This window comes from Sebastes fasciatus, chromosome 5 (genome assembly GCF_043250625.1).
Source record: "Sebastes fasciatus isolate fSebFas1 chromosome 5, fSebFas1.pri, whole genome shotgun sequence".
Classification (NCBI taxonomy): Eukaryota; Metazoa; Chordata; class Actinopteri; order Perciformes; family Sebastidae; genus Sebastes; species Sebastes fasciatus.
Window position 1 is genome coordinate 26912918 of NC_133799.1, and position 117680 is coordinate 27030597.

General features: G+C 39.3%; 4 protein-coding genes and 1 long non-coding RNA gene across 12 annotated transcripts in view; 3 read left to right on the top strand and 2 right to left on the bottom strand.

Moving 5' to 3' along the window:
* Positions 1-4429: 4429 nt before the first annotated feature.
* LOC141768158 (protein ANKUB1-like) lies at positions 4430-9395 on the top strand. The gene is made up of 6 exons (XM_074636201.1): positions 4430-4519; positions 4859-5002; positions 6478-6694; positions 7488-7602; positions 7700-8560; positions 8912-9395. Exons 1-6 carry the CDS (start codon positions 4430-4432, stop codon positions 8991-8993), a joined length of 1509 nt encoding a protein of 502 aa, XP_074492302.1. The 3' UTR covers positions 8994-9395.
* On the bottom strand, positions 6462-10632 carry LOC141768161 (uncharacterized). Its single transcript, XR_012594005.1, has 3 exons — positions 10498-10632; positions 8915-9063; positions 6462-7576 (listed from the first exon to the last, which is right to left on the bottom strand). It is a non-coding gene; the product is annotated as an uncharacterized LOC141768161 (long non-coding RNA).
* Positions 10633-10731: 99 nt separating this feature from the next.
* On the top strand, positions 10732-34339 carry ppp1r2 (protein phosphatase 1, regulatory (inhibitor) subunit 2). Its single transcript, XM_074636202.1, has 6 exons — positions 10732-11100; positions 22198-22305; positions 23448-23531; positions 27442-27548; positions 29834-30040; positions 31672-34339. Exons 1-6 carry the CDS (start codon positions 10964-10966, stop codon positions 31689-31691), a joined length of 663 nt encoding a protein of 220 aa, XP_074492303.1. The 5' UTR covers positions 10732-10963; the 3' UTR covers positions 31692-34339.
* Positions 34340-39067: 4728 nt separating this feature from the next.
* Positions 39068-103046, top strand: LOC141768163 (arf-GAP with coiled-coil, ANK repeat and PH domain-containing protein 2-like). 7 transcript variants are annotated; one of them, XM_074636205.1, is made up of 27 exons: positions 39102-39522; positions 59523-59580; positions 63726-63845; positions 64564-64617; positions 68057-68115; positions 70550-70733; positions 74619-74663; positions 74745-74840; positions 79861-79935; positions 82260-82271; positions 84854-84916; positions 88221-88333; positions 88950-89001; positions 89457-89557; positions 89687-89792; positions 90067-90275; positions 91118-91187; positions 91299-91393; positions 91709-91896; positions 92959-93060; positions 93652-93744; positions 94324-94556; positions 94858-94967; positions 95111-95221; positions 96109-96170; positions 100067-101601; positions 101951-102729. In XM_074636205.1, the coding sequence occupies exons 1-26, from the start codon at positions 39470-39472 to the stop codon at positions 100168-100170; spliced, it is 2568 nt and encodes an 855-aa protein (XP_074492306.1). In that variant the 5' UTR covers positions 39102-39469; the 3' UTR covers positions 100171-101601; positions 101951-102729. The 7 variants fall into 7 exon arrangements, with proteins under 7 accessions (XP_074492309.1, XP_074492312.1, XP_074492306.1 ...); XM_074636211.1 differs by lacking the exons at positions 82260-82271; positions 84854-84916; positions 92959-93060 and having other exon boundaries at positions 39100-39522; positions 100067-100350; positions 100387-101601; positions 101857-103046; XM_074636212.1 differs by lacking the exons at positions 82260-82271; positions 84854-84916; positions 92959-93060 and having other exon boundaries at positions 100067-100350; positions 100387-101601; positions 101876-103046.
* A 14376-nt stretch (positions 103047-117422) lies between these two features.
* The window catches only part of psmd1 (proteasome 26S subunit, non-ATPase 1), a 45146-nt gene continuing 44888 nt past the window's right edge, over positions 117423-117680 (bottom strand). For both annotated transcript variants that reach the window (XM_074636213.1, XM_074636214.1), the window contains exon 24: positions 117423-117660. In XM_074636213.1, the coding sequence (XP_074492314.1) occupies positions 117443-117660 (218 nt within the window). In that variant the 3' untranslated portion in view covers positions 117423-117442. The remainder of the gene's footprint in view (positions 117661-117680) is intronic.

The window sequence follows — 117680 nt, forward strand, 5'->3', positions numbered from 1 at the left end:
ATTATTATTATTTATTATTATTATTATTATTATTATTATTATTATTATTATTATTAATTTTGTATTATTATTATTATTATTATTATTTTATTTTTTTTCTGCACAATCTCCTGTTGAAAACAATGAATGTATGCAATATCTTTAATGTTTTTAAGTGAAATTATTGTCATACTCTCGCGTGGTCTTTTTTTTATTATAATCTACTTATTTATTTATTTTGATTGTGTTTTTTATTATTTTATGTTGGTTTTGTTTCATTTATGTTGTCCTTTTATGTTTGTCACAGATCTTTGTTTATGTTTTCGATATGCTTCTTTTGTATGTAAATGTTTTTAATGTTTTCTGCTGTTACTATGTATACTGTCATTTTGAAATAAAATAAATAAATAAATAAAATAAACGTTTGCTTTCATTGTCAGGTCTATCGGGGAATACAGCAGTTAACATATACTGTGAAATTATTCAATTTTTAAGAGAAACTGATTTAGTTAAACGAATCTAGAGTTTTCATCATTTTTTATTATTTTTTTATTATTATTATTATTTCTTTTTATTATTATTATTATTATTATTATTATTATTTCTTTTTCTTTTTTAATTTTTAATTATGTTTCTGCACAATCTCCTGTTCCACACTCCAGTCCAGATGGTGTTGGTAATGCACCTCTACGATGGTTTGCCAACCGCCAATAAACACTGAAGAAGAAGAAGAAGAAGAAGAAGAAGAAGAAGAAGAAGAAGAAACAATTATAATGTTGTTTTATTGGTTTATTATTTATTGGTGCCTATTGTACAGTCTTGAGTGAGGTGTTATTACCCTTCTTTGTAGAGGTTGACTTTGTAAGAGATGTGATTTTATTCTATTTTTAGGGTAAACATCTGGTGGGGACTACTGATGGTTTCTTTAATTTGTCCTGACATTAACTTAAACTACTCTATCAGCCGTCGTTTTTTATGTTAGTAGCCTCACCATTATTTAAAAAAATGTGTATTTGTAATTTTTATTATTGGGTCAGAGGAATAATAGTATTACCAATGGGCTTAAGGAATTACATTTTAGCTTTACCTTACATGTCAGCACATAATAACACATTTTGATTTGTCCCACCTGATAGACTATAAGTCACTTTAGATGATTTTATTCCAGTTGTGGAGAGCAGCTAACATTTTACAGCGACTTCTACTGGAGACACTATGTCTGAGCAACACCTCCATAAGAAGAACTAAAGTGAAATGTTATTTATCGGGAGGAGAAATCGCAATCAAAACAGAGGAAATGTTGTTTTCATTTATTTATTTTTCAAAGTCAGATTTGGAGCATATAATGATGGGCAAAGCACATTCTCACAAAAGTCATGAGATGGTTCATAATGTGGGTTTAAGCTCATAAACTATAGTTATAGTAGGTTATTTCTCAAGGGGTAGTTGTAGTTCTGAGATCAACAGCATTAAAGAAGTATGAAGGGAATAAGCAAAACACCGGGCAGCGCCCATGGTTGAACCCTGCAGTCCGCGGTCCACGGAGTGGAAACGTTTGGAGTAAGAAGTAACCATTGAGCTAAACCGGTGCAACAAATGCATGAGTACAACTTCTATAAATACAGGAACAAGTCACTGGACATGCTGATCTGGTTTCGAGGGTTAATTCAAAAGTAAGCAATGTTGGATAAACACAGAGCATATTTACAATTACAAAGAAACAGAAAAGTGAAATGAGTTCATGGTTAAAGATTAAATAGTAAGGCTGAGCAGCTGGAGGTGTCGCTTCCTCAATAGGTACAGATCACGTGGTATAGTAACTCAGTGACAGGCAGCTCACCTCTGTTTTATTTGCTGACTGGTGATTCATAAAAGAGTGAGCAGTAGTGACAGTCAGAAGAGGATCATCTCATTCAATTTGTCACAATATTATATGTATTAATATTTGCCAGGCCGCCAAGAATTATTTCTTAATTGACTTGCCTGGTTAAATAAAGGTTAAATAAAAATAATAATAAAGAAACCAAAGTCAAGCCTTATTAGAAAAGGCCTTTATTTACTCACTGTCCTTCTATTTTATTTATTTTTTTATCTGAAAGGCCTGTCCTCTAAAAGCATACGTGACGGGCCGAAGTACAATTTCTCTCTGTGCCTGTCATAATCATACACATGAATCATGAAGTACGTGCACCTATTGCTATATATATATATATATATATATATATATTTGTGTGTGTGTGTGTGTGTGTGTGTACGTGCATATATGTATGTACATGTATATAAATGTATATATAATGAATTTACAGTATACATATATATATCTATATATGTATTTATATATAGATATATATACTGTAGATAGATAGATAGGTAGATAGGTAGGTAGGTGTGTGTGTGTGTGTATATTATTTACAGCTTTATTACAGCTGCATCAGTGCATTATGAAATTAACTGGCAGCAAAATGGAATATTTAAAGAAACTATTGAAAAAATATGACATTTTTCTGTTTCATCAGCACAAATGTTTTCACTCTCCACCCTAAAAAAAAAGTCTTAAAAACAGTTGACACTTTTAAATCTCTAGCACCCTCTATAGTAAATGGGGTGTATCTTCTTTAGGGGATCCTTAATGGTTGCAACCAAGAGATGGAAAGTTAAATACAGTTTCTTTATTAGAGTGCTAGTGTATTACAACTGTGGGGTTCTGCCTGCAACAACACTTGTGTAGACAATCGTTGCTTTGTAGAATAAAGTTTACATTCATTATATAATTCCTTTATTGTCATTGCACAGAGTACAACGAAACAACAACAATAACATACATCCTAATCAACCAATGCTGGTTACAGAAGATAAAGTTAGCCATCAAATAAAACCATAGTTATCAACAATATAAAACCATATTTCGAAAAGGATAAAAGAACAATTCAAACACAAAATTGAAATTTAATTAATGAAAAACTATAATTCAAAAAGTGAAGCAACCTGAAGCTGTATGCCTTTCTTTTATTTCATGTACATTCATCTACATTTCTATATTGAGATTTCATTGGTTTTCTGATTTGTACACGAAAAAAAAAAAAGAATCATCCCAACTTGCAGGTCTGGAACCTTGAGAAACCAAGTCGCTGTTTGCTCCGAGCCAAGATTGAAAAAAAAACATTGTGGAGATCTTCAGACTTTAAAAGGTCAAATGCAAATTAGCAGTCCCCTGTAAAAACTTTCAAAGACAATTTCCAGTTACTGTAATGTTCCTCCAACACAGTGTGAAACCAGAGGGTAGTCCTTTTGTTTCCCACTAAAAGGCAGAGTGAAGAACTGACGTCAGACAGCATTGGGGTTGTTTCCAACTGGGGTCACACATAAAACAGTTCACACTTATCATATCGTAAGTTATTTTAGATGTAGAAAGGCAATAACATGTTTAAATAGCATATTAAATAAGATGTTTCAGTTTGCACCTGAGATTTATTTTTCTAAGATACTGATTATTGAATCTTTTAACTTGTGATGGTCTTCTCCACAAATATGCTCATATAGTTGAGCAGAATAGAATAAAAACAACTGATACAGGCCTATTTCACACAGTAATGTCACAACAGAATCAAGTACCAGAAATACAATTAAGATGCTGTGTTCTGTTTTGAATTTTAAAAACTTGGTCAGATATGCTGATATAGGACCTCTCCTGTATTGCTGTGTCTACCTCAGACAATATGTCTGTAACTGCACTTGAACTTTGCGTCTTAGAGTCCAGGCATGTGTGGTAAAAACAGGTGTACAGATGGCATAAGAGTAAATCAAACTCCGGTTGTGTGGCTCAATAAATTGCAATTGTCACATGCAACAAAACATTTTATTACATTTCTACAAATGCTGAGATAGATAGGCCTGTATGCTCTGTAAAGTAATATGAGACTTGTTGTGATAAAGAGCTGCACTTTAACAAGTGCCTAAGTACAAGTCAGAGTGAGCGAAATTACTTTGCATATTTATAATGTAGGCTTGTATGGCCAGTGGTGTTTCCAATACAGCCACCAACATTTTTCCACCCTTTTAATCTATTTTACCTGTTCTTCTTGCACTTTGAGATTCTTCTATTTAACATTATTTGATGATTCAGTCTGAGAGGTGAGAATATGTACAACATATACAAGACTCCCTTTTCAAACCCAAATGGATCAACTTAAAAAACTCCACGCAACAAAGCCAAAAAGATAAGTCAACTTCTAACTGGCATTTTAGATATTCTTTGAAAGCAACTATTGAATAATTCCGATTAAAAGCATTGTCTTTTGTTGACTTGTTAGATCCCACTTTTAGGGTGTCCTTCCTAAACCCTACCCACAAAACTCCTGCCCCCTCACTACAATGACAAACTCACCACACACACTCCTCTGGCTGACCAGAGCACCACAGAGGAGGAGGACGGAGGACGGATGTCCCGACCATGAGGGTCTTCATCTGCTTTGAGGGCTCCTGTGAGCCTTTTGATGTCCCTCCAGATCAGACTGTGGGGGCCATGAAGCAGATGGTGAAGGTAATAAAAAGCTACAGTAGTGGTCATCGCTGTTAATGGGCCTTTATTTTTATTTTTTTTAAATGTTTGCACATCATTTTGAAAATGAACCTGATGATTTGGACGTATTACTGGTGGGAAAAGAGACTGTTTGATGGATCTATCACATTTTTGGCATAATGTTGCTTATAAAAGTGAAATACTATGCATTGCAAGACTGTTATTAATTATCTTATATGTCAAGAAAAAATCTCTCCATCACTGGAGACATTTGTTATTCAGATCAGATGGAAAAGCAAATGCAGCTACAGATGCTGAACACGGCCTATTAATAACGTTGTTTCTCGTCCCTTTCTGCAGGATTACTTTCTGGTGCAACTGTCAGATGACAAGCAGCAGCATCAGTACCTGGAGCTGAGCTACGGTGGTGCAGCGCTGCAGGACAGCTGGGCTCTGAGTGACGTGGGCATCACAAGTGGAAGTGCCATCCGATGCCTGATAAAGGTATTAAAGCATGAGAAGGGTTTAGAGATTTGGAGCTGTACAATCAGCTTAAAGTGGTGCACATTGAGGGAGGATGCCGAAGCTTTAGGTCTACACTTCAGAAGCTTTTTTTAATTAAAATGTTTTACATAAACAGATGATTACAGTGAAGTGTTTGCATTGAAATGTATTTTATTTGCACAAAAACTGGAAAAATTGGAAAAAACTGACTACAACTTTCAAATCAGATCAAATATGTTATGAAAGTGTAATGTCACCTCCAACTTTTCAACTTACAGACTCACTTCGTTTTTTGTGAGATTCTAACCCCAAAGAAAATTATTTACTTTCATTAAGTTCCAGAGAGATCAGAGGTCACTTATACAACTTCTACTCCTGGAACTGGTACGTATTTAGTGTCTTGCTCAACAACACTTCAGAAGGATTATGCTTTGTGTCACAGGAGCTTTATGCTTGACCTATATGTTGAGGGACCTGCAGTATACACTATCACTGACGATTCACTTCAAAAACCCATTATTCTTCATCTTTTCACTTTAGGGTTGAGTGAATTTCATGTCAGACTGGCGCACTAATATGGAACAAGATGTTCCCATGTGAGCAGCAGCTTGGAGAGAATGATGCGTTTATGGCTGCCTGAGGTCTTTAGTTTGTGCCCTTTTAGTATTGGGACACATTCCAGCCCCGTCACCAGGCAACATGTGTAAAATGTGTGTCCCCCCTTTGTCATCATTTAACAACCTCTCATAAAAATAGTTAAAGTGTTTTGGTCCAATTTGACTCTCTAGTCTTTTCTTGGTCTGGGTCACTTTGCGTTCACATCTTTGTGTATTTCAAAGATACATTTTTGCTCCCAGTCCTCAAATGCCTACATATATACACATGTGTTCAGTCAAAACCCTTTGCATGCAAAAGAAAATCATGTACAGAGATTTTTCAGATATGTACAAGCATTCCAGGCTCTGGGTTTCCTCCAAAATATGTAGAAAACATATCTCTGCACACCTGAATGTGTGACAGGTGCATCAGAGGGAAGTGAAAGCAATGAGAAAAAACCCCTGCACACTTTCCACTTCCTGATGAAATATTTATTTACACAGTGTTTTGGTTTGTCTGACCTTCATCAGGTATATGAGCAGCAACATGACTCTTCCATACACACAAAAGAGCTGCCTCAATCAACCAATGAGAGGTCTCCAGAAATGGGTTTGACTGAAGATCACCTTGAACTTACTCAAATCATGGACATCATCGCTCAGAAAATAACATTAAAAAGATTAGAGATAATAATAATAATAAAATAATAATACATTTTATTTGGTGGCGCCTTTCAAGACACCCAAGGACACCTTACAGACTATAAATGATTCTCAAACAGATAAAAACAACCAGACATGACAGAGACACATTTAGGCAGACAGTCTTATTATTCTTTTGGTGTATTAACCTTTAAGCCTTTATAATATTTTTTTCAGAGTGAACGCAGGCCTGTGATGCGTGTGTTCAATGCTGTGACAGGAGAAACATTACCAATCATGGGAAGCGAGGCTCTTCTGCATATGTCCATCGCTAGACTGAAAACTGTGGTGTCCATGCAGAGTGGCCTCCCGGTCAGCACCTTCAGATTGAGCACAGCTGCTGGTGTTCAGCTCTATGACTGCAACCAGCTGCAGGACTACGCCACTGAAGTGGGTATGACATGCTTTCTGTCTATGTGGTTGATGTGTGTAACTTCATAGTGAGTGCTGTGTAGCTCATTAACTAAAAAAAAAAGAAAAGTGAATAGTCAAATAACATTTTTAATTGATTCAGTGAAAGGTTAGATTTAATGTATTTTCTTGGCTTCTAAATGACTAAATTACTTAAATTGTTTAATATACGCAGCCTCCAACCTGTGCTGAATGTTTGCTTGTATGAACTGGATATTAGGTATAGAGAGAACCTCAAAGCCATGCACAAATTCAGTGGTGGAAGAAGTATTCTGAACTTTTACTTAAGTAAAAGTAATACTACTGTACAGTGTAGAAAAACTCTGTTACAAGTAGCCCTACATTCAAAATCTTACTTAAGGAAAAGTACAAAAGTATTAGCACCAAAATATACTTAAAGTATTAAAGTAAAAATACTTGTTGGGCAGAATTGTCCCTTTCAGAGAGTTTTGATCATTATGATATTATTGGAATATTATTACTGATGTTTTTACACATAAGCAGCATTTCAATGTGATCTTAAAGTAACTAAAGCTCTCAGATAAATGTAGTGGAGTAAAAAGTACAATCATACCAATACCAACCTGCTGAGATATAGTGGAGTAGAAAGTAGCATAACATTGAAATACTAAAGTAAAGTAAAAGCACCTTAAAATGTTACTTATACAGTATATGAGTAAATGTACTTAGTTACTTTCCACCACTTCAAATATTTGAAGTTAAAATAGAATCAAAATTTAATGAATCTGATTTATTTTGATTTCATTTGAACAAAGGCACTACTCTCCGTTTGGACACGTGGGATGGGTGGGTGGAGTTCCTCCAGGCTTGCCTTCTGGGTCACAGACTGACAGTCCAGAGCCACCTATCGGAGAAGAAGCCAGTAATGAGGTCAGAAATTCCCAGTGTGACAGAACTGCTATATCCATAAGGAGTCAGAGTGCAATCTTACAGACTAAAGTGAATCTTTCTTGTCCTGCTTCTCCAGGTTTCAGCTGCAGGTGGCGCTCTACATCGCCGCCTCTTTAGGCCACCTGGATCTGGCCGGCTGGCTGCTGGAGCAGGGGACGCATGCTGAGGAACCAGTCGGAGTACATCCGTACCGCCAGTGGTGCCACCAAACCGCCCACCGAGACACTGGAAAATGTCCCATCCACGTAGCTGCAGAGAGCAGCCAGCTCCTCATCCTCAAACTCTTCATCACCGAGAACCTTTTGACCTTGGCTCGTCGGGACCCTGGAAGTTGTGACCCTTTGAAAATTGCTATTCAGCATGGTCACAGGGATTGTGTGCGCTACTTAGCCAATAAGCTGTGCTCAGTAGTATCCCTGTCAAACATGTCCCTGCCCATGCGTATCTACCTGCAGATAAAACGCTGGGTGAGTTTGGGGCAGAGAAGGGCGGCCTCCAATCGATGCCACTCCAGTGCTGCCTTCAAAGCCAGGGTGGGGGATACGTTGCTGGTAGATGGCTTCAACCAGCCAAACATGTCTTCTAAATCCAGGAAAGCTGTGTCCAAACCAAGCAGAGGAATCAAGGCCAAACCTTTGCAGCCATTACCTCCCATCAGAAACTCACTTTCAGTATCGCACCTTTCCAGCCTGCAGCCTGTGAACCCTGGTGGCTTTAAAGAGATGCTGAAAAAGCGAAAACAATATATAGAAAGTAGAGAAGATGGCCTATTGGATGAAATCTATAAGGATGACAGCAGCTTGTGCAAGAGCAAGTTTATACTCCCGCCGATCACCAGAGAAAGCATTCCCTGTGCAAAATCTTCTCTGGAGACCTTCTCTCAACCCTGTGGTCGAACACCAAGAGAAAATGCATTATACTGCTTTACTATAGCCAGGTCTCTAATCTTTGTACTATATGCTGTATGTGCATGGGCAATAGTTTTACTTGCAATCAAATTATTTACACCACACTTTTTGTCTGTAAATCTGTTTGTTACTAGTTGCTAATTTAGGTTTTGTACTGATGCATCCACTGACCAGTTGAAGATATACAGCCAAAATAAAGTTAAAGGTGTCAAAGCAGAGGCTATTGATTGCTTCATTTTTTTTTACTATATAGTCAATATAGTTATATACCACAGTTACAGTTCATCGACTAATGATTGATAATGACTTATAGATGTGAATCAAATGCTATAAATGACAGCTTTAATATACTGTGTATAATGAATGTTTCTCTTGTACAGCACCTTCACAGAGAAGCCTTGGTTGAAGCAGATGAGCATAGCACGGACCCTGATCAGGAAGCGTGTCCACACCGTGGTCTAGATACTCCAGATCTGTCACTCATCAGCCCAACTGCTTGTGGATCTCCCATCGCCATCGGCTGCCTGAATAACTGTGGACAACGAAGAATCCTTCAGAGTGACAACTGAGGAGTGTATCTCAGGCTTAGTCTCGTTATGTCTGTATGTGCTTAACCAAATCTCTACCTTTAATTGCTTTTCACAGAAAGAGATAGACAGATGTTATAGGTATAGACACATATAGATTTAAAACATGTTTTACTTATTTACAGGAAGTGAAAGGATTCATTCATGCAATTTTGTGTTTGACAAAAGTCCTAGTAAGGACCAGCTTAGAGCTCATACATACTGCATATCTACTGCCCTCCCTCACATACTGTATGTGTGTAGGTGCAAACACACTTCCAATACATGTTGAAGATGAGTTGGCCTTTGAGGTTTTTAAGCAATTGTGAAACTGTGAAAGCAGTATCAGACAACAAATTAAATAATGGTGATTACAAATCAGAAAACAATGACATTCCATAAATAAGGTATTGTAAAAATAATCTAACCTATATGAACACACTGATATCGTTGAAAATAGTGATACAGATATGACTTTTACATGCCGGTTTAGAGCATGGAATGATAAATGATATACTGTACAGAGGATGAATTGTATTATGTTATTGTTGGCATAAATAATTTATATTCTTGTGTATCTTTGTTCATTAAAGTGACAATCAAACTTTGAGAGCAAATTGTTTCTTATTTGGATGTATTTATTGTTCAAGCAAGTTTTTGGGGGATTGGGGGGAATAACAATGAGATATCAGTAAGGACAAAAAGGAAGTACTATTTGATGGTAGGGGGTGGAAGTTAAAAATTGGTTATGTTGATAGGTTGTAGATACACAGTTACTCCAGGAGAGGGAAGCAATGGGATTTAAAATAAGATAAGAGATAAGATAAGATATTCCTTTATTAGTCCCGCAGTGGGGAAATTTGAAGTGTACAGCAGCAAAGGGGATAGTGCAAATAACAAGATGCATCAGCTAACACAATAAAAAAAGAGCTAAACAAAGTGTAACAAAATATGAACCATTTAAATAGAAGGAAGTATAAAAAAGAAGCAGTATATACAGTATTGACAATAAACAGACTATTAACTAAATTGAACAAGTGGAAAATGATATTGCACAGTGAGAATGAAATGAAGTTCCACCTGAAAATATCAGGTTATTGTCAGTTTTTGGTGTGTAAGTGGTCTACTGGGAGCAAAGCAGGTTGTGGAGTCTGACAGCTGCAGGAAGGAAGGACCTGCGATAGCACTCCTTCACACACTTTGGGTGGAGCAAATGTAAATATAAGAAAACATAAGAAAATGTGCATTTTGCAAAATATAAGAAAATATGCATTTTTTAAAAATAAATATTGCATTTCTATTATTTGTGACTGAGTGTTTCATAATTAAATTATAGGTGGTGGAGTATCAACAAAAACGATGATTAGATTTATAATAAATTAAACACCACATGCCCTCACATTTTGTCTTCCTCCTTTTTGTGTATGTGTTCCTGTATTCACATTATTTCTGAAATACAATATACGTACCCCCAAAATACTGCAGTTGTTGCAGTCTATAAGAGTATATCAGACATTCTGTACAGTTTAGAAATTTCCGAGCACACAAATGCAGCATTTGATTGTGTGAAATCGCGTTTCAAAATCTCGCGATACTGTGTGTCCAGCCGCTAGTAGTGCTGTTGCCCCACCACACCAGTCAGTGAACAACCAGGAGGGAGCAGCTAGACATGCTGAGCAGACAGTGCATGCTATAGGTTTACCTGAGTTTACAGAAGAGTTATGACGGGGAGCATGTTTAAAACCAATCCCGTCTTTTGTTAACTGAGTGGCAGTAATCACAGAGTCAGTAGAAGAGAGATAGTTGAGTTCGAGAGGAGCAGAGAGGAGGAGGTCTGACTCTGACAGTCAGTCACTGTGTGAGGGAATGGCAGCTCCTCGGCCGATAAAAGGCATCCTGAAGAACAAGAACAGCGCTACAAACGTCAAATCTCAGCCCGACGAAGAGGTACCGGGAGACAGTCCTGAACCAGCAGCCCCGGTCCTCTCTGAAGATGACCCACAGTAAGTGTGCTGCTGCTCCGCTGTGTGTCGTGAGGCTGGTAGCTAGGTAACGAGAGCTAGCTGCACACTTGTTAGCCTCTCTGACGTTAGTTACTGCTCCAACGTCAGAGGCGAACTGTCACCTAAACTCTTCGTGTAACTGTGTTAACTGTGTCTGTGTGGGGGAAGTTTATGTTTCTTTCTGTGTGACTATGAGATGGGTTCTCTCCTCCCTGATAACATCTTGATGGTATGTGTAACTAAGAAGCTAACGTTTACCGCTAGGAGTCACGTTAGCTTGTTGGCTAGCCGGTGATGTCAGATACGACAGGTAACGTTACTGACGTTGTAACGTTACTGTGGTTGTAACGTTACTGAGGTTGTAACGTTACTGAGGTTGTAACGTTACTGACGTTGTAACGTTACTGAGGTTGTAACGTTACTGTGGTTGTAACGTTACTGAGGTTGTAACGTTACTGTGGTTGTAACGTTACTGTGGTTGTAACGTTACTGAGGTTGTAACGTTACTGAGGTTGTAACGTTACTGTGGTTGTAACGTTACTGAGGTTGTAACGTTACTGTGGTTGTAACGTTACTGACGTTGTAACGTTACTGACGTTGTAACGTTACTGAGGTTGTAACGTTACTGTGGAGTCACATAGAGTGACTCTAACGGTGGTCTTGCTAAACTTAGTGATCATTGAAAATATGGGTAACAATATATATATAATAGTGACAACCCCCAGCCAAATATGACCATAATAGGGCAAATTTACACAAACCCTAAACAAAGGTCTGTATTGTTTAGATAGATAGATAGATATTTAGATAGATATTTAGATATTTAGATAGATAGATAGATAGATAGATAGGTAGATACTGTAGGTAGATAGATGGATAGATAGATGGATAGATAGATAAATAGATAAATAGTAACTTTATTGATCCTGAGGGAAATTCAAGTTTCCAGCATCACAGTTCCATAGTGCAAAACATGTTAGTAAAAATGCAGTAAAAAAGTTAGTAGTGAAAAGTACAAAGTACAAAAAAATATACCAGATTTAAAAATGTTAAAAGTGAATATAGTGCAGGGTAACAGCTGTGATACACGACTATTAAAAAAAGTGAATAAAGTGCAGAAGAGACTGTTTAAAAAATAGTATAGTGCATTATTATCTGTCCTGCAGACCGTCCTCTTTTGTCCCCCACACCACACCCTCCCTAGAGAGTTGTTGTACAGTTTGATGGCTCGGGGGACAATGGATTTCCTGAGTCTGTCTGTGGAGCACCCCCAATTTCATGTCCTCATATAACGTAATGTTAGCTTACCATATAATCACTTTGGTGCTATAGCTTAACTTTACCTCTTTGTATGTCTTGTCTTTCTGGAAATAACAAACACCGACTAAATGTTTGTTTTCTGCATATGAAAAAAAGATGGACACTGCTGGCATGAATTGTAAGAACAAACAGTACATTGTCTGCAACAAGTTACATTAAAGTAAATCAAGATCTAGGCCAACTAAAAGCCACTAACAAATTGAAAGGTATTGGCTGTTAAGCTTTAAATTAAAAAAATGGTAAAATATGTATTGCTCAAAGCCTTTGACAGGTGACACAGCCAATTAGGCTGTTGTCAGGCTTTAAAATAGGCGTTATCAGTCGCTATAAGCCCCATAGATGTGGGTCAATTGGGGCCTACTACACCCACTAGTAGGTTTTATCATCTATTTACATGGTAGATAACCCAAAGAAGGTATAAAAGAACACAACAGCAACCAGAGTAATTATGACAGGAGCATAAGTCAGGTAGTTGTGTTTGAGTTTCTAGTTATTTTAACCAAAACACAATGTTTTTCCATGAACTGTTTTTTGGTTACCTAAACCTAAAGAAGTTGTAGTTTTGTTGCCTAAAGCTAAAGAACGTATAGTTTTGTTGCCTAAACCTAAAGAAGTTGTAGTTTTGTTGCCTAAACCTAAAGAAGTTGTAGTTTTTTTTGCCTAAGCCTAAAGAAGTTGTAGTTTTGTTGCCTAAACCTAAAGAAGTTGTAGTTTTGTTGCCTAAATCTAAAGAAGTTGTAGTTTTTTTTGCCTAAGCCTAAAGAAGTTGTAGTTTTGTTTGCCTAAGCCTAAAGAAGTTGTAGTTTTGTTTGACGAAAGCTAAATAACTTCTAGTTTTGTTGCCTAAAGCTAAAGAAGTTGTACTTTTGTTGCCTAAACCTAAAGAAGTTGTACTTTTGTTGCCTAAACCTAAATAAGTTGTAGTTTTGTTGCCTTAAGCTAAAGAAGTTGTACTTTTGTTGCCTAAACCTAAAGAAGTTGTAGTTTTATTGCATAAACCTGTTTTTTTGTGCCTAAGCCTAAAGAAGCCTTTTTGTTTGTGTTCAAAACATGACGTTTCATTCAGTTTTACGACATGTTAGAACGTGTTTCTTTTAAGTTTCACTTTCACAATGTAGTAAGCCCCTAATGACCCACATCTAGGTACTTATAGCAACTGATAACGCCTATTTAATGGCCTGATAACATTCGAATCGGGTGCGTGAGTCATTGAGATTGAAACCAGTCTAAACCAGTGGGTAGACAAAGCAGAGCTGGGTGTACCCCAAGTTATATTTCTAGCGGCTAACATTTGATGTTATATCTGACACTGACAACTGTGTTACAGGCCTGCGCAGCTGGCACTGAAGTACTAGTCTGGGTCAAAAGAGGCAGCAAACTGGGTTGAACCAGCCCTTCTCCATATTCTGATCTGATACTCTTACACCCACCTCTGCTTTAGTTCTCCTACAACCACCTCAAGACTGCTGTTGAATATTCACCATTATCAGTATAACTGCTGTCAAATCCCCTGCTTCCTAAACACATCTCATGTGCCCTTTAGTCCAGGCACCTATTAGATGCTTTGGCAGAGGACATCTGACCCTGCTCGGCATAAATTGCTTCCTGATGTTGGCCAGGAGGATAGTTTGGCTCACCCCACCGACAGTAAAGGACACCCAACTAAAATATCAAGTGTATTCAATGGCAATGGGGACGCCTCAGATAAGAGGTCAAGAGCATTACAGAGGACATAAAATGGGGTATGCCAACAGTGTCACAGTTTAGCGGAGTGACAAGGCTCCATAGTGATCTACCGATGCCTGGGACTGCTAAATCGGCTGATCTGTTGTCTATTAGGTGCTCGGTCTCAGGGTCAGGTTGACAAGAGTTGGAAGATGGTTTCTTTTTCTGGAGCCTTGCCATCTCTTATGCATCGATATCACTGAGACTTTGGCTGTGGCAGCGAGACATAACGCCACAGATCACCAGCCCGTCGGTGCTCTTCTCTCGCACAGCCGCCTCGCGTCTCCTCTCTGCCCTCAGGAAACTGGAGCATGTAGAAACATGTAGCTTTACAAAGCACATCTGCCATCAATCTGATTTAGAACATTTCTTTAAGAACACAAGCTGGTACCATCAAAAAAAGAAAGCATTATTTGTTGTCAAAAAACAGGGTTTAAAATATGTCAGTGTGATTAAGTCTACTACACAAACATAAGAGGGCTTTACACAAATTTAATTCTGTCTGCTGAACAGTCAGGGTGATGAATTGACACCACCCACCTGCCAAATGCTGCCAATCCTTCGATGCTAGCTGGAGATTCTGCCCACTGTAACAGTTGGCTTGGGCTGTATCATCAGTAGAATCATATTTAGATTTTTATCCCTTTTTAAAAATGAGATCTAGTACAAATTAGGGGTCATTAGAAAAAAAATATATGTTATAGTACGATGCTTCTGATCATTTAGATCAACATGCATATGGTGTATATCGATAAACATTGACCAGCTATGTGATTATATTCTCCTCATGTCCTACCAGTTACTTAGGAAGTTAACTAGCCATTCTACGGTTGGTTAAAGCTGCGGTGTGAGAAATTAGGCCATAGAAGGACAGGAGTTATTAGTGAATTCCAGTCCCAACAGTGAAACAAGCTTTCTCTGTGCAAAAATAGTCTCTCTCTGAGTGACGAGGAAGTGGAGGAAAAATAGTTTTTCTAGAAGGATACTGTGTACAGCCAAGCACCAAATCCACAGAGAAGAACAGGGGCTGACCGTGCTGTGCCATGCTGCCACTGTCAAAGCAAATACACACTCTCTCATACGACTGTATGCCTTGTTATTTGCACAAGTTTTTTAATAATTTCTAGCTTTTATTTAGTTTTTTTTGTAGCTCCTATGCAATTTGATTGTGATATTCTTCTATTGATATATAGTCTTATGTCAGTGTGAGTCAGCATATTTTTTTATACAACAATGATCCTTCAGTGTCATCCCCTGTCCAGTATACATACTGAAACTACACCGGTCCAACTTTTTCAGTCCCGATACCGATACCTGGGCTTTGGTTATCGACCAATAACGAGTCCCGTTCCGATACCAGTGTTTAATTAATAAGCCATATGCCTCTCTGTGTGGAAGTGACTGGGATCATTCTTTTATGTGTAAGGAAACATCAGTCTTGACTTAAACATTGCTTTCTTAACTTTGTAAAACAAAATGTAACAAATGAATACATAGATATAAATGTGCTGAATTATTATTAAAATAATGAATCGTAGACCAACAACTTCTTAAACATTTTTTGCAAAATTAACAGGAATTACAATTCAAGTGTAAAACTTTTTAATGCAGCAACAAATTGGTCAAAACTTAAACAGGAATACAAAAAAATAATTATATAATGTATATAATATCTAAACATAGAATTGAATTGAATAGATTGGCCCCATTGTCACCGATATCCGATTCAGCTATTTGAGTCGGTATCGGCCCAGTATCAAATCCGGTATCGGTAGCGGTGCATCCCTAACTAAAACTTTGGAAGGTCTTCACTACTCTGACTGCGTTCTTACTAAGGAGTCCTCTTAAAGTCTTTTTTTTTCACAAATAAACTAAAGATTGGCAAGCTTCATATATCTACCGTTGTTCAGGACAGCAGTTCAGGACAGAACAGCCCAAACATGTTTTCATGCGTATCTGCGTTAATAGTGTGTCTAGCTCATTCTGCAGTATCTAGAGGATATCCTGAAATAGCTCTACAAATACCTACCATCCAGCATTCATTTGGTCCACCACCTATCTATGTTTAAACAATTCGGTTTCCCTCCATAGATTTATAGGAAGAGCATGAACCTCACCTGTTGCTATTGGTTATAATCATTAGAGTACAGCTCTCTTGATGCCTGTTAGAAATGTTTGTTAATCACCTCTTAGTTAATTGGACCTGCAGAAGCTAACTTAACTAAAGCCAACATGGACCTTTGAAAACTATTTTGCACAAAAGATATAAAGATAAGAAATAAAGAAAACCATGCTGACATTGGAAGTGTGGATGGTACAGGAGCCCACATATTCCATTTATTTATTTCTCTTGCAGCTCCAATTCATTTCCTTAAACATTGTAGGCCATTGTAAGGCCTTGGCCACTGTTTTTCTTAACCCATTAGAGAGTGTCACTTTTGTTATCCCTTCAATCACCCACCATTATCTAGTTAACACACCTAGTCATATATAATTCATGGGTGCTTCCATGAAACTCAATCTCTCCTTCACTGTCTTGTGAGCCTCATCCTGACTGTCTGATGGACAGTTTGACTGGCAGGTAGTGAATCTCTGACTTTCCATAATGTGGACTGAAAAAGACCAGTCAGACCAGTCAGACATGTTACCCGCCTGTGTACAGGTCAGTTGAGGCCAACCTGTTTTCACAGATAATTAGTTCAGTTTTTGTATTGTTTTGAAATGCCTGGAACTGATGAATCTGAACACATCTGGTCTACAATGATACAGAGCAGTAACTACTTTAGTACAAGGCAGTAAACTGAGTAAAGAAATACTTAATTATCTCCCTCTTTATTATCTCCTGTGTTCTTGGTACAGAGGTGGGTAAGTGTAATGTCACCTATGGGTGTAATTTCGTTGAAATTCAACATTTGATCTTTGAAATCACATTATTGCAGTTAAATGGTTCCTTCAAATGAAACTTGTGAGCTCTTGCTTACAACATGGGAAGTTGTTTACACAATATGCTTGGCGTTCAAGTGGTTAAGTCGTTAGAACACCGCTGCTAAGCAACGGAAATATTAACGTCACTGCTGGCGTCACAGAAGCCACAGAGGTTAACAATTTAGCAAGCTAGCAAGTTGGTAACATAATGCAGTAAATGCAAAGGCATAAGGACAGAGGACAAAGATGAGGCCGAATATCAACATTTTTCTCAGACATATTATAAAATTACGAAGGAAACCATATACGACTAAAATGACAATATATTAACTTATTATGCACTGAAAAATGAACTTCCATGGCCTCCGCCATTTCTGACAACGTCAACAAACACGTCACAAGTCGTGAACTCTGAGCTTTCCACATACAAGGTCATGAATAACACAAGAGGGGGGCGTTCATATGGACTCTTCTCATGAACACTGTAAACACGACCCAATTTGAAGGCAACAATAAAACATTTATAGCTGCAGTTATTTTGTCCTTTCAGCTTAGATTTAGATTCCCTTCACCAAACACTATTTTACTTGTCAGTATAACAGTGAAAATGCCCTACATATTTTGTTGAAGACATTACTTTTTTTCGAGATCATGACCTTACCATGGCCGCTGATGTGGCCAGAGAATTCTATGTGCTGCATTCCCACCTCATTACTCTGCTTTTCCGCTGATGCACTTTCTAAAGTCTGGACAGATGACAGAGGGGCTTAGTCCTAAATCTACTACTAGCTACTACTGCCGGAGGAAGAAGCCAAAAGAGCAGCGATTTGCACTTGTGTTGAGTGTACCAAAAACTGAAGGAAAATTCAGAAATTCTCCAAAAAAATAATTTTCATACCGAAATTTAGGTTAGTTTTTATTACTGGACAAGCAGGCCAAAAAACAAAACAAAAAAAGAGTTACTCTTTGGAGCTCTGAGAAAACATTGTCAAATTATTAGACAATAACCAAAGTTAATGTTTTAGTTAGGGCTGTCAAAGTTAATGTGATAACCATTAACGCAAATTCAATTTAACGCCACTAATTTCTTTAAAGCATTAAGGCAACTTGTGATTTGTAGGCTTTAGCGGAAGACCTAAGAAATCCATTGGTACCAACCATGTCATACTAGCTTGTCACAAAGGAGGAAATAACGCTCCAAACTTAAGCTAAATTTTGGCGAAGAAAAACTGTCATGGCCGTTTTCAAAGGGGTCCCTTGACCTCTGACCTCAAGATATGTGAATGAAAATGTGTTCTATGGGTACCCACGAGTCTCCCCTTTACAGACATGCCCACTTTATGATGAACACATGCAGTTTGGGGCAAGTCATAGTCAAGTCAGCACACTGACACACTGACAGCTGTTTTTGTCTGTTGGGCTTGAGTTTGCCATATTATGATTTGAGTATATTTTTTATGCTAAATGCAGTACCTGTGAGGGTTTCTGGACAATATTTGTCATTGTTTTCTGTTGTTAATTGATTTCCAATAATAAATATATACACACATTTGCATAAAGCAGCATATTTGCCCACTCCCAAGTTGATAACAGTATTGAATACTTGAAAAATCTCCCTTTTAAGTTACATTTGAACAGATAAAAAATGTACGATTAATTCAGCAATAATCGCAATTAATCTTGGACAATCATGCGATTAATTGTAATTAAATATTTTAATTGATTGACAGCCCAAGTTTTCAGGTCATGACAATAATTCAGATGATGCTTGTGTGTTTGGCTGGAAAAGGGACACGGGTAAAATTAATGAGCAGTTCCCCCGTGACTGGCACTAATTTCCTTCCCTGCTACTTTTGGCTTCACACAGTGCATGGAAGGAGTATATTCTGTGCATTTCGGCCAGCCACTGTCTCCACTGTGCTACTGTTACTGTTGGTGGGTTCAGGCAGGAGTGGAGAGCACAGAGCTGGACCTTTCCTCACTACTCTCTCTGGCTATGCTACCTGATAGCACAGCTCAGCTCTCAGTGATGACTCACTCTATTTAATGAGTTCTCCTGAAGTGTTTTGTCGCCAGCTATTGACCACCCTCGAGAGATAGTCATCATCACATAAGAGATACAGCTCCAGGCTATATTTAGTGTGTGCTAGTAGTTGTTTTTTTCCCTCTTGCAGTGGCAGGTGCATCATCGTTGCATGCATTATAGTTTTTGTGATGATTTGCTCTGAATGAGTGAGTGGATTTAAGGGCAATACCGGTCTGGTGGAAGTAGAACATGATTGGCTGCTTCTGAGATTCGTTGTGTAACCACAAACTCTAGAGTAAAGCACACTAACACCGTAACACACACTCTCCCAGATGTTACTCAGAGCCCTTTCCTGGGAAAGTTTCTGGAGTGCTGTTTATTTCTCAGATCAGAACTTGCTTTAGAAAATGTTGAAGAAACTCTCATTGTCAAATAGTGTTTTTTTAAATTTTTTATTTGAGTCTTGAGGCAACTTTGTTACCTCTGCCAAACAACTGCCTTGTTTTCCAAGTATCAGGATATGAAATCATCCCTGAACAAAACCCTATTAATTATATTCTATATTCTTTGGGTTCTCTGGATCCAGACTCAGACAAAAACTGTATTGCTGTATGTAATAATTGCAGTAGTATGTACTCTCTTTGGGTGTTCCAGTTACACAAACCCACCCAACAAGGTAGCTACAGTAAGTTTACAGAATGAGAGTGCAGTATGTTGGTCAAGGGCATTTTATCAGGATGAACAACACTGGCCTATTTGCTGTCTGTTTACAGAGTGGTTTCTCAAACCACTAGGCCACCTTGCTGCTAATAAGCGGGCCAGCAGCTCATTGCTGCACCAGTTCGTATCAACTAATGTGCTTGAGTCCGGGCCAAAACCCTTTTAAACTCAACTGAATTATTTGGTAACCAAACCCATTTCCCCTTTTCAGATGTTGGTCTTAACTGGGGTTGCAAAATTCCAGGGAATTAGCAAGAATAAAATGGAATTACTCAGGCTGTATTTACTAATTAGCACGTAATTTGCAGGTAGAAACAAGCTTTTTACCATATCATAAGCAGACATAATTGTAAAACATTCTAATAGAAATGAAAATAAATCAACAATTTAGTTGAGTTGACCTTTTAAAAAAAAGACTTCTCTCCATAAACTGGAATGGACTTCCTATATGTCGCACTCCTCATCTTCACTATCAAGGCTGAATTCCTATTTAATGCTGGCATTTTATCTGTACATGTGATGGAAGAGTGCGCTGCTCTTGGACTGCCAGTGCGACACATGCAAGCTCATTAAGAACATCTAAAGCTAACCTCTGAGAATTAGAGTCGATGTAGCATCCAGGGAAGTCGACTTGGCTCGGCATCCACAACCAAATTGATTGACTTCCTCTGTATGTACTTGTGTGTGCGTGTCACTGTTTGCTGCAGGTGCTGAAGTGGTGCAGGCCGCAACACTCATTTTTACCTGCATAAGAAGTTTATTTCAGTGGATTTCTGTAACTGTAGGAAGTGCCAGAGACTCAGGGTTTGCCATGTAGGACATTAACAGGAAATAATATGAAAATTGATTCCTTATACTTCCTTTAATTTGCAGCTTGTCTTGGGGGACGTTAGGAGGACTTCTTTAGTGCTTTGGGACAGAGAGAATGATGTGGTTTGTTTGCAAAGTCTGTGTGGCTCAGGTCTGTTTTTGAGTGAGAGGCGTAGGGGAGCTCTGCAGGCTTGTAGCAGCAGGCAGTCCATTTAGCATCTCTCTCTCGTTTCCCACCCCCTGCCTGTCTCCCATGATACCTGACCTTTTGTTCCATGAACAAGGTCAGGATTTATGTACAGTGTCTTTGCAGGAGAGGCTATGAAGAAGTAGAGATGGTATAACCCAGGTCACATAACTCCCAAAAGCCCCTGGATTTATAGCTTTAGGTTTGTTTGGAAATTAAAAGGCTAAAAATGTGTGAAAAATGAAGTAAATATTGTGCTAATGAGACAATAAAAACTGCACAAGCCTACAGTAATCTGAAAACATTGGCAGTGGAATGATGCATTTTTACTGCAAGATTCAAACAAATGTTTCCGCTTCTCTCTCCTGATCTATAATGGCAGGTGTTCTCTCGTTATCCTCTCGAGCAAAATTTTCCCATTCTGTGCTGATTTAGTCTTTGTTTCTGTTCATTTCCTCAAAGGATTTGAAAGGGCAGCAAGGATTAGAGTAATTGTGAACAAAAAAGCCCAGGCGGAGCATGCAGAGGTGACGGCCTTATTCCCCAGTTTTATTTATTTATTTAAAAAGGATCCCCATTAGCTGATACCAATGGCACCAGCTAGTCTTCCTGGGGTCCGAAATCATGTACATTAATTTATCACATACATACTATATACAACATCACATTTGTGTTACACTAATAACACTCAAATTTTCAAACATATATAAATTTCAAATTTCAAATTTCAAATTCATACACAAATCTTCCACAATTTTTTTTTTTTTTTTTTTTTTTTTTTTGTTTAGCCTCAAGGCCCATCATCAGGGAAAAAGGAACAAAGAAAACAAAGAAAACCATACATGACCAACACTGGACTATCGATCAGCTGTTTAAGTAATGTATTCGTAGATGGTATTTGAATATGGATTTGTTAGAGGATTGACGGTTGAGAACGGAAACATTTGGGTGGATTTAGGAACAGGTGTATTTCAGAGAGGTGGAACAAAAATCAACTCTCGAAAAAGCAATTGTCTCAAACGAGACTGTTGTTTGACTTTTGACCTTATTCCCTCACAGCTGATCAGCCTTAGCGCTCACTCAGACCCTTATTCACATCCGTGATGGATTACCCTGACGCAAAAGCAAATACCAATGCACCTCCTGAGAGTTGCCGAGAGAAACCAAATTGGTGCCGATGACATTTCCGGGCTTTTACGTCTGTGTTCCTAAAATATGCAGTCTGTGTGAAAAGTGGGGCACTTTCAGTCCTACATTCAATCTGCTCGCTCTTCTCCCTGCAGGAATCTGTGGGTGGGCAGCTGGTGCACAGTGGTCCAAATGGACTGACAGTCCTTTTAATCCTCATTTTCTTCTCACCGTGTTTTCTTTGATCCTTTTACAGGAAGAAATCCCAAAAATGGGATGAGATGAACATCCTGGCCACGTACCATCCGGCTGACAAAGACTATGGCCTGATGAAGATAGATGAACCCAGCACACCTTACAACAGGTCAGAGCCTTCTTTGTCTGTGTCTATTGGTAAAATTTGATTCAGTTGATCCTTAAAGTCCGGGTAAAGTAAAATCAGAGATCTCTGACCGACCCTCTTGTGTGCCTGTCATTCGGGATGCACATGAGAATGTGCTGCATGCATGTTCCAGGACTGGGCTCACTGGCCAATCACAACCAAGTTACTTAAAACTGTGCTTACGTCATAGGCTCCGCCGTAGCCTACTTCGTCGCTACTGTTGCGTCTGCAAAACGGCGAGTAAATTGTTTTGAGCGTCACAACCCCCCGTAAAATTACTTATTTCGCTATCAGAATTTGATAATTTCGGTCCGATAACATTTGTAAAGTCTAGAAGAGCCGCGCTATTGAATTATTGTATCCCCATTCAAGTTGCCGGCTCGGCTGGCGAAAGTTTCTGGTGCTCTCTGATGCTCTGCCCATAGAGCATGCGCGTTAACATTCTACAAAAGTAGCGCACAGCATTGTGAGATTGCCAGTCTAATGTAATCAACCCTCACCCGTGGTTTTCAGAGCCTTCAGCGGACACGCCCCCAGCGTTTCAGAGCAGAGGATACTGCTTATTTTTTCATGATTTTGAAACCTAATTTGATAAACTTGCCTTTTTTTTAATCATTCAAATTTGGCTGGGTGGTTAATTACACATTTTTCTGTGGTGTAACAAACTCAGAACACACATTTATTTTTGCTCTATCCGGAATTTGATATTTTTGAAAATATTTGAAATGTTATATTTTAAATAATAAGCTATCTGAAGACATGAAAAAAATTGTATATCCTTCCCTACTCTTAAAATTACCATGTAGTCAATTTAGAGCTCTAACCAGTGCCAGTGTAGGAGAATTGCGTTGGTGCGTGTCTCAGCAGGTTTGTAATCCAATATGCCAGGGTGCTGCAGGGAAGGTCACCCTCGTCACGGACCTTTACTCTTTCTCTCCTCGTGGTCCTATTTCCTGTCTATATTTCCCTCCGTGCTCTCCTTCCTCTCGACCCTTTATCTCCTCTATCAGTCCGTCTGTTTGGTTATCTGCTTCTGTTTGTGTCTGCGTTTCATTTCCTTCTCAATCCTCCCTCCCTCGTCTCATTTTCGGCTTATCTTCATTCAGTTAATTTCTCTCTTTCAGGATGCTGGGGGACGACGATGATGAAGGGGCGCTGAGTGACTCGGACGGCCACAGTGGACTCGCAGCTGATGACCTGGCGTCGAAGTAAGAGATGTGAATGGAAGCACAAACCATGTACAGAGGTAGAAAGGGGAGAAAGCAAGCAATGAAAGGAAAGATGATGAAGTTGGCCCCTGTGACAGCTCTGCTGCCTTTAATTTTTAATTTCTCTGTAGTTGCTGGTGCAGTGCGGAGCTTTTTAGATTTTTAGTGAAGTAGAACTGTAACCTGGGAAAGGAGGAAAAATCATTTGTGCCCAGAGTGTTGCCCAGATACGCCACATGTGAACACACTCACCAATGTCCTTGTCCTCAAACAATAACTGATAAGAGTTTATTTACTATACAGCCTCTGACGTCTTTAAGACACCAGTGACCACTTTACTGCAGCACTACAAAGAAACGTTTTGGACGACACATTAAAAGACTGCAGTGCCAAAGACGTTGCAATACTATTGTTGTAGAAACAAAAGCCGTGTTTCCACTGCATGGTACGGCTCTGCTCGACTCGACTCACTTTTGGTACCAGGTCCTTTTCTCTATGCCGTGTTTCCACTGCAGTTAGTACACCCTTAGTGTAGGCGGGATTCTCAACTGATCGCCGTAGCGACGGTGTGTGAAACTGCCATGACATCATCTTCAACGGGACACTCGCCGATTCATTTCAACTGCAACCAAACAGAAGATTTGCACTTCTTCAATTGTATGTCGTAGTGTGTCCAGCGTAGTGTACGTAGTGTGTCCAGCGTAGTGTACGTAGTGTGTCCAGCGTAGTGTACGTAGTATGTCCAGCGTAGTGTACGTAGTGTGTCCAGCGTAGTGTACGTAGTGTGTCCAGCGTAGTGTACGTAGTGTGTCCAGCGTAATTTTACGAGCTGACATTTTTTTTTTTTTTTTAAATCTAGGTCGAGTGAATTAAAAATTGCGGTCACTATTGACGGCAGATTGGATATTCAAAAACATTGAGTTTGTGCAGGATGTCCCATGTCATGCTAGTGATGATTCTCTCTGACCAATCAGTGGTCTGCAGTATTTTAACTCCACCTCCTAGTATCGGCTCAGCTCGCCTGGAACCTTGACTGAGGTGGTACCAAAAATGGTGGTTCTATTGGTACCATCCACAACGTTTGCTAACGAAAACGCAAAATAATTGTTCTAATGTGTAAGGAACTGAACTGAACTGCTCGTTGAAAGAAACATGTCAGTTATCTTTCCCTGGAAATATGAATCAATTTATCCCTAGACCTTAATTTTCTTACCTAATACCTCCTTCATTTCCCAATGGCAGTAGTGGGATGAAGGTAGGTGTAACCTCCCGGTTAGTGGTGGTGTAATAGAGCAGCTGCTCAGCTGCAGCCTCCCGGACAGAGTTGCCCAGGCAGAAAGTTGTGCCATGTACACGCACACACACACACACACACACACACACACACACACACACACACACTCACTCCCAGACTGCACTGCTGCCTTTGACAGTGCTCCAGGCTGGGTTTACTAAATGCATCTTGACAAACTTCTTCTTTTTTCCACTGAAAGAGCATCGGGCTGAGAGAACCTTGGTAAAGGTCAGCAGTTGACCCCAAACTACATGAAATGTGGCGTGTCCTCAGATTGCTCAGACAGCAGGTCGTTTCACTGACATGTCCTAATATGATAGTGTATTTATTTCTAGTTTGTTCTAACTAAGACACACGTGGAAAAAAAACCATATCTATTATGTGTTGTCCATAACATACGCACAAACATTATAACATAAATTATAAACTACACAGACATGAACCAACCAATGTTACTCTGTGGAGGTTAGCAGCACGCTATGTTTCCATGGAAATGCTTCCTCCATTTTTACTCTCAGCAACAGTAGCTGGTCAACAAACAATGGATTTAAGGGTGTTTCCCATCAGCCTTGAATTTCAGGGGAGAAAAAGTCATTCAATGTGAGGAATAGCTCTGAATCACACTGGATATTAGTACTAAAGACATGCTGCTCAACAGCTCTAGAAAAATAGCCAATTGTGCGTGATAGAGTTTTTCTCCACGGTGCATGATAGTGATGTAGTATTAGTCAAAAGCTGACAGAGAATATACATTACACTGTGCAAACTATTGTTTTAAATATATAGGCTATTTACTTTATTATCTTGGGGGGAAAAAATCCGTCAAAAAAAATCATCACAGTTTTACTAACACTTGTGGAGAGTGCAAAGCGTCGGAGCCACAACACAGTGAAAATAGAAGTAACATACTTGTGCATTGCCTCTTCTCGTCTTTAGAAATTGTGTGTTTTCAAACTGAAAATCTCACTATATGCATGAAACTAAATTGGATACAGAAACTTAACACGTCATCTCTTAGGAGTTTTTAAAAGCAATTCACGGAAACAGGAAATATTGAAGGACAGAGGTTTCATCAAAAAAGTTAAAGAGGACCTATAATGCTTCTGTGCTTTTTCCCTTTCCTTTAGTGTGTTATATTGTTTTTTGTGCATATAAAATGTCTGCAAAGTAACAAAGCCCAAAGTCCACGCCAAAGGGAGTTGCTCTCCCCCACGGAAACACTGCTCCTGAACTGCCTGAAACGCCTTGCTTGAAGTCCTGCCTTTTCCTCTGTAATGTGGTGATGTCACAAAGTAACACATTTGTTTAATAGCTGCCTAGAAGCTAGTTTGGCATGCCCTCAAACAAAGCTAGTCAGAGTGGAGCTGGAGCCTAGTCGGAGGAGTTTGGTTTGGTTAACCAATCACAACAGAGTGGGCCAGCTGACCAATCAGAGCAGACACAAGGTGAACAGAGGTGCTGCAGCACTGTCGGTATGACAAAAACAAAGCGTTTTTTGAACATTAAAGCAGGTAAACATGTTCTAGTAGAAACCCAAAATACAAGTATGCACCTGAAAATGAGCATAATAGGTCCTATTTAATCACATAATAACTCTTAGACAAGCAGAAGCAAACGGAGAGCAGGAGGGCGAATAACGTCTTTATTGTCTCTGGGTGGCATCTTCACCCTCAAAAAGTCTTTCTGTGTTAAGAAACATATATCTGCCACTCAGAGCCGTCTTCTGGATGGTAACGGGAGCTTGAGAAGTGTATTCGCTGTGGGCCATCACGCTTACGTGAATGCATCAATGCAGGGATGGGATGAGCTAGTTTGAGTGTGTGCACCACAGAGAGGTTAGTGATTAGCTCCAGGCTTGCAAGTCAATTAGCCGCCTTTGTTTACTTCCACACGGAGTGCCTTCCATTGTTTTACTCTAAACCCTCCAGATAGTACAACGGCTGCTCTTTTCCTTCGTCCTCTTGTTGTTTCATCTCTCTAACATCCACTCCCCACTCTCTCTAGCCAACTATGCTTTTCTCTAATTCACTGCATCACTTACACTTTCTATCTTTCTTCCCGTCTGTCTTTTATATCCGCTTTGGATATCCGATACCATTACGGGTGCGTTTTGAAACTGTAAGGAAATTGTCTTCCATGTGGGTGAATCAGGCCAGTTTGTTGGAGAACAGTAGTAGTACAGTAAATGGGAGCTTCCCCGGGGCAGTTTCACCGATTCACTACCATCCGCTGAGCCGTAAACCTTTATTCAGTTTGTCCTCTGCTGTTAAAGCTCTTTGTGAGTGTTAGAGATGGAGATAGTAACTCTTGTTATTTTTGTCTCATGCTTGAGTACTCGCACACGCTCACATCTCTTCCCTCTCACTATGCCTACTCTCTCCTCCCCCTCGCCTAACATCTCTCCATCTGCCTTCCTCCCATGTCTGTGTCCCTCCATAGAACGCCTTCTCACAAGTCTCTCCACAACGACCTTAGGAGGAGCAATTGATTCTATTTGGTCATTTAATGTGGTCAAAACACAACAGAGCAAACTGGGAATGGAAATACTGTAAAGAGGCAATTCATTGACATTTCTTATTAACTTATTTCTTGTCTGCTTTTGATCTTCTTTTCAAGGCTGGTGGCAGCAGAGGGCGCTGAGCCTCGCTTCATGAAGGAAGAAGAAGAAGAAGAGGAAGACAGCAGCGAGGAGGAGGAAGAGGAGCTGACTCCTGAAGAACAAGGTAAACATGGAGATTCCTTTCCAATTGTTCACAGTTTGGCTGTATAATTAATCAAATTTAATTTTTTTTTCTGTTATAATTTTAGCTTCCAACATTTATGAAAATAATCATCATAAAACGATTATTCCATTTCGCAGTTACACTCTGGTTTTGTCTTATGTTATAAATCCAGCGCACACCTTTCCTTTACAGCGGTGCACTTTCGCCCCATGCTGGTGTGCCGTGAACGGGGCCCAGGGTGAAGGTGGCGCTTTACAGCACCCCTCGCCCGGACCTCGCCGCTTAGTGCTCGCTGTGCCCTCTCTCCCTGCGGGTGGGGACAGAGCTCCCTGCTCATGGCGCGACTATTATCATTGCAGCAATGTTGGCAACCCACCTCGTCTCATTAACCATGCTTTGTGGATGTGACTTTTTCGCCGTGTCATCACCATTCTGTATGTGTTTGTCCAATGTGTTTATGATTAAATTGTTTACTAGAGCACGAAGTTCTTCATAGATCTAGCCTCTCAATTGGCTCTCAAAGTGCACCAGACTGATCATTTAACTTTAAAATGTAGCCTACAAAATGTTCTTTCTAAATGCATGATGTTTCAAAAGTCAATGAGTCATCGTGTCAAAATAATCGTGATCTCAATATTGACCACAATAATCGTGATTATGATTTTTGCCATAATCGAGCAGCCCTAGTTCACATCCACACCCGCTAGTGCCTTCATTTATCGAGTCTCAGTGTAATATTATCATGTTATCCAGTTCACCTTAATATAAACTAAGTGTCCTCTGCAGCGGTGAGGGTGAATGAGTTCAGAGTGAATTGCTGGTGGAGACGGATCGGTTTTGGAAAGGGCTCCAGTGTTATGTGTGCTCTTTCAAGACAGACAGACAGACACACATACACATACACACACACACACACACACACACACACACACACACACACACACACACACACATCCATACATACACATGCTTTTGACCATTCTCTGACCTTCTATGTGCACACACACACACACCTCCCTCTCAGATATAGTGATGTGAGTTGAGCTGCATAGCACAGACACACACACACACACACACGCGCACGCGCTGTAGAATTTGAACAGGTTTGCATGCCTGCTTGTTGTTTCACATTTCTATCTGAACTATGCAGGTTAAAAGCGAGAGAACAGTCTGGAAACTGCAAATCCGGTCGATATAATCCAACCGCAGAGCTGCAGCGTCAGCACTTTTTGACACCCAGTTCTAGACGTGCCAACTTGTGCCACCTATAGGAACGTTTTAACATCAGTTTTAGAGCTGCAGGTGCTGATTCAGGTTGAAGAGAATGTAGGAATGGAAGAAATTTATATAAAATATTTCCTCATGCTTAGTCCTTTTGTGAGGTCAACACAAAATACAAGACACACTTGTGTCTGTGTGCAGCCAATATAGCTAGTCTGGTATACATATTTTTTTTAAAAAGTCTTTTAGAAATAGCACTTGTTAAAGTTAAAGGTTTCCTGTCGAGTTTTAGACCTCAATTAGCACTATGGGGCCCTTTAAACATCCATAAACTAACAAAATAAATTGATATAGTTTGACTTATAAAAGTTTTTGTGTGTAGTCATTTGTCTTTTTGAAGAGTTAATATACAAAGTAATTCAACACTGTATTAACTTCAGCAAATGAGAATAGTAAATACTTTTAGTTTATTTCGGAGCTGCTAATTTTTGCATAGAGACCATTGTTTGTGTTAGACTTCTGCCACAAGAGCTGCCCGACAGCGCCAGGATGAAAAGAACCTCTCATTTTCAAATTAAAACTTTATTGCTGCTTGAATAGACCTCATTCCAACCTTCACTGTTTACGTTGCATCTCCACCTGTCATTAAATATGTCAGTGGGACATCACTTACTGATAAACACAGAGCCCAGCATCGCCTTTCTTAGCCCCGCATAAAGTCTATCGCACCCTCCATTTACCTTATTTTAGTGCAGTTACCATCCATCACAGCAGCAAACGCTTGAAAGTCATTGTTTACTAAAATAAACCTCATCAGTTGCCTCGCTGTGTCCCATTTGGAGTCTTACCCCTTTTTTAAAGTAACTTTGTAACAAACAATAGAGACTCAGGAGCAACTTTTCATGTGTGTGAATGTGGAAAAGTCTGTTAGTAATGATGAAAAAGTTGAACCATTGTTTTTATCAGTAGAGTCATAATAATAGTATAATTAACCGCCCTAAATTCTGCATGTAACCATTGCTTTTGGCAAATTAAAACGATTTCAAATGTATCTTCCTCTGCAGCCAAAAAGTCGCATTTTCAGATGATGAGGAAGATGCACTACAACGAGGGCCTGAACATCAAGCTGGCCCGACAGCTCATTGCCAGCGAGCTAGAAGAAGACGAGGACGCAGATGAAGAGATGAGGGACGACGGGGACGAAGAGGCGAGGGAGGAGGCGGAGGAGGCGGAGGAGACGGAGGAGATCAGTGTGGACCCGCCACAGGAAGGTAAGGGCAGGCAGACTGTGTCAATGTGCACATCCGGATGAATAATTTCCAGTCCAATAGTTTTTCAGTATGGCTAAAGAGGCGTAGCGGTGTAGCACACCTTGCAAAATCTAGCTGATGTGAAGAGGTTCAGAAATAGTGGTTTTACGCACTGATGCACGCTGTCAGTGTGGATGTCATTAGATTAAACAGCTGGCTGCTGTTTGTTTGTGCCGCCCTGTGGTTCAGTTACTCGCAAAGCTGCATTAGGAGGAGCTTCCACTGAGCACAACGGGTCAGGATAAAGGATTTGTCTTTATTTATCACATACTCAGTTTGATCTGCCCTGATGCTAATCTAGCAAACCTGTTTTAGGCATGACTACGCATATTTCATGACAAAAAAAAAAAGAGATTTAGACTGGCTTCTGTAAGGCTAATAACTCTTCAGGTAATTAGTATATACTTTGTTGAACTTAAAGGAATAGTTCAGTTGTTTTGAAGTGTGGTTGTATGAGGTACTTATCCATAGTCAGTGTATTACCTAGAGTAGATGACGGTTGGCACGCCCCCAGTTTGAAGAAGCAGACAGGAGTTACCACATGGGATCAAAGCAATGTACTGCTGTGTACGGGGCCGGCAGACTACCTCAAAGAGAGGCCCCCCTAAAGAAATTGTTATCAGTTTAAATGTACGCTATATTTAGAATATTTTCGCCAGTTTACCTTGCCGTCAGACAGCTATACAGTCTATGTTTCTGACGGGGAACTGAAACTGTTATCTATGATCTCGCCAAAGTCACCAGACTCCATTGAGAAGGAAAAAAAATGGTAATTTTACTTCGCAGAACACGGGAGTTGCTGGTCTACCGCTGTCTTGATCGGTTAGTTTGTTTGTGTTTTTGGGTGATTTTGGTTAGTTCCGATTCACAAAGTCACAATAGCACAAACAAACTAACCGATCGAGGCAGCATTACACTAGCAACTCCCGTGTTCTGTGAGGTAAAATTAAATTTTTTTCCAATGGAGTCTGGTGGCTTTGGCGAGAGCATAGGTGGATACAACGGCTTCAGTTCCTTGTCGGAAAGGGCTGTCTGACGGCAAGGTAAACACATTTAATTTAATGATGTCGATTTTTTTAGGTGGCTAAAATATGTTTTGCTGCCAGCCCCATCCACAGCAGTACATTGCTTTGCTTCCATGCGGTAACTCCTGTTTGCCTCTCCAAACTGGGGGTGTGCCGACCGTCATCTACTGTAGGTAATACACTGACTATGGATAAGTACCTCATACAACCCCAATTCTGAGTTTTCAGTCTGGAAATTAATGTAAGAAAATAAATTCCAAACAAGAAAAAGTGAGTGAACCCCAGAGGAAGCATCAAAAGTATAAAAGCTGTAGCTAGAGATTGAAACACTTGAGGGCAAAAACGAACTTTCTGATACTGCAGACTAATTGCACTAAAGATATGAAACTAGATGTCGAGTTTTTTTGTGCAACCCGTTTTTAATCAGGAATTTTGTTCAATTTCCCCCAGCTACTCTATCTGGAGGATCAAAGTACAGAGAGAAGAAAAGAAATTGGGGAAATATTACATTTGTATCTTTCTATTCTCACAGCTGTCTGCCTGTTTTGTCTCTCGTTTGTTCTCCAGCTGATTCTCTGGACTCGTAGACGAGGCTTCTCTCCCACCTTCGGCCCTGCGTGTTGGCTTCAGATCCAGACAGACAATGCCGCTGCGCTCTGTGTTTTTAACGCTGGGCCTTTACAGCAGACACCGCTTCACCACTCGTATAACAAACCTCAGCAGCCAATAAAAACTCACGGTCATCTGTCTGTCTCTACTATTCCTTAGAACTGTACAATATAACCTTCAAACTCTCTGGTTCCTAACCACCAGAAAGAATCAGTACAACACACAAGAAAAGACTGTTGCTCCCTCTTCCTCCTCTTCCTCTCTCCTGTTGCCAAGAATTTCCCCTCCTACCTCCTCTGGACTGACATAGCACTGAAGAATATGTAATTCTGACCCCGAAAGGAGGATCAAGGCCTTGTAAAAAAACAAACTGCTGGATACCAGGACTCCCGTCTGGCTGCTCCACAGTCCTCTGCAGGCCACAGAGCCAGTACGTCAGCCCTGGAGGAAGCCAGGGGAAACCCCACGGCCTCACTAAGGGCATAACTGAGACATGACGACAGCGCTTATACCGGGTGCTCTACAGATGGCTTTTATTTTTGTTTTGCTTTGTGACCCACCTCTCTGTTGCATTTTCCATCAGTACTTTTTGTGGTAAAAGTTGGACATGATGACCAGTTAGGTTCCTTATTTTAACTGATAATTCAGGTAACCTATTCATATCAGCATAATAGTGTTATGATAATTTAGGAGCTATATATTAGTCTTCTAATAGGACAAGACAACATGACCTACATAATCTAAATTTTATTATTAAAAAACATCCAGATTTGACATCATACAACCAACAATATATACTATTTATTGACATGTATGCTGTGGTGTCACACTTTCTGAATGGCTTTTTGCTTTAGACCAAGTAAAACAACACAGATTGTAATTATTATATTGGCACTTTGCTCATTTTGCCCCCTTATTTACGTTTTCTCTTTACGAGCAACATCACACCAAACCTCATTTAAAGTTCTGGCAATTACAAAAAAAACATGTATACCTCATAGAACCAGACTCTAGGCCTTTTTTTCTAAATTGAATCCACTGATTAATCTGGCGTATAGGTTGTCTATCAAGAGAAACTTTTTTCAGTAAAAACTCAGCATTTAAATTGATTTGTAAAAGATTGACGGAAAAGCTGGTAATAAACATTTCAGGATTATGGCCCCTGTGTTTTTCCTGGCCATAGCAGTAAGGTAATGAAATTGGCACTTAACACATTGTATGTCTTTAGGAGGGACGGCGTTGTAGTCCCACGTCTGAGGTACAGCACGTGCTACTGATAAACAGGACAGTGTACCGTCTTTAACGAGTTCCGTCTTTAAGCACCAGGCTCTTGTGTAGATCTGACAAAAGAAGAAAACCAGCGCTCATCATGCTCTCGCTTAAATGATTTGTGTTGTTGACTTTTCATTGCATGGGAGCTTCACCAGACTGAGTGAATTTGTTTGAAGATGGTACAATCATTTAGTGTGTGTTTGATTTCTCACCCAGCTTCATCACACTTTATTTAAAGTTGTCTGATCTACTTGAGTGTCTTGTACGACGCAGCTTGAGAATGTCAAAGAAAGAGTTGTTATTGATGCTACTGACTATAGTTAAAGCTGTAGAGTTAACCACTAAGGCTTATTGGAGGATTTTTGTAATGTCTGGAGTTCCTACAAGTGTTGAAAGTTACTACGAGAAAGTCTTAAATTGTTTGATTTGACAAATATTGAGAAAAAAACGTTCCTGGTGGTGTGATCTAAACGGCACTACTCCTGTCAGTTTCTGGGGGATTATCCTGAGCTACATACACTGTATGACTTCACGAGACAGAGTCGAATGAGAGAAAAGCACGTAGGAACCCTGAGTATGTCTTGTGTTGTAATCTCTTAATTTTCTTCTGACCCTTTAATTCCTCACTGTGATTGAAAGTGTTGAGCTCTGTATTAAGGGAATAACAAAGATCATTACACACCAACAGTATGACTTCTGCAAACATACCTTTGCAGTTTATTTTGTTCTTGTAGTTTAGCATTTGGTGGCGTTTTCTCTCCATGATAAAGCAACTTCCTTTGGGCCATTTCCACCAACCTACAAGCTCACATCCGAGCAGTTAATTATCACATCATTACTGTAGAGGAAACAGGAATATGTCTGGAAATACAGATTTTTGACGATGCTGTTTGTCTTCTGTTGTGTTCATTGAATTTGCGAACAGATAGAAAAGACAATTGCAGAGAAGCTGAGATGATCTGTTTATGTTCTCGCTTAAGACAAAAGGACAAAAAATCGTCCAAAACATGACTGACATGATCACCCCGTACGTCGGTGGTTATTACCTGTCAAATGTGCCTCTTATGTATTTATGTACATGTGTGTAAAATGAACAGGCTATGCTCCCTGTTACTGTGTTTCTTTTTGCCTCACGTGTCCACTGTCTCGCTTTTTGTTTTTGCACCACTTCTGCCCCGTTTGTTTTCTGAGGATGACAGACTGATGAAGCACTGAGTGTCTGTCTCAAAAATGACCTGGATGTTAAATCCAATGCGTTTTTGTAATTCCAGTTTGCATGTCCTTAATCATCCGATTGTGTGTATTCTGTTTTGTTTTTGTCTCCTATCATTAAACAAATGTTGTTAGGAACTAATATCTGTTGTGGCCTGCTTCATCTGAAGAGTCACGGCTCTGATTTAGTTTTTTTTTCTTCTCCTTTTCTTGTCATTCCTTGACGAAAATCACAAGCTACTGTAAGTGAACTTGATCTATGGTCTGTGATCATCATGCCCCAAACGGCAGAAAAAAAATCCATATTTTTAAGTTTTATCCAACTAATCATCTATCTTAGCAGTGATGCACAAAATACCTGTATTATAATAGAAGTACCATAACAAAATTAAAATATGCGCCATTACAAATCTCCATTTAGATGTTTTTGCAAGCGGGAATCAGAAAATTAGATAATAATGAATGATAATATTAATAACATAACTTTTTACATTACATAAATACCAAATAATGATAAACAATAGTAACAACAATAATAATAATTAAAAAGAAAAATGATAAATATAAATGCATATTTAAATAATAAATAATTAAATACAAATGAATAGAAATAAAAGTGCTAGTAGTCTACCTCAAAATGATGCACAATACGATACACATGAAACAGAAAATGAGGTATATATATTTATATATATATATACTGTATATTTTACTTATATAAATACTAATAATGATATTCATAATAATCATAATAATGAGAATTACATAAATACATACTACTACTATTACTACTACTACAACTACTACTACTACTACTACTATTACTAATAAGATAAGATATGATATTCCTTTATTAGTCCCGCAGTGTACAGCAGAAAAGGGTATAGTGCAAAATACAAGATGCATCAGCTAACACAGTAAAAAAAAGAGCTAAACAAAGTGTAACAAAATATGAACCGTTTAAATAGAAGGAATTATTATAATGATAATAATAACTCACTTTTTTTCCTTTTCTTTTTTTTAAACGTTTGTACATTGTTTTCCAAGACACAAAATCATTTCATCTTACAATATCAATGAATAAGACAAAGAACATGCCATAACATAATCATAAATCCATTAGCAATATTATTATGTGAGGGGAAAGAAAGAAAATAACAATTATAAAAATAAATTAAAGCAAGGAGAAATAGTCAAACAAACAGACAAAATAATAATAATAATAATAATAATAATAATAATAATAATAATAGAAAAAAATGATGGATGGATAAATAAATAAATAAATAAATGTTGTGGTCTTAAATAAAAATGAAGTGCCAGTACTCAACAGTATAGGCTACTTTGATGCACACATTTTCGGGTGATCTATGAAATGACAGTACCGCTATCTGACCACCAGATGTCGCTGTTACACAACATATCTGCCGCTCTCGTTGTGTTTCAGGAACTCTAATAGGATAAAACAGAGGGACTGTGTTTGTTCTTACCAGGATTATCCTGCATGTTTACAGCTAATGAACGCATCTTCTGCTGTTTCATTCAACCACAAAACAGAGAGAGAACCCGATAACAGGTCAAATGTTTTAACATATCCGTCTTGTTAACGTTTTAATACTTAAGGAGTGATTAAATGTACAGTATGAAATATGGTGGAGTAGAAAATAAGGAGGCGTCCTGACTGCGTCCACTGACACAGAGATCGTGTAGGAAACACAGAAGCATCACTGTTGGTTAGTTTTCTAGTGCACACTATTTTTCACGTTCAAAGTTTCTTTATTATCATCATATGCACAACAATTACAACGAAGCAGTCGTTGGCAATGAAAATCTATGGATCTCAGGTTCCCTTCAACAATGCTCATTAAACATGTAAAAGAAAACCACACAAGTAATAGCAAAATGAGATTCTAAGACATAAAGTAGTGCAAGTTAAAATATAGGGCTAAAATATAAACATATATAAAATATAAAATAATGTGAATGTGTGGTTCATAGTATTCAAAATGGATAAACTGAATGAATACAGGGATGTAGTATATATACGTAATGAGCAGTAATACATATATATAACACAGAGGTTGTATTAAGAGAGCTAATAATGGTGCTGTAATACTAATGACTTCTAATTATTATTTGGAAGTATTTTATTTTATTTTACTTATTCAGTTAAATGTTCAATGACACTTTTTATTCATTTCCAAATAAAGAAGAAATGCTTCCAGATTATTGTCCTTAAAGGAAATTTGTCCTGCAAGCAGGTTAAGAAGGTGAAACACGGAACACATAAATAAACATGATAAAGTCCCCAAAAAAATCCCATAAAAGTATTTATGTCAGTGACGGCACAACATAAATAACTGAGAAAATCCAGCAGCAGTCATCAAACCCGATCATCCGTGGTTTAAGCAACAGTTGTCACCCATCTATTTTTATATAGAAGAGTGATCATCAGCTGACTCACTGTTGAGCATTTTGTGTCAAAGAGTTCCCCACACTGCTAAGAATAAATGCTGAAGCCTTGACTTCCATGTTATATTGTTGGTCTAAAAGACTTGAAATTAAATGTAGTGAGTCTGAAAATATTGGACGAATCTAATAAAATCCACCATGTATGCGTAAGTTCTTAATTATAAACTCTGCCAAATGTTTATGTTGGTTAAAACCAATAAAAGCTTTTGGCACCTTGCTAGCAAGACATTTTGATACTTGGAAGTCCAAAAGTCCTCCCTCTCATGGGATTACAGACATTTTTTATTTCCTAAAATTGGAAAGACAATAGACTCACTTTTTTTTTTTTTTTTTTTTTGACTTTTATTGACTCAGTTAAACAATAAGCTACATGTAATTTGTTTTCCAAGATACAAAATCTTTTCATCATACAATATTAATGAATAAGACAAAGAACATGCATAAACATAAATCCAAAAGCAATATTTTTATGTGAGGGGAAAGAAAGAAAATAAAGAAAATAACAAATATAAAAAAGAAAATTAAAGCAAGGATAAATAGTCAAACAAACAGACAAAATAATAATAATAATAATAATAATAATAATATTAATGGAAAGTATGTGGGGGAAAAATAAATTAGAATTAGTCAAAATAATAATAATCATGGTCATAAAGAAAGGAAATGCATAATATAAAAAAAATAACATGCCATAACATAATCATAAATCCAAAAGCACAATTTGTATGTGAAGGAAAAGAAAAAACAAGAAAGAAAAGAAAAAATAAATACATAGATATTATGACAAAATAAGTAGTGACAAATGAATAGATAATAAGTAGATTAAAGCTGATTGTGAGACAGTAATATGAGGGGCTATAGAGTATCTCATCATAATACTTGCCCTTATTCTGCTTATAATAAAAACATACTTCCCCAGGGGCCAAATAAGAGAGAAGAGGGAGAGAAGAATAAGAAAACAGCATAAAAGAAAGCAAAATATGATCATTACATGGGCCATAGGAGAAGACTTTTCCCCCTTTTTCTCATATTTCAATTCAATTCAATTCAATTTGCTTTATTGGCATGACTGTCAGGTGAACAATATTACCAAAGCGTCAATTCAATATAAATAAAAATTAAAGAAGAAAAAAATAAAAACAAAAACATATATATACATACATACAATTCATTAAGCAAATTACAATATATAGATATTTAAAAAGAACATGCATGTAAATGGAAGAAAACAATAAAGAAGTAATTAATGTTTGTTGTGTCAATAAAACAAACAAAAACAAAACAATTAATAACAATACACAGTAAAAAAAAGAGCTAAACAAAGTGTAACAAAACCATTTAAATAGAAGGAAGTATAAAAAATAGGAGCAGTATATACAGTATTGACAATAAACAGACTATTAACAAAATTGCACAAGTGGAAAATGATATTGCACAGTGAGAATGAATGAATGAATGAATGAATGAATGAATGAATGAATGAAAATATCAGGTTATTGTCAGTTTTTTGGTGTGTAAGTAAATATGATCATGATGTCATGTATGACTGTATATTGATAGTGAACTGCCAGAAGCCGGGTACATTTCTCTCTGGATAGTGCTCCATCTGTTCCCAGTGTAGAGGATCTCTGAGTGTGAGTCAGGAGTGATAGCAGATGAAGAGCAGCTCCTCCTCCTCCTCACTGGCTGATGAAGAGCAGCTCCTCCTCCTCCCCACTGGCAGATGAAGAGCAGCTCCTCCTCCTCCTCACTGGCTGATGAAGAGCAGCTCCTCCTCCTCCCCACTGGCTGATGAAGAGCAGCTCCTCCTCCTCCTCACTGGCTGATGAAGAGCAGCTCCTCCTCCTCCCCACTGGCTGATGAAGAGCAGCTCCTCCTCCTCCTCACTGGCTGATGAAGAGCAGCTCCTCCTCCTCCCCACTGGCTGATGAAGAGCAGCTCCTCCTCCTCCTCACTGGCTGATGAAGAGCAGCTCCTCCTCCTCCTCACTGGCTGATGAAGAGCAGCTCCTCCTCCTCCCCACTGGCTGATGAAGAGCAGCTCCTCCTCCTCCTCACTGGCTGATGAAGAGCAGCTCCTCCTCCTCCCCACTGGCAGATGAAGAGCAGCTCCTCCTCCTCCTCACTGGCTGATGAAGAGCAGCTCCTCCTCCTCCCCACTGGCTGATGAAGAGCAGCTCCTCCTCCTCCTCACTGGCTGATGAAGAGCAGCTCCTCCTCCTCCCCACTGGCTGATGAAGAGCAGCTCCTCCTCCTCCTCACTGGCTGATGAAGAGCAGCTCCTCCTCCTCCCCACTGGCTGATGAAGAGCAGCTCCTCCTCCTCCTCACTGGCTGATGAAGAGCAGCTCCTCCTCCTCCTCACTGGCTGATGAAGAGCAGCTCCTCCTCCTCCCCACTGGCTGATGAAGAGCAGCTCCTCCTCCTCCCCACTGGCTGATGAAGAGCAGCTCCTCCTCCTCCCCACTGGCTGCTATGAAGACCTCTCTGCCGGACCAGCCTCTCTGCTCTCCGCTCTGACTGACCGCTGCGGCTCATACTTCTGTTGTTGTTGTTGCGTTTTGTTGGCAGTCAGCCCTTCAACACCCAGGTCGTTTATGGTCACATTTCCTCCACTTGTTAATAGCTGTAGCTGCTGGCCTGAGAGGCTAGCTGGCTAGCAGAGGACAGAGACAGACACAGAGGACAGAGGACAGAGACACAGGAGCGTTAGCTAACAAGCTAATAACCAGCCTGGAAGGAGATCCTGGATTACTGCTGTCTCTAAGCAACCAGTCTGCTGGTTCCACTCACTGCGACAGCATGAAGATCACTGTGGACTTCGAGGAGTGTTTGAAGGACTCTCCACGGTTCAGGTGAGTCCTGACAGCCAGGCTTTTTGTTCTCTTGTTGTTAGTGGTTGTTTATTTATTTATCACAGGGAAGTAATCCAGTTAGCTGCTAACCCAGGCTAATCAGCAGCTAGCTGTGTGCTGCCTGCCACTTGTCTATTTCTGTCTGTAGAGATCTGGAGCCAGCCTGCTGCTGGGTGGGTTAGGAAACCAAACATAAACCCACTGACCGGTGTGGCCAGCACATATAGGAGCACATAGGAGCAGTAGCAAACTGTTCTGCTGCTTGTTAGCTGTGTATAAATTATGTAAAAGATAGGAATGTGTATTAAAAATGAATGCAGGAAGTCAGTCTGTGCCAGTAGCCTTAATTTGCCATTGTTTAACATTTCAAGCATACAGTATGAGACTGTGTGACACCCCAGCTTTCATTGTTATTGTGTGCAGTACATCACACTGTACCACACTTTATTTAACTGGAATTGAATACTCTTGTTAGCTTTTATTGGCAGGACAAGACACTATCAGAATCAGAAATACTTCATTGAGCATAAAGACATACAAGAAAATAGACATGAATATGTACATAATGCTACAATATATAACACAATATATGTAGAGAAACATAAATAAATAAGAAATTAGGAAATATCTATGTTCAAATATGTGCACAAAACACATACAATATATAACCACAGTGTAAATAAGTAAATACAAAATGCTGTGGGATCTATTAAGTTTGTTAAGTATAAATAATAATTAAATAAGAATATTTCTTAAATATGGACTGTGTAAATGCAGTGATAATGATGGTTAATTTGTATTGCACATGAGGACTATTTACATCACTGATTAATCTGTCAGTAATTTTCCAGATTAATCATTAATTGTTTGGGCTATGGTAAAAAGATTACCCTTCACAATTTCCCAAAGCCAAAGTTGACATACATGTATTTAGTCCAACACATCCTAAAACTATTAAGTTTAGTGTTGTAGAGACAAAGAAACCCAGCAATAGTCACATTTAAGAAGATGAACTAGTGATTTTTGCCATTTTTGCTTTAAGAATGACTCGAGCGAATTTAGAGCTGCAACTATTAATCGATTTCAACTATTAAATTAATCGCCAACTATTTTGATAATCGATTTATCGGTTTGAGTATTTTTTTAAGAAAACAAAGTAAAGATTTTCTGATTTTAGTTTCTTAAATGTGAATATTTTCTGGTTTATTTACTCCTCTGTGACAGTAAACTGAATATCTTTGAGTTGTTGACAAAACGAGACATTTTATAGACCAAACAACTAATCGAGGAAATATTCAACAGATTAATCGACCATGAAAATAATCGTTAGTTGCAGCCATATGAGCGATATAGTTGCTAATTTTCTGTTAGTTGACCACTCAATTAATTGTTTCAGCTGTGCTTCTTCTCTCACCGCTCACATTAGGTGGTACATCTTAAAACTCAACCTCCATTTTATTAGTATTTGTATGAAATGAATAATGGCTGAGTCCAACCAAAAGTGTAAACGAGCTCTTCATCAGTTTCGTCAGGCGGTGGGTGTTCATGTGATGTATTCCTGGCAGCAGAGTCACTTCTGACATCATCACTCACAACAACAACAACTTCTTTTTGTTTTCAATTCATCAAGCTTAAAGAGCTTTGTAATATGGGATGTTTGCTCTCAACTTCCTGCTCACTCGCATTGCATTTTCCAGAGATTTGAGAAAGCGCCTCCTTCCTCCCATGACTCCCTTCGCTGTTGCTGCAACATCCTCTCCCTCAGAAACAAGGAACAGATGTTAACATGAGGAGGTTTGAATAAAGAGAAACCTCCCATTCAGCTGTGTTGCTTGGAAGTTGGCTGGTCTAACACTCCTATTGTGACATACACCCTTGTGTATTGGGTATGAGGATCTCAGTCATTAGTATACTTTCATAATTGATTGGTCTATTGGTCTATTTCTTTAAAGCTTGGCAGTTCTCTTTGCAACTTGGGATGTGAGCTGCGGTTGAATAGTCAAAAATAATGTCTTTTCCTAACCACTTTTCCTTGACCTCAATGGAAAACGTCACAAGGTCAAGGAAAGATGTGAAGGAGAATTCACAAGGACTTGGGAAAAGACAACCGCGGTGCTCAGAGAATCCGACTGCACTTATTCTACTGGATGTTTTTTGTTTTTTCTGATTGCAACTTTATTTATAATGCATAGAAAATGAATACAGTGACAAACTCAGTGCTGTACAATTCAAGTAATGATTCCTATCCAAAACAGAACAAATTATCCGTTTACAATCAAAGAGTGGTACAATTAATGGCGGATGTTATTGATGGCCATATGTTTTTTTGTTTTTTTCCTATACCTTATTTAGAACATTCAATACAGTAGTTACATAAAACATGTTCAGATTTTTCATCACAAAATGTTCAGTAAATATATTTCACAGTATAGAATAATATAAAAATAAAATAAATTATACTACAAATAGTAAAAGTACAGGGAAAGGAAAAGATGAATAAAAAGAAAAAACAACCGGGGTCTTTCTAAATAATCTAATAGTTTTTACCAATATAGAATTTTTGAGTTTTAAGTTGCTGTTGCAAGGAATTGTGGGATGGCATCCTATCCTTTCGTAAAGGATGGTCCAGTATACCCTGTGCTAAAGGAGATAAGCAAGGAAACAATCGCCTTTCCTTTAACCTGATGCTACACCGAACCATCTGAGAAGCTGTCATTGGAAACTGTTTTTAAAAGGGCAGACATGTGATTGGATAAACCAGCTGTCAATCAAACTCTTGCCAAAGCCAGTTGGGAGAAGAGTCAAAACATTGTTTCCATCGAGAAAAGTCGTTCTTTGCTCTTCTTTCAATGAAGAAATACTCTCCAGTTCTGATATAACTGATGCTATTGCAGCATCTACGCTAACCTCTCCAGGCCGCCATTGTTGTTTTTAACAGTCACCTCTCCGTGTCGTCTCATACACATAAGCCACGCCCATAGCTGCCAGTAGCTCCTCACAAGGACGCTGATTGGTCGATATCGTGAGAATCCAGCTCCCGTGTACCCTTTTTCTTAGCATTTAGAGAATTGGACCAGCCCATATCATGGCTGCTAGTTAAATATTTCCGGGTCATTACACTCAGTTAGGAACCTTCCTAAGCGAAAACCACTATTCGACGGAAGCCTTATTCTGTGAACTTTCTTTCCTTCTTTGCATCGTCATCACCTTCCTCATGCACAATCAACTTTGCCTGATTCCTGATAACAGAACGTGTTGAGTCACTGCAGACAGTTTGTCAAGTTGATGTTCAGTTTATCAAACAAAGCTAGGAGACTAACCTCAGCTGGACTGCAGACAGAGGATTTGGTGAACATACATTGTTTGTCTGAAACTTAAACCAATCAGTTCATAATTGATACCCTTTTCCCTTAGACTTCAAAATAATACTTATTCCTTATTGAAAGTCAATCATTTGTGTACAAGACTTGATCCCCAATTGTTAATAAATACATAATAAGTCAACAATAGCCATCTTCAAAATTTGTATCAGTTATACTTTTATCATTCTTAATTGCATTATTCCAGCATATCTCCACCCATTCAGCCTGAGCAGATGGTGTAATTAACTTGAATAAGTGAAAACATTGCCTTTTTAAAAAGTGTATGTGCAGCTACAAATATTAAATGCATTGGTCAGATTATTGTAGACAACTTAGAGCTGAAACAGTGAGTGGACTAATCTTTAATTTATTGACAGGGAATTCATTGACAACTATTTTGATAATCAGTTTTTCAATCAAATATCCCAAACGTAAGCTAGTTCCAGTTTCTCAATTATGAGTATTAGCAGATTGTTTCTGTTTTATGTATTCATAAATTGAATATCTTTGGGTTTTAAACTGAAGAAAAGCAATTTAAACACTTCAGGATTTTAAGTGATTGTCATGAGCAGTTTTCACTATTTTCTGACATTTACAGATCATACACAAGAAAAAAATAATGGCAGATTAATCGATAATGAAAATAATCTTTTTTTCTGCTTTAAAATAAAATAGATCACGTTTAGTCTCTGCAAATGTAATGTTTACTCCTGCCTCTCTTTTGTTTTCTTACCTGGTCAAATGTAAGGCTGCACAATTAATCTAAATTTGATCAAAATCGCAATATGGCCTACTGCAATTTTCAAATCACAGGAGGCTGAATATTTTTTAAAGGCAAAATGTGTGTCAAAATAGCATTTAAAATTAAATATTGTCATGCTGCAGAGATGTCCTTGCCTACACATCATATTCTACAGACCCAGACCAGACCCGCCCCAGACCAGACTCTTACGCCTCTCACGCAAAAATAAATATATATCAGAGTTGCTATTTATAATCTCAGCTTCCAAATGTAGGTTCTTTTGGGGAAATATGGTTTCCTAACAAACCTCGCTGGTTCTGTACAGTATTTCCAACTCACTGTATTAAGTTGCATGTGAAAGAAACCTGTCATTTGATACAAACTTGGGCAAATTCTCTGTAGTTTTAAGGCTAACAAACATTAGATTTTTGTACCACCTGAATATCAAAATGATGGATTTCCGGTCTGATACGAAGCAACTTCCCATGATCCTCTGCAACCAGGAATCCAGCTAAGTACTGAGCCCCCTCTCGCTCTATATTTTTAGTGCTCTTTGGCCTTTAAGTGTCATCTCTCAAAGTTTCCCTACTGTAGCTTCATCCTGATGGACTGATCAGAGATTATCACAGCACAGTTTTCCACTTGGACCACCATCGTTTTACTCTTATTTTTCCATCCCCCGCTTGTTATGTTTGGCCAGAGAAGAGGACATAGCGAGAGAGAAAGAGAGAATTGATGAAAACATGGATGTATACACACCAGTGTGTGGAGCAGCTCTCACTCGCTCAACATCTGTTTCCATTTTGGTGTTTGCTTTCAACTTTGTGCCAGAGAATATGGAGCCCCCAAATGTGGAGAGGGTTGTTTTCAAGTGGTAATTTGGCACACCCCGCATTTTTTTTTTTTTTGCTCTCATCCTCATTTTAGTTGGGAAGATATCTTTGGTCATAAACCAAGCTTTCAGCCCGGAGGAAGAGAGATGCACTAGTGCAAAAATTATGTATTTTTGGCAGTTATCCCTGGTAACCTAGTTTTCCACTTGAGAATAGATGTTAGACTCAGCCTTTCCTGGCTCCTCTTCAACTATGAGAGTTGAAAATTCCCTTCAGAGGGCTGTGGCTTTTCTCCCCACATGTATATGGGTAAATATTTTACATATTTAACATGTCTTTCTACCCTGCAAGGTCCCAAAGGAGGCTACAATTTGTAATCGTTTTTTTTTGTCATATTAAAGGAACAGTGTGTAGGATCTGGCGGTATCTAGCGGCAAGGTTGCAGATTACAACTTTTCCCGTGTGCCAAGCTTGTCGGAGAGCTAAAGTGGCGTGGTGTTTGCCAGTGTGCCAGTGTTTAGTTTTAGCAACATGGCTGACTCCGTGAAGAGGACCCGCTCCCTATGTAGATATGAAGGGTTCATTCTAAGGCAGAGGTTTTTGGTGCCAGGGACCCTTTACAGGGTAGAACGTTTTTCCAAGACCCCCTCATAATCATAACAATTAATCTTATTATCAACAATCGTAATCAAGCATATGCTTCCTACCATTTGTACTCTTGTAAAACCTTTCAACATAAATACTTCCGACCTGTTTCATAGTGATAAATAGAAACACATTTCAGTTTGAGTCATGTTAAGACCAATGTCCTAATGAATCCAGATATTTAAAATGATGAAACAGTTTAATGCAGACTTTCAGTAAGTGCTTCAATTTGAAAATAATGAATGTATTTCTCCTTCAAATCATTGGCAGAAAGCTCTGAACAAATCATAACAGAAGTTGTCATAACAGTGTTGCAAAACACATCATAGTAAATAAGCCTATTATTTCAGAAAAGTTTGATTGGAATATTTGCATTATAGTGAGTGAAGTGACTGATTCATGACAGATTGACGTGATGTGTCACAATCATATCAGAGTTTCTATTGGCCCAAAGCTAATGTGTGTGGGAGTAATGGACAATATATGCTTGTTTTATTGGTGCAAATGGTCCCCATCTTTAGACAGGTACTTTTAATGATACAGCACAATTTTATAATTTGTAGCAAATTATTTCGTGGACCCCTAGCAGAGTGTCACGGACCCCTGGGGTTCCCCAGACCCCACTTTGAGAATCACTGTGCTAAGTTAACGAAAACACAACAATTCTTAGTTTCAGATGATTATACACTAAAGAAAACATACTTATTAATATTATATTCCATTTCTGCCAAAAGATCCTCCTAATTGTTACACACTGGTCCTTTAAGACAGTAATGACAGTTGGTTGACCAAAACTTTGAACATCTGTGGAGCTGAAATGTTAAAATATCTGATTATAATTAGGCCACACAAGGAAGCATAACACCAAGAGATAAAAAAATAAAACATCACCAGAGTAAGATGGATATGTTTTTATACCTAGTAGACACAAATGGCCCAGAAGTGAGCTAATTTCTTTAATTAGCAGCAACCTTTGTCGCTGTCTTCACCCGCTTCTTAATCATGATAACATGATTGCTTCTTGCTTCTGATTGGTTTTGCTGATTCGGAGCTCGGCCGCCAGCCATGAGATGAAGTCATTGGTCAAACAGCTCCGGTTGCAGTTTCCCCCTGAGTCATTGACGGCAGCTGTAGAGCTGGCAGATAAACTGTCAGTCTTGTTTAATACAGAACTCCCTGATTAGTTTCCCATGGGAGGCTTGTTAGCATGGAGGGCTTGTTGCAGTTTGATTTAATTGAGCTGTGGTTCGTTTCCTTTTAATGGTTGTTAATAAAGGAAATTAACAGCTAATGAAATGTGAGGACTGACTGTATTGGTACTGCAAGACACGGTTGTATTTCAGTAAGTAGGCGCAGCATATTCAATAAAACTGACTCTTAGAAAGTGTTATTTTTCACCAACTTCTGACATTAGGCCAAAAGATTAAATCAGTTAATTGAAAAAAATGTGGACTGAAAACGCTTATTATATTTGTAATATTTTGTTGTTCAACACAGGCCATTTTCGTAGAATATGACAATAGAATAGATACGTGTTTGTGCTGCTTTCGGATATGTAGCGTTGCTGGTGGCTTGGTGCTTGCTGTTGACACACACTATACGGTCTGTCAGCCCAGCGTAACGTTAGCGAATGTCCGACAGAACGTGTGTGTGCGTGTGGCAGCGGTGAACAGCTGTGAACGTAGTTGTGCAGTATTTGTACAGTTTACTTGTCGATGAATAAATGCTACAACTCCTCAGACCCAAGACACGAGCCAAGCTCCTGTATCTTGCAACACCGGCTCAGACTCTATTAAGGTGGGCTGTGAAGGTGGACCAGCTATTCTCCTTTGGTGACAAGCCGCTCCTCTGGGTTTTGCTCAGCTTTTTAATACATTTGTAATATTTGTTTTAACCATTTAGCCGATAGCATTAAACGGTTAATTATTAACATCCTTAGTTCTTTGGGAAAGTACCAGGAAAGAACTCATGACAAAAACAACAGTTTGAAAAAATATTTTGACTTGCAAATTAATCGAACCCCACACGCCCAAAAAAAAAAGAAACGCTGCTGGTGTGTAAAGGCCTTAAATGTGTTAACTCATACATATTATCCCGCCGATAACAATCAGCCCTCAATCTTTGCAGCAGAAAATGCTGTAGTTATGACTCTCCTCAGTCTGTTTCCTTCTTACAACTTATGTAAGACATAGGAAGGCTGAGGATGTGCAATAAATACAACAACAAGTAGAACTTGCCAAGAGCCCACGTAACTGTTTATCTTTAAGTAATGAGCTCATCTTGTTGATGTCGTTGTTGAAGCTTGTGCGTCTAATGGTGGGTTTTTATCACAGCAGGATCCCCCTCCTCCATATCACCACTGCATCACTCTCTAACAATTACAGGATCTACGTCACAGCACTGACGCTCACCCCATTCTTCACATTTCCATCCACAGTAACAGATTCAAAGTGTTGAATTGTTTTGTGCCACCACGACCACCAATGCTGTCATTTCAGTCCAGTGGAATAAACTTTATTCGTTTCCTCATGGAAGTCATAAGAATGTAAATTAAAAACCCGAACCCCATGTGTAATCATTTTTCTATACATTAAGACATAATTGACAGCAGAGGGAAGAAGATATGACAAAACACCACTGGACTTTATACAAAATATAATTAGAAAACATCGAAGGAAAGCTGTGATGTGGAGCTATTCAGCTGTCAGACATCTCTAAATTGGATTAGTTATAGTCATTTGGAAGTAAGCCTGCTTTCAGCTAACTCTGGAGTTTGGAGCTATATCATGTAGGAAAGTATAAATATGGGATTACTCTATATATGTTGGCATATGGTTCTCTACACAATATTCAGAGCATTAATATAAAATCCACAACTATTTGCTATGTAAAGATATAGAGGAGTAATATCTACCTGAGCAGAGAATGAAGTCACTCTCCCTCCTTTTAAAACACACTGTTACAAAGTGCTTCACACACAAAATGAAACATCAAACAATGAAAAAAAACAAGGAAAAATTACAATATGACACACAAACAATGAGAAACCGATCAAACAAAAACAGACAAACACACATGTGGATGAGGCCTATAGAAAGGCTTGCCTATAGAGATGGGTTTTTAGAAGCTGCTTAAAACAGTCCAGAGATTCAGCAGCTCTAATAGATTGGGAGAGGTGAGTTGGGGCTAAGACCGATCACCTTTTGTTTTGCAGTTTGAGCGGGGGATGGATAAAAGGCCGAGATTAGAGGATCAAAGTGTTCGACAGGTCGAATTTGGAACAAGGAGATCAGCAATGTACCTGGGGGCGAGGTCATGCAGTGCCTTGTATGTAATTAGCAAGATCTTAAAGTTGATTCTGAATTTTACAGGGAGCCAATGGAGGGATGTCAGAACAGGGGTGATGTGAGGCCGACGGCTAGTTCTGGTTAATAGTCTGCCGCTGCATTTTGAACCACCTGAAGGCGATTTAAAGCAGATTGACTGAGGCAGGTAATTAGAGGGGAATTACAATAGTCTAGACGGGAGTGTTGTGTGTGTTGCAATCCCCACTGAGTGGCTCACGGCCGCCACTCTTCACTGCGCTCATATGACGGTTACAGCTGATGACGCCGTCCCGACTGATGGTGTCGTAACCCCCAGGTTAACACCGTTAGCTCTGTCAGCACTGTTGCCGTTGTTTGCACTAGGGATGCACGATATATATATTGATTCTATAAATTATCGGCCGATAATGGGGAATTTACATTATTATTTATTATTCAAATAATTCAAATATAGTCAATAAATAGAGCCAATAAAGAAAAGCCAAACTGATTGTGTGCTCGCTGTCAGAAACACGGTGAAATATACTTTGGTCCTGATCCAGCTCCGGCCAATGTTACTCACGGTCAGAAACGGCAATTAAACGCCGGTGTGCATAATAAACTGCAGGTTATGAACTTCTTTTGAAAATACAAAAAAAATATTGATTTATTGTTTTGGTATCAGCCATGGCTGAAAAAGCCACGGCTGAAAAAAATCCATATCATGCATCCCTTGTTTGCACTGTTAGCTGTGAGCCACCGGCTCGGCCATCGCCATGTTGAGAGCCGTGTGGAAACAATAGAAATGCTCAGAATTTTGAATATAGCACCTTTAACATTAAATGACCCAGTTTGGGACTGGAGCAAAACATGTTTTTAATGACATTACTGCTGCAATTAACAATTATTTTCATTATTGGTCAATCTGCCCAATAATATTTTAATGAATCGATTTATCGCTTGGTTTTTAGACAAAAGAAGTAAAATGCAGGTAGTGCAGGTATTGTAAAATGGAAACAGATTTCCAGTCATACCAGCCAACCCTCAAAGTGCAGAATCTCTGCATTAGGAAATATATAAAAGCAGATGGTCTTAGAGTGTCAGCTTATGTCTTTGAAGTGCCGAGGTCTTTGCCACAGGCCCACAGAAGTCTCTATTGTGTTGGCAGGGTGAATGACAAACCTGTTCAACTACCTCACTCCTGCATGCAGAGAGCGTACAGCCTGCAGGCCGGCTGCCAACAGCCACGCAGAGCCAGAGAGGAGGCGCTCTTTGTTTTGGTTCATGGTCACTGAATCACTGCAAAAGAATTAGGTGTCTCCGCTTTTATAGGAGATGTTACTATGTAGTCAGAGCTCTAAGTAATAGGTTGAGTAGCACAGAAAGGATCTAAGGCTTTGTTTCTGTTCCTGTTGTTAATGTTGGTTTGTTGTTGGCGGCATATGAACTTTAGTCACCCACTTCTAAAATAACACCATTTTATGTAGATGTTTGTTTACTCAGTCATTTCAGTGGATTCCCGGGCAACCCTGTATCTAAACCATCACACTTTAACGTAGTGTTTTGGAGTTTTGGTTTTAGTTGAAGAAAACAAGCGATTTAAAGACTGTGATGAACATTTTTCACTGCTTTTTGACTACTAAACTAAAAGAATCAAAAACGAAACCTAAATTAAGTAGGGCTGCAACTTATGATTATTTTCATTGCCAATTAATCTGTTGATTATTTTCTTGATTAATCCATTGATGAAAACGAAAAATGTCAATCAGTGTTTCCCAAAACCCAAGATGATGTCCTCAAATGTCTTGTTTTGTCCACCACTCAAAGATATTTAGTTCACTGTATTGCGATTCTACAAGTATTGCGATTCGATATTTAGATTTATTGCAATTTTTAACTTTTTTTTAAAACTAGACCATGGTAAAAATGTTGAATCATACACTTCTAGGGACTTTTACTGTGGAAAATATCAAAACTGATACAGTAAAAATGTTTGATTTTCAGCATGTATGTAGTCAGAGATGTCCTGAATTCAAATATATCATTGTCAGGCAATTTTTTTCTAGCTTGCTGTGGCCGGTTTGTTTTGCTTTTTGACGAATATGGAACGGATATGGCGTCACGTTCAGACTACAACAATAAAAGTGGTAACTTCCGTCTAACTCTGCATATACTCAAAAGAAGCAAATATATTGATTTTGCCATTTCAAAATTGTAAAAAAAGAAAAATCGCGATACATAGGTGAATCATTTTTTTTTAACACAGATAACTGGTTTAATCAGACTTAATTTCATTTGGTCAATAATATAAACTTTGTAAACACCATCTAGAAATGATTACATTCTCTAACTGCCAAAAATTAATGTTGCCGGCTCTTGATAGGTTGCCAGGTTGCATGTATAATAATGTAAAAAAGGCAGAGTGACAGTTTAAGTGAACTTAGTGTGAACTTAGTGTAGTGTTATGAGATATTGCACTCTAACACTAAATACATAAGATGTTAAATGTTATTTACCAGACCAATATAATCCAAAGCGGGCTTCTCTTCTAGACATACAGTATTGTGGACGTCTGTCTGGCGTATACTTTGGATCCCTTTGCGTGATCTTGGTCAACTTAAAGCGAAATAGGACCCAAACATTCCCTCAGTGATGCTGAATTGGCCTCTTTCTCCCTGATGTGGTTTACAAGGCAGCTTTTTTTCTTCTTTTTTTCATGCGCTGTAGTCTCCTTCATACCACACGTCTCTCTCAATTTAGCCCCAGCTTCACCCTCACACCCAAACAGCACTTAAACCAGGATGTCTTAGTTCCCTAATTTATATTGTTCCATGTAGTGAAAAAGCTAGTAATCATATGTTGCATGTTTCTCCTTCCACCCTTAGCTTTGTCAGAGAGGGAGAGTCCTCTCTTAGCTGTAAAGGTCAACACATGTGGTGGATATGATTTCTCTTTGGAGCTGAATGAGTAAAACCAGACACTGTGTAGTCACAGCAAATATACTTAAAGCTGCTCACATGAACTCAATTACTTCTTTAACACAGTTTCCTTTGACCGCAAGGTTTAATGACACACAATGGACATCAGCTCTAAAACAAGGAGTCTATGAAGGTGACAGAAAATGTATCTGCAACTATTTTGATAATCAATTAGTTTGAAGTCACTTTTAAGGAAAAGTGCCAAAATTCACTGGTTTTGACTTTCTTAAATATGAATATTTTCCGGTTCTCAGACAGGACGCATGGGGAATTTTAGAGGTGACATTCTTGCATTGTGTCCACCAATTTGCCCAGGGCTGTGCAAACTGACACAAAGATGTGACCGCGCGAGTTGAACTTGTTTGCTGGACGACTTGAACAGGTCCCTAAAACTCTATCCAAAACTTTCTCTATGAAGCACTGTTTGATCTGTAATCAGCAGCCTACATAAATGAAATATAAAAACACTAAATATAGTTGACCAAGCTATAAGAGTTGTATGTTTGATCATACTTAATACTGCCAGGATTCAGAGCTCTGTTCCATGTTTAACAACAAATTGCACTAATGATTTTGCTGCAAAACACTTGAAATGAAAGGTAGCCCCACGTGGCATATTATGGCTGTTGTCTGGTTTATTTAATTCAATGAGATGAGATTGTCCACTGATTATAAAGTCATCCTTTCTTGACTGGTTTGGCGGCAGCTGCTGCTTTCTAGTTTGCAGATATCAGATGTTTAGGCAGAATCTCTTTTCTGAGAGCAAAATACCTGAATCATCCGGGCTGTCTGCTTATCACCCAGTCCACTTTATCACACAATGCTGTTGAGAGATGCAAGCTTATCGACGCTATGATGCAATATTGAGACAACACTATATCACGATACTGAGAATGTGGAAGTGTGGTTGAATGTTCACTCGTTGACTTATTTAGTATAAGAAATGGATCTTCTTGAGGTTGGGAAAATACGTGATTGCTACATCTCTTATTTTCTAAGGCTTTCAGATGTCTGAGAGAGCATGCAAATGATTTATCATGGCCTTCAGCAGACTCTTCCCTTTCTTCACCCCCCAAAACATGGGGGTTTATGATTCATTGGTTCATACTTTTTCTTATCTGTAGATATTTCTTTGTTTCTATAAACATACAACATTATTACTGACAGGATACAGGCGACGTGAGGCGACGCAACAGTCAACAGTCAACCGTCGTTGCCGCTAATTCTTTGAAGTCGGTTTGGTGTGTCTGGGTCTTTAGCAGCCTATTGTAGTCTCATGTTTTACCTGTAAGACCCACGTTTCAGTGCCTTTTGATGTTTTCACATCATATCTGATGAACAGATTTCGTGGACGTAGCTCAGTGATAAAATCTGCGTTGTCAGCCGAGGAGACGGTCACACTGGACGGCAGTAGAGGACGTCGTACCTGCGTCTGGTTCTATATTAGTTTAGCTGACTTCATTAACATTCAGCGTCGGTGCTGAGAGCGTCAGAGAAGCCCTCCGTTTCCATTACCCTTCTCTACTTCCATCACAGTTTTGTGGAGAGGTCATTTCAAGACCAGATTCGGTTTGTAAAGCTGACAGCCTGCCATGCTGTTGGTCCTGCACTGTGTGCGTTTATAATGACACAGCTAAAAAGAAAGTGCAGTGATTCGACTAACAAAACGAGTCAAATTTCAGTGAATCAATATGCAGCTTTTACTCTAGATTTTTACATTAGTGACTGATTGAGTTTATTGAAAAATTAATTCCGTGCAGGTTATTTCTGTTGTATCAACAAAGATGTATCCTCACAAATTATGCAGGTGCAATAGCTAATGCTCAAATCTATACGACATAAACCAACCAGCTCTCAGAACTACTTATGAACTGACAACAAACCTCTTTTCTGAAGACTCTGTACATTTGGGATTAAAAGATTTAGGTTTCTACAAACCATGTGATTTCCTTTTATAAGTGCTTCGTAGATGAAGAACATTGCGTGACATTGCTTTTAGCACGCTTTATAACTTGGTGGGTAAAGTTACGCCCACTATAGAGTTTTAATCCACCAGTGCCTCTGCTTCTAAAACATAAATGCACATTTATGCATTTCTTTAACCCAAGTAATTTATAATTTATAAACCTGGATAGCAGATCACAGAGCTCTGTGGTAGTTAACACTTCAAGATGCAGTTACAGAGGTCTTTTCTGTGTACTTTGGTGTCTCTCGATTCTCATAACTGATGTATGCCTGATAGCTCGAGCAGTACTATAAAGAGCTCTTGACCTACTCTAGCCATGAAGAAAATTGCCCAATATGCTCTTTGTTCAGGCAATCCTGGGTGGAGGCCATGCAATGCCACCCTTATTCTTTGAAATTTCATCTGGTTCATGATCGAACACCTCGAACACCGACAAGATTGGTGTTACCGATTACACGGGACATTTTACAAGAAAAGATGACGCTCATTATATGTAATGCTTTCTCTGCGGGGCTGCAGGTTTCCACTCGGCGCCGGGCCCACTTGATGTGATCGCTCTGTCCTCCAAACGGTGATTTCCTCATTAAGGTCCTGGTTCCCATATAGCATTGGGGATTAAATCCAAAGTATTGCCAAATAGGCGCTTTTGCTTTTCGCTTTGACACCAAATCCTTGGCCATCGTCTTGTCTGTCAACTCTCTCTCATCCAGTGTGACTCCTGCTGTACGGAGCAGACACTTTCACTTTCAGTTTGTAGCGTGTCCGTCATCCGACTATGTATTGATAACATGGCACTGATACATGAAAATGAACTAAATGGGTTTTGTTTCTATAAAAGAGCAAAACAAAGGTGGGGGCGGTAGGCAAGTAATGTAATCGGTGTATTCCCGGTAACACCAACTACCGTGGCAAGCCTACTATCAGACTATGAATTTTGCAAACTGTTAAAACCTTACCAGAATACTTGGACCACTTTTGGGAGCAATTCACTAAAACCAACTACTCAGCCAGGCAGAGGCCAGCTATGGAAAGAGTGTTGGTCAGCAGTCAGTATATCAATATCAGTTGAATTTCCAGGCATAGGACTGCTGGTGTTTCTCTGAATCCCCTCTCTGTCTTCTCTACCTCTATTATATAATGTATGTACTGTGTATATATATATATATATATGTATATAGTGTGAAAGTGATTTGCACCGTGTGGATATATGGAATTGAAATGTATTTTTGTTGTGTATAAGTGCCATGTTTTCTAGGAGTCTTATCTACAGTATCTAGGAGTATCTACCACATACTTTCCAGTAAAAAAGTGGAGTGTGTGTTGGAATTAGAAGTATGTGTCTCTCGTTCTCTCATGCTTTCTTCTGCTGCTCATTATCCAGACTCAAGCTGGACATGCTCCAAGGTCAGAGCTGTGACGCAATGGCCCAGATTTTCACTTTGCCAGCGCCCCTCCTTTTCTTATCCTCTGTCAGCAGTTTCACAAGTTCACCCTGCTGGCTCAAGTTTCGAGATTAGAAGGAAATAGTCATGTTCTCGTGGTTGCATAGAAAGCCAGTGAGAGACTGACTGACTGACTAAGGATTATGCAAGATTTCCACAAGGCTAATATTTCTAAACCATTATTTTTCCATTGAAAGATGGCTGAGTGTGCCCGACCTTTCCCAGGCTATCCTGCCTTCGATTCATTCAGTTTTACACATTCACATCTGAGAGCTGCCCTCCAAAGGTGTCCTGTTGTTTGCCTCTGAGCAGCTACACCTGAACAAATAAGATCAAGTGCTTTCATTAAGGGGAAAGCGACCGGCGTTGTTGAGAGATTGAAGATTATTCCTTGATTTGAAATCTTACAGATCTGCTGCTTACAGGATGTATTTAAAAATTTAAATTGATTGGCTTTTGTGTAGGGATAATATCAGTGTGATTATCCCCTCATGGATTTTCTTAAGATCATACCTAAATCTTTCACAGAAGACTAATCTGGGATTCTGTGAAAGCTGTGGCAATGTCCTCTGGCTGCTGGTAATATTGGCAAGCCAAGGATTGTACCAGCAAAATGCCCAGTGTATAAATATAGAAAAATATAAGAATAGACCAAATCCTCTTGAAGTCACTAGACACTAGAGTCTGTCGTCATGTGGGTGATTCATCAAAGAAATGGACTTTGCCTGTAGCAAATGACAAAGGCAAACAGCGCCTGTAACATGCTCTTAGCTTTTGACCACCAGGATTAATGTGTCTGTGAAAGAGACGAGCTCTTTATTGCTTTTGACCCTGTTTTGCCCTCCTTGTCTACTTAAGCCCGTAGTTCATTCCACTGTGTTTGGGTTAACAAAATGTCATAAAAAGCACCACAATGATGCGCTGTGACACTGTTCCCAGGTTGCAAGCCTTTCTTGTAGACCAGGTTTCTTGAATTATATAGTACAGAAGATATACTAATCTGTTTAAACTGATGCCAGTTCATGTTATTTAAGTTTACGTTTATATGTATTAATCATAGTACACAAGATGAGTAAACATTTTTCTGCCATACGCTACTGTATGTACTAAGGGTGGGGAAAAAAATCAATACAGTGTAGCATCACGATATTTTGCGTGGCAATATTGTATTGATACAAGGACGTCAAGTGTTGATCTTTTATTATATAAACTATTAACCTCTTAACAATTCAACGGCTGTAATGGCTATAATGTTAGCTTGTTGGGAAGAATGCTAAATAACGCTCCAAAGTTACGCTAAATTTTGGCGAGGAAAAACTGGCATGGCCATTTTCAAAGGTGTCTCTTGACCTCTGACCTCAAGATATGTGAATGAAAACTCTGAGATGAACAGAGTGAAAACTGTATCTTATTAGATAAAACAGATGTTGACCAACTGTATAATTTGCAGTTGAAAAAAGGTAATGAATCGCAATACTCAAATTTTTTTAAATAGCAATTAGATCGTATTGTGACTTAAGTATCGTGATGATATCGTATCGTGGGGCCTCTGGTGATTCTCACCCCTTGTAGCCTACATTCTTTATGCAGTGTAGGTTTAGCACCTAAGGGACTGGCACACAAATTTGGCTCATGTCTGTTTCTACAGGCACAACAGTTTGGTTTTGGCATGTCGACATTTCAACGTGTTGAGTAAGTTGTTGCCTGTGCATGCTTTTCTGATTAATAACACTTTTCTGCATAACAAGTTATTTTTTTCTCCTGGTAGCATAACCAGTATGTGAACATCATAGATCCATTTCAGCCATAGTAACAATTAACCAGCCAGCAAGGTTCAAGCTCAGGTTCAGCAATGGGGCACCGTTCCTGAGCAGCTGGAGCTTAATGTCTTGGTCATGGACTTAATGATTCTTGGCACCATTGAGGCCAGACTGTCATTCAGCCAGATGTTGGGTTTTCACCAATATCAGCACTCTGTGTTCCTTAGTGTAGGGACCTCTAACGTCTTCTGTTCAATCTCTGCTGTAATCAATCATTTTTCTCTACTAGGAGTGTATTCAAATACTTGCATTGTTACTTGCTGATGAAGCACGTATGTAAATAAGACAAACACTTCGGGCATGTAGATTCTATCGTAAAGTTACTGACCTCAAGCAGTACTTTACATGACAACCTTCATATAAAAGACAACAACCTCCAAGCTGCCCTGAGCTCAAAAGGTATGCATGGATAGATATTATAGAAAAATGATTTTGGTGGATTTACTGTAAATGGAGTAGGGCTGCACAATTAATTGAATAGTAATCTCGATCAGGCGCACCCTACAGCGGCAGCCTGGGAAAAAGTCTCCTGAATGTTGCGGCTGCAGTCCAGAGTAGAAGAGTAATATTTGTAATGTTTTGCTTCTAGGAGATGCACTGCCAATAAGAACCGGTCTTGCAAAGACTTGTACATTAGCAGGAGTGTTGCGCAACATGGAAGTGAAAGCAGTGATCTGTTTATAATCGTGATTACGGTAATAATTGTGTTGGAAGTGATGACTACTAATACAGTCAAGTGATAGCGGAATTGAAATTCTACTTATGTTGTTCAGGCCTCTGGTGGTGCCTGTTTTGAAATATAACTTTCATTGAGTGCTTGTTATTGTTAAAAAAATTAACAGATACCAATACAATGCCTTAGATTCAGTATTAAACTCATTATATACAGTACATACAGTAAAAATGATTCTGTATGATGAACACAGGAATCCTTGATCCCTGCACCTCTTGTTGAAAGCACTCAGTCAGCTCAGTCAGCCTCTTGTTTTTCCCCTGACAGCGACCAGATGTTGGCAGCTGTCAGTGTGACACCATACGGAAGAACAAACAGCTGGAGGGGGTCTGGGGAATGCCAGCCGCTGCTACTGCAGGGTGTCACTGTTAATCCCTTTTGCTTTATACTGACACACACGACGTGCACATACTCTCACACTCACAGTCCTGCATGATATCTTGTGACTTTTCCCTTAAATAAAAACAATGGCATTAAATGAATGCTCTTATATCCAGTGATCCAGAGCTGAGGGCGACATCACAAGCCTGAAATCTAGATAATCAATTTGACAAGAAATGAACAGAAAATGCTCCAACTGCACCAGTAGATGTGAACCATTCCAATGTTCCCATTGTGTAAAGAGTATTGCAGATTATGCTGATTACTACTGTTGAACTGTTTAAATGTGGAACATGCATCATCTAAAAGCCACAACTTAGCTGTAGGATATGACTGATGATATAAGACTAAACACCATACAACAGTAGTACTGTGTCATACATTCAGTTTTTGTAATGTGCGAACAAACGAAGCCCAAAAGACATTTCCTTCTCTGGCTTTCTGTTGATCTTGCAATGATGTCTTTTGCTGCTTTGTGTTTTCATACCTCCACGTTGGCGCCAGCAGGTATTTCTGGGTTGTCCGTCTGTCCAAATTGGACTCCTGGACTCAAGGATGAACTGATTTGATTTTGGTGGTCAAAGTTCAAGGTCACAAAACAAATTTTTGGCCACAACTCAAGAATTCATATGTTCCTTATGATAATTTTATACAAATATCTTATAGGATAAAATGAAGTAATGATATTTTGAAACCGACTTGGATGTAAACTGCAACTTGACTGGTTGGCGGAGGCATACAACCGCGAAGCAGTACTTCTAGTTAACTTTGTAGGGTGGAAAATGAGCACAAATATACCTTTTAATGTGGCTGATGTTGTCAACATAACTAATGCATAGTCCTCACCAGGAGGATGAACACAAACTGCCATAGTGTTATAATTATTAGACACACCTGAGTTCAAGCACAGCAAACACCTTTCCTGCTGGTGTATCCTTGAGGAGGCTAGGGTAGTATCTTCATAACATTATTAATGGTGGTTGCACTTTTCTAATTTGTGTTTTACATCCGTTAGAGGTAAGAGTGCATAGATAAAACTGCATAGATTATTATCAAGAATGAGTGCTGATTAATGCAACAAGCCCGTGCTGGGGCGAGGTCTTTGAGTTTCTTCTTGCCCTGTCGTGGCACTACTCGCATGCTCATAGGCTGTTGATCCTGCGGAGAACCAAGCTGTGCTTTGTCACATTTTAAGGGGCAGACTGCCAGACCTGACTCCAGCCCTGCGGCATTACCCAAAATGGTAGCTCTCAGTTTGGCTGCCTCTAATGGTGTATGTTTCTGCGCATGGTTGTGTCAGCACTAGAAGCGTATGATATCATGGATTACAATTGTAGATTTCAGAGGCTATAATTGTTGGTGAAATTGAATTGTCACATTTAACTTGAAGTCCCTGCTGTATTTAAATGGTTAAGATGTCAATATAAGATGTAACAGTCGGGCAAGTATTTGTCCCATAATCAAAGAGAATGATGACAGAAATCTGATAGAAGTTATCAGGATATGATGTCAGGGATACTTGCGATGTTCTCATGCATTGTATATGTGTGTGCTGCCATTTATTGCTTTCCTTCTACTTAAGGTAAAAATAGAGTATTGTCATGTAAAACATTAAAGTGGCAAAGGCTGTAAACCAAAGTGGCACAGAGGGAGTTATTGTTCTTTACATAAAGATTCCCCTGCAGCGTTTCTTTTATCTTTCCTTCAACATCTAGCATATCAAAGTCAGTGATAGTATTGAGTCATGGTTACACTTTATTTCAAATGCTTTTTTTTTTCTCTTTTCCCAACAGAGCCACCATAGAGGAAGTGGAGGGGGATGTGTGCGAGTTGGAATCCAAGCTCGACAAAGTGAGTACCACCCATGGACAACATTGCTTAATTGTTCATTTGTTCTACTGCGTGAACTGGCAGCAACAGAGGCCATGCTGTAAATGGAAAGTTGCGGGTTTGTCCCTGGCTTTGTCCCCAGTATATCCCCTGGCACATTGCCTTTGATATAGACACTGTGCACCTGGCTTGCACTTTGATGAAAGATGTGCGGTGTGAAGTATGTGAAGAAACACACCGATTACACTGTAGTGTGTGCTGTAATTGGACAATTTACTTCTATAATTACTAAAAAATCATGACTCACTCCAGTGTTTCAGATGTACCAATGAATCTGAAGTTAGAGCAGATAATCACATCTCTGTTCATTGAAAACAACACAGCGGGAAATTAACACCAACTGCCAGCCAAATGTTGTTTTACCCGCGCCTGATTAATTCACTCTATGAGCCTGTAATCATCTTTTATTCTAACAATCACATTTTGTTTATCAAAATCTTCAGTCGACTTGAAGTCTTTGAAGTCATGCCGTCGTTTCAAGAGGCTAGATATATGAAGAACTTTGTGCTCTTGTAAATAAATTAATCATCAACATTGGTTGTATAGATATGAATGGTGATGACACAGCAAAAGAAGTCACACACCCTAGCATGGTAAACAAGATGGGGTCCTTGTTTCAACACGGGTCGGGTGGTTTGCCGACTTTGCCGCAGTCGCCTCACACTGAGGACAGTCGCACCGGGAGTCCCGTCCCTCCCCACAGGAAGAGAGGTCGCAGCGAACACCATGGCCCCGGAAAGCGGCGAGGTCCGCGCAAGGGGTGCTGTAAAGCTCCTGGCCGGAGCTGCAAGCCACCTTCACCCCGGGCCTTTCCAAGTTAAGAGCCAGTAGCCCTCGCCCTGACCCGCTGAGTTAAATCCCCCAGGCAGACTGCGCGGACCCCACCAGTTGAGAAGTGTAAAAATATTTTCGGTTAATTTTGAAACTGTGGTGGATCGTATTTGCCTATGTTAATGTCGTCGAAATCATCACTGAAACGCCAATGGATTTCCTGATTGCCAGATAGTCTATATGAGGTAAAAAAAAAAGGACGAATAGTTGAATCTTTGTATCGAGTCCTAACTTTCACATGGGAACTGTATTGTTTCCTGCAGCTGGTTCAGATTATATTTTCTCCTAGAGAGCTGCGTCACAGTTCATCTCCCTCTGGTTAGTTTTGCTCAATTCCTGGACGGATCATGATTATTTTATTTGACCCCATAGACACTAAACAATTGAGCTAAGATAGTCTATTATTGTTGTTTGACATAACACCTAATATATGAAAAAAGGTCTGTCCTAAGGTATTTATTAGTTTCTGACTGTAGGAAAGTGGAAAAAACTACTGTTTCTCTGAACTGTCAATTTAACCAAATTATACACATTTAGGCTATTCTATGTGATCTTCTTTTAAAAAATAATGTAATATGTTTTCACTTCCATTCACTGAGCCTCTCCTGAAACAGTTTGATGCTCCCCTGGGGAGGCCTGTCTCTCACTTTGAAAACCTCTGAACTACACTAAACTAATGACTAACTAGTTTTAATCAGTAATTATGTCCTGCCCTGTTGGCAAACCAATCCCTCTTCCCATCGGATCCCCGCAGAGCTGAGAGTATGTTCACTAGCTGAGGGCGAGACCTCGAGCTTGGAAGATCCCATTTCATTGTTTCTGGACTTACAGTCTCACAGAAACCCCCACCCTCCTCCTCACCCCACCTCTGTGACTCAGCCCCGGCCTCACTTCCCCTCTCGCTCTGGAGAGGAAGAATCTGCTGGACAGTGGGTGTGTCTGTTTGCATGAATATGGCTGTGATAATGTGTGTGTGTCTGAGTGTGTATGTGTTGACGGGTGGAGTCGAGAGGGCTAAAGATACCAGAGTTCAACTTTTTCTTTAAACTTCCTACCTGCCAGATATGTACACACGCAGCCATGTTGCCCAAAGTAAACAGACTTTTAACTGAGCCAATATTAAATCTGCTCATAAAAGGAATGTTTTCCTAACAGAGTGGAGACTGTATCAGTGACTAGCTGTTGTTTTATAGCCAAGACTCTGCATGTACTTACAGGTTAGGTTGAGGTCAGATTTGATTGAACTGTGGTTCAATTCATTTAAAATGAAAGCACCCCTCACGCTGTTCACAGTAAGCCTGTCCTCGACCAAAGAAAGTCTTAGTCAACTAACACTTGATTACATATACTGTACATACAACATACGATTTTGTTAACTAATCGATTAGTTGATTTACTCGAACAAAACGTCCGATTAGTTGACTAATCGACTAAGAGGGGGCAGCCCTAGTTCACAGTTTCTTTTATTTTGAAATTCAAACTAATAAATAGTGAAAATTTAAATTTCATATGTCTACATGAAAGAGGTTTTAACTACATTTCATTTCATAAACAAGCAAAAAAAAAAGAACTCATAAAAATGAAATAATAGATAACTTATAGAAATATCAACCAGCTAATAGTAGACTATGAATAAACTCAGTTGCCAGTTCAGGTCCAATTAACTGAAACTAATGTAGTCTAATACAACAGTCCAGCAATAAATCCTCCATTCATGAAGGTTACAATGGTCACTTTTTTTTTTAACTGTTTAGAAGTGCTGATTCAACTGTATGATCATTTAAGAGGCTGACAGACTTAAAAAGACAAAAACAAAACTCTTATGCAAAGGAGTTCCAATAGGATATACAGACTGTGGTGGTTAATGTGTGTGGATGGGTGTTAGCACGTGTGTTTAGGTAAAAAAATGATTATCCACCTTGTCAAGATCTGCTGATATGTAATAGTTGTTTGCATAAGGGCGCTTTCACAAGTCAACATTTAGTCTGTTTTAATCGAACTCGGGTACGGTTTGTTTGGGCAGTTGTGAATGCAGTAATCATACTCTAGTGCAGACCAAAACAACTGGTCCGAAACCGCTTGCGAGAGGTGGTCTTGGACCGTTTTAAAGAGGACTCTAGTGTGGTTTTCGAGAAAATAATCCGACCCAATTGCAGGAAACGAACCAAAACGCAGGCTGCCTCTGCCGGCATTTGTTGAGATGGATACAGGTAAACATGAGTGGGAGAGGACTGACTTGGACTTGTGCAGAAATGTGATGTTTGCTTGACATCTATTCTGGGCTGAAGAGAACATACAGAATATGCTAAATAACGTCCACAAAAATAGCAACGTTTATAAAGTGAACCGAGATAAACTGGAGGAGAAGAGATTCATGCACACAGTTCATCAGTGCTGAGTCAAAGTGAAGAAACTTTGGCTTTTCTCTTTCGTACATGCCTCTCGGAATGTAAGTTTTTTCATTTGGGCCACTTTAATTTGTTGACTGTGAATCCGAACCAGACTAAATACTGCAGAAAACTAATCAGTCTCACTCTGATTCGGACTTGCCAAACGGAGTATAGCTTGTTAAAGCGCCCTAAGACAGTTATATGTTTGGGATTAAATTAGTTTGTTCTTAATATCTGTATGTTATGTTTCTGGATATGACAGCATTATTTAGATTAGTTTAATATACGACTCAAATGGTTTGCTTGTGTTTTATTTAATTTCTGATTCAATTCCCTAAGAGTGAGTTTTTGCTGCAAAATATCAGTGTCAATTGTTCAGATAAGGTTTTCCTGAAGGAGAGATGAGCATTTTGTATTTTATCAGCTTATATTAATTACTTAGCAACATAGGAAATTGCTTAAAATTAGCATTTTTGGTTGAGTTATTGAGCTGCTTTTGCTGCAGAGGCACATTCAGGCTCTGTGTCATCTCCTGTGTGGGATTGGATGGAGAACGGCCAGCGTTTGTTGTGAGTTTACATAACCTGGAATTATCGTTGCCCCCAATGAGTCAGAAGGGAAAGAAGTGCCTGTTGTTAATTACCAGTAAGCATCATCTTTTGCTCTGCAGCACCACGTTCCAACAAATCTACGCTTCCTGAATCCATTTTTAGCAGCAAACTTCAATGGTTTTAATAAAAGAGAAAGCCCTGAAGAGATGAGCAGCACTGTTTCTAGTTTCTCTTTAAGTGTTATCATCTTCTCTCCACTCTATTCCTGCATTTCTTATTTCTCTCTCTCTTTTTTCCCCTCTAAGCATTTGCCTCTTTCTCGTTCTCTCTCTAGTTGGTGAAGTTGTGTATTGGGATGATTGACGCTGGAAAAGCCTACAATGCAGCCAACAAGCAGTTTGTTAACGGGATCCGGGAGCTAGCCCAGCAGTCCACCAAAGATGAGGTCATCGAGGTAAACAGAAGAACAACCTGGCTTGATCTGAATCATAGAAACTCACCAGCATTAGTACTATCACAGTGTGGGTTTGTTTTTGTTTTTTTGCATGTGTGAGGGCAGGCCTCTTTTGACATTTTATAAATTATGAATTATTTAATATAATTTATCAGATGAAAGTAAAATAAAAAAACATCATCTTTTAAAATCAGCACAGTGTAAAACTATGGCTGACTTCCTCCTATTTCCCAGATATAAAGAGGCCTGTACTTCCTCTCTGTTGCACGCACTGCCTTCGTTTGAGTAAAGTGTTTCCATCTTTCCATAACATCACCAGATAAAATCTAAATTTTAAAAAATGAATCCTAGTAAAACCTTGTACTGTCCACTGGGTCTTGTCGAGGTCAGATGTTTTGTTTTGTTTTCTCACATGAATTTTGCGTGGCGAGTCAAGCACTTCCTCTCTGCCTTTTGTGTATTTCCCTCAGTGCCTCTCCCTTGGGTTTCAAGTTCAGCCACTGCATCTATTTAGAGGGAGTAACTTAGCCAAAAGAATTCTTTCCCAAAGTGTTATTGTGTCTCTAAAAAGACCAACGTTTCTGTGTAGCCATACCTGTTTGACAGAAATGTGCATCTTATTATGTTTTTCTTATTATGTTGATACAGGCCTTGTGTTTATTGTTTGCTCTGTGCGTGTCACATGGTGATGTCTTCTCTCCTTCTTTTCTCTCCACAGTCCAGTCTCACAAAGTTTGCTGAAAGCCTGCAGGAGATGATCAACTATCACACGGTATGCTATCACTGCCATGTGAAACCGGATGTATTGTCATCCTTTTTTTTTCTTTATAGCTGGGCGATAACAAAACCCAGCTGGGCCATCAGTCTGGAACAGCTCTTTAACTGTCAGAGTTTTTATTTACGGCTGGGAAGGACAGCAGCAGACTACAAGACGGAGACCCTAGGGTTGTGAGAGGATGGCCACTGGTTTGAGAAAGGGAAGCGGAAAGTGTACAAGAAATGCTTTATAGAGGTTTAGCTATGATGTTGGGGTGTCCTTGAGCGAGACATTTAACCTTCAACTGCTTTCATTGGGCTGTTCAAAATTAGAAGAAAGTGGCTAGAACACGCAGCTCCCAGGTGGGATTTCATATCCTGTTTCCCAGCAGCTGAGCGGCTCTCGTTCTTCGGAAGCTGACCATTAAATTAGCTAAATAAAATGATACATTGCCCCCCCAAAAAAACCCTGCGATGTACTCTGTCAATCGCCTATAGTAGAGCTATTCGTCCAAAATCTAAATAAGGTGGCATGTGGTTGGAGGCAGATAGCATAGAGAGTCATTTCCAGTAAATATCACAAGACAAAACTTGCGTGTTCTATTTAAAAAGTACAAACGTCGGATGATGGCAAGTACTACTCACCCATCTTTTGTGTGGTTATGTCTCCAGTCTGATCGCAATTGCACAACTGATATGTAAGTCAGGTTTGTTTACATGACGTAACGTAACTCTTGCTGTTCGGACACGGTGTCACGCTCTCTCTGCGGCCGAGTACGCATCATTACGGATGTTGTTGAATTATTCCTCGTTCAGCTTGACCAAATGTCACATTTCATTTTCAGTTAATGAAAGTGACATCGTGTGACTCCCGTCATTTGGTGCATTCAGTGCACGTGAGGCAGACAACCGGGGTAGTGCTGCTTTTTTTTTTTCCACATTTGAATATTTATTTTCATATATTGGTGTAAAATGTGCAAACACTGCCCTCCATAAAAAGTGGTTAAATGAAAATCCTTTGGGTCAGTTGCCTAAAACCCCCTTTTTTTCTTGAAGCATTTCTTAAATGTCAACAAATCTTTGGGATTTCTTGTCACACAAAACCACAAAGTTACTTCTGGTCCCAGCATATAAAGTCCATGGTGTAGAGAGAGGATTTCCTGTCTCTTAAATCCATCCCCTGTATTGTGGAATCTGCGGTATCTGTTAGAGTAAATCATGCGTTACTGAGGTAAACATGTCGTGGTCAATTATTTTACGATGTGGTTGTCATCCTGGAGACAGCCGAACTACAAGAAGAACCATTCTAGGCTTCAGTCACATAAGTATTCTGTTCAGCTTTACATGTTTTACAGCATGGTCATCTAATGCACTCCACTTCCAACCACTCTTCTTGGATAATAAATAAAAATGACGCCTTATTGGTTTATCCTCTCTTGTCCTCCGTCAAACTCTCCAAGGAACCCAGTAGGTCAGATCTGATTATGTGTTCTTTCCCAGAGTCCCCGTGTTAGCCTCCTCAGCTGTCAGTCTCGACACTGACATTCGGAAATGGAGACACAACTTTCCTCAGTTTGTCCTCTCATTAAGAACACAGAAAGGAGGCGCAGGGCGAGCTAGAGGCTTTTGTTCTACAGTAAACATTTTTTGCTTGATCTCCCCCGTCGTGTCATGTTTCTATTAGCTCTGCATAACATGTTCAGAGTGTGTTCCCAGCCATCATCACACTGTCTGCGGCATGTTTGTTAGAACAAACACCAAGCCGGGGGTGCTGTTACTGGGAAGTGAACCTCTACGATCTTTGTGGTTGTGGATGGTAACTTTACACCTGCGCTAAAATGAGTTGTTCAGATCATCTTGAATGTGAATGAATATACAGTCAAACATTTATTAGATTATTTAGATTTATTAATAGATTTTATTCATGAAATACATTTTGAATTGACCACTAATAACCACTAATAACATTAATGAATCTGCATTTAAGTGTTAAAAAGACTTATTCTGCTCCTCCGTGACTGATACCATTACAGCTGTTGCTGCAACTACCAATCAGCAAAGCAAGGCAAGTTTATTTATATAGTGCATTTCAGCAACAAGGCAATTCAAAGCGCTTTACATAAAGCTTCAAAAGCATCGAGACAAAGAGCAAAAGAAACACTTTATAAAAGGACATTTAAATACAATTTCATTACAAATCCAGGAGAACAGAAAATCAAAACAAGCTAAAATAGAAGAAAAACAAGTATAAAATACAAGAATAAAAGTTACAGTTCAGTGTATGAAATTATTTAATACCACTTTTAGAGGTGCAGGAGAATGGTAAAATGAGTTAAAGGCACTTTTATTTAAGTTAAATTATTTTATAGATTGGTAGACCGACAGAAAATGTATTATTGTTGTCATCAGACATATAAAGCAATTTGAAGACTTCACTTTGGACTCAAGGAAAACATTGTTTCACCGTTTTCTGGCCATTTATGGTGCAAACAATTAATTGATTAATCAAAAAAATAACCATGTAATGTTATAAAACTGATCAATTTAACATTATTTGTTTAGCTGTTAAAGCTGAATGCAGCATTAAATATTTTCCTGGGGATGAAGAAGTGGAAAACTTTAAATGAGGACTAAGTCTCTCTTTTCATTTCAATGAGAGGTTTTGGTTCATTTTGTTCAGGTTTGGTTGAATTTGGTTCTATTGATAGACTGTACCACGCCCAGATTAAATGAGATACTGTATATGTCTTCTTAACCAGTATCCCAAACCGCTGTGTTGGGCAATCTACCATGACTCAACAGCAGAGTCTTTCCTCTTATTAGCTTCCTTGACTCGACCCCTAAAAGCCTCCCGGAGCCACAGTGCAGGCCTGCGATTGTGACTCAACGACGGAAACTGTGGTCATGTCAGCTGACTGTCATATAGGTTTTTGCCACTCAGCGATCTTTCAGCACATGATCCATTCAAGCACAGTGCTCAATCTGTTTGTCACTGGTAGCCTCTCCCTCTCACACTGCTCATATTGTCTTGTCTGGCCACGAAATCTGCACTGAAGCCCTGTTTAGAGACAAGCCTTTTGCTTGGTGGCTCATTTTGAAGGAAGCACGCAGGTTAATGAGGGTATGACTCACTACCAAAAATAAGGGAATCACGTCATTTCTCGTGTTTATGTCTTTATGAGGGGAGTTTACAAAGTCAGCTTGTTTGTGTAAATTTAGCTGCCTAATTGCACCCTGTCATGTTAACAAAAAATCCTCCTAAACAGAGGTGCCGAATGCTGACTTGTAAAACATCCCGCGGCCTGGAAAGTGAATACATTTATCAGCTTTTTGCTGCTTTCTTAGAGAAGTGCCTTAAGATGTTTAATGCTTGAATCGTTCAACTGACTAGAGAGAAGTTATTTTGCCAAACAGAAAGGAGAATTTACTTTCTTTCTTTCTTTCTTTCTTCACAGATATTATTTGATCAGGCCCAGAGATCAATCAAGTCCCAGCTTCAAACATTTGTCAAAGAGTAAGTATTAATTGAATAAAGATGTAGAAAGCAGATGGTTATATCTCTGAGCAATCTAAGCTTTTGAAGAATGGCCCAATTTTACTTTTTGCCTCATCTCTCTGTGAGAACAAGCTACAGCACATTTACATTTTAATCATGCTTGCATTCAGATCAACTTAAAGGAATAGTTTGGGTGTTTTGAAGTGGGGTTGTATGAGGTACTTATCCATAGTCAGTGTATTACCTACAGTAGATGATGGTCTGCACGCTACCAGCTTGGAGAAGGAGACAGGAGTTACCACATGGAAGCAAAGTAATGTACCGCTGTGGACGGGGCCGGTAGCAAAATGCATTTTAGACACCTAAAAGAAAGGCCCGAAAAAAATCAATATCAGTTTAAGTGTATGCTATATTTAGAATATTTTCACCGCATTACTTTGCTGTGAGACAGCTATACAGTCAATGTTTCCGACGACGGCGAACTGAAGCTGTTATCTATGCTCTCGCCACAGCAAACGGACTCCATTTAAAAAAACAAACAGTAATTTTACCTCGCACACGGAACACGGAAGTTGCTGGTCTGCAGCGGTAGACCAGCAACTTCCGTGTTCTGCGAGGTAAAATTACTGTTGTTATCAATGGAGTCTGGTGGCTTTGGCGATAGCATAGATAACAGCTTCAGTTACCCGTTGGAAAGGGCTGTGTAGCGGCAAGGTAAAGCAGCGAAGATATTCTGAATATAGCATACATACACTTAAACAAATATAGATTTTTTTGATGGGCCTTTCTTTTAGGTCCACAGCAGTACATTGCTTTGCTTCTGTGTGGTAACTCCTGTTTGCTTCTCCAAACTGGGGGCGTGCCGACTGTCATCTACTGTAGGTAATACACTGACTATGGATAAGTACCTCATACAACCCCGCTTTAAACACTGAATATATACGAGGTGAACTTGATATGCCATCCATCCATCCATCCATCTGCAACCGCTTATCCCGTTAGGGGTCGCGGGGGGGCTGGAGCCGATCCCAGCCGACATTGGGCGAAGGCAGGGTACACCCTGGACAGGTCGCCAGTCCATCGCAGGGCTGACACATAGAGACAGACAACCATTCACGCTCACACTCACACCTACGGGCAATTTAGAGTCCACAATTAACCTAACCTGCATGTCTTTGGACTGTGGGAGGAAGCCAGAGAACCTGGAGAAAACCCACGCTAACACGGGGAGAACATGCAAACTCCACACAGAAGGGTCCCAAGCCGGATTCGAACCTGCAACCCTCTAGCTGTGAGGCGCCAGTGCTAACCACTGCACCACCGTGCAACTTGATATGCTTATACTTCAAATCTGTGCTGGAGGAAGTGTGTAATGGATTTTGAATACAGAAAGCCCACTCTTGAAATTATGAATATAAAGTAGAAACTGGAGGGATGTATCTGATGGTAAGATGATCCAGACAGTGCATGTAAGTTATTAGTATATACAGTATAACGATATTTTCTATTCATATCTCCCAGTTTAAAGCCTCCTATTACATCAGTGAATTCCAGACTGCTTGCAGGAAGCCGTGGGGCCTTCTGGTTTATTTCATTATAAGGATTAGCAGCTTTTGCCCCTGGCATACCGGGGCTTAACACCCACATCAGCAGCACCCATACTTCTCAGAGAAAGCTTGGAAACATGTTCCATCATTATTACTCACTACCTTGCAGCACTCAAACATTAATCTCACTTAGGCAAAACACACCAAAGAACAAATGTGGGGCGCAGAGTTGTGAGTACTTTGTCCTCCTCCTCTTAGACAAGTGGTGCAGCCCAGTCACTTACACAGACACAGCACAAGACCTTTAGCCTTTGTGTGTTCCTGTTGCCTGACCATGGTGTTGCTTCATATCCAGAGATAAGCTTGCTTCCCTTAACATTTGGCCATTCCTCTCACAAGATTGTTGACAACAAAGGGACATGTCCTATTTGACCTTGGGTGGTAGAGCTTGTCAAACCCCGTAAGCTTTTGCCCTACATTGTGTGGAAATGCTGTTGTGCTGCTTTAAATATTTGTGGCACCATCTATTTCCACCCAGCTGAAGTAACAAAACATTTTTTTAGTGCTCAAGTTTAGTGGATAACAGCGGAAAAACTAATTTGTAAAACCTTTATTGTCGTATCCAAATGAATAAACTAGTATCTTACTAGGTTCCCACACATCCTGGACAACTTGAAAAACAGTTGACCTATTTTCCAGTCTTTGAAAACACATGGAAAATCAGAGAAAAATTCAAATGTCCTGGAAAATGGTCTCTAGAAAAGAGGGCGATCCCTGTCTTTGATTTCATTTACAACAGATTCTTTTGCTAAACCTTGATTTCCCCATTTGCACTCCTACATACTAATAATTACTCATGCAGGATATAAACTGAATTGAATCTGTTCCCTCCCTGTCTTTGTCAGTGACATACGTAAGTTCAAAGAAGCCAAGAAGCAATTTGACAAAGTGAGCGAGGAAAAGGAGACGGCGCTGATCAAGAACGCTCAGGCTCCCCGCAACAAGCAGCATGAGGTGGAGGAGGCCACCATGATCCTCACTGCCACACGCAAGTGCTTCCGACACATCGTCCTCGACTATGTCCTACAGGTACAACAGCTCACTTGGGAATGAAAGATAGAAAGTGTCAGAAGTCTTATGTTGCACAGTATCGATGGACAAGCTAGAAATTTCTATATTTTTTATACTTGCACTTAAAATGTGCTAAAAAAATAATGAAGAAAAGCTATGTCCATATTATTTCGGTACGTGCTGTAATCATTGGATTCCTTAAATGTTGAGCCTCATTTCAGTCCACATTTTGTAGCACATTACACAATACATTATCTATAGCAAGATATTGCTGACATGCAGCTTTAGCCCAGCCACACACAGTCATGTAAGATGTTTTTCTGAGACCTCTAGCCAACATGGATTTGGATGTGGAACTTAATATGCTGAGTCAGGTTGAAAATGCTGAAGTGGCACAGAGAGGGAATGAACAGCAGCTGTGTTTGATTCTGTTGCATCCAAAGTGAAACACACACAACCTCATCCACCTGTCATGTTCCAGTTTACCACATCAGAGTGGATTTGGCTCAAATATAAACAGGTAGAAGCAGATGCTTCAGCAGGACACAGTGAGCATCAGTTTAATTATTTCTGTCAACAGGACTAGCAGCAGCAGAAGAAGAAGATTTTAGATTTTCTTCTTGGTGTGAACAGTGACATGATAATTATTGAAGGATTTTTCCCACAATTTTCCCACACAACACATTTGTAAATAAATGCTGCTATCTTCTCATGTTTAGAACTAAAAACCGCAAAACCGTTGCCTTTTCAGAGGTTGAATCCTCTGTGTAGTGGGAAATGACTTTCAGGGGACTAAATCTTGTGTTTTTAAATCAAACACTGCAACATAACATCTGTCCCTATTCATCGTCTATGGAACAGCTCCACATTTTTACCCTATGACATCACAAATTTGATTGTTAGCACTCAATTTGCGAGAGAGTTGTTCATGTTTACTGTTATTTTTGGACTGTCTTAAACCACAGGAATAACATGTATGCATTTTGAAAATGGGTTTCGTTCCCCTTTTTAAATTTGTCAATCTGTTTAGATCTAATAGACCTTTTGCCAAACAGATGTCTCGTACTCTGACGTTTCGCAGTAAAAACTGCTCATGTATCACTGAATACATCAGCTGAGCCCTCGCTCTCTCCTCGTGGCCACAGTAGCACTGATGAATGCTTCATGCTTCCTGATAAGGCAGCTGCCAGCCCTGTTGTTGAATCTCACTCCAAAGAAACAGACAATGCTGTATGGGCCCAGCTCGCTCCAAAATTAGATTTTGAAAAGAAAGCAGGTTTCAAAATAGGTTTGGCATTCTGCTCCAGTGGCCCACTGCATAATCACTCTCTCATAAAATGAATCCTGGCTGTGAGAAATTAGTCGTTTTTTCTTTTTTTTTTATCTTGCCTGTTAGTCTGCTTATAGGAAATCTATAAGCCCAGCAGCTAGCACATTTAAATGGGTCTCCTTTATAGTTTCACATTCGCTGTCAGCACTTTTAAAATGCTGCTAACTTCTGCAGCTGTGCTCGCAGGAAACATTTCAGGCGGATTTTAGCTTTATTTTTTTGTTCTTTTTAGATTGTTTTTGTGGCATTTTTGCTTAATTATACAGTGCACAGTTTACAGTGACATGCAAGATGGTAGCGGGAGAGGAAAATATATGAGAGAGGTTGTAAGCCAGACTTGCATTCATGACATTTTAAGAATGTAGCGTTTCTCATTTTACCCTGCTGTGCCACGTCGAGCTAGATCATAAAGTACTGAGCTTTGGGTTTGCTTTATTGACTGTTGGTCAAGCCTAGAAAAAGCAACATGTAAATGTGATGTATGATGTGAAAAACACATCATGCAGTAAAACAGACAATACAGCCATCTGACTTCATGCGGATATAACTTACAAACGGTTGCCTGAAATTTAAATACACACATAACACAGAAAAGCAGAAGCACAGTTAACACCTAGTGGAGATAAATGGTAATGTCTACAAAACACAACAAACTTGAAATTTCCCTGCCTTAATAGTGACTCATTCAAGCCGAAATCCTGCTCAAACTTTTTCTGTGTGGAACTACCACAACTTACCAACAGTGTGCTCGTAAATTTAGCTTGTGGCAGTTGTGTTTGTTGACACCATAATGCACTTTGCCGGTTAACAACCATCGTTTTAGAGGTGCCACTCCATTCAAAACTACTAATTGACTGTAATGGAGAGAAGGAGGAGGGGAGCTTGTAAAACTTGTGATGCATTAGCCACTAGTGTGGCTAGGATGGAAAAATGAGCTTCCTCCCCTGGGTGGGAGTTACGTCTGTGTATAAACACAAAGTGTGGTTAGTGTTGCCAAGGAAAAGCTCCTAACAACCTGCAGCCAAATGAAATATTGCTGGCCACAATAAGGATTTGAACTTTTACTCTTCAGTGGATCTGATTTGTGATGTCCCTGCTTTCATGACCACAAAAAAAGGAAAACCATTGGACCCAGGTTCATCCATAAGCATGAGTGTTAGAATTCATTCAGAAACTGCCTCGCCTTCTGTAGTAGCCAAATACAGCCGCCACCACCACGCCCAGTCAGTGACTCTACTCACACAGCAGCAGTCGTTAGTTCCTGTCAGTCACAAAGAAGCCAGTCTGTATTTACAACCTTTGATAATTTATCTCGACTCTGCAACATTAACCTCATATAACCTCCCACGTCAGAGGAGCAGCACAGTGGTAATTAGCTGTATAGATGAAGAGGAGTCTGCTACAAACACACACACACACACAAGCAGAGAGAGAGACAGGAGGCTACAATGAATGCAGCAGGGTAACTAGATGATAAGTGAGACAGGCTACAAGAGTTAAACATGAGACACAGGGCTCCTCCTGGTGTCGGTACGAGGAACTACTGTCCAGTAATGCTCGGGGGGGATTTTTCTGCTTCAGTTCGACTCATTTCACGCTTGTCTGCTTTCTTTCATTTGTCTTTTTCTTAAGAAGTTCTGTATTTTGTTTCATTTCCAGTATCTTACCTCATTTCCCCTTCTGTCTTCTGTTCTTTCTTTGTTACAGATATCGTCACTGTAGATTTGTTTTTGTCATTTTAGTTTGGCGGTTACTAGGGGTGTCACTAGAGCTGCAACGGTTAATCGACTAATCAATTAGTCACTCGACAGAAAAATAATTGTCAGCTATTTTGATTATTGATTAATAAATGTATTTTCATGCAAAAATACTGTTTTCAGTCTCTTAAATGTGGAGATTACCTGCTTTCTGTTTTAAGTCATATAAAGTGAATATCTTTGGGTTTTGGACTGACAAAACAAGACATCTTAAGACATCACCTTGGACTTTGAGAAACTGGGATGGACATTTTCCACTATTTTCTGACATTTTATAGACCAAATGATTCATCTATTCATCGAGAAAATAATCAGCAGATTAATTGATAATGAAAATAATCTTTAGTTGCAGCCCTAGGTGTAGCACGACATCGATCTGGATCGATATATCGATTCAATGATGGGTTATCCAATATCATCAATGCAAAGTGAAAGCATCAATACATATCATCATCTTTAAGACACGCCTTTATTTTGAAGTTCCCATGGCACGTCTGTCACCATTTCTGTCCAATTTTGTGAGTTTTGAGTAAATGTAACTGACTGTGTTAAATAAACATATGATATTGTCTCATATCAATCGCAGGCCCCTGAATTGAATCAAATCGAAATTGTATCGTGGCAGATTTTGTGATATAAGCAAATATCGTATAAGAATCGATATGATATTGTATCATGATGAAACTTATGATTTACACCCCTAGTGGTTGCTCTTGTATGTGTTGAGTTTTCCTTATTGTTTTCCTAATTTCAGTATTACTTAACAGCATCAATGATAAAACCCCCTTTCCTTTTCTTTCTTTTTGTTTATTACAGATCAATGTCCTACAATCAAAGAGAAGATCGGAAATCCTTAAATCAGTAAGTATAATTTTCGTACACATCAAGCGATCTGTGCAGCAGCCCTACTGGCTCTCTGAATATCCACCGTTGTCTCCACAGATGTTGTCCTTCATGTACGCCCACCTGACGTTCTTCCACCAAGGATATGACCTCTTCAGTGAACTACAACCTCTGATGAAACAGCTTGGAGGACAGGTACAGGCTACAGAATACACACACAACACACACACACACACATGCATCTGTGTGCATTAAAGAGATAGTTTGGGTGTTTTGAATTGGGGTTGTATGAGGTACTTTTCCATAGTCAGTGTATTATCTACAGTAGGCAATATGCTCCTGTGTACGGGGCCGGCAGCAAACGTATTTTAGCCACCTGCTTAGCCCTGTCGTCTATTTGCAATTCAAATGTTATTAGAACATACAGTATAAACTCTTGCAACATAAGCAAACATGAGTCTATTTTGAGCAGAGGAGCGGAATAAACGTTGGCTAAGTTTTCATACCAGTGCACCGTCATGGGTAAACAGCTCTGTGTGTCTGTGTGCGTCCTCTGATAAACAGAGCCTTCCTTCTGAGCCCGAATGTGACTTTAAGATGATTATCACAGTGAAGCTGCTTTTACAGTGAGCAGGAATGAGGAAGAAAGCAGCGAGAGGGCTGGAAAAGGGTTTTCCCACAGTCAGACTCATTGACAGTCAGCTGAGCGAACGCAGCAAAGAAACCCGAGAATGATGCTGAAGGTTGTGGAATATAAACTCTAAGACTGGAGCAGTAGAAGAGCCGAATGAGAGGACGATATTTCTCAAAATCCGGTGCAGGACCGAGGACGAAAGGAGTCACAGTGCGGAGCTGGAGAGGAGCAGGAGACACTTTCCTTAAGAAAAAAGTGTAGCTTGTAAACATGTTTTTCTGAAGTTTGAACCAAGAAAAAGGAACCAAACAGTGTTTTTTATTTGACAAACAAAGAAAAAGAAAAACGACAATTTTGGAAGCCAGATCTGAAGAGTTGAGACAGCGGTCCTCTAAATTGGATTGGAGAGAAGAGTGTGGTTTTTAACCCTCATGCTCTGAAGTTGGAACCATCTGAATGTCGGTGCTATCACATTGACAGACAGAATCAAAGAGTGCCGGGAAAAGAAAAAGGGGGGAAAACAGGACCCACTTTGAATAGCAGATTAAAGGAACGGATAAGAGGCGAAATGTAATCTTCTCAAAGCAAAAAGTGATTGAAGTAGAATGGAAAGGCATGGACTGTAAGCCGTCAACACTGTGAGCAAAAAGGGAGAGAAGAGCAAAAGACTGTTTTAGAAACCAGATCGTGGAGAGGGAGGGAAAGAGAGACAGAGGGCTGGTTACAGAAGTATAAGTGCGTTGTGTGGATTGTAAGCCTGTCGCACTGAATTTTGAACAGTGCAAAACTGAAAGCAGAGGCCGAGCTGTGGGAAGCTGTGACAAGAGGATTGTGGATTATTTCTTTTCTCCTCTCCATCATGAAGCTGAAGAAGGTGGAGAGGCTGTGCAGGGAGGTGTGGAGGAGCTGTCAACAGGTCTGATAATAATATGACTCGATGCCAACGAAAAAGAGATCATGGGTGGGGAAATTAACACTAGTGACCAGGGCTGCGCGATAATTCAATATGATAATTTATCGTCTTTCAATGGAATCGTATCGTGATGAAATCATATCTCGAGATATCGTGATACACAATTACGTCGTCTAAATTGATAATAACAAGCACACACTAACTCAAATTTCTCAGAAAATCTGATCAAATTTAGTTAAATCAAGCTAATATCAAGCTTTAGTGTGATTACTCTGTATTTGTGTGCATGCGTGTAAACATAGTCAGCAGGGTTGGAAATTAGCACCAGCCAAATGCGTGTCAAATTTGCAAGTGGCTGCTAGATTTGATTCACTCACCAGCCAAAAAACCAATGGTAATCCACAGTGGCAGGTGGACAATGATAGTCAGTGTATAGCTGGAAATATTTACTCATTTTTCTATATAATTTCACTTAAAACTGGTTATGTTCATTTTGCTCTAAAGAAAAAAATAATCAGTACTTTTCATTTGTCAAGTATTTAATTCACACAGGAGTATACAAAAATAGGCTTTACCATGTGGTTATTTCATATAGACTATTTATTTATTGAATTACCAGAAAACATGCTATATTGTGATTTATATCGTTATCGAGATATGAATTCACTTATATCGGAATAGAAGATTTTGGCCATATTTCCCAGCCCTCCTACTAGAGACCAACACGATGCTAGTACATGTTTGGTCTTCATCTATTCTATAAGGTTTGGTGAGAGGAAATGAAGTGGAAGTGGAGGTAAACAAATAAAGCTGGTTTCCTACCCCGGCTTGGAGTAAATGTACATTACATTATAGGCGTGACTTTGCTGCCGGTGTTTTTGCTTAGGAACAGAAGACTGAACATTTAAATTATTATAAAATAATAAAAGAAAATTAAAAAAATTTTGGCCAGAACAAAGAAGTTGTTGATGTTACACACAGTAGTTGAAGAAAACTGAGGAACTGTTACAGTCAGAGCTGCAACAATTAATTGATAAGTGATCAACTATTAAATCAATCGCCATTTTGAAATTCTCTGATTTCAGCTTATTAAATGTGAATATTTTCTTTACTCCTCTATGACAGTAAACTGAATATCTTTGAGTTTTGGACAAAACAAGACACTGGGAAACACTTTCTGACAATTTATAGACCAATCAATTAGTCAAGAAAATAATTGACAGATTAATTGACAATGAAAATAATAGTTAGTTGCAGCCTTAGTTACAGTAATGTTCCTGTGGTTGTTTGGTAATGAGATACTGAGCTGGCATATAGACAAATGCTTAATAACTGATACCGAAGGTTACAGCAGGGTGGATGTATTATCTGGGATCAAATATCTTGTTATTCATATAAACTAAGACTGCTAAAGTTCCTTTTTCAATGTGTTTGAATGACCACTTTATGATTCATGTCAAATATGCCTCTCTTTCCACCTTTGCCTTTGGAAACAGCTGGACTGCTTCTAAATATATAAATATATTCTGCTGATTGCATCTTTCCATGACACAAAGCCTCAGGGTTGAACATGTGTTGAGTGAATATATTCGTTCAGAAGGATGTGTTTGTATCTTTTCCATGAATCACGCAGTTTGTCGTCATAATGTTACATGTCAGGACAGATCTGAGCATAATGCTTCAGTGTGGTGCTGTTGGGAGACAAACGGAGGCAGACTGAAACATTTGATGCGATTGTCTCTGCTGACATCAGTGGGGGCTGTGTAGTAAGATAGATAGTGAGGTGAGTCTGTCACAAAGTATGTGGAGATACAAACACACACTCACACCTGCCTTTGCAGATACAGATAGACGGCGTGGACTGGACTTGACTCGCTGTTGTGGTGCGACAGGGAAAAACATTTCCCATCTGATGTTATCAGCCTGCTGCTCTGCCGTCCACCCATTTCCTCTCCAAACAAAACAATAGATCTGGCTCTCTCAGTTGCAGTCTTCTCTGAAATTATCAGATTGCATAATTGTCATATTTCCCTCAAAAGTAATATATTTGGTGAAAGAGGGCACTGTGAATTACGCAGAGAATAAGTAGATTTCAGCGGTTAAAAGCTACAGTACAAAACTTCAGCGGCAAAGGAAGTAAAATGTTGGTTCCGCCCTCTTCTGTCTCATTTGGCAAACTGACTTCTCTGTAACTCATTAGTGTGAATTGCCGTTTAGCTTGAAGTTGCGGTGCAGCAACTGGTGTCTTTAAAGCCACAACAGGCATTAAAAGCATATGATGAACACAGCTCTTCTGTAGTAAACATGCAACACTCATGTTTAGTACGCAGATACCGATCCCTCTGTGTTTGATGCTCGATGATTTAGGTCAGATTGCGGTCGCAGACTATCAAGAGGGGCAGAGTAGAATTTCACTGCTGTAAGGCAAAATGGCACATTTTCAGCATCACCCTGTGACCATCAGCACTTCATTGAAGTCCTTTTTTAATTTGTTGCTTTCTTCACCGCTCAAAAGATCCTTTGTTTTCCTCTCTGCACGCGATGGTTACTCGCAGGGGATGAGGAGAATCAATCATCCCCCATCCAATTTCACACATGATGAAGCCTCCACTGCACGGTCCATTTTGTTGAGAGGAAGAAGGCCTGTCTTGTCTCGATTGTTGCCCGTGGAAAAGTTGTTTATTTGCTGGAACCATTTATGCTCTCAGGAATGGAAAGGAAAGCTTCTGTGCACACACATGCTTACATTCACCTTTCATGTGCAGTCGAAAGAGGAGTTTTTCATTTTAAAGAGGACCTATTATGCTCATTTTCAGGTGCATACTATTTCTACTAGAACATGTTTACATGCTTTAATGTTCAAAAAATGCTTTACTTTTCTCATACCAGCTGAGCTGCAGCATCTCTTTTCACCCTCTGTCTGAAACGTTCTGTTTGAGCTCCTGCCCCGCCCTCCAGAAAAGCCCAGTCTGCTCTGATTGGTCAGCTGGTCCACTCTGTTGTGATTGGTCTACCAAACCAAACTCTTCAGACTCTGCTCCAGCGACGCTCTATTAGCTTTGTTTGAAAGCTTGCCAAACCAGCCGCTAGGCAGGTATTATGCAAATGTGTTACTTAGTGACATCACCACGTTACAGAAGAAAAGGCAGGACTTTAAGGAAGGCTTTTCAGGCAGTTCAAGTGCAGTGTTTCTGTGGGGGAGAGTAACTCCCTTTGTCGTGCCTTTGGGCTTTGTAACTTTGTAGACCTTTTACATGAACAAAAAACTATATAACACACTAAAGAAAAGGGAAAAAACGAAAGCATAATAGGTCCTCTTTCATGGTTAAGAGTTTATGACTTTCACACATACTCACTGCTTTCTCTGTAATTGTATGGCGAGATGAATCAAAAGAAAGAATGTGACACATTCATATTTTGCCTTGAATAGGAATGTAAACATGAAGGCAGCAAAGCAAAACATCTTGAACCATGTTGGAATCTGGTTTAAGTTGTTTGTATCATTTTGGGTTTCGTTCCTTTGAATTTATCCAATACAGAAAATAGGTTTTCTAAAAACAACAACTCAAGGATTGTGTCTTAAACTTTTGTGTGTGCTGTTTTGAATTAAACACTTGTGACCAGGTGGTTTGTTAAGCTTGACTAATCGGTATTTCTGCCTCTTCCAGTTGGACCTGCTGGTGGTGGACGCTGCCAAAGAGAAGAGGGACATGGAGCAGAAACACTCCACCATCCAGCAAAAGGTACACACACAATACGGTCTCATCTTCACTTACATTTAAACACAAATGGAAACTAAACATCATTCACGTTTTTAGCACTTTGCACGCAAATCACAACATAATTCTAGGCGCACAATTGTGAATATATATCATAAATGACAACTTTATCCTCCATTTATCTGCCCAGCAACCTGAAAAACACAGATACACAAACACTTACTCAGTGTGTGCCCGACATGACCAAGCTACTCTGAGCCTGGATTTCTCTTACATGTGTACTGATTTTATGGTTGTTAGATCCCGCAAAGCCTTTCTCATTGCACTCAAGCCTCCTCCTATTAAAAGTAAACCCACAGTGCTCTGCTGGGATCTTGTAGGACTTACCTTCTACCCCACGGCCTCTGATCACAACCTCCCTCACTGCTCACCTGCACCAAGCTCCCTCTGACCACTATGCTCTCAGAATTGGGGTCACCATGCTAAAATATTACAAGCTTGTGGTACAGTAAAGCATTCAAGTATTGTATTGCTAGATTAATTATAATACTACTGACAAATCAATTATTTGCAATTGAAAGAAATGTTCCATATGAAATAATTTGCCCAGGGGAGCATACACATACCAAAGTTCACTGTTCACTGTACATTCGTCATTTGAGTGAATGGAGAGGTAGTACTCCGGCCTCAGGTGTAAGGTGATCCCTAAGGATGATCTCAGCCACACGCCCATGCATTATTGACGGCTGACGGAAACCCATTTCCAAACAAACAAGGTTGAGTTTCAGTACCCTCCCATCGCTGGTCAGCACCCACGCCAACCCTAATATCCCCACTGAGTCACACTTGTTGATATGTTTCCAACCAGAAGAGACATTTTGCAATAGCAGAAATATCATAATTAGAACTATCAGAACATTTTTTGCCTAAGGTTGCAACTAACGATTATTTTCATTGTCGATTAATCTCTTTATTTTTTTACTCAATTTATCGTTTAATTGTTTAGTCTATAAAATGTCAAAGAGTAAGGCTCCGATCACATGGAGGTGCGTTGCTCGAAATGCATCGCCCACAAAACCATTGTTTTCGTATGGTACAGGGCGCCTGGCGTGCGCTCTTTTCTTGCACCGCGCGTCGCGTTTTTCCAGCGTTTTTTAGACGCGCATAAAAGGTAAAGAAATTAAAAGTAATAAAGTATTCTCAACTTTTTGGCGCCAGGCGCGGAGTCGCACCACCGGCATTGGCAGGCGGCCAATCAAATCAAGCAAGAGGCCGGCTTTACTACTTTACCACTTATTTCCTCCTTGTTTTGATGCCGGTAGATGTGGCTAGCTAGCTAGTTAGCTGTTGGACTGTGAGAGAGCTTTGGAGTATGTGAGAGGGGATTCACATCTCATGTTGTGATAGTTTCACTATTGTCTTTGAGAGAGAGAGAGAGACATTAATGACATCTGATCGCCCAGTTACGCTCACAGCCCCGCTCCACAGGCGCATCAGCTGTTTTGCCCGTGGCCTGCGTCTGTAGTGACGTGTCTCTGTCTGATCGGGGCCTAAAAAAAAAAAAAAATTCACATTCAAGGAGCTGGATTCAGAGAAATTTGACTTTTTTTCCTTGAAAAATTATATACTAATTTTTTATACTAATCAAAAATAGTTGGCGATGAATTGATTAATCGTTGCAGCTCTATCTCTAACATTTACTAGTTATTTAAAAACACTTTTGCCTTCAGCTTCTGTTCATTTTGGACACTGTCCTCTTCTCTATGAACCCTCAACAGAACAACAGTTAAGCCGGATGTGGGGTGTTATGTTACAGTATGTGGTGTGGTGGTAAATTGCCCGTAGCTTTAATTGTACATCACACAGCATCATTAACTCCAGACAACATCTGGCAGCTCTTTACCCATCTGTTGTCTGCTTGGCTTCTGTCTGCCTATCAGTGACGTTCATTTCAGTCTCCAACTGTGTGCAAGTAGAACATCTTCTGAGCTGTCTTTCTTTTTTCACCCCTTCTGTTGTTCTTTCCGTCTGTCGCTTTGTCATTTTTTGTGTGTGCCATCTCCATCTGTCTTTTTCTTTTGCTTCTCTCTCTCTCTTTCTCTTCCCTCTTGCTCGGTCAGTGATGTTACGTGTGCCAACTTCCACCCGACCTTGAGCACCTATCCTCCACCTCCCCTCCCTCAATTTAACTAGATGCTATTTATATGTTGTCTCGCTCTCACCTCTCTCTCTCTCTCTCTCTGTCGTCTGGCTGTTTATACACTGACACTCCTAACCAACTGTCTCTTCTTTTCTTCTACTTCTGCTCTTTTTCCCCCCGCATCTCTTCTTTTTTCTACTCACTTCAGGCTGCTCTGCAGGTAAGCTGTTAATCTTCCTTTTTTTCCCTCGCTGTCGTTTCTGTGTCATGTATGCATGGCTGGATAGATACTGTACACGTTGCTGTAACTGCGTGGGCTCCCCCTCTGTAGCTCACGTCATTTGTAGCGAGACGAGTGAGCCGGTTCATCACAAGATCAAATGATGCTATTTAATAGATTCCTGCCATCACGCGTCTCCTTGTGCCTTTAGTGTGTATATATATAAGTCGACCTCAATTCATTAATCAAATTAAGACTGTTTGACACCATTATGCCTTATTTCACATGACTTTCCACACTGTATCATGCTGCTTGTTTTGTGCTCAGTTTGGTTCAGTTCTTTACAGATGTTAAACCAACGTGTGTTTGGTATTGGCAAGAAGAATGGACTCTATCACATTTCATTTTATCTCTCAAAGGTTTCCAGTTGGGTATTCTACAAATGCAGTGGAAAAGAAATGCATTGCACTGGCATATTTACCTTGGAAATTAGCAAAAGCAACATTAGCTGTTAAGATGATTTGATATGTTAACACTTTACAGTGGCTTCACTCAGGGATATTTCATTAAGTAATGCAGCACAAGTTAATATACCAAACATTAATATTTCCCCAATGTTGCAGGTCAAAGTGCACAAATGTTACTTATTATAATATCAGGCTATAATACTCAATAGGCTCCCCAGGCTGACTTTAAGTGAGTGACCCGGTGCTTAGCAGGTTGCATGTCTGTTTTTGGCCCGGTCTCCTAAAAATGATGTTCCCATACAACTAAACTGCATCCTTAGTTACGTTTGGAAGGAAAACGTATTTTGTCGCTCCTGGACCTCCGGAGACCGCTGTTTGTGTCCCAAGTGAAACTAAAAAGTCAGCGTTCACTCACATAGTCATTTTAAACCTAACCTTTGCTCTGTTTTGTTTCAATATACAACGTCAATCACATGTTTAAAACTATCAAAAACTGCGACTTGAGAAAATATTTTTCTCTGCAAACGTAATTGAGAATGCGGTGTAGTTGTATGGGAACGTACTGTGCGTTCCAATACCCATACTATCATACTATTTAGTGTGCCAGAAAAATATAAAAAATTTCCCAAAACATAGTATGTCAAATGCAGAATGCCAAAAAATACCAGGATGTCCTTCTACACCTGGTCGCATTTTGTAGGATGCAAGGCAGCATGCTTTTCTGGCTATTCTGACCCACAATCCTCTGCAATCCTCTTGCCTCTGTAGTTGCGTTGGTGATGCAGATTGTTTACTCGTGGTTTCTTTTTCTCATCACTTACTGGTGGTTGTAAGTGTGTGAAGGTTGGGCACACTGGCAATGTTGTGGAACTGGGCAGAGAAAGCTTCTTTTATACTCGAGCCAGTAAGTGAGTTTTGAAAGTCAAGTAATCGGTTAATTGTTTGTGTTGATGAATGACCATATCAGTCCCCCATTATTTTATTATGTGTCATATATCATTTGACACTAAAACCTTTACTTGTTGCCCCCTTTAGGATGTTTTTGACACTGGCACACTGTCCACTTTATTTGTGCTTGCACACAAACCTTTGTCATTATTGATATATTGATGAAACCCTCCATCCTCACGAGGGTTGAAGGGGGTTCTTAGGTTGTGTTTGTATGCTTCCTATCTGCCTCTGTGCAGCAGAAGCACTATAACCACAGGGCATTACAGCGTCACGATGGTGCTTACGGAGAGAGAGACACGGACTGCTGACTTAAAGATTTTCTTGTCTTGTCGCATAAAGAAAGAAAATATGTCATTGGCTTTGAAGTGGCTATGGTATTAGAAATGATCTAATTGTTTTCTGCTAGAATAAGCCAGTCTCTTAACTGTCATATACACTGAGTGTCATTTTTAACACTCAGACATTCAGCATGGTTAAAGGAGTAGCTACTTTATCAACACACACAAGGGAGGTGAGAGAGTGAGGGGGAAAAGCTGAGTGCGCGTCTGTTAAATTGAAGTCATTATAAATGTTTGATGCCCGAGCTCCTCTGCACGGTCCACTTGATTATTTTAACCCAACAGTCACACCAGCATCACACACATACACACACACAGGTGACCTTCGCTTAGGCCTCAGGAGGAAGAGGAAGAGGAGGAGCAGAGGCAGTGACGAAAGAGGAGGTGTGGGTTTGTTGAAGAGACAGGCCACGCTGCTTAGACTGACACACTGCCATCGAAATGCTACACAGGGAGACTTTGAGATAGCGAAGATTCATCGGCCTCACGGGGGGGAAATATTCACACACAGAAAAGGGGGTGCTCACGCTCCATAAGACCTGGGAAAAATGAAGATTTTCAGCCGTTTTCACTACGTTTGGTATCTGGTGAGTGCACCTAAAGGAGGGAGATTGAGTAGCTGTGTGTGTGTCCATGCATGCAACTGTGTCTCAGTGCCAATGCCTATTTATAGAGGTTTATTTTTGTGTTTCTTTAGTGTGATTGTTTCTCTTGTGTGTACGCCATTTTTTTATTTTGTCAAATCCATGATACCTAATATTCCTGTGGTAGAAATACATCTTTCTTTTCTCTGTTTGCCGTTCTCTTGCTGTGTGTGACATTTTAGGAGGTGACTGAGCCCGAGTCTTTACCAGACTGCCGCAACTTTTGCGCTTGGAGGTCGACCTCCGTACGTAGAGTCACCGCATCGATTTCCATCTGACTTCCGCTTTGTAACCCTACCTGCCGGCCCCCGTCTGTCACCTCCTCTCCTCTCCTGCACACGCTAACAGACTGCATTGCAGTGTTTGTTTGTGTGGATGTTTGCCCCTCCGTCTGTTTCCTCATTTTCGAGTGCCACACATGCATTGATGTGACTTGATGATGCAGCATGTTCATTTTGATGCTTCAGTGTTGGTGCAGGTGTCCGCCACAGCGAACTCAGGTTGCTGGTTTGATGTCAGTGAGTGGTTTGCAGTCCATTGTCACTTTTTCGCTCATTGGATAATAAATGAACACATCTCTGTTGTCATGCGAAAACCTTGCATCTCTCAAATGTTTCAGGAACTAAAAACACCAATCGTACCTACTTAGTTTGACCACTACCTGTTTTTAAATGAATGTAACAGGGTTGAAAATGGTTTCCCAGGCCCAAGCGGTCACAGAAATTTCTCAACCTACAGTTGAAACAAGAGAACCAGAAAGGTTTTCACATGATAGCAAGAGTGTTGCAGTATATGTGTTTCATTGTTTGGACTCGGTATTAATGAGGGATTTGTAAGATTGTATGGATATTGTGAACACAGCATTATTCAGTCAGGCATCATACCACTGCTGAGGTTCTGAGTTATGCATTTGTGTGGCTTAAACATGTAGGTATTTGGACAGTTGTGAGATGTGAGTGGCCCTACTCCCGAGGTTAATTTTGTCCAAGCTCCAGGAAAAGGTGATTTGTTGAATGCAGCCTGGACCGGTACTTTCCATTATCTTTCTGTTCAGAAGCTTAATACGGACACAGTTTGTTCCCCTTGTGCACCCAAAATAACCTCAGTTGTCCCAGTGTATGTCATGCTGGAAAATTGTGTGTGTGTGTGTGTGTGTGTGTGTGTGTGTGTGTGTGTGTGTGTGTGTGTGTGTGTGTGTGTGTGTGTGTGTGTGTGTGTGTGTGTGTGTGTGTGTGTGTGTGTGTGTGTGTGTGTGTGTGTGTGTGTGTGTGTGTGTGTGTGCATCCAACTGATACACCATGGTATCATAGGGCTTAGGGCTTTTGCTCAGGTTACATTTACAGATCCAAGCAATGAGACAGTGTGCAGTCATGCACTACAAGTAATACACCTCATCAAACAACCATGTAGTATATACATATGTAGACTGTTGAGTGTCTCTTCATTACGGGAGCCTACAATATGTCGATTTTAGGTTGTTGTCTTTGTTAGATCTGATCTGCACTCAAAAGCACCTGCTAGACTGAAAGTTTATAAAGCATACATGTAGGATTAGTATAAATGTTTGAGTAGACTTTATTGGAGCATGCTTTCATCCTCTATTCCAACCATGCACTCTTTGTCTTAAAAGACAATTTTGCTTTGCAGGAAGCATTTAAAATATGACATTGTAAAGAGATACCTCTAGAACAAAGACAGAATGCAGTCAACCTTTTTATAGTTTCCTCCACTGAGAATAGGGATGTGTATAATCTTTATATATTTGTCCTGTCATTATGTTCAAGTTTAGCATGGTTGCTTTCCAGGAAGTAAACAGGATGTAGTAGTCATTGTCGCCACCTGCTGAATGGATGAGATCATTTCCACTCAGAATTATCAATGTTGACATATTTAATTTTTTTACTGTATTAGTGCATACAGTAAATACTGTTGTCAAGTTTTGAGCTTATTTCTATGTCAAGGTTATACTTTCTTTTTAATCAGAGCACCAGGTCATAATTTGTTTCATAATAGAGGACAAGGTCAGTCTTTTTCTGTGTCAGATATAACACTGATACTATAATACTCAAAATACTCTGAGTGTTTTCGGAAGGACAACAGAGAAGGTGATTCCACAGCTCACTACAGTAACTGACCTAGAGCTGTAATTGGTTGTGGAGATGGTGACACTCGGTGTAAACTGACTCCACACACACACAGACACACGCGCGCACACACACACACACGCACGCACGCATGCATCATGGTATTCAGTGTCACTTGAAGCTGAGAAAGCTTGGAGGGCGTTAGGAAAGTATGGCACCAGCTCAGGTAGTTAAAGCTAGACGGTCCCATGACACCATAACTCAGTGAGAGAAAGGAGGCATGAAAGCTCAATTTGCAACTTTACTCCTTGGAAGACAATATAACAAACTCGCTCAGGTAGTTAGTTAAGCTGAATACTTAACTAATTAAAACTATATAATGCCATTGTTCAGTGCAGTTTTCACACTTCCAGGATTTGTTAATGTAGCCTAGGGATTGTTTATGGTGTGCAAGTGCAGAGTGACGGGAAGACTGGACATGGTGGGTCTTGGCAAACCACCAACTATGTGATTTTAACTTTTGTTTCTATTATTAACTGTTTTATATATTATCTAGACAAAGCAAATACATTCTGGGATATGTTTTGTCCTTTTATTAGTTCCACTTGTCAAAACAACTTCAGAGACAGAGGGAGATGTGGATGAAGGAGAAATAGTCTGAAGCCTTGAACCTCAGAAGACAAATCTCACTAAAGTGGCGTGTAACTCAACATTAGAAGATTTTACAATATTTTATTAGTTGTATTTTTTAACCTCCCTTCTCAGACAATACATACTTAATCAACTGAAATAGATTATAACTCTGCAACCATCCTCCCTACTCTGCAAAATTACGTTCCCATACAACTAAACTGCAAAGAAAACACAACAAAAAAGTGCAACAAAACTTTTTAATTAGGTTTAGTAAAAAACCATCATGATTAAAATAAGTGAACGTTAAGTTTTGGTTTCACGCGGGACACAAACAGCGGTCTCGTGGGCGAAAGTCCGGTGTTTGTTGACCCATCCAACTCCTCGTCCCTACGTGGAGTTCTGCAGGCTATCATTACAAACGGATTTGTGATACCTCAGAAACAAACGTAATCCGTTTCCCTCAAAACATATTTCACAATGCAGTTTCATTGTATGGGATTTAATTTTTAGGAGACCAGACTGAACCATCAGCTGTGCTTGTGTGTTGTTTCTATCTTGTCCGGTTGTTGGTGTGAAACATCATTCAGGTCAGTGTGAGAAGCAGCCGAGCGGCGCTGCTCAGTACAAAGTCACTTATCACAGCTGAGACTGATGGCCCTCATTTGTGACTTTGGGAAAAGTGCTGAGTCACTGCTTACTCCCAGAACAAAAACACTAGGACCAAAGGAAACTATCAACATTTTAAATGTTGGTAATGTGGGAAATTTTTATTTTATGTTTGCTTAATATTTTCTGTCTTTGCTCTCTTTCTTTTCTGACACGTTTTGTTCAGGACTTCTCGCATGACGACACCAAGCTGGAGTACAATGTGGACGCAGACAATGGCATCGCAATGGAGGGTTATCTGTTTAAGAGGGCCAGCAATGCCTTCAAGACGTGGAATAGGTACAACAGACACGGTCCAATTTGCGTCTTTATGAAGATATCTAAAATTAAATTTTATGATAAGGATATGCTACAGTAAGCAAGTAGCAAGCGCTGTCATCAAAAATGTGAACAGATATTAAAGGTGCTTTACATTTTAATACATCAGCAAGTACTTTTGTTCTAATAGGGATTTTTATCATTGTCAGAAGAACATAATTAGGTTTGATGTAGAAGGAAGAGGTTAATACTGTAGTATCAATACTGTACTTACATTTAACTAGTCAACTAACTGTACATTACTAGACCAGTTAAATGTAAGTGAAAATACTCTTCCTGACAACCATACCACTGTCACCTCTTTCTTTTAAAGTTGACCCATATAACTCTGGTTGTATTTATTCCTCTGGACCCAACAAACTGTTTGAAACGGGTACAGATGAGACTTTGGTTGGGATTTCCTCTCCTTCCTATCTCTCTCTACAGTATTTAGATATAACCTCTGAATAAATGTATCTACTAATCAGCTCTCTCGACATTGCCATCGCTCTCATTCATGCTAGAATTACGTCAAAGCGTGTTATTTCAGGAGCGTTACGGTCGACTGCCTGTGACTTTTTTGTTTTTCTCCCTTCAGGCGTTGGTTCTCCATCCAGAACAATCAGCTAGTTTACCAGAAGAAATTTAAGGTATGTCAAGTGACTCCCTGCACACCGACCACAATCAAATATGCATGTGTTTGACTTCCAGCACAAGTAACCCGGTCATGTATTTTTAACAGGATACCATAGCTTCATTTAAGAGCTGTAGTAGCCGATTCAAAACAGACGTTTAGTGTCGTATAAACCATAGCTGTATGTGAAGATGTGTTTCTGTGTGTAACTGTTTAATATGATGCAGTCATTATACAGATCCTATATTCTGGAAAACTCGTACACAAGCTAAATATTTTTGCTACATTTCAAGAGCATTTGGACAAAAACAGGCTGTAGCTTTGTTGGACACATTTTGTTATTTGCTTAAGTGTAGTATGGAAAACACATTTATGCAAAGTTGTCAGTAGTCACATATTGTTTTTTTTGTCACACACTCACACACTCACACACTCATGTGTTTAACCAAAGCTGCTATGTTGTCCCCTCAGGACAACCCGACTGTGGTGGTGGAAGACCTGAGGCTATGTACCGTCAAACACTGTGAGGACATAGAGCGCCGCTTCTGTTTCGAAGTAGTGTCACCCACCAAGTAAGTTTGAGTCCCCATTAGTCTAATGAGCGCTGGAATATGTTACTACAGGTGGGAAGGTGGAGTAGCAGTGTACCCACCTCCTCCTCCAGCAGACAGCAGCTGTGTGATGCTCATCTGTCCCAACAGGAGCTGTATGATGCAGGCGGACTCAGAGAAGCTGCGACAGGCCTGGATCAAAGCCGTCCAGAACAGCATCGCCACCGCCTTCCGCGACAAGGGAGAAGAAGGCGAGGTAAAAACCAAACACACTGAGTTGATAGTTGAAGGGATTCACATATACTTTGGATAAATAAATGATGTTGAAGCTGTGTTTATGTATGTAACACCAATTTCCCATACATGAGTTTACATTCAGTTTCCCTTGTGTAGACTGTTAGTGTTCGCTGCTAAAACGCCCCAATTAGACCACAGGGATAAAGTTTCATTTATTTTCATCCTGTCCCATCTTACTAAATCTTTACCATCCATCTGGATTTCTGTGCATCCCCCTGTCTCCTTCATGTCAGAAGCTGGATAGGAAGTCGTCCACATCAACAGGGAGCCTGGATTCTGGCGGGGAGCCGAAGGAGAGACCACTGAAAGGAGAGAGCGCCCTGCAGAAGGTCCTCGCCATCCCAGGCAACACCTGCTGCTGCGACTGTGGCCAGCCAGACCCCCGCTGGGCCAGCATTAATCTGGGCATCACCCTATGTATACAGTGCTCTGGTATCCACAGGTAAAGTACTAGTAATAGATCTTTTAATATTGAAGTTACAAACATAAAAAATGAAAAGAAAAGAAAAAGAAAATCACAAAGGAAGATACAAAGTCATGAAACTCTTAAATAACCAACTTATACATTTTACTGCTATGAAAATTGTAAAGAGGTTTATCCCAGAAAAGAGAAACACAGGGAAACTAATAAACCGAGGAAAACTAATATCCGCACCTTTTATTTATTTATCTACCACTATGCAGGAATACAGTTCATTTTGAGTTCATTTGGGTTCCATGGAAACCGGAAAGGCAGAAAGCAGTCGTTGCATGTTTGCTGTTCAATGCTTTGTACAAACTGTTGGTCTTTAGGGATTTATGAAATGTAAACACCCTGTTATGAACACCCAGGCTGCTCTGGATGTTGTGACGACCTTTAATTACCAGGGTAAAATATTAATTACCCTTCAGGCTGAATTTTAATTAACATAAAAGTGTCTAGGGATTCCGGCTATCTTTGTTACTACAACAAAAAATAATGGCCTGTTTAAATCTCTGGCACTTTGCCTCATCAGCAGTTATAGATTTTATTAATATACATATGTATTACAAACAAAGGCGTTGAGCAGTCCGAGTACTGTATGTTTATCTGAGAACTACCTTCTCTACATACCTACTGGCTGCTAAGCCCATGAATCTGCAGACCCCAATTGTCACCTTGTGGCTAAAACCTAAACTACACTTGTGTGTTTAACAGTATAATGGTCTTCAAGACTTACCAGCATTTTCCCTTTTAGCTCATTCACAATTAAAGCGTAATCATCAATGACATTATGCTTTTTTAAATTCTTCTTTCACCTGCAGGAGTCTGGGAGTGCATTTCTCTAAGGTTCGGTCTTTGACTTTGGATACATGGGAGCCAGAGCTTCTAAAGGTGAGGGATGAAAAACTGTACATGAACAAATGTACATGAACATCCGGTTCGAACTGAAAGTCTTATTTTTAACAAATAACTTAAAATGTATTTGTATTGCACCTTTCACAGTTGATGTGTGAACTTGGAAATGGAGTGGTCAACCAGATCTATGAGGCTCGGCGAGAGGAGCTAGGAGCTAGAAAACCACAGCCAGGAGACCCAAGGTACACAGCTGGTAGAAGGCATATTGATATTTTCAGACTTATTGTCTCACTTGATTAATTTCTCACTTAATGTATTTCCTGATATTTAGTGTTTTTCTGTGTCTGACTGAAAATAGTTAATAGAAAATTAATTAGAATAGAGGCATTATCAACTTAATATATAGAAAATTTGACTTTAGCCTCATTGTGATAAATTAAATCTGCAATCTGCAGTTGTTATACAGCTTTTGCATCAAATTGCACCTGGTTTGAGTAGATAAGATAGTAAAAAATGTTCACCTTATTCACAAGCAAAGCCCTTCTTGTTCCTAATAGAAGCGAGGTGGAGGCCTACATCAAAGCCAAATACGTGGACCGCCGGTTTGTACGCCGGCCGTCAGACGAGGAGCTTCGCAACAAAGTGGTTTCTCTGAGCAAACAGGAGAAGAGACTGAGCAGCAGCTCTGAGCATCTGCCCCCAAGACCGCCACCACCCACCCCGAAACTCCGACCCGGTCAATCAGGTCAGTAGAAAAGTTAACGAACATAACAACACATCTTTCAACTCATGAGTTTGTGTTTTCTGTCAAATTTCCCTTGTCTCTAAACTGAAAGGGATAGTTTGGGTGTTTTGAAGTGGGGTTGTATGAGGTACTTATCCATAGTCAGTGTATTACCTACAGTAGGATGACAGTTGGCACGCCCCCAGTAATACACTGACTATGGATAAGTCCCTCATACAACCTCACTTCAAAACACCCAGACTATCCCTTTAATGAATAACAAACCGACAACAAAACTCATTCAAAGGTACAGATTCTGACCTGGGTGGTGTCTGGCAATCACACAGCGGATTAACACAAAAACTTGTTCTTTAGCTGGATGGATTTAAGACCACTAGATCCAACAAGCTTTCAGGACTAAATACAGTATTTACCTGTGACTAATTAAAATCAATTTGTTGGATCAGTAGTTTTTGTCATTTTCACTCAATTCCAATGACTGGATACTTGGATGGGGAACAGTGTTATATAAAGGTTTCTCAATGTCTAAATTATTTTTTGCAAATTCCTCTTCTAAATTTCTAATATCCCCCAACTCATATTACCTGGTTACTAAACTAATACAATAGGATTTCAGAGTTTGGATGTTTCTGTTATACAGAACTTTTAGTGCCTCTTCAGAAACAAAGTTGCACTGCATCAAGAGGGCGAAGTCAGTGTCATTTGTCATTGTGGACACATTTTCTATTGTGTGCTGCTCTTTGTGATTTTTGCACTGCCGTGGAGACCCATCGGCATACTGTATGTTCCCTGTGAACAGCATATGCCTGAGCCCTCTTTGCCTCCCATTGCTTCTCGTAGTCTGTCTCTTCCAGTGTCGACTGACCTGGTGGTCTAACTATCTCTGCTTCCACCCTGCTTCCCACTCTCTCCTCTTCACCAATCTCTTTCTTTCCTCCTTTCCTGTCCTGTGCTTCTGGACTAACTCCTGCTCTCACTGCCTACCCTGTAACTCCTCACCCTGCCACTCAATTCACACCCTCCGCCTTCCAATTCCCAAAACTCCTATTATCCCTGACGTAGCTGTTGCCAGCGGCACGGAGACCCGCCGCGACTCTCTCTTCTGTCCTGACGAGCTTGACTCGCTCTTCTCCTACTTTGACAACTCTGCCAAGCTCAGGAGCAGTAAGTACTAAATGCTTAGCGTTTCGCTTGCTTCTCCATCCCCTCTGTACCATTTGTATTCACTGCTTTGGGTCTGTGGACTAACAACCCTTCATCCACTCCTCTGTTCCTCCTTCATTCAGACCTTCTTAATGGACCATCCCGCCATGTTAAGAGCATTTCAGAGCATACCATGTTTTGTTTTTCCCGGGGATGGGGAGTGTTTCTCTCACACATGGTTTTGGTCAGTGTCTGGTATTTGCATTTGTATCTGTTTCATCATATTTTTGGTATTTAGGGACCTGAAACATAAGGTGGTGGCGGGGATCTGTCCTCCGGTTCTCTTTCTGTTGATTTCAGCACTTACTGTACAAAATATTAGGACCACCTGTTGTCTCTGGTAATCATACTAAAGGGAAATTAGCTGTCAAATTCCAGTAGATGTTCAAAAAATAAAAAACATTTATCAAAAGGTTTCTGAGGGGCTACATTAGGGACTGTGTGATGATCTGAAAACAATCAACATGAAGGTGTTCCTTTTATTTTATACACTCAGTGAATGACATTTGTGTTTTGTTCCACAAGTCGTGATTCACACTCTTTGTTTTACAGTAAAAAGTGCAGACAGCGGCATCCAGAACAGCGCTGATGGGAGCAGGGAGATGCTGGCCACCACCCCCTCCAATCACAGCCTGACAGAAGCAGGTAAGACACAAACACACACACACACACACACACAACACTTTCATTACTGAAACATCCCTGCCTATTAAAGTCTAAAGCGAGAGGTATATTCGCCAAGTTAAAAAAACAACATCTTGTGCAAGCATTAAGGATACAAGATGAATGCAAGAGAAAGTTTTATTAAAGTTTGGCTTATCCACAAACCTTCAAAACACATAATTGTAGCTAAAAGGACACTCAGAGAGCGTAGACCTCCGCCAAGGCCAAATGCCCTGTCTCGCAATGGTCATAAAAGTGAAGAATTATATGTGTATCTGCCCCGTGATTTGGATCCGCGCCAAAATGTATTGGGTTGTTCCGTGGCCCATGCTAATCACTTCCACCAAGTTTCATGAAATTCGGGCCAGTAGTTTTTCTATAATCCTGCTGGAAAAAAACAAACAAATGAGCTGTGATGTTTATGTCAGTGTTTCTTCTGTTTGTGATTTTAGCTACCTGCTCTGGTCTGTAAAGCACTTTGGTCAACGTGGGTTGTGTTTAAATGTGCTTCATAAATACATTTAACTTTGACTTTGATATTTCTTTCTGCCCATTTTTCAGACGCTGCTGAGTCTCCGCCCATGCCCATGCCTGCCACACTGCCTCCTCCGTCACCCTGTAAGGAGATGGTGTTCTACGAGCCTAAGGAGTACAGCTCAGGTCTGCAGCTCTACTGGGCTGCGTGTGCCCGCAGCCTGCCGGACATGGCGGAGGCACTTGCCCACGGAGCCGAAGTCAACTGGGTCAACACAGAGGAAGACAAGAGGACGCCGCTTATCATGGCGGTGCAGGGGGTGAGCAACGCCACAGATAATCCAGTCAGCCCAATACCTTTAGTATATTACCATTACTATCCTGAGGGGATAGTCACTAATTTAATAATTTTGTTAATGTAGTTTGAATTTTTGGTAATGAACATTTAAGTGTTGCATATCTCTAATGTAAAGCCAGTGATTGTATATATTATATGTTTTCATGTATGCAAAATAATAAAGGTGGAATGAGGTTTCAGAACTTTAGATAATAATAATACTTAGTATTTACAATGTAAGTGTGTTTTGTCACTGGAAAGTAATATAATGTGTTACATTTCAGGGTTCGCTGGTCACCTGTGAGTTTCTGCTCCAAAATGCAGCTAATGTGAACCAGCAGGATGCTCAGGGCCGAGGACCCCTCCACCACGCCACCATGCTGGGACACACAGGGTTTGTCTTGCATATCTCATCATCATCATTACGTCACCAAACTGTTACTCAGAGGATGTTGACGAGGCATTTTGAAGACTGTGATAACAACCCAGATTATGTGTGACCTCAAATTAAATGACAAACCTTTCTCTCTGTTTTAGGCAAGTGTGTTTATTCTTAAAAAGAGGAGCAAATCAAAACGCTACGGACATCGACGAGAAAACACCCCTGACGATAGCGGTGGATGCGGCCAACGCAGACATCGTCACACTGTGAGTGTTATTCTTGTTATCGATATAATTGTTATTTCGCATATGCGAGCGCGCATGGGAAACCGACCCGGGTGATTTATACATCTAAGAAGTTACAAACAGTCCCTTTAAGTTTCATTTTTACTTTTCAAACATTGTTATTTTAAGCCCAAAAACAATATTTTTGCCTAAACTTAACCAAGCTGTTATGTTTGTGCTCAAAATGTAACATTTCATTCAGTTACAACGTGTTAGAACATGTTGCATTTAACTTTTGCTTTCACTTTTACAAGTAGTAGGTATAGCAGGCCCCTACTGACCCACATCTATGAAGCTTATAACGGCCATTAAATGAGCTGATGACAGTCGAAACGGGTGGTTTAATACACCACTAACCAGCACAACTATCATCAATATGGAACCATTGGGGTTGAGGTGCCTTGCTCATGAAAACACTGACCACCGATGGTCATGTTTTGTCAAAAGGTGCCTACAGTTGGTTTGGAAACTGTGGAGTCATTCTCTGTATTTCAATGGCATGATGTGTTTTATGATTTTTAAACAAGCTAAAAAAAGCTTACAAGCCTCTATATCTATACCTAATCCAGTATAACAGTCTGCCTTCACCAAGGAATAACAACTTTCTCCACAAGGTGTCAGCACTTCATCAGTTTACAGATCTACATACTGCAGTGGATGTATTTACCTCTAGATGTAACACAGTGGCCCGTAATCAGAGCAGAGTATTTCTGTGAGAACCGTCCTTAACGGCCAATAAACCGAGTACATTTTCAAAAACACAACTAGAACCCTGACAATAGATTGATATTTTAAGACTTTGATTATTGACTATATCTCTTACTTGTGGCTAATCTGTCACTTCCCTGTTTCTTAACCTGCTCCTCAAGGTTGCGACTGGCCAAGATGAACGAGGAGATGCGAGAGGCGGAGGGCCCCTACAGCCAGTCAGGTCAATATAACACCAACAGCCCCACCGAGATGCAGTACAGGAAGTGCATGCAGGAGTTTATTAGCCTGCAGCTGGACGAAACTTAATAACTGTCCGCTCTTGTTAAAACACAGAAGCAACATACTGTAAGACCTGGCTTATCAGAGGAAATGTAAAGCCCAGGTTTCAGAGTTGGGGTCAGTTGACTGAAAAACTGCAAATGAACACCCAGATATCCCAGATAACCCAGATAACCCAGTCAATTCAGTCTTGGTTGTTTGATAACAAACTGGAGGCCACTTTTTTATTAAGTTTAGGGGAAATTTGATCCACTGATTAGAGTGAACTGAGCCCGACTCTGTCAGTTGTGCTTCTGTGTCCTGCTGTACTGTGAGTGCAACTTTCATCATAACGCCCGCTGCACCTTGGTGTGGTATAACGTCAGGTGCTATACTCTATCAATGTGACAGTTAAAGCCATCGACTCTGGACATTTCCGAAGAGTTTCGTTCCGAAGTGGAACATCAAAGTTTTCCATTAAGTGACTGTTACTAACGTAGAATTATTTGATAGCACAAAATTAAAAGTGTCACTTTTTACTAGACAGACTGTACTTCCTCCCTTTAAGTTTATATTATATACGTTTCTCTCTATTTTAGAGGTGTTCAGTGATTTATAGCAGCTAATGAGAGTTTTTTCGGGCTAAAATACTTTTCATTTTTAAATTAGTGTTGTGTCTCTTTGCAAAAAAAACTAGCTACCCAGTAACTGCCACCAGTATCCAGTGACCTCAAAGTGACGGCAGTTTTCACTATCTGGCAATAATCGTGACTTTTGAATGACATTTTTTATCATCTGACCCGAGAGGCGAAGTGTTTCATTTTAAATTGACCTGTCAGAAGTCATTTATGCACATTCCTATTAATGGTTATGCAACTACTACTGTACCTTGTCCTGCGATTGTATGGTTCCCATTTGAAGTCTTAACCATTTTCAAGGCCTGTTTACTTATTTGAACTGTTTGTTGTCCAAACATAATGCATTTTGCTGTTGTGACATGCCTGGTCAGAAAACAAAATCTATTTTATTTTAGTACAGTTTTCTTTTTATAAAGATAATTCTAGGAATCGTATAATAAGTATACTGACTGTACATATTGTAAATGATGTGCATAGTCTGACAGAAGAAGTGGAGTTGAGATTGACTCTGGCTGCCACAAGGGGCTCTGTGTTCACATCCTTACTTTTCTTTTTTTTGATTGTACGCTATTTACTTCCTGTTATGACAATATTGTGTCTTGGTTGTTTAGTCGGTTAATTGTGCTTGCTCGTTGCCCGTAATCACGGGAAATCCAGAATTGTAAGACGATGAAGGCCTTTTAGTGCCATCGCATTGATTGTATTGAATGTTAGTGGGTTTTTAAACCATCTGAGGATGGTCCATTGTCGAAGCAACAAGTGCAATAGTGTAGAAAAATATCCACATGTAACCATGTATATATATTCTTATCACCTGCTGGTCCTAGCTTATATTTATCTTAATCATAAGGGAGCTTTACAAAAAAAAAAAATGTGTGAATAGACATGAGTGCAAAGCTCAGTTGAGGTTTATTGATGGTGAATGAATGATTGAAACGTACCCCAGTTTCATCCCACATCCCAAATCCTGGGAGGGCACCAAAGCACTTTGATTAAAAATGGTAATTTCTGCTAATTCACATTGAGAGCAGCGCCCTCTGGTGCTGACAGAACAGTATGTGATGTTTTGAATGGTTGACTAGTGTGGGGTTTGCGTTCACTAGTTAGAATAGGGATTACTGATTGTGTTGTGATTGTGTTCACAGGTAAATGAAGTTGTTGTGTCCTCCAGAGTAGACGCTGAGGAGTTTCTTGAGAGCTCTTAGATTGTAGGGTAAAGGCATATATATGTGTGTTGACCACAGGAGGGAGGGCTACACTCAGAAATGTCGTCCATCGAGGGCTAGATGTGCCGTTTTTTTTAAAGTGGAATATCCTCCATGGTCTTTTTTTCGCTTTTTAAAAATAAGTCAAGAATGTTTTGGACCTGAATGACAAAGAATGAATTCTTCTTTTTTTCTTCATTATTTTCTTTAGCGTGTGCAATGCTTGTTGATAGGGAATGGTACAGAAACTATTGCTGTCTGTCGTTGCCTTAAAGGTCAACAGCAGACACGCTAGCAATGAGCATGAGAGGAGCAGAAGTAGGTTTGTCATTAGCAGAAGGAGCAGAGTAGAGTCTGAAGTACGTGCTTCCAGTCACTCAAGTTGTTTTGCCGCGAGAGGATTTGCCTTGTTGCAGGCATCAGCTAGCCGTCCTATTTGATACCCGAGGGCCTCTTCATCAGCGCCTCCAATCAGCTGATGGATGAGGGATATTCAGGAGTAATGAATGAGAATGAGAACTAACCTCATCAATCCACCATCCCCCCTTTTTTATTTATATTACAGTTCCCTCGACTCAAGTGTTTCTACCTGATTGAGTGTGTGGAAGAAGTGCAGAGTGGTGGTTCTCAGCCTGCGGGTTGCTTGTGTTTTGGGGGCATTTAAGCTAAACATTTATTCACAAAATCCGAGGAGGAAGTATTTACATTTTAAACGTAATGATAATTCTTTTCATATTTTTTACTTGAGTCAATATTTGTCTCCTGTAGTCTTCTGGAAATTATTTAAAAAACCTGAAAAGGGAAAATTTACACTTGAAACTGGAACAGATTGAGAGCCGCTCTCTCACTTCGATAACACACTCTTCTTTATTGCTCTCGTCCACTTCTCTCTCTCTCTCTGTAAATTCTCTCTCGTTTCTGTATTTTACTTTTATTTTCTCTCCTCCCCAGAGTTTTGTGCCTTTCTTCTGTTCTCTTTTTTTTCTTTGGGGTGCTGAGGCCAACACAACTGTATTTCTGTACATAAACTCCTGCACTTTAAACACAATACAGTTGTTAACAAAAAGGAATCTCTGTGGGCTCGTCTTTTCTTTCTGAGTCGATCTCCATTTGCTAATTGAAAAGCTCTCTGGCTGTTTTTCCTCAAACATTTTTGCCTTTTGCTTGTTCTGTTCTTTCCCATCTTTTCTGCCTCTGCGCTGTTCTGTTTTCATATTTCGAAACACGCCGACACTCTTGACAGGTATGGCTGACTTTTTCTTTTTCATTCTTGTTCTGATGATGCTGTCACTGTGCATGAGCTCTCCACTCTGCAAAACACTGTTGATGTTTTATCCTGCTGTACAACTGCATGATGAAGCATCGGTGGTTTTCTATGTTATTTTGTTTGCACATTTTATTGAACTTATTTGTAACAGGTTGATGTGGTCAGGAGGGAAACAAGTTCAGACTTGAATGTGGTGCTGAAGGGGTTGTTAGTATATCAGCATCTTACCTTTCCTTTGCCACAGTGCTACAAAGTTCTTGTTTTTTTAAAGTTAAGACTTTTCTGACAAAAGTTACATTTAAAAAAAAAAAAAAAAAAAAAAAGTCATAATTGTATGTGTTATTAAATGACCCATACAAACAATAGTGTAATGCTCTTGTGCCACGGCAGGAGATAAACTTTGAAGTAATTATTTCCACTGTTCTGAGAAACAGTAACCGTTGTTAGCATCATTCAGTTCTCTGACTCAGTGGCTCCTTTAAAATTAAGTAATATCTACTTTTGACCGCTAACTACAGGTTAGAAGGGCCTCAGTGGTGATGTAAGGTGTGAGCCATTTAAAAAAAAGATTGATTTTTCCCTCTCAGATTGTGCAATTAGAAAGATTTTTACAAGCCTGAAAAGGTAAAAGTGTTCACAAGAAGAAAAGAAAATTAAGAGGAAAGTCAGAAAAGATAATTGCTCTATCTGACTCCTCTTTTATTTTTGTCTTTATTGTTGAGATCTTGTGTCCTTGTTTCTCCTGCAGGAGATGAAACCTACCAGGACATTTTCCAGGATTTCACCCACATGGCCTCCAATGACCCGGACAAGCTGAACCGCTACCAGCAGTACGATACGCAAAAACCCTGACACAACAGAAACACACTATCACTCAGAGACACTGTCTGCTCAACCCACGCCAGACAAAAAGATGTCTGGAAAGACGTTGTCCACTTTCCCTTCAACGTCATTCAGCATTAAAGCCGGTTAGTGCTGCCACAGCTGGTCTCATGTCACCATAACGTGGCCGAAGCTCCTTTTCATCGAATTGTATTCTTGCAGCTGTGTTCACAGCTCTTGTTGAAGGCACTTCACCCAAGTGAAGAGGAACTTCTTTGAACAGTAAACTTCACTTTTTTATTTTTTTTAACTGTGCTTTCCAGTAGGACCTCTTACAACAAGTGAATGGTACAGTGTTAAAGCCTTTGAAAGGATTTGCAAAGTCCTAAAAGATTAAAATGATAATTGAACTCGGTTTGAATGTAGAGCGGCCACCATCAAGGCTGCTGGTTATTTTAATCTTTTAAACTTCCTGACAGAAGAAATTCAAAGACGATTTCTTTTTTCTTTCTTTTTTACTATATAAAAAAAAAAGGTGCACTGCATCAGAGTTGTAAAGAGGTAAGCGCATGACAGACTGTTAAATACTCCATTTACATTTTTAAGTGCTTCCTTTTTCCAATAGGATTCTCTTTACGATCATAGGCATCTTTTTTTATATCAAAGTTTTGCTTTAGTGAACTCTCAGCAGCGTATACACGACAATATGCTTTTACTTATTTGCACAAATCTCCTTTGTCTTAAATTGTGGCTGATGTTTACCAGTTTTGATGGTAAGACTTTGACTTGTTAAACAATGTACAGTGATTATGGAAGTAAACATGTTATTGATGCGTCTGCAATGTTAAATAGATGATAGTTTTTTTGATTTTTAAATGCTAGTTATTTTTTAAAACTTTTCTCTGAATGATTTTAAATTTTCCACGTCAGTTCCTGCAGCAGTGAAGCAATCAGCTCTTCAGCGTCCCGATGTTTGTGGAATTAAAAAGGCTTCGGTCGTGTTGAGATGATTTGAAGATAATTTGTAGATCCAGTCTCATGCTGATATTAAAAAATCAAGATGTAGATTTAAAGATCTCTACAATAATATGGATCTATAGAGTAAATGCGGCTATTTTATTCTTGTTGATTCTATAGATACCAGTAACGTTGTATGATTTTACAGTAACAACAATTTCATTGGAAGTTTCCTGGAGAGAACTGTCTAATTTGGTGTTAATTATAGGAAATATAGGATTTTCCCTGAAAGAAGTTCCATTAAACCCAAGTAAATGCTCATTTAATATTGGAAACTTAAAGTTAAAACTCCTTAAGATTTCAGTCATTGTTGATCTGGGGAGACCTGTGGTTACCATGGTAACAGCAAGTATGGTTTCCTACTACAGAAAGCAACAGGTGTATCTGTTTACAGCGCAGCCAAACAAATTTGCATTGCAGCACTCCGTTAAAGGGATAGTTTGGGTGTTTTGAAGTTGGGTTGTATGAGGTACTTATCCATAGTCAGTGTATTACCCACAGTAGATGAAGCAAAGCAGTGCACTGCTGTGGACGGGGCCGGCAGCAAAATGTATTTTAGCCACCTTAAAGAAAGGCTCACCTAAAAAAAATGTCAGTTGTATTGTACGCTATATTTATAATATTTTCGCTGGTTTACATATGTCTATGTTTCTGACGGGGATCTGAAGACAATATCTACGCTCTCGCCAAAGCAACCAGACTCCATTGAAAAAAACAGTAATTTGACCTCACAGAACACAAAAGGTGCTGGTCTACTGCTGCCTTTCGACCGGTTAGTTTGTTTGTGTTACAGTGTGACTTTGGTTAGTTCGGATTCACCAAAGTCACACATATAGCGTACACTCAAACTGATTTTTTAGGGGGGCCTTTCTTGTAGGTGTCTAAAATAAATTTTGCGGCTGGCCTCGTCCACAGCAGTACATTGCTTTGGTTACATGCGATAACTCCTGTCTGCTTCTCCAAACCGGGGGTGTGCCGACCGTCATCTAAATTCATGTATCACATGTTTCAATTCAATTGCTTTATCTAAGTCAGTATGGCCCTCTGGAAAAAAAAATGTTACCCACCCCTGATATAGAGAGATAATTACTGAATGTAAATACATTGAATGGCTATTGCTCAAAAAATGCTGAGCAAAAATAATATCAAAAAGTGAGTTTGATTTCATGAAAAGCCTAACTTTAGCTCTCCATATGGTGAAGTATTTGCTTGGATAGGTATCAATTTAACACTCTCCTTTTCCCTATAGTAGCAGCAAATTACATAGACCTTTGAAGTAAACTTTCCAGGAAATTTGGAAATTGATTTGGAAATTACAGACCTGTATGTTACAGAAATACCGGACATACAGTCTGCAAAATGCCCAGATATGTTTGGAAATATTACACAGTCCTCTGTAAAGATGTATGACTTGTAGAGTCACTGACATTTCATGTGATGAGTTGTTAAAGAAACATTTTCACCTAAAGTGTTTGATTTATTTTAGGCAACATCAGACGACTGCACTGAAATGTTCAAGTCCAGAAATGAATTCTGCAATTTCTTTTGTCTTTTAAATAAACGGTAAAATCTCCTCTTCTTTTTGACAACATTAACAGTATATAGAAACACATGATATGAAGCGCAGAGGAAACTTTTGGCCAATGCAACATGGGATAAAACTCTTGTACATTTTGTACAGATGGTTTTGAATTCTCCAGAGAACTGAAGTATAAAGTTAGTGGTACTTGAATGATTAAATAAGCTTTTGTATATGCTGTTCTTTGTATCCTACAGTAGTTTTAGCCCATTTTATATTGCCTCTCTGTATACCAGTAAACATGTACTGTATATTCTACCTGTAATATGTAAGAACTTCAATATACATGGATTGAGGATTCATCACCCAATGTTGATTCTTTTTTTGACTTTGCCACACTGGTGTCATATTCGGCCAACAGGTATTTGACATTGTTTACATTGTTACGTTCAAGTTGCTTGTGTGAAGGAAGATGTTTTACTGTTCTCCTGGGCTCTTTTCTTTTTTGAGTACTTTGTCATTAATTTGTTTTCATATATACAATAATTAAAATAGTATGTTCACATACCCAGTCGAACATCACATCTACATTTACATTTTAGCTTCTGTAAGGGCATTGAAAATGAAACCCAAGAAGGAATAAAGAAAATAAATAGTGTTAATACACATAATCGCACAAAATATTTTTAGGCAAAAAGGCTTCTAAAAAAAAGCCCATAAAAGAAAAGAGTCCCACATCCTTTCAAAGGAAGAACATTTCCTCTTAAAAAATGAGTTTTTGATGAGCAAGGCAAGCAGTAATCCATCAGGCAGCTATTGTACACTTGGTCTATCAACAGCATTACAGAATTGGCCCATTATGTTTCACTTTTTGATGAACAAGATAATTATCCAATTTCATTTAATGTGGTTACAATATAATGAAAAGAGTCTAAAAATACTTGTTTTTCCACTGAGGCTCTGTCACTTCCACTTCTCTGTAATAGTTGCTCAGAATTCGTAATTTCAGCTAATTTTATCTTTGTACATCATGCTGAATGAGGCCGTCAGTCAAAGACTAAACTTTAATGTATAACACAAACACCAAGAATCAGGATCTTGATTTTTTTCAAATTTGCATGAATAATTTTCAAACATTTCAGTTGCAGTCATAAAAAATGTTTCCGTCTCTATAATTACATTTTCAGAGGAACCACTTGTTAAAAGCTGTACAAATGTCCTTCACTGCAGGTATCCCACATGCAGATAATGAGTAAGTCATTGTATCTATTTATACACGCACATGCTTGTATGTGGTTTACAGCTTAAATCCTAATTGTCTACATTGTAGAGGCTTTTCACTGAATATTTGGGGAGTATTTACAGCTCCCATGCCACCGCTCAGAAATTAGTTGAATAATTTTTTTTTGCTGGTGATGTTTTTATTTTGTTGTTGCAACTTCAACGCATTGTTTTTTTTCCTTCTTTGTTACTGCTTTTCTGGCCTTAACTGGGTTGTACAGTTTTGCAGACAACAGCAGTGTAATCTGTCCAGCAGGGGGAGGGCTGCTTTCAGGCTTTCATATTTAGAGGGGAAAAAATCTTGGACCTGTGAAGCCTGAAAATGCAGCTGATGATCCTGAAAGGAAACTTTATGTACAGTAAGTCTGATGATTTTGAATTAATTCACTCTATTTGTTTTCACCTGAGAAGCCTCACATAAATCCTACCATGATTTTTTTTTTAGTGATGTGTTTCTGCTCTGTGTTTATCAGTTTATCATACTTAATCACTCCACATGTCACTATAAAAAACGAAACCTACAAAGCTCTAATGTTAAACTCAACTGAGATTTTATGTTTTAAGCCAGATTTGGTAAAAATAACAAAAGGTTTTTGTTATATTTATTGAAATTACATCCTGACAGCAATCAATAAGTCAATGTTCGGACAAAAAAAAGAAAAGCAAAAACAATTCCTTATTCACCTGAAGTCCTTTTACTTAATGACAGCTCCAACCTGGAACTCTGTGTTAAGCAGAGACGTCTCTGGTTAGCTGGCCTTACAGCTGCAAAGCGACTAATAATTTGCAGATGTAAAGCTCCACATTTTGTCAATATACAAAGATGGCTTCTTGACTTCATAGATTTAGCAGGTATGGAACACTGGGCTGCGAACATGCACTTGGCAAAAAGAGAAAATATATCACATTGGAAATAAGCAATCACTACAATTAAATCCTTCATATAATTGTTCTCCGTGTCCCCAAGGTATGGGATGGGAGGGACCCAAAGGGAGGGATTTGGGGGTGGGGGGGAGGGGGCGCAGAAGTTTTTATTTCAAGACTTTTTGTTGTTTTTTATTTGTTTTGTTCTCTTCTTCCTGTTTGTTTGTTTTCTTTTCTTTTTCTGTAGCTGCTTGCCAATTTTGTATTGATTAGTACATGGACATTTGTGATTATATTATTTTACCTTATTGGTGATCTATCAATTTGTAACCACACCCTATATAATTATGCTTAAATACCAATAAAAAATTGATCACAAAAAAGAAAAAGAAATCGGTATCTGTGGCAGGACTGTAATAAACCTTTTCAAACTTGACAACATAAGTATTCTAAATGGGCTCCTTTTGTATTTCCTTTGGCCATTTTTGTTAATACAGTAGCTGAACAGGAAGTAAACTTGGACCAAAGCGGTTGGGTTGGGTTGCCGTAGCAACAGAGGGTTGCCCTAACAACAGGATGGCAATGAAACGCATCCAATCAGTGGACGGCCTACCTGCCATCTTGCTACAGGTGCACTGATTGTCTTCCACAAACCAAACTAGCTAGCCTGACAGCTGTGAGTACTAACAATAAGCCATGATCGTTGTTTATGTTTACTAAGATATATTTACCTTCGTTATAACATATAGCTGGGTTTTTCCATTGTATATTTTGTAAAAATCTAGTGTTACTCTGGCTGGTGATTTAAGATGACCAACTCTAGCTTTAACCATAAACTTAGATGGAAATGATTTTATTTTAAATACACAGGGGCTTCATTCATGAAGGTGGTGAGGTCATGCATTTCTCCCCGTGCCAATCTTGATAACCATCCGTGGATATATTACCCAGTCCCATTCCACCTTTAATAATTACAGCGTGTTTATTTCTACTGCTGCTAAATGAGAGGCATGCGGGCCAGTATAGTGCCCACCACTTGAAATGACTTATAGTCGTCTGTGTGTGTGTGTGTACAGCAGGCCAACAGTGTGTGTTTAGTCTGCTTCAAACTAATGTTCCTGAAAACACATCGCTTTTTCAACAATGATAAAGCACGATCATAATTCAGCTCAATACTACTGGACACTAAACATACAGGAACAACTTTGTGAAATGGTGAGGTGTAGGAGAGTTTCTGTGGGGTTTTCTTTCTTATAAAATGTTTGAGTGTGAACTGTGATGTGACAGAGGAGGATGAATGACAGGAAATAAAGACAGGGGTATTTGGAAATATGCAGTAAAGCTGTGGGTTTCCTGTCGATGGCTGCAGGGTTGAAGGCAGCAAGCTTTTCACTTTTTTTCCCCCCACGGTGGCCATTTTTAAACTTGCATTTAAAATTGAGAAGGAAGAAGAAAGACGTCTGGGCAGTTTTGATACACAAAAAACATAATTTCACTCATTTATATCTAGAAGTTAGATCACAAACTTGGCGTACAGTATGCATTATACCCACACATACTGGATTTTTGAGGCTGATATTGATATTATGTTCAAACCCTGCAGTGGTAAGAAAATAAATCAACACGTGCAGAAACATGGCATAGGCCTACTGTACATATATGCCAATTCTTAGTGGAAGAGATAAAGATAAATACAGAAATGTAATGCTTTTAGTGTTTTAGAAAATAGTTATCAAATAAAATTAGATTAGTTTTCCTGCCTAGTGAAGATTATAGCACCATGCATTTTTGCTACAGCTTTCACAAGATACTTTAACCATCTTTAAATGCCAGATTATACTGTATGTGATCGGAGTTTAAAGGTCACCTGATGCCTGTCTTGTCCGCTGTGCCCGGCTCACAGGCTTTGCTCTGTGAATCAACCACCGGGCCTTTTTCCAGGAAGTCAGCGGTCTGCTCGCCTGTGGAGAAATGAAGGGCCGCCACTGGAGACGTTTCCCTCCATAAAAACACCATGTGAACAAACGCTGAGAGGGCCAATGCCCATTAATGCCGCTCGGACTGCCAGGGACCAAACTGTGACTTGTTAACATGAATATGTTCTGCAGAGTCTAGTGGTGACTGAAGTCTTATTTTCTTCAAACAAATAAAAAAAATGCCGGTCGGATGAGATCATTTCACTTGCATAAGTCTTGAATTAAGAGACAACTTTTGATTTGCGTCACTTCAATATGCTGACAGTATAGTTTCAGGAAAATGTTAATACTTACTGCAAGTAAAGTCACTGGTTAGTTGACTAATTTGCAGACTTGTTGAATATCTTTTTGCAGGAGTACATACTCAAGTAAGGAATAGTGATGGTGATGAATTATAGCTAATTGTACTGATGTGAAATAATTCCTGTTCATGTTTGACTATAGGACCATAATTTTTCAACAGGTGCAGACAAAACCAGCTGTCAGAAAAGGTCACAATTTCAAACCAACAGAAGGATGTGTGTGTGTGCGTGTGCGTGTGCGTGTGCGTGTGCGTGTGCGTGTGTGTGTGTGTGTGTGCTGTTAACAGACCACCTGAACAGGAAACTGGACTTCGCAGGTCAGTGTTTTTTGGGGGTTTTTTATATATAGATTTGTAGCAGTGTAGTAATTGATTTGTAGTATTGATTTCAAACATTGTCATATTTTAAATGTAAATTTACAACGCTAACTCCTAAAATCAGCATCCTTATGTTTCAGATGTGGTTTTGTGATTTTCAACCACATTGTTTTGGTCATTTGTCTTAAGAATGAGTTCACGTTGCCTTCAAAGTGCAGAAATTGACAAAATACTGAGCAGGTTTTTCTCAATTCACAAGTGTTTTTAGGTTTAGAAAATAAATCCTCATTGTCTCCACTATTAGAGTCATAGTAATTCATTTGTAGCATCTGTATTTCAAAATAAATGATATTATCGTTCAAAAGTTTAGAATCGCCTGCCACAAAACCTTGCTTTGGTATATGGCCGAGAGGACTACTACAGTATATTTGGTCTTAAATGCTTTTAGGTTGTAGTCCTAATGTTATTTTGTATGAAGGCTTTGCAAAAAAGTCATGTTTTGTACATGGAGAACAAAACACTGAACAATGGTTCAACCAGACTGACAACTGAAAGGGCAGGAAGAGACAAAGAGACCTCAGAGCAACAGTTAAATAAGAATAGAGGAAATTACCAATCATTAGTAAAATGAATTGGAAGCTTGGCATAAAAATGTGTACAGATTTAAAAAGGAACAGGTTCCTGTTTCAGTATCAAGTGCTCAATAATGTAGCCTATAACAAGCTGGAATTAACAGGCGTGTTGTTTTAGCAAAGCTAATCTTCAAACTTCACAATAGATAGGTTAGTCTGGGGTTAGCACTATTGCAACTGGATCAGGGAATATCAGCTGAGCATACTATGGACTTACAAATCACAGTTTAAACCTATTCAATCTAATCACTGAGTAGACAGACAGAAAAACGGGTTCCCAGAATATTTAGAGGCAGTTGCACTGTTGTGGTTCAATAATGATCAAGAGTCACTTACACTTTTCTGGACTGGAAAACAAATTCAAAATCGAAGGGTATTTGGTGAGAAAAATGGTTCCAACAGTATTCTCCCCTGTCATGTAACACTGTGAGGACATCGACCAAATGGAAGTTTTAATCATTTAATTCTTCTTCTTTTAGGCCTAAAACTATTTCAAACGTAAATGATACATTTGGTGTCTGAAATATACTGTTTTTACTTCTGTTAAATCAGCCATTATTGAAGGAAAGAAGAAAAACATCAATATAACAAGTGATTCCAAACGTTTGAACAGCAGTATATATGATTTTGGTTCCAACTTTCTCATTCAATTAGATAATTTAAAGAGTAAATGATGAAAAAATCTGAGACTCGTAGCTCAGCAAAAGACAACAGTGTCTTAGCAATGTCTTACTTAAGTTAAAGTAGCAATTCCTCAATGTAAAAAGTAAGAGTCCAAATGGGCATTTGAAAAACATGGCAGGGCGTAGTGAGTCAGAACTTCATCAGTTCAAGCTTCATCTCTGCCTCTGTGAAAACTTTGTTTCTCAAACTCCAGTCCATAAAAGAAAAGACTTCCTGGCAGAAACACTGTTCTGTTTAAGCATTTATGCTACACAGCACAGTCTTGGCCTTGAAATCTTCAGCCATGAGTGCTAATATTTACTCGGCCCGTGTTCACACTCAACAGAACGGTTCAGGTTTCAAACTTTGCATTGGCCTTGTGTTGGGAAACCAAACAGTTCTGCTTGTATTCTCTAAATGCTGATGATGAATGGACAGACGGCATGAATAGGCGCAGTGTTATGAGCACACTTTCACACCACGATATCCTCCAACACACAGGGGAAAAAGGTTGTGGCGGCTCAGGTGTTAGAGAACGTGCAGTAATGCGTTGTACCATGCACCACCTTCACCGGGCTGCAGATCTACGCTTCGTTCTCCAGAACTAGTGCTTGTTTAGTTTGTCTCCAGCCTGCTTTCCCAGAACCCAGAATTTTTTTCTTCCTTTTTGTGAAGATTTTTTGAGTGAAGCATCCCCGGAGAGCAGTGCTCCACGCCATGGTGAGCTGTGAGCCGTCAGTCTTTCCAACAGGTCTCCCCAGCTGGGGAGGTCTGGTGTCCAGCTGTTCTGACACCTAGAGGATGGAAACCTTCTCTCAGACTGAGGGAGCATTCAGCCAGCGCTCCTCTTATCCAAAGAGTATTTGGACGGTGGGAACCCAAAGGTCAGATAAATGACCTCTGTAACCACTCAAGTGCTGGATATATTTACCAGACCAGCTGGGAACATGAGGAAAAAATTACCAAGACAACTCTCCCTAAACAAATAATGTGGTGAGACATTTGACCAAGGCACAAGGTGCAGTGTGTAGGATCTGGTGGCATCCAGCGGTTGCAGATTGCAACCAACTTAAACTTCTCCTATGTGCCAAATGTGTAGGAGAACTACGGTAGCTGACGCAGAAATGTGAAAATGCAAATGGCCCTATCTAGAGCCAGGGTTTGGTTTGTCCGTTGTAGATATAAATGGCTCATTCTAAGGTAACGAAAACACAATGATTCTTATTTTCAGGTGATTATATACAAAAGAAAACATACTTATTAATATTATATTCCATTTCTGCAAATAGGTCCCTCTAAATGTGACACACTGTTCCTTTAAAGAAGTCTGGTGATATTATAGATTTATCTTACTGTCAACAAATCCCTTTTAAAGGCCAATACCAATGAATTGATCCTACAAAAGTAAGGTGTTAGCTCCATGTTCACTAAAAACTACAGTTCCCTAACTGTTTTAGGAAATTACTGAGTTTTTAAAAAAAAATTATAAAGTGGAACTATGTGTTGGTGCAGGTTGAAATTCCCAGACCAACCAGGAACATGTGAGAGAAGAGTAAATTACAAATGCCTCTCTATTTTTTAATGAATCAGTGGCAACGGTTTTGCAACACAATACTACGATTAATGATGAAGTATTTGGACTCGATACAGCTATGCATGTGTAAATGTGTTTCATTTTGATCCTAAATGAACTCTTAAGTACCAGTTTGTTTCACTGGTATGCCAGCTTCTCTGACATTAATGCATGTTTTTCTTCTCTACGCAGTATTTGCTGTTGCTGAAGGGGGGAGTCCCATCTTTGAGTCTCAGGATAGTTCCTCGAGTCCATGTCCCCGGCAACCAACAGAAAGTGTCCATATGCCTTCAACTCTCATCAGCTGTGGAATTCAAGCTCAGAGCTCAGAGGCTTCAAGAAGGTAATTAATCAATGAAGTGTTGTTCAGGGATTAAACGCAGTGCTTAGACCTGCCACTTGTCCTGCCCAGCTGCTGCTGACGGATGCCAGCGACGACGGAGCGCATTATATAACTCTTAAGACTGTTTTGACATCAGACGTCCCTATCTGGGTGCAGAGGGGCCGAGTGAACGTCAACAAAGTAAACTTTAGTCAGCGGAGCAGGGTATGTGGCAGAGAGATGGGGAACTTGTACTTCCTAAGGCTGGTGGTGTATCATCAACTCTTCAGTGCTATTAAAGCTACTGAGTCTACCTGACAATCATCAATACTGGTGCAACCTTTGACCAACTGTACTAATTATGCAGTACTTCTATTAAACTATCACAAATTTCATTAAACTTTAACCAAAAATAACATTTGGTGTAGGCTGCAACTAACGATTATTTGAATTATTTATTTATCTGTCGATTAATCGTTACAGCTATTAAATGTCAGAAATGGCACATCACTTCAAACTGCTTGTTTTGTCCAACCAATTCAGACCTGAAACAATTAGTCAGTTAGTTTACCATTTAAAGCTGCTAATCTGTAACTTTGAGCAAATATGATAAAAAGTTATTTTTATAAAACTGTCACTATATCCTTACAGTAGTAAATGAGATGGATAATTTATGCAAAACAAACATGTTCCTCTGCCTTCTTCTAACGTTCTTAATGACATTTACAAGATTTCATCACGCCCGAACACAAACAACCGGTCCGAGCCGAGGAGTCTCTAAAGCCGCTCGTGAAACTCTCAAACTCCGGTCAAATTGTCAAACTAGTCAGCGCTGATCAAATATGAATCAATATTCTGTTACTGTAATGCCTATTTCCCACCTCAAATGTTTTCAGAAACATATTGTCGTGTACTGTTTAGCTGTAAAATGAGAAAGTTTATGACCCGGCCACCATTTTGAAAACAGTCAAGCCAAAATCAAGCACCGCCCAGCGGCCGGAGCAAACTTTCTTTTCAAACTTTACATAGACACTGTAATTATTCTGTTGATAATGTTAGTTAATTTTTTTTATTCTTTTAAACTAAAATTCTGGCCAGATCTTACACATTGCACCTTTAAGTGATGCTTTTCAAAATGTGTATGTGTTTGTGTTAAAACATGAATATTGGCTAATATATTGTTATCAGACTTTTAAGACTGAGGTATCATCCTCAAAAATCCAGTGTGAGTCGAGCTCTAATCCTCACATTTGAGAGGCTGTAAAATTCAAATATTTGACATTTTTGCTTTATATAAAGTGTGGTCAAATAATCTATTAATGGACTAATTGTTTTAGCACAAGTTAAGCGTCCTGTACAGGCGCTGTAACTGGGCTGCAACTTGTGATTTCAAGCTTTTTGGACACAGATGACGCAGCATGAGAGTTCACAAAAAGTGAACTTGTGGCTTATGAACTCTGGCTAAAAAGGAGCAAGTAAGCAAAATGGAACTGCTTATATCAACTCTCCTCCACGCTGCTTCAGAGTCTGCTGCTTCCTTCTAGGACGTCTCTAGCTCTTCACGATCAGAGATAGAAGGGAACCTATGAGCTGGAGGCCACTGAGGCCAAAATCCTTAACGGTTTGTTCAGTGTAAACCTCCATTCAGAGGAGACGGAACGGTCTGCTCGGTCCAGATCTCTATCATGGACCAGCTGCGCATCACTCGCTGATCCTCGAGTCCAGCCAAAAACTCTGAGGCCTTGACCCTGTCCACAGGCCACACACTCGCTAACCTGACCAATGAGCTCTCTGGCGGTTCTGCTTGTTTGCTTTAACAGCGCTGCTGAACCCTCCATCCTTTCATCGACACAGTCAACACCGCTGCATCCACAGACGGTGACTACATGCTCCGTCTGCTCACACAAACCATCACCCTTCTCCTCTTCCGCCTCCGTTTCTTGATGTTTGGTTTGTCAGTTTACTGACAGACAGTCGCTGCTAGTTGGCTGTCTGCCTCCATCTCCTCTCCACAGCTTGGCCTGCCTGACTGGATGCAACCAAGGGATCCTTTTACCTTCTATGGTGCTTTGCGGTTGTACTCATTAGGGAATTTGGAGCCGCAACCTTTCTTTCACACTTCCCTAAAAAGTCCAAACTCAGAGGTTAGAGTCACGGATTTGTAAGCAAAAGATCACAGGTTCGATCAGGCCAGATCTGAATGCCATAAATAGAGCCACGCATGGCTAAGACAGGACTGTGAATGGATTTTGCCTAGGGCATCAAAACATCCAAGTCCATCATGTTAAATGTAGAAGTACAGTATGGATGAGACAAAGCTCCAAAACCATGCTTTGCTGTAAGAAAAGTATGAAAACAATGGAGAACTTTGCAAGGTTCTTGTTAGTTTACAAGGCCGAGAAACGGGTATGAGGAGGAATCCACTCCATCACAGAAAAATGTGAAAGTATGAATGTTTGAAAAGTCTGAAGTATGAGACGTGGCTATGTACAGAGGCATACTTTCCACACAGACTGCCGAATCTACATCCCACCCGCGCTTCACCGGGACGTACGGGAAGCGAAGGCTGCAGCAGACTGCTTCCCATCTTAGCTGGAAAAGAGCATAGAAACATGTAGAGAGCGGTTGCAGTGTAACTAAACATTTCATCCTGTGGAGATTACATGCTGTTACTGCATCTCCAGGAATGTGATCCTGTAATAGAAAGTTACATCCCTCAGCTGTGGATTCAACAATCTATATTTAGGATGTGTTGAATCAGACGTGGCGTTCTGCATCAGTCAAACAGCAGATGCTTCTTCTTCCACCTCACAGGATCACATGCTGAGTGATAACGATGATGGATTTGGCCATTAAGGTCAAAGTCAGACGGACTTTGGAGGAATGTGTTCCTCTGTGTGTGTGTTCTGCATCGCAATCCTAGACTACCAAGATGAGGAAATATTCGGAGAGACTGTGGAGTCGATAAAGTTGTTAAACAGTCCTCCATGATCAAGTATCTGGGAATGTGAAGGGAGGAGTTGATTAGACTAAATGTCTGGCCAAAATGAACATAGACAAGTTCACTGATGGGAGTGAACGAGCTGCAAATCATCTCTGATGACCACTTACTTCACAGCAAAGATGTGTTTCCACCAGTCTTACGCACTAATAATCAAACAAGTGGCATTCCAACATATTTCGTACAGAAAAACAACTGCCTGTGTCATTTCATAAAAGCTGAATTAGGTGAGATTGGAGCCAATATGATAAAAAGTTATTTTTATAAAACGGTTGCTATATCGTGACAGTAGTACATGAAACAGGTAACCTGAAAAAATCATGTGCCTCTGTGTCCTCTGGTGCTCTTAACGGCATCTGCAAGATTTCACATTCCGGAGGAAAACAACCAGTCAGAGCTGATCTGAGGTCCGCTGTCCAGCTGCCGTCTATGAGAGCCGGCTGTCAATCACTCGTGAACTTCAACCAAATGGTCAAACTAGGCAGCGCTGATCAAATATGAATCAATATTTTGTTACTGTAATGCCTATTTCTTGCCTCAAATGTTTTCAGAATCATCTTGTAGTGCACGGTTTAGCTGTAAAATTAGAAAGTTTGTATAGTCTTGTATAGTATAGTTTGTCGAAAAAAACTGTCGAAAAATGTCATGAAAAAAAGTCATACTATAGTATGTCGAATTTTTTTTTTAAAAAGTCCTAATATAGCATGTCGAAAAATGTCATGATAAAAAAAGTCATATAGCATGTCGAAATTTTTTTTGAAAAAAAGTCATTGTATAGAACGGCAAAAAATGTTATGAAAATAAAGTCATAGTATGGTATGTCGAAAAGTTTTATGAAAAACAAGTCATAGTATATCATGTCAAAAAATGTCATGAAAAAATCAAAGTATAGTATGTTGATTTTCTTTTTAAAAAAAGTCATAGTATAGCATGTCGAAAAATTTCATGAAAAAATGTCATAGCATGATATGAAGAAAAAATAAAAAGTCATAGTATAGTATTTAAAAAAAATGAAAAAAATCGTCGTATAGTATGTAGAAAAAATAAGTCATATAGTATGTTGATTAAATAACAAAGTCATAGCATAGTATGTCGAAAAATAAGTCATAGTATGTAGAAAATTTTTTAAAAAAGTACTAGTATAGTATGAAGAAAAAAAGTCATATTATAGTATGTTGAAAAAAGGTCATAGCATAGTATGTCGAAAAGAAAAATCACAGTATAGTATGTCAAAAAAATAAGTCATAGTATGTTGAAAAAATTAAAAAAAATTATAGTATAGTATGTCAAAAAAATAAGTCATAGTATGTTGAAAAAATTAAAAAAAATTATAGTATAGTATGTCGAAAAATAGTCATATATTTAATATGTCGAAATTTAAAAAAAAAAATTAATATTATGGTATCTTTAAAAAATAAGTCATAGTATAAAATGTCGAAAAAAGGTCGATATAGTATGTAAAAAAAACTCATAGTATAGTATGTCAAATAAATTCAAACAAAAGTCATAATATAGTACGTACAACAAATTGCATAAAGTCATAGTAAAGTATGTTGAATAAAACGTAAAAAAGTCATAGTATAGTACATCGAAAAAATGCAAAAACGTAATAGTATAGTATGTCCAAAAAGTCATAGTAAAGTTTCTTTTTTAAACAAATAAATAAATCATAGTACAGTATGTCAAAAAAAATGCAAAAAAATCATAGTATTTATTTAGAAAAAAATCTGAAAAGTAATATTATAGCATGTTGAAAAAGCCATAGAGTATGTCGAAAAAAGTAAAAAATGTCAATTCTTTATTTTAAAAAAGTCACAGTACAGAGTGCTACAGGAATGAGAAAAATCTGGAAATGAGCTAACATTTGAGCACTTCTGGTTTCCTCGTCTGAAAAGAGGCAGTAACGGCAGACGAGTCGGTGTGATGACGTTTAGTAGTCTCATTTAACCACTTGTTAACAACCGCCTTTTTAATACCCATAAAGGCTTCAAAACGCATGAGTGGGGTATTTATTGATGTATTTTATGTCATAGAACAAAATGTTAAAATCTCTTAAGCTTGTCTAAACCACAGACCGTATTTCAGGCCTCTAACTAAAAACCCATTGAATTCCAAACGAGGGAACCAAGAGTGCTAAAATGCGAACTCATTTCCGGGTTTTGGGACTCATTGCTGTAGTAGTCTATTTACTGCAATAATCTGGTTGGCCTACAAAAGTTGGTCATCCCTTGAGTACTCTATAGGATGTCGAAGAAAGGTTTAAAAAGTCATAGTACTTACTATAAAACAATGGTTGAACCTCCTCTCAGGCTATCTATTAGCAACATTTTCTCTCCGTCTCTGAAACGTTTCACCGATATTGTAGCTCGCTAGCGCCTCCAATCAGTTCGTTATCTCAAATGTATGTGATATCTCAATTCTGGCACCTAACAACACAGCAAGATGACATTTTCGATGCGTAACTTTAGCCCACTGCTAGTGTTTTCCTCCAGTCTTTCCTTTGTTTTGCCTCCAGCTAACACTGTGACGTCATCATGAGGTTGATACAAAAAGGGTCTATAATATAGACCCTTTTTGTATCTATAGACTCTATATGACTAGAGCAGGTCTCTGCCAAACACAATAATCAAATCATGGAATTCCCACCCCGTAACCAGATAAGGGTGGTGGGGGCCAAAAAAGTCATAATTTAGTATGTCAAAAAAAAAATCGATGTCATGGTAGTGTCAAAAAAAAGAGTCAAAGCATAGTATGTTGAAAAATAATCTAAAAATGTTATGGAAGTGTCAAAAAAAGAAAAAAAAGTCAAAGTATAATATGTCGAAAAAAAGTTTTGCAAGTTTTGAAAGCAAGCGCTTCCTGAAGAAAATAGTTCAGCCATTTCAGCTCAATTAAAAGCTTTGAAAGTTATTCTGAAGTGTTAATGACCAGTGATTTTAAAAAGCCACAAACACACAATCATATTCTTAGAATCAGAACTGCACAAACAAATGTTTATTTCAGTGGACAGAAAGTCTCCGATGACATAGCGGTCACTGAATCAGTCTGCACATGTTGGCAATTATTTAGTGTTGACCTGATTAAGAATTAATGTATTTGGCAAGATTCACTATGTGAGCACAAGATAATAAAAGGCTTTACAACTAGGTTTTAGGGTACAGTATATAAAATAACTTTTTTTTAACTCAGGGACGCAAAGCCCTTATTATTTCAGGCCTGTCCGACCATGTGCACCATACACAATTTAAAATCAAATAGAGCCAAAGCAAGTGCTAAAGAAAACACTACACAGCCAGTTCAACTCAATTAAAAGTTTGGAAAGTTATTCTGAAGTGTTAATGTTTAATAATTTAATCATCACACATAATTAACATGTATTCTTAGAATCAGAACTGCATAAACAAATGTTTATTTCAGTGGACAGAAAGTCTCGTAACTGTCACTGAATCAATTTATAGTTAGTAGAAGCAAACAAGAAAAGAGAAAGTTACAATGAGAGAGAAACTGAGAGTTAAAGTTTTCCCTTCTTCACTGCCTAAATGGAGTTTGGTACCACTTATGGTCCGATTTTTATAGTTTCCTGATATCTGACCTTCAAGACACCCAGATAGTGATTCACTCCTTCCCCCTGCCACCCAGTGTTGTTTAGTATGTATACAGTAGACTCCGCTCACTGTACAGAGACAGGCTGCTGGGCAGACGGAAGCAGCTGAGTGCTGAAAATGTAAACCAGTCTAAATGTATGGGATTAGAGAAATCCCCCTCAATGAACGCCTGGTAAAATATCCACTAAAATAAACACACACTCGCCGGCCTCCAATATATATCACTTTTTTTATTGTACGGACAGAAAATTATACAATATGAGGATGTAAAACATTCCCTGTCTGGCAAATGAGGAGGCAGAACAGGAACAAAACGTGTAAAAGAGGAAGTGAAGCAGGGAGGTGGTTGAATAGATGGATGCACAGAGGAGAGATGCTGGACCAACATGCTGATATCTCACTTCTTCTGATGCCTGAGGAGAGGGAAAACACATCGAGAGAAGATTTACTTCATTTGAATTTTGGTTC

What these genes read in the sequence shown, in the direction of transcription:
- ppp1r2 (XM_074636202.1), top strand. Translation starts at nt 10,964, where the DNA reads ATGGCAGCTCCTCGGCCGATAAAAGGCATCCTGAAGAACAAGAACAGC. An exon ending in CTCTCTGAAGATGACCCACA is followed by an intron (nt 11,101 to 22,197) that starts GTAAGTGTGCTG and finishes ATCCTTTTACAG; the next exon opens with GAAGAAATCCCAAAAATGGG. An exon ending in GCTGACTCCTGAAGAACAAG is followed by an intron (nt 27,549 to 29,833) that starts GTAAACATGGAG and finishes CTTCCTCTGCAG; the next exon opens with CCAAAAAGTCGCATTTTCAG.
- LOC141768163 (XM_074636205.1), top strand. Translation starts at nt 39,470, where the DNA reads ATGAAGATCACTGTGGACTTCGAGGAGTGTTTGAAGGACTCTCCACGG. An exon ending in TGGAATCCAAGCTCGACAAA is followed by an intron (nt 59,581 to 63,725) that starts GTGAGTACCACC and finishes TTCTCTCTCTAG; the next exon opens with TTGGTGAAGTTGTGTATTGG. An exon ending in GGGCCCCTACAGCCAGTCAG is followed by an intron (nt 96,171 to 100,066) that starts GTCAATATAACA and finishes TTTCTCCTGCAG; the next exon opens with GAGATGAAACCTACCAGGAC.
- LOC141768158 (XM_074636201.1), top strand. Translation starts at nt 4,430, where the DNA reads ATGAGGGTCTTCATCTGCTTTGAGGGCTCCTGTGAGCCTTTTGATGTC. An exon ending in CCATGAAGCAGATGGTGAAG is followed by an intron (nt 4,520 to 4,858) that starts GTAATAAAAAGC and finishes CCCTTTCTGCAG; the next exon opens with GATTACTTTCTGGTGCAACT. An exon ending in TACTGCTTTACTATAGCCAG is followed by an intron (nt 8,561 to 8,911) that starts GTCTCTAATCTT and finishes TCTCTTGTACAG; the next exon opens with CACCTTCACAGAGAAGCCTT.